The sequence below is a fragment of the Synchiropus splendidus genome, chromosome 16, assembly GCF_027744825.2.
Source record: "Synchiropus splendidus isolate RoL2022-P1 chromosome 16, RoL_Sspl_1.0, whole genome shotgun sequence".
Taxonomy (NCBI): domain Eukaryota; kingdom Metazoa; phylum Chordata; class Actinopteri; order Syngnathiformes; family Callionymidae; genus Synchiropus; species Synchiropus splendidus.
The window spans coordinates 12,330,521-12,434,860 of NC_071349.1; the positions used below are offsets into that span (position 1 = coordinate 12,330,521).

The 104,340-nt window shown below is 46.8% G+C and overlaps 3 protein-coding genes across 6 annotated transcripts; all 3 read left to right on the forward strand.

Moving 5' to 3' along the window:
- Positions 1-358: 358 nt before the first annotated feature.
- Positions 359-39,319, forward strand: dph6 (diphthamine biosynthesis 6). 2 transcript variants are annotated; one of them, XM_053845767.1, is made up of 15 exons: positions 359-502; positions 1,152-1,243; positions 1,600-1,784; positions 10,707-10,780; positions 10,943-11,061; positions 15,721-15,782; positions 15,841-15,935; positions 16,273-16,363; positions 17,955-18,114; positions 18,552-18,671; positions 19,842-19,971; positions 20,034-20,202; positions 31,440-31,688; positions 36,166-36,541; positions 37,844-39,319. In XM_053845767.1, exons 1-15 carry the CDS (start codon positions 480-482, stop codon positions 37,960-37,962), a joined length of 2,064 nt encoding a protein of 687 aa, XP_053701742.1. In that variant the 5' UTR covers positions 359-479; the 3' UTR covers positions 37,963-39,319. The 2 variants fall into 2 exon arrangements, 1 of the variants encoding a protein (XP_053701742.1); XR_008412692.1 differs by lacking the exons at positions 36,166-36,541; positions 37,844-39,319 and having other exon boundaries at positions 365-502; positions 20,047-20,202; positions 31,440-31,580.
- A 506-nt stretch (positions 39,320-39,825) lies between these two features.
- aqr (aquarius intron-binding spliceosomal factor) lies at positions 39,826-78,825 on the forward strand. Of its 3 annotated transcripts, none has more exons than XM_053845784.1 (35): positions 39,826-39,933; positions 40,226-40,328; positions 40,884-40,940; positions 41,030-41,070; positions 41,139-41,295; positions 41,367-41,507; positions 42,620-42,688; positions 42,762-42,862; positions 42,977-43,053; positions 43,802-43,866; positions 45,314-45,430; positions 45,500-45,613; positions 45,687-45,790; positions 48,189-48,291; positions 50,301-50,421; positions 50,949-51,090; positions 51,318-51,496; positions 52,000-52,167; positions 53,452-53,621; positions 54,419-54,660; positions 54,739-54,891; positions 55,048-55,117; positions 55,793-55,903; positions 56,531-56,640; positions 59,930-60,065; positions 60,453-60,662; positions 63,212-63,349; positions 63,408-63,479; positions 64,530-64,717; positions 64,815-64,986; positions 68,311-68,481; positions 74,247-74,332; positions 77,540-77,714; positions 78,367-78,477; positions 78,557-78,825. In XM_053845784.1, exons 2-35 carry the CDS (start codon positions 40,245-40,247, stop codon positions 78,752-78,754), a joined length of 4,353 nt encoding a protein of 1,450 aa, XP_053701759.1. In that variant the 5' UTR covers positions 39,826-39,933; positions 40,226-40,244; the 3' UTR covers positions 78,755-78,825. The 3 variants fall into 3 exon arrangements, with proteins under 3 accessions (XP_053701759.1, XP_053701761.1, XP_053701760.1); XM_053845786.1 differs by having other exon boundaries at positions 78,560-78,825; XM_053845785.1 differs by having other exon boundaries at positions 39,850-39,933; positions 40,237-40,328.
- A 5,645-nt stretch (positions 78,826-84,470) lies between these two features.
- Positions 84,471-90,750, forward strand: LOC128747814 (gap junction delta-2 protein). The gene is made up of 2 exons (XM_053846002.1): positions 84,471-84,868; positions 87,994-90,750. Exons 1-2 carry the CDS (start codon positions 84,798-84,800, stop codon positions 88,835-88,837), a joined length of 915 nt encoding a protein of 304 aa, XP_053701977.1. The 5' UTR covers positions 84,471-84,797; the 3' UTR covers positions 88,838-90,750.
- The last annotated feature ends 13,590 nt before the right edge of the window (positions 90,751-104,340 follow it).

The following is a 104,340-nucleotide window of genomic DNA, read 5'->3' on the forward strand; positions in this document are numbered from 1 at the left end:
ACTCTAAAAAACACTTGCTGATATATCGACTGTTGACCCAGATCACACAGTTGACAGTGAATGAAGCTCTTATTATTGACACATGTGATGAGTGACTGAACAAATACATAATAAAATGTTCGCTTTATTGAAGACAATGATCAAGATTCGCGTTACTACTTGTTTGCAGTCTCTTGATGTCATATTGATGTCCTAATGATCACTGAAATCATTTCATTTCGGCCTACCTTTCTATGATGTGCAGATATTTTTGTGAAGGATTTAGAAAAAGAGATCAGCACGGATGGCGTTTAGCGTTTTTGTGCAGGCACCACCGAAGACAGCTAATGGTGCTGAGTGGGTCCTTCCAACCCGGAAGTACCCATTCACGTGTTAATGTTTACAAGCTGCTGACAGCTCACCGGCGTCTGTAACGTTGCGTTCCGGTTGAAATTCACTGTGTAATTAAGTGTTGTGATTTATTTTGCCCTTGGAAGGAAATGAAAGTGGTAGCGTTAATAAGGTAAGTGCGTTTTGCATCCACTCCCCGCCTTTTCTGCGTCTAAACCCAAACCGCAGGGGTGCCAACATATATTTTAAACCTAAACCTATTTATTTTAAGGATTAACGGACCCTTTTTAAAAGTGCTGTACTTATCTGGTGCGCAGTTTGTGTGTATATCTTGCTTATCATTGACTCGCGTGACTGAAGAATAGTCGCACATATACTTGATAAACACATACTTGATACATATACTTGATTGCTATTATAGCTTGTTCTTATTCTTGTTATTGAAATATTAATTCAACTGTCAACCATGTGGAACAGCAGGTACGATATGGAGTCATTGATTTTTTTTTTCTGAGGTATATTATCATTTTTGCCTTTTTTTGTGCTTGTGTCTTGATTTCTTCTGATGGAGGTAACTTAAATTACTTTTATAACACTGAATAATAATCGTGCCTTTATACCTTTTTCTTTTTTAAGACGTATTTTAATGCATTCATTTGGTAGAATATACATTATGTATCAGTTAAGAATGCATGATTTGAATATTTAAAATGTCAGGGTCATCGCTATTTCTTCATTGTGGTGCATCTGCTGTGTTTGCCTGTGGCCCAAATTTTCTGACCTGCTCCTAACAACACCCACCTGCTCTTGTTCCTCTCCAGCGGGGGAAAAGACAGCTGCTACAACATGATGCAGTGTGTCGCTGCTGGTCATCATGTTGTTGCTCTGGCCAACCTGCGTCCAGCTCACACAGGTGGGGAAGATGATCTACGGAGGGGAGACTTGCTCTTGTAACTCGGTCAACACCTGCACTTGTGCTGACTGCTGACTGGATAGAAAGTGACAGTAGGAAGAATGTTGTGTGGATGGTGTTTGTGAAACTGCAATGAGGGAAGTGTTAGTGTTAAAACCTCTCACCAAAAGTGTTTCTGGTGAGACTCATTGTTTTTAAGTCACTGTCCCCATCAAGAGCGATCTGTGATCACAAACTTTACCTTCATTAAGTTCATTCTGTGCAGCGTGTCAAGACAAACCACAGCAGTCAGACTCAACACATTACTTGAGCGTTTGCCTTGGAGTGTGGTCACTGATGGTCAGGTGTGGTTGCAGATGAGCTGGACAGCTACATGTACCAGACTGTGGGTCATCAGGCCATCCAGCTCTATGCTGAGGCCATGGAGCTGCCGCTGTACCGCCGTACCATCCAGGGATCCAGTCTGGACACCACCAGGGATTACACTGAGACGGAGGGGGACGAGGTGGAGGACCTGTACCAGCTGCTGCTCCAAGTCAAGGTGCATAGTGTGCTCAAGCCTCATCTTGGGCCACACACACCCGTATAATGCAAAATAGCATATACTGTACCTGTCTGATAAAATGTTGAAGGTGTGTAACTTTCATTTGATATATTCTTAGGGACCACAAATGACCTACAAAATTACAAAATATATAAATATACATGCCATATATGTTCTATTTTTTAGTTTTGTCATGTAGGTTTCACTTTTTTTGTCTAACTGATCACAATGATCACAAATGTTTCAACCTCCGTTTTTAACTTTGAATTTAAAAACTGTAACATATCTTTATGGTTTTATTTTGTTTTTTCCAATTGTAACTTTCAACATCTTCTTTTGACTGTCTTTCTGACTGACAGAGTTGAACTTTATTTCTTGAAAATATTGAAAAGACGTACTTTTGTGTTGCTGATCAGAGTGGTGATGTCATCTCCCAACTCTTCGTCAAGATAACATTTCGCAAAGAAAGTTTGACTGTTGACTGTGTCTGAGCTGAGTCATCTATAGGTATGTGTGTGCATGACACACTCATACCTGCTGATCTGTTGCCGTCGGCAACTCACCTGGACACACACAGCTCAAGTGTTTCACTGATGTGGTGAAAGACTTTTTCCTGGTTGAAAGCTGGTCTTTGGTTTTGGCATCAGTTTTACGATCACCCGGGACGCTGAAGTTTGAACTTCTCTCTGTGTGTGTTCGTGTGTGCGCTGCTCAGGGCCTGGCTTGTCTGCACACAGTCTGGCAGCAGCCAGTCATCCAGCCTGGGGCCATTCCTGCCCTCGGTCTGGATCTCTGTCATCTCATGCAGCTACGCTAGAAAACCTGTGTTTGTATGTTCTCTCACGATTGCGACTCTGTTCTGGCTTCTGGGTTGCACGTCTTCAGAGTGTGTGGTCAGGACTCTAATTACCAAGGGCTGCTAATTTGGCAGTTCCAAGGCTTCTCTGGTCTGACCTCACCGGCTCCCAGACCTGCTGTCGTCTCCCCTTCACCTCACCAGCAGGCCGTTGCTCTGATCAACTACAAATGTTCCATTTTCAAATGTCAGTGCTATGATCATTAGGCCGTTTTTGTTTGCAAAATAGCTGGGTTTTAAGGAAAATCTCCGGAAATGTTGATAAAGGATGGTGTTCCAGATTCTGATCTCGATCCAGGAATCTTTTAATTGAGCTTTCACACGAAAAATATGATTTTATAAAACACAGTAACCAATTAAATAACCCAGAGTAGCAGCTGATAGTGAAGGGAGCAGCTCGCTGTTCAGAGGCAGCAGGTCAAACGTCTGCAGTGAAGAGAAGCTTTTGATGTTCGTTTTGTTTTCCACTTTGAAAGGTTGTTTTAGATTAATTAGAAGTTACAACATTTTATTTTGGCGAGTGACACTCGACTGGAGATGAGAGATTCTCCTCCCACAGAAGAGCTCACCAAGCGTGGGCCAACAGTGCCACCTACAGGTTACCAACAGAACGCCAGCTCGTCCCGCTCAGACTCAAAAGAGATCAGATTCTTCTGGACCTTTGTCTGGAAAACTACCCAAATGATGATGAAGGGGAAAAAAATGAGCGTCCGTGCTTGTGGTCATAATAGTGGGTGGATAATGATCCATCCCCTTTAGTGGACCCCTCAGCTCTCATCGCTCTCTTTGAACCTGAAACCTGATCGGCTCCTCAACCTGCTGAACCGACTCTTCATGGGCAGGAGTCAAGTCTGTGATGGTACTTTACATTTAATAAAGTTAGAACTGTATTCAGTTAACCTGTTTTTTCATTGCCAAAATGTTTCTCTTAAGTCTAACCAGTAATTGGATTTTCAGAAATGTTAAGTAGAAATTAATTTAAAGATTATTAATAATGAAAAATATTAACATTTTTCTTATTACATTTTTAGTTAGTCATTTTATTTTCCATCACATCTGGTTGTTTTTGTGTTCATTTTACACACAAACGACTTGTGTACCCTCGTAATTCTACTTTCAAAGGTCTAAATGAAATCAATTTTAAAAGATGTAAAATAAATAATGTTAACTATGTTAACTATGTCTGTTTTTAGGCTATAAAATAATGGCATCTCAAAACTAATATTCCATTACTTTTTCATAAAATCCACCAACACGTCATTGTTCATGATCATTTCAATCTGTTATGTCATTATAAAAATGACTGTGGATGACTGTAAAAAATCAGACTCTGTATTAATGTAAAATTATGAACACACCTCAGACTGTGTCAGAGGTGAGAGAGTACCCGTCGTAGCACCCACAGAAAGGTGTGAGTCCAGGTTTGAGTTTCCTATATTCCTATATAAATGGTACCACCTTGTTAAAATAAAAGAGAACTGTGTATGAGATTTAGCTCAAATACTCATGCGGAGACAGCTTTTTGTGGAATATGATGGGCAGCTTTTCATTTTCTGCTTCAGTTTAGCGTTCCCCTAAGTAAATCTATTCCGTGGACAACACGAGTGATGCAGCATTTGCTCTGTAAAAAGGTGTGCCACACGTGAGCATCAGAAGTCAGTCCAGATGAAGTAGAAGTGAGTCCAAGTGTGTCGTCCCCACTGATACCTTGTGCGCGTGCGTGTGCACGTGCACGTACCTCTCTGGGCTGTGATCCGCTCTGATGTGTGATACAGATCAGCAGTGTCAGTCACCTCTGGCTGTAACGCCAGATCCCCCTGCAGGCCTGAAAAGCCCCTCATATTAGTCATATCACATCCCTCAAGTCCTTTATCCTCCTCGCTGCTCTGTGACCTGACACAGTGGCTCTTTATGCCCCGTGACCCCAGCTCTCCTGGCTGTGTATGTTCTCAAGGTCAAAGCTCTGTTACATGATAACAGCTCCGGTTTTCTTGACCCACTTTTGTCCTGCGCTGTAAATACCCGCCGTGTTTGTCTGTGTTGTCGCTGTAACAGCTGTGGTGGAGTTGATGGAAATATGGAAGTGAGCAATGACGACGTCAGTGTTCTCTGCTCCTGTAAAGCCTCTCATGAACAACAGTTGCAGTTGTGGTTAACGTCACTGTAATTAGTATATATATTAGTGGTGGGACTGTAATGAGTTAATTACGATTAATTAATTACAACATTATTACGATTAATTAATTACAGAAAAATCATCAGTTTTCTCTCCAGACAACACAGAATCTTTGTAAGTGCAGGAGTTCCTGGTCCACTGATCACACTGATGCACAAGACACGTGGCAGCTAGGATGATAACAACAACAACAACAAACATGGAGGAATCCCTGAACAAAAGCAAACAAAAGCATCTGTTTGCTTTTGTTCAGGGATGGTTTTCACCACACAATGTCCAGGCTTTCCACTACTCTGAATGTATTTGAAATTCATATAAAATAGAAATTCTTAGACAAATATTTTCAAGACATTAAAAGAGCTTTAGTTTAAATAAGGTGATGTAAAAACTTGAATATAGCCACCATTGAGATTTATTGTGCTATTGTAAAACTGATGCAAAATAAACAATGGTATAAAATAAAAAATTCCATACCATTGCAAAATAAACACTGGTATGGTATGAGAATACCATGAAACTGCGATTTCATGCCATATATATATATATATATATATATATATATATATATATATATATATATATATATATATAAATACTAGCTAAAACAAAATTGGTCGAAGAACAACAACTTGGCTTACATCGCTAAAGTCCACTGTCAAGAGAGTAATTAAAACTAACAACAATAATAATGAGTGATAATAAACATACATAAAAGCCCCATTAAAGCATCAATTATCTGAAAACACGTGACCCTAGAATGGCAAAAGAAAGGCACCGAGTGGGGAAAAAGGAATTTATTCAACAGGAGTTGAACGTCATGTGACAGTGATCTGTTGAAGTTCTGCTCAGGTTAAAGAGTCCGCAGCCAAACTTCCCTCACAAACAAGGACCACATCGCAACATAGAGTAGTTGGGCGATGTGAAGGTGAACCCCGCTGCGAGGAAGACTCTCCAGTGGAAGCACAAGCTGCTTCGTATCGATTAAGGAGCTCTGTTGGAAGGGAGAAGGGGTGAAGTCTGGAAAAAGGCGGGAGGAATGAAACATCGCGGCTCTTCCGTGTTCAGCAGCGTGGTGCCTCCACAGCATGTGAGGAAAAAAAACAAGAGGGTCTTGATACATAAATCATGACCTCTGGGGTCACAGCGAGGGTTTAGGCGATCAGGTCGATAACAAAGCTGCTGCGTGTTTGTCTGTGGGGCGGGTGGAAGATGAGGAAATAGTTCACTCACTGCTTGAAATCTTTTCTGGAGAAGTTCTGCCTGAATCAAGCTGATATATCGCTGAATAGAGGTTGAGGTCATCAAGACATGGCCGGAGAGACACCACTGTCTGTGGCACTAGTCTCCCATCTTCGTGGCAGAGGTTGCTCGTGCTGCTGGTGTCCAGAAGTTGCTACATTGGGTCTCTCAGGAAAGTGGTGATATGAACCTGTCATCTTGACTCTCTGATGTTTGCTCTTAGTTTAGCAAAGCTACCTTAGATGCTATCACAAAGCTGGTCGGAAGGGGGTTGTCAGTCTGAACGAAGGCTCCTGCAGTGCCTGGAGAGCCACGCTGGAATCGACCGACGTGATGTCATACACCTTCATGTATCAACAGGAGTCAGATTCAGCCATGTCTGCTCCAGTGACCTCCACTGACTTCCTCACTTTTGGAACGTCCCACTTGGAACTTTCTTCAAACAGCCTTTGATTCTCGTCACTGTGGCCGCCTTTGTTATCTTTTCCTTTGGTCGGCCTGTGTTTATGTCGGATTCTTGTGTTGTGCATGAGGAAGGATAGCATTAGCGCCCAGATAATGGCGTAGCGCATTGTTCTGCCAGTCCTTGTGGAAGTGGCGGGACAGGATCTATTAGACGCAGGGCCCATTTCCCCCCAACTAACGGCCCCGCGAACATTAGATAAAGCGCCTCCAGCCTTTGTAATTTGTTTGTATTTTTCTGCTTAATGTACTTTGCTCAATCTTGTTTAGCCATGATGGAAGCTGATAGTCTTATCTCGCTGCGCCGAGGGCATGAGCCACCGCCACCGCATGGTTGAGCATTGTTCCACATGTGTGTGCGTTCGCGGCCTTTTTGTTTAGTAGCTGGATGAGTTGGCCATTTATCTGCTGGTCATTTGCATTTTCGCTGCAGGCTAATGTGTTCTGGGATGTGAATAAACGGCTACATGTGCCCAACATTTCGTCGTGCTTTTATTAAGAACTTCAGTAATGCCTCCATGATGACATGATCTGAGACAAATCAACTCTTGTTTCCTGTCATTTGAAGTGTCAGCGTTAATGTTGTTGTTTGCGACTCCATCGTCGTACACTTCTTCTTGGGCAGAATTATCACCGCTGTTACAATGCCAGGCGCCCCTCTGAAATGGACTTGTGTTATAGGGTCATGCTGGAGAAAACAAGTTGTTTTTGAGGCAAGTTCCTGGCTGGAAGTCGCAGCGTACTAATGTAATGTAACAACTCTTGCGCGGCTCCCATCAGTGCTCCGTCATGTGAGTTAGTCTTCCAGAATCTGAGAGGGTTTCTTTATGTTTGAGAAACTGCCCACAAAAAAATCTTGCGGTCGACCTCTTCACCTCCTGCGGCTCAAGTCATTAAAGAGTCAGAGAAACTGTTCGACTGCCGTCGTGTTCTCTTGGGAGGGGCCAAGGGGGGGATCTATGACAAGGAGCTGGGATGCCAAGAGCCTGGAACCTGACCTCACCAGGAAAACATTTTCACTGGGGAGCGTTGGGACGGGCGAGTGTTGGGATGGGCGAGTGTGTGCACGTACCCTTAGGACTCGGTGGTTTTTACGGAGCATGAAAGGCAGTTGACACAGTTCTGGGCCACCAAACGCTTGACGTTTGATTCCCAGCTTTCTGGAAGCTGCTTCTAGTCAGACACTGTGTGGGAATGTTTGAGCTGTAATCTCAAAACCCTGACTGCTACATGGCAGTCACGGGCTGGGTCGAGTCAAGAGTAAAATCTGCAAGTTTTCCGGCTGTACCTGCCAAAACACGGACTTAATAACTTCATATTCAAGAGTGTTTTGCACCACCACTTCAGTCTTGATGTCACCTTGTCGGACAAACAAGTGAGTTCTCCTGTCAAACGAAGGCTCCACCTCCTGTCACTTGAGCTGGCTGTCAAACCCGCCCTCTACCTGGTCCGCCGTTGAACACAATCACTTGACCCCCAACAAGTCTTCCGTCCTGTAAAGCATCTTCATGAGCTGTTCCGGCTCTGGTCCAACCCCCCTCTGAACGTTCGTGGGAGAACAATCCCATTACATCACCATCGCCGTTGATCTAATGGAGAGAACATTAAAACCACGTTCAGTCACTTACTTGATGGATCCAGGAATAGAGTTGGAGCAGGGGGTGGAGAGGACCGAGGTGAGCCGCTGTGTCCATGTAAGATTTGCCAAATGGAGAGAGCGACTGCGCCCTTGAGCAAGCTGTCATTCAAACCACTTTAATTAATTTCTCCCCCTTGTCTTCATCGCCTCCCCCCAGCCGCCGACACACCGGAACACGCAGGAGGCAATAATATAATGAAAAGTGCTCGACAACATTGAAAACAACTGCTGTCAAGACGGACGATTACAGTCAAGATCGGCCCTCTCTGGAAGTTGTCAAAACCGTCTGAAGTGGGTTTTCTGGAAACCCACCATTTGTGCAAAATGGGGGCTTTTGTATTGTTGGGGTGTGTAATTAAGACTTCATGGTGAAGGCTATTGAGAGAGTTGGGGGAAGCGGGGGGCACTAATGAGCACTCTGACGTATTCAAAGTGAAAATCGAGTTTTTAATTTTTTATGTCTTTCTAATTGCCTTTGTAGACGCGAATGGCTTTTACTTTGAACACGTGGCGGAGCGAAGTAGAGCTGAGGTGCTCAGCGGCGGCCTTGTGTGTATCGATGGGTCTTTGGGACGGACATGGATCTGGCCCGGCTAGATCTTGTTCACGCGCTACCCTTGATGTTCCATTTTCTGGTCGTAAGGCTTTGACTGTTGGCCTTAGTCTTCCCTTCGACAGCCAGACCCCTCCACCCATCCATGGGGTTCTGTTTAATGAATCTGACAATTAGCAACAGAAGTTAATGACTGCATGGGGCTAAGTATCCTGATGGCCATGGCTGCAGGGGCCGAGGTCTTCCATCGCTCTGGGCCCGGCCTCCTCATTAATGGCCTTTTCTGTTTGCCAGAGAGGACCCCAGTTGTTGGGCGATACCCTCCAGACCTGGATCAGGCAAAGCCCGCTTAATTGTTCGTTGTTACTGGGTCACTGCCCAACTTAGATTTGTCAATCTGTGATTTTGAAAGACTTTTTTGGGGGTGTCAAAAGAAGTCCACCCCACAATCAAAGGCCTGATCTTGTGGGTCGTTGACGGACAAAACAAGGTGGGCAGACTATTCCCGAGGAAAGTTCCTGCCCTACGTTCATATCTCTCTTCATCTCTCCTTTGGCAATCTGTGATTTTGAAACACTTTTCTGGGGGTGTCAAAAGAAGTCCACCCCACGATCAAGGTCTGATCTCGTGGGTCATTGACGGACAAAACCAGTTCCCGAAGAAAGTTTCTGCCCTACGTTCATATCGCTCCTCATCGCTTCCTCGCCTCGCAAATTGCCTCTGTAGAAAGTGACAGTTGCTTTTCGGGGAAAAAGGTTATGGTTGCGTCAGATCAGCGCCGGACCCCGAGGCTCACCCCGAGTCACAGCGCCTGCAGCCCCCTCCTCTCCGCGCTGGAGTGAAATGTTATCAGTCCGACTTAATTACTGTCAGAGAAATCCACCATCACGGATAATCCCTGAGATTTTATTCGGCTCTTCTGGTCGAAGAGTTAAATTCCCGCTCATTTGTCTTGATGTGTCAATTTCATCTTTCCTACATTTAAAATAACTCTCACAGATAGCACAGGGTTTATCTGATTAGCCGGCGCATCGGAGAGAGGAGGTTCGGCGCCTCGGCCTGAGGCAGGGCATGGATTTCATTTAGGGAAGTATCAAAGGTTTACACGCTGTTCGCTTTAATCAGTGTGTTTATCAGGCAGAGAGGAATTGTAGGAAGAGACCATGGGGAAGAAGGGGAGGGGGGCAGTGTGGCGGGGGAGGCGGGAGGGGTTATCTTAAGGACCAGTAACCAGGGAAATTGATAATAGCTGTAAGGTAATTTACTGAGGACTCCACTGCCTCCTCAGTGTGGACTAGAAACACAGGTCTTCTTGTTCCGTGTTGCACTGAGTAGTAGTTGATGCGATGGTCTGGTTACGAGGGCTGCAGTTGGCCGGTTGGACCAGTAAGTGGCAAGCTGAAGGAGCTACACAAAAATAGGGCAGCAACAATTGTCATTTAGCTGTCAGCTTCTTTGCAGTCCTCTGGCTACTCGGTCAGAGTGGTTGAAGGTTCATTTCTACTGTGAGACATCAGATCTGCCTCAGTTACTAAACCCCTCTCCAACAGTTCTAACACTATTTCCAGTTTTTTTGAGTCTTAAATCAGCCTGGTTTTCAACTAGTCTCAAACACCATTAAACGCATCATCTGAACTCTCAGTGGGGCGAAGATATTGTCTCCGCTCGTCTCTGATGAAGTCCAGGAACTTCTTTCTGCAGTGTTGATCACCATCCGTCGCGTTCTCCCAACACTGTAAACAAGGCGGCGAGGCCAGACCTCCAGGGGAACTGGGGCTGCACCACAAACAGCCTTGACAGAAGAGCCGCGTAAACATCCCTGCAGGACTGCGGCCCACATGAAAAGACAGTCAAGAATCTGTTTTCGTTGTCTGTGTGTGTTTACGTGTCGATGTGGTTCGGTCCAGAAGATTCCTGGAGAACCAGAGTCATCATGTCCTGCGCTGCTGCACTCTTCCACATATATGAAGACCTAGGTTTCTCTGTTTCCACAGGACAAAGAAGGAGTGGAGGGGGTTTCTGTCGGCGCCATTCTCTCTGACTACCAAAGGGTCCGTGTGGAGAATGTGTGAGTTCAACATTACATTTCGATGTCCGGAGTCGCCATCAAACTTCCGTCATTCCCAAAGTCAAACATTTCTCCTGGGGGCAATGAACATGAGTGTTTATAGTGATTGTAGGCATTAGCATAACATCCTTCTCAACAAACGTCGTCCATTGTTTTGGTCAGATGCCAGCGTCTTGGCCTGCAGCCCCTTGCCTACCTGTGGCGTCGTGACCAGGAGACTCTGCTCTCTGAGATGATATCATCAGGCCTCCACGCCATCCTTATCAAAGTGGCTGCGTTTGGTGAGTCCTGGCTCCTTTGTCTTGGTGATCGATTAAGTATGGTGTCTGTATTCGGCTGCCTAGAAAACCTCTTATAAGACCTCCCTAAAACCTCCTATAAGAATGTTACATAACAAACTAGCTAACCGCGTTCCTTATCTTCTGTAAGCTGAGCTTGCATTAATCTCCTTGCAGTCCACAGTTGCACAATAAATCAGCCTAATTATCAAAGAAAACACAAGTTTGGGACCAGAACTTTGACAAATGGAAGTCATACGAGCCGCGGTGAAATGCGAGCTAAATGTCCCGCACGTGCTCTCTGCCTCCCGTCCCTCAGCTCTCCGACTGATTACAGCCGAAGGTGACAACAAGCGTTTAAGAGAAGGTAAACAGCGTCTGGCTGATGATCGATGAGCCGCTGCAGTTCTGGCAGTTAAAAGACCTGATTGTATCTGTAATGATCATCTATCACGGGGGAGAGGGGGCGACTCTGTCAGGCGGGCAACGCTCGCTAACTCTCCCCTTCACATCACTCGGACGCCGCTTCATCTGATCCCGCTGTCCTGGGGGCAGGTGTGGAGCAAGTGACACCAGGCTAACCTCTCAGCTCCAAGAACAGAACCAGTGATCTTTTATTCCTCTGCTTCAAGGACGTGCTGCTGTCACTCCAGAGCAGAACAATGGCGTCGTACAGGCATCGTAGAGACTCTGCCACTGATGGTGCTATATCATTTATCAGTGCATTTCACTGGTGTCTAAGTTGATCACTGAGCGGAAATATTAGCGTGCTAAGTCAAGTAGTTATATTAGTCTCTGTGGCAAGCAGCGCCCCAGGTCATCCACTCTGCTTCCCCTTAACCCCCAGACTTCTCCTCCATGAATGCACTGCGTTCTCGCCCCAAAAACAAGTTCTCCGCATTTTTCCAAGGATGATGACGAGAAAGCTAAATCACCCCAGGAGTCTTTCTGTGTGTGTCAGTGCATATCTGTGTGTGTGTTTTGGCTACAGGTAAAAAGATCTTATCACCTGTGACTCCTCACCCGTCCCGAGGCGAAGGGTAATTAGAAAGCAGAGCAGTGATTCGGGGGGCCGAGCACCCGGGGGCCCGCTGCTTTAATTGCGGCTTTGCTGGGAGCAGGTCTGAGCAGCGAGGCGAGGTCTTGAGGGGGGATCAGGTGACAGAAGGGTTTACCTGTCGGCCCTGCGGTGTGTTTGTGTAGGAGATAGGGGAGCTTTGCCGGTTTGACTTTTACCTGAACAAAGCTGACAGGTGAAAGGTCAAACTGTGAAAGATGCCAGCTGTGATTGATATGACGTTTAAGATAAATAACCAGTAAATAAACAGCAGAGCTGGTGGAAAACTTGAGTCATTGCAGGACCTTTGAGTCCAATCTGAATTCATTTTCCAATTCAATTTCAGTTTTTATTTATTGAAGGAATCTTTCGCGGATCAAACCTCTCTAGAGGTGTCCATCAGGTCCTAAAACCTTATTATAACTATTATTAGTTAAGTGATCTGGTAGGGCGGGCGTCAGTTCAGCCCTTCATGACTCTGCTGATAATTGGCACGTGTGAACTGGAAGTTGAGCCTCAGGAGAAGCTTTTATCACAGCTGGAGTGTGACCTTTGAGCTCTGAGGAGGAGAGTTGGACTCACCAAAGTCAGGTTAAATGTGATGCTATACACACGAGCTGAAGAGAGGACTCTTTGACTCTTTCTCTTTAATGAACAGGTTTCAGTTGCAGCAGTTTCTCTCCTGGATTCCCTAACTGTATTTGTTTTTGAGAAATGCCGGTCACACTCTTATCAGGTGATTTTAAAACTCATACTGGGTGAAAGTTGTATTTTCTCCTGGAATCGTGGAGATGGAGAGCGTGTTCTTTTGGCCTCTCCACCCCTCACTTAAGAACAAGACCTCAAGATACTTAAATACTTGAACCTCAGCACCTAGAAATCTAACTCAGCCAGGTCATTTTTCAACTTTATGTGAGCTGATCCTCAAGCCAAGTGAGAGTTCTAACAGCTGCACATCATCTGCATGAAGTTCACATCTACCAAGGACCAGAGATTATTTCCGTGTATAAGTTCAGGAACGAAAGTGAGTTTCTAGTGGCCTGACTGACCAAATATTGGCTCATACTCGACGTGCATCAGCAGCGTCTGTCCTGTTCTTATCATCAGCTTCTGCTCATGTATTTTCTCCAGATCGAATCTGAGTGTGTTCGTGTCGTCTATTATTCTGTTCACAAATGCTGAATTTGAGATAAGAAGCCGACACATTTCACACACACAGGTATTATCTCGTCATCTTGTCCACCACGCCGCCTCCCCGCTCGTCACTCTTGTGAAGATGGGCCGATAGCTACCGGCCATTGTTTCGGGATCTCCGAGAATGCTATTTAAAGGCGCTTTTCTCGCCATTTATGAACGACAATGTTGCAATCCAATTTTCCATGCAAAGGCGGGGATTACAGGCGAGCTGTCAGCCGGATCTCCAGACAAGCGATACTGCAGCTCAGCCCCGACATTATCTACAATCTCCAGGCTTTTAATTTAGAATTAGACTCTGTAAGCAAATTCAGCCGCTCTTTCAATTAGATACATAACTCTGGGCCAGGAGGTTTACATCAGTCCATCGCGAGCGAAGCGGGCCAGAGCCGGCCTCTGACGGTAATTACTATTGACCAAGCCAGGAGGATTTCAGGTGCAGCTGAGAGTCTGTGCAAACTTCGTTCTGTCAGGAGAATAATCTGATCCCGCTACATTCGAGAACCATGTTGATGTTCTGTGCGATCCGGAATCGATCAAGAGTCACAACTCAAACCTTCCGCCAGTGATGAAGATGGATGTTTGAGTCATCAAGGATGAGGCTCATTGTTAACCCTTGTCGTTTTTGTCTTGCCTTCAACAAGCATCAGCCACAACGAGTCTGGATCGAGTCTAGATGTCCATTTTGTCCTGCTCTGTAAAATGCCACAGTAACCAGAAGGAACACCCATGGACTTAGTGTGTTGTATTCACTGCACCACAGGGTGAGATGGATCAGGCACCACTCTCACTGCTGCTTCAAGGACCTCTCTGTCACAGACCACTGCCAGCATCTCCCTCAGTGATCCTCCAACCAGTGAGGCTAATTCCTGGTGCCTTCCTCTGTGCTCTCCTCCTCATGGTTCAACCTACTGTCCAGAGTAGTCTGCTTCTGAAGGTCCATCTAATGTGATTACAGCTGTTTTATTTCCAGGTAAACGGTTTATCTCCTGGTAATTCTGGACCTCTTTAATGTCCCCAGTTCTTCAGGCCCTCTAAAGAAACACTCTTTCTCATTACCGGACTCTGTCGTTTAAAGTTCGCCGGGTTTAATTGGACTTTTATGGGATAATAGGACGGAAAAAGCCTCTTTTAAAGAAGACCGATTCCTCCCGAGGTCTCAGAGGGACGTGTCGCTCTCTCTTAAGTGCAGTTTCCCCCTCGCTAACGGCCGCTTCCACTGGGCTTATTTGGGTTTAATGTGGCATAATGAGGTCAGGTAATTGGGTTGAGGTCGAGTTGTAAAACAGGTTTGGGAGATGAGAGCGTCATGTAAAGGAGTGTCCCACCCAAATGTATCCCTCAAATGGTTAACCTTATACCACAACTCACATTTTTTGCTGCGATCAATGAAATGTTTGGTTTTTCGAATGTATTAATGGACTCAAGGAGAACCTGCGACCCTTAAAAGTGACGTGCAGACTTTGGGGGTTAGATCTGCTCCTCTCTGGACCTGAGGTCTACGGCAGTCCACGGGACTTCTGGTGTGCAGATCTAGTGAAGAACAAGGTCTGGGTGGAAACCGTGACTCTAGACCACAGGTGGACCTGGGACCAGGACGATGTCCTCGCCGGCCTTGGAGCAGGAACACGTACTCCCGGAGAAGACTCCTCCTCGGTTCCTCGCCCTCAGATCTTCCCACCTCCTCCGCGCCTGGTCTATAATTTAGCGGCGGCGACATTAATGAACACATTAAATAAAACGTGGCGTCCTCGCAGCAATTTGGAGCCAATTATTAAAATTTGTTAAAAGGCATGACTAATTAAAGTGCAAATTTAAAGGGGATTGAATTTTAATGCTTTCTCCTCGGCGTCCTCATTACCTTTTTGAGGCTAAGTTGAGAGGCTGTGGAGATTAGATATTCTCACTCTCATTAAGAGCACGCTCCCCGGGGAGGTGACGAAGGTTGTGATGGGGCTCCCTCACACCACCTCCCTCCCTCGCCCCTCAAGTGCCGGACCCCCGGCGCTCAGACGAGGCATGGCGCAGATGAACCCGGAGCTCCGGTCCACGTGGCACCCGCCTCCACGCCCCACACTGAGACCGATGACACATTCACCTTTGAGGTTGTCAGGCCTCCCGAGTTCCTCACATCCTCTGATGAAACACATGAGCTGGTTCTGGTCCGGCGTCGCTCCACGGGACTGAGGGTTGAGACTTATTAGAGGGCATCTCTTCTCGCTCCTGTCACACTTCCTCGTCCATCCGAGAGATAATCAACCAGTTGTGACCGTTAATGTCAGTCATCTGAGTCCAAGTCAGGTTTGGATCTACTCGGGTCTCTCTGGATTGGAATTAGGGAAGTCCTGCTGTGGCGAGTGCTGCAATAAAATAAATGTCTCTCTGTGGTTGTCTCTCTGCCCCGTCTCCAGGACTGGATCCAGAGAAGCACTTGGGAAAGTCTCTGTCCGAGATGCAGAGCCACCTGCTACAGGTCTGTTGTTGCCTTGAGCGTTGAGTTCACAAACAGAGCTTAACTCTAGGTGTCTCAGCTGTCTCAGAAGTTTGGTGTCCATATCTGTGGGGAGGGCGGAGAGTACGAGACTCTGACTCTGGACTGTCCGCTCTTCAAGAAGAAGCTGGTCATGTGAGTTCAAAGTTGCTTCAGCTACTAATACTTTGACTGCTACTGCACTGGTGCAACTACTGCTCATCTTAGTGATCTTCTGGTATTACTTATGCCACCAAATCTACTTCAACTTCCTACTGCAAAAATGACCACTTCTACCAGTACTAGCACACTTACTGCATGTTGGACTCACAAAATTTTAAAGCTGCTCATGCTACAACTAGTTCCTTGTACCATACTCCTTTCCCTTGTGGTTCTCCAGCTGTTGTTTTTTTGTTCTTCTCGTTGTACCATAACTTCCGCCTGGCTTCTAAGGAGTCGAACTGCATGATCTTGACTTTTGCTGATGTTGCAGTGACGCGGCAGAGACAGTGATCCACTCGGCAGATGCCTTCGCCCCGGTTGGGTACCTCCGCTTCACCCAGATGCACACGGAGAGCAGAGACGTGAGTCCGGACCGACTTTCACGATCGATTGAAGAGTTCAGGAAAACTTTGGGCTCCAAACAAAGAGCAGAGCAAAAAGCCTTTGGTGTGAGATAACTTTGTGGAGGAGAAAGAGAATACGAGAGCAGGGTTCAGAGCCGCCTCCACGGGGCCTCGCCGCCACTCTCCCCCGGCTCCACATGGCCTACTTTGACGGCTGCAATATTCGCCGCTGCCCGAAACGAGGCCCGGCTTAATAAACATGTCCGCTCACATTAAGGAGCTTTGCATTCAGGTAGCTGGCAAAGTGGACGCAGGCGGCGGGGAGGCGGGTGAGGCGAGTGAGGAGGAGTGAGGCTGCTCAGTGGGGGCTTCAATGGCTGCAGGGTGGTGGGCTGCAGCAGTTTCACTTCATAAACAAGCAGATTTGTTTTTACTGAGGGCAGCGAGAGGCTGCGTCCACATGCATACGATTTCCTCCAAAAGGGTTTTTTGTGTGTGTGATGTGAACCGAGGGAGTACAGGTTCATGCCACTGTGTTAGTGGTCACTTAATGATATAGAATGATCATGTCAATGTCTACAAGAGATTGTCTATTAGCTGTTAGATGATGATCATCAAAATATCGAAAGTTCAAAAGCAGTGAAAAACATTGGAAGAATATCAATATAAAAATACATAATTTCATGGGCAAAAAAAGACTCCCTTCAGAACAGTCATGACCATAAAAAAGTCAAAGTTTTTTTTTGCGATGTTCATGAGAGTTTGGATTTTAGCTTTGGGTTTTGCCAGATTGGTAGCCCATCTAGTAAGAGTGACCGGGGACCCACTGCTGCACCGCTCATCTTTGGTGAGTGCAATGTGAATATTTGGAGCTGAAAGAAGAACAAGTGGATTTAAAGTGTTTGTGGCCTGGGAGTCTCCGGGGGGCGACGAGGAGGGGCACGTTGTTATGGACAGAAAACATACCCCATCCCTCCCGACCTGCAGCCCCTGCCCTCGAGGTACATATTGTCCAATTGCCCCCCCTCCGTACCCCGCCTCCCCCCACTAGGTTGCTGAGCAGGGAAAATGGGGGGGCGACCAGGGGAGAACCTGCCCCGGCTCAGCCTTCTGAAGCTCTTCTCGTCAGGGTGACAGATCGGCGGTGACACCAGCACTAGAGGAAACCGCAGCAGGCTCAGCGGATGAGGGGCAGAGACGGGGGGTGGGGAGGACCACCATCATCTCCCCTGTTAGTGCTGCTCAAGCTACTTTCCTCAAGTAATTAATTGGATTATTCTATGGACTACTGCCATGGGGGGTCAGGACCGGTGGGGGGGTGGCTCATGTTTGGAGGTGGTGACGCATGAGAGCGATCCAGTACCACCACCAAGAGTCCAGATCTGGTCTCATCTGGGCCGGACTTTTGACTGACGCTGGCTCCTATCAGATCCAGCACAGCTGCCGCCTGCGCTGCGAATATGTTAGCATGTTGTTTCATATTCATTCTCCTTGAAGTCGCACACACACTCGCACGCTAATTATACAGCGTTTTGTCCGTCTTTGCAGAAGGTCCGCTGCACTCTGGCGGCGTTTGGCCCGCTGAATTCCCTCCGGTGCTTTATTGCAGGCGGCAGTGGCGAGTGCGACGCCCCGCGGTACTTGTCCTTGCCAAAGAGCCATCGACGATTTGACGGAGGAGGAGGAGGTGGAGGAATATGCTGATCGGGCCGAAGACGACTGGCAAGAATTTACATCAAATAGTGACCTCGCTTGTCAGAGAGGCCATGGTGAGACACACTCATTGTGTGTGTGTGTGTGTGTTTATTTATGTGTGTGTTCCTCAATCGGTGTCATGCAGCAGCGTCCCCACGCTGGTGTTTCTGAGTGATTGTTTGACAAGAGCTGTCATTTCTCAGAACTGTTGACCGCCCCGAATTAATTTACCCTGCCAACCATGTCAGTCGTCTCGTAGCGCCACACGCTGTTCACAAACTGAACTGCAGTGATGTCATCATATCATCTGGATGCCCCTCATTTGGGGAGGCTGTGACATGAAGGGTTCACTCTTTTGGGGTGAGACTTTGGGCCCAACATTTGTGAATGCAGTTGTAGGTTTCAGTAATTGATGAGCCAAGTTTGTGCTGTTGTGCACAACTTTGTCTTTGTTTGTTTGCATGCGGAGAATGCATCGCTCTGATTCCAAACTCCTGGTCTTTCCTCTCAGATGCTGCACCATCTTTCTCCTCCAGATCCTCAGCTGGGTTCCAGTGGATCTCTGGACTCAGCAACTTGCAGAGCGAAGACGTTGAGGGTCAGACAGCTGCAGCTTTTGTAAAGCTACAGAGTAAGAATGTGTTTTTAATTCATCACTTTTCATTTGTGTTGTCAGTTGTGTCTTTAAAGTGATGTTTTGATGCAAGTTCTTCCGTCCTTATCGACTTCCTCGCACTGAGTTTCTTCTTCTGCAATAGACTTATGTTTTTGAAACTTGAGTTTGTTCATTTCTATTCGTTTGCATTTCAATAAAAATTGACAATCTTTCATCTTATTTAATGGACTTTATACTTAGTTAATCAAGCTTTTTGGCACATTTTTACTTTTCAAAATCTCTCAATTCGTCTCATGACCTAACTTAAATTTATCTTGTGGCTGCAGTAGCAGTTTCTTATCATTATTTTGTATTTATTTATTTATTTATATTTGTAATCTGTGAAGTGTTTTGTGCTCTGTTTTTCGTAAATATTTCTTAATCGTCATCTCACTGTATTTTAAAATGTTTAAAATATCAATTCAATGTAGTGTTTCAAAATTCTCCTTTGTATCCGTTTCAACTGTTATAATCTAAAGCTTTGTCAAATATTTATCAGATATTGATGTCAGAGGCAGATATGACTTATAATCTCATGATTGTCGTGTTGAAAAAATGAATGATAAAATCTTTGTTGGGTTTTTGCTCCCAGACAGAGAATATTACGTGTCGGTTCTCTCTGTTTCATTGAGGTGTTTGAGGTTGAGCTGGAGCCGAGGCGTTAAAACGAACCTTCAACTGTAAAACAAACGGCTCGCTGGTCTTTTTTGTTTCACTGCCTGCAGAACTTTGAGTCAGTTTCTGGTGGAGAAGCGGCGCGAGAGATGAAAAGCATATTTAATGTTGCAGACTCTTCACACAGACGATATTAAAGCAGTTAATATTTAATGAAGCGGCTCTTTGTGTGCTGAGAGTCGGTGGAGGAAAAACAAACTTGGAGCTCTTCAAACTGGAGAGTCTTTGTTTTAGACCCTCGTCTGGTGTCGCTACGCAGCCGGGCGGACCAAAGTGCTTGCGCTGAAGTGTTTTTAAACTCTAGTTCAATTCCAATTCTGGCTCTCCAGGTTCAGGCTCAGGTGAGGGAGTGAGCACTGAGGCGAAGGCCTCAACTTCCCTCTGAGTTATCTGTGGGTCGTCTGTATTTGAAGTCCTGTAAGGACCACGTCTTAAGATCATGTGACAGCTGACTGACTGAGGTGTGTGCAGGTGTGCTGGATCTCCGAGGCTTGACAATGAAGGACATAGTCCTCGTCCATCTCTACGTCCGCCGAATGGACGACTTTGCTCGGCTGAACTCCGTCTACAAGAAACACTTTGGCTCGAATCCCCCTGCCAGGTGAGGCGTCACACCTTCTACATTTTTCTGCATGGATCCTCCTAACTGTCTCGGCCTGTCAGGGTCTGTGTCCAGGTCCCACTGCCACCCGGGCAGTTGCTGCGGATGGACTGCCTGATCCACAGATGGACGGAGGAGGATGACAGCTTCCATCGGAGAGAAGCGATGCACGTCCAGAGTCTCTCCCACTGGGCCCCCGCCAACATCGGGCCCTACAGCCAGGCGGTCCGGGTGAGTCCCAGCTGAGCATGACGCAGTGGTGCGAGTCAAGGTTTTACTTAAGGAATGATTGACAGTGCATGTAAGACAAAAAAATTGAACGCAGAAGAAGAAGGCTTTTCAAGGTCAGCATTGCATTTCTCAAATCTGCTCTGGTTTGGTCACTTGTGGTGAAGTGTGGAAATGGACAGGAAGTGTTGCTGCTACACGGTTGTCCAGTCACTCTTTTTCCTCCAGTGTATTACGCAGGATTACTCTTGTCAATTCTCCGTCAACAAGCGTCCACCTCGCCGGCTTTGTTCTGTCTGCACACAAGTGCCAGGTCACCATCTTTTCTGTACGAGCGTGTGATCTCTGAGGGCCTGATCGTCCACTTAGACTCCCTCTTCCTGCTGCGATAAATTAATTTGATCACGAATGTATTAGCAAGTCGTCAGAGCGAGACGTTTTTACAGAATGATGCAATTACCCCCGTGCTGTGAGACGTGAGGAGCGGTACGTCTGTGCTCAGTGGCCCTGGGAGACTTCACTTTAATGACACTTTTCTGCCACCATTGTTGCTGCGAGACACAACAATGACAGGGAACCATTTTTTCCCTACGCTCCTTGTCTCATGCAACAAACTGTATGGGAGCAGAGATGTGACACAGCTTGGGCGACAGGTTCACCACATCAGTGTGTTTTAGGTGACATTTGTTGCATCAAATGGTCAAGTTGAAAAATCTGAACTCCAGCGACAAGTTGCAGCGCATTACCCCTTTAGAGCTTTTTGCAGTGACGTACAATAGAAGGCAAATTGATCAAAAGGACAATGAAGCGAAATGTTAACACAAATGTTGCGACTTGAGCACCCGGGGCAAGTTGTTTTGGAGCCGGCTGCTCAGATGCAAGTCGTGCTACGAGTTGCTTATGTTAGAGTCTTTCTCATCATCTGACAGTGTCAGTCTGGTCACCAGTTCACTTCTCCGTTGATAACGTTTTCTCAGCTCCACCTTTTTTTCCAAGCGATCACAGATATCTTAAAGGGTGAGCAGCATTATCGTGAGCCCCGTCATTTGACAGTCCTCATTGGTGTCCATGGTGGAGGTGGAGACATGACTGTCAGGTGATGGACGCTGGACCTTCAGACACCATCCGTCTCTCTATTCATCCGCTTCACTTGTCATCTCTCTGGAGCGGCCCACTGACGGACTCGGCCCGGCGAGCTGACAGATTCAGATCTGACTTGATTTAGAGAATTAGTTAACCTTTCTGTTGTCAAAGCTGCGGGGCCTCCTGGTGGATCGTATGTAAATGTGCCTGACCTCAAGTTTAACTAACAGCCGGCGGCTATAGAGGCAAAAACTCTTAATTTATGCTTTGTTCTGATGGTTCTGCTGTCACTCTGCATCTGACTCAGAAAATTGTCGGGATGACTGATACAGTTTTAGGCCTTTTATTACTTCTTCACAACATATCATGGTGGGTGTCACTGAGTGGAAGCCGAAACATGGGCCTGTCATCCTTGTTTACCAACTTTTGGAAGGAGAATGGTGACTTGCAAATCCGTGATCTGACAGCAAGCTTAACACTTAGGTGTTGAAGGTACCAGGCAAATTTGGGACGTTTGAGAAGTGGGATGGCAACAATGGTGTACTTCAAAGCGATATCTTGTTTTCGTCTTACTTTTGGAGTCAAGACATTTTTTTTTGGTAGGTGAAAAGAATTTATGTTCAGCATGTCTCTCTAAATATATGAATCGAGGCGCGCAGTTTGTTTGAATCTCTCTGGTGTGCTGACACATCACTGCGCTGAGTGAGTCAGCGTAGCTCAGACGGAAGCATGGACCACGCATTTACTGAAATCAGGTTAACCCCGTGAGTCGGAGGTCTCTACACGTCTATTGAAAAGCGCTCGCCGTCTGCTCCGCCGCGTTCCCTCTGGAGTCGCGATTAAATCGACAGGCAACAATAGTTGCGCGGCTCTGAATGGCAGGACGACTGTTAGACATCTCCACTTTCCCGTTAAGGTAAGTGGCTCGCCCCTGGGAGCCGCTGGGAAATTAGACTCACTGATCACATTGTGCTGTGATGCTCGGGGAGACGCCCCCCGCTCTCTATTTTGAGTCAATATCGAGGAGTCCTCATTGGATTTTTGGAAATTGTCAGAGAGCACGGTAAAGGTCAGGCAATTGGCCTTCAAGGGAAAAAGGGGACGCTGCAGCTAATAGTTGTGTTTGCCTGTGAGTCAATTTCTCATAAGATTGAGCTAAAAAGTGGAAAGAGAAACTTTAGACAAGACTGGAAGTGATGTGTAACTTCCACTGTTGGAAACTAATTCATGGAACTATGGGTCAGTGACATCACTGGAGCGAACGTGCGCCGGCCGACACCACACTGAGCTGCCTCCACCTCCATTACTGGAGGAGAGTAATTAGCCAAAAAGCCGCGCCCGCCTGCGTTCAGGGAGGTCTTCACGCCGCACTAACAGATTAATTAGGATGTTTAACTTCATTTCTAACGCAACAAAATTAATCCCATAAAATATGAGGGATCTCAGAGGAGGAGTCTGTCAGCCCTGACGCGGCTCCCCTGTTTGCCATAATCTATTAAACCTGCTCTTATCTCACTCCCCCCCCCCCCCGACACGCTCACACACTATGGATTTTTCATAAACAGCCCGTACTTCATAAAACGTCTCAATTTTCTAGTCTATTAACACGACTTCAGTAGCGTCTGATAAAAGAGGAGGGCATGCGTGAAATAATGCACCAATAACACCAAACGCTGCAGGCCAGAGAACAGTGAGGGGCGCCGCGCACATGACGTTATCAAGTTTAATAAAAGAACAAATGATCACCTCACCCCCTGGAGGACGGGCGCAGGGGGGTTCGTTGGGGGGGGTCAGTTGTCGAGTAATTGACTCGGTGAAAAATGAGGCCCGGAAGCATCCCAGATTGACGGCTACTAAAAAAAACATGTAGCCGCGCATGTAGATTTATTGTCAACACTGGACGACACGAGTGAAACACAAACATCTGCGGCAGTGAGGAGAGATTTCTGACAATAATGACAATAATACAAACATATAGAAGCTCACACGGCGTCCTGGTTGTCAAGCCCTGTTAGCATGCCTTAAGTGCCCAATAGCATAGTGTAGCATAGCATGTCTCAGTTGCATACATGCCAGATTCACACACAAACGTAACTTACATGATAACGACAAGCTCTTAACTTAAGTACGCAATAGTTCCAAACATAATTGTTGCATTAATTAAGCAGGACAAACCATAAGTAGCTACACAGTAGCTACAGAGTCACACAGAGTGTATCACATAGATGTACTGTTCATAGCCATTTTAATACACAGTACTATTAATGACTGTGACATCTGAAGATGTAACATTCTGCAACACCAACGTAACTGCAATATTTTTCCATAAAACATAGTTTTTTGTGGAAAAGTAATGCTAGTATTTTTATTGTTGTAATGTAAATTCCTCCACTGTGGGACTAATAAAGGCCATCTAATATAAATAAACATGATGCTAACACAAAGCAGTTGCGTAATCTAATAACATAAACAACGCAGCAACGTTTATTATATTTATTATTATTTGCCTGGATATTTGGCCCTTGTCGCCTTGGCAACGGACCTGAGACTTCTGTAGGGTACAAACAATGACGGAAATACCACAAACTGACTGTCGACCTCGGTGATCTTTTGATCCACTTCCTGTTCCGCTTCTCACCTGCCGCTGGAGCTCAACCTGTCAGCCCGGGAAGTCGCCTGACTTAAGCCTGCCCACCACAGCCATCAGAAGGACTTAACAGGTGTTTGGCCTGAGGCCGGCTCTGGCCGTCGATAAGTGGTCTGGGACAGCGAGAAAAACTTGTTTGGTTAAGGAGATGAGCAGCGGAAGTAAGACAGGAATACATAAGGCGGGTCATGTGATCCAGCAACTGTGCAAACCGTTTATCTGTGACACATCGCAGTTAAACTGGTGCTATGAGGAGATGAAGTTCCACTCTGACATGTTGCTCAGCGGCTGTTAGTGTTTGTATATTCATATTTTTTTCCTGACTATGAGCTGATGAGCAAACGTTTGCCAAATCTGATCTCATCTCAAGGCTGTGAAGTGAATAGAAGGGTTGATTTTTGGAAACTATCCATAGAGGACAAGGTTGAAGACTCCATTTGCACCACACGGTCCCGCACTGGTATCTGCATCTACCAGATGAGGCTATCGGTGACTTCATTTGTCAATAGACACCTAACCAGGCTGAGATGGGCATCAAAGATGTTCGTATGAGCAAGAATTAGTGATGTGCAAAAGGGTAACAACATCAGAGGTGGTCCTCACAGAATAAAAAAAAATGATGTAGCTTGAGTGCTCTCACATAACGTAATGTAACTTTGACTCTCATTTCAGTATTGCACATGTTAGAATTTATTATTATAACACTGATTTTTTTTTTTTCTTTTTTGGTGAGGTGGATGGAGATTTCAAACAGTATTTAGGTCAAGTTACTGTGTTTAAGTAGTAGTTAGTCTGACATGCAGTAGACTTTCAAAATTCAAAATGTCTACTCACTGAAATAATATCAAGTGTATGAGTATCTATCAAGAATGTTTTTATTCTGTCACTTTTTGTTTCGTATCAGGAAAATACAGCCTGTCTTGAATTGTTATGCCAGTTATATTGGTGTCTGTTGATCTTATCCAACGTGGGAAATATTGTCTTCCATAATATCGATGATTGGTTGAAACATATTTTCTCAAAATCGGTTGCTCATCCCCCATTTTTGGGAATTCTACTAAGAGCGTCATTCTGTTGTTTTCGGATTTTGTATCCCTTCACCCAGACATTTCCGTGACTCAGATAATTCCTGTAAACCCGTCCGTCGTGGTGACAATCTTGCTCCAGCTGGTGTTGCTGGTCATGTGACCTCTCTTGAGTCGGCCCTATGGAGCGGCCCTGGAGCTCCTCCACCGCAGACCAGCACCGCAACCTCCGCTGTTGACAAACAGTCCAAACACATCAATTATTTGCGGTCTGCGTGCGTGTTCCGGCGCATTCCTCCGCCAGGCCGCGCTGCACTTCCTCTCTTTCATCGGCGGAGGATAGAGTGAGCAGGAGATGCATAGATAAAGAGCACGGCGGCGTGTCCTGTCCGCTTCCATCACCGTCTCGCACGCTGGAGACGGATGACCGGCCCATTACTATGGTAACTAGCCGCTATATTCAGAGCTGCCCGCCCGGGTCTCTTCCACCCACAGTGACGAGAGGCCAGAGCTGACAGCCACACACACACTCACACACACACACACACACAATAAATGTACATTTAATGCCTTCCACAAAACATACTTGAATATCTGAGATGCGTTTGTGTGTGAGATGTTGTGTGTGCATACTTTAAAACACTAGTTTGTATGTGTACATTTATTTATGTCTCTGTGCACCTGCGTTTTTGTGCATCAGTACTGGTGTGTAGTGTGTGTTCAGCTGGATGTGTAGTTGTGCAAAACAGATGACACAGGTGTTGCTCAGATGTTAGTCGGGTCCATCCTGTAGAGTTGGTGTTTGCCAAGTCGTTTCTTAAAGTGCAAACCCTAGGAACGAATGAGGTGGATCTCCAGCCTCTGTTCATTTTAATATACGTTTTGCTCCGAAACCGGATCCATTATTTACCGTGTCACTCAATTATTGAGCAGCTCCGAGTGGATCTGATGTTCTGACAGAAATATTATCAGTAATTCGCTGTCGTCTGCGGCACGCCTGGCTTTTTGTTGAATAAATATTAAACATATCTATACTGTATCTCTCATCCAGGACTCTCGGCCGCGCGTCGCCTGATTCATATGTATTGAATGTGAAGTCTGATATGAAAGAATTTCATTTTCCTTTTGTTTGTTTTGCTGCATTCCTCCGGTGGAGGCGCTGCAACACTGCCACCTGCTGGCGGCGGTGGAGACTGCAGCACTGTGTCACGTGGGGTGGGGGGCGCGTTTTAAACTAACGTCAATTAATGAGGGTGATCATTAATGTAGGTCACATGACTTAAAGGAATATGCCTTTTTGCTTAGCTGCGTGTATAGGATAAGTTTTATTTGTTTTTTATTTGAAACACGTGCTCAGGCGGGGAGGGGGTCTCAGCTGGGTGTGGGAGGAGGGGGGTGGGGGCGGGAGGGGGCGCTCAGCTTCAGCATCATTCAATCAGACAAACGTGCCCCGCGGCTGCACGCCAGTCTCCCCGACTCTGAATTAGGCAGATTAACGCAGGATGATGGAATTTGTCATCGTTTGCATCGTGGTGGAAAGATGCGGTTTGATCGAGCGACGGCGGCCTGCGTGTCCCTCGGGCAGGTCAGAGAGGGCAGCAGAGATTTCTGTGCATCAGTCATGAACCCTCACGAACGATCTGTCACCGGAGTCGGACAGTTGAGGAGGTTTCTGTCTTCTGACCGTTCTTTTGTGAGCACAGTCACACTGCCAAACTGACTCAAGTGGTCATCCACTTTTCACTAGTATTGAGGTATCAAATGTGCTTTTTATTGCAACAAAGGTGCGTTTATTATGTGTCAAGAAACATTTCTGGTTGTTAAAAAATAATCATAGTTTTTGGTCTGTTTTATATCAACAGTCAGTTTTGAAAAATCATGTTTTTTCTGTTTATATTTGATGTTTTTAATTTATGTATTTAATATTGTGACTTTACCCATCCCATTTTTTAATCCATGTATTATTTATGACAGTTTTTTTTGTTATTGTATGCATTTTGAATTTGCTACCATTTCTACCATTTAAAATTGCATTTTTGTTTTGTTTTATGAGTCATTTAATATTTTCTACGTTTGGTGGAGTATACATCTCAACCTTTAGTTATTTAGGTCAGTTATTTTCCAATAAAATTTGGAAACGATTTAAATAAAATTGCACAATTCATCCTGAAAACATAGAGGGGCATAAGAAATAACAGGGGTTGTTTTTTTATTGTTTTGGATATGCTAAATATATTTATCCTTTATTTAATGCAAACACAATATTTTTTTCAGAGACTGTCTTTTTAAATTGAAAAATAGTTGATACCCTTAAGTTTTATGCACCAAAGTACTTTTTTTAAACTTTTTAAAAATAAGAATATTACCAGGGTGGATGTTCCTTTTTTTGCCTCCAATGTTGTCATTTTTCCCTTCTCAAATGTGAGCTCATAGCAACTCTCACGTCCACTGAAACTCTGAATTTTTCACTCAAACAAAAAGATGTTTATTCGTGGCCTTCGGCGATCAGATGGCTCCCCCTCCTCCCTCCGGTCTCCCCCTGGTATCTCCCCCCGACCTTGGCTGCAGAAGTGATGCGGCGCTTTGACCGGAGAACAGTTGACCAGAGCTGACATGACAGGGTTCTCTTCTGTGCCGGTGCAGTGGACACGTCAAGGGCAGACGCACGGGCAAGGGAAGAATACTGATCTGTGCGGGGGGGGACAGTGGGGGAGGAAATCAGAGATGTGAAATCCGAGGCTGCAGGTTAATGCAACCTGATGTCATGTGACCTTTGACATGTGACTGAAACAGGTTTGAATGACAGTGCCCTCATAGGGGCGCTGCAACTCCACCTATTCTGAGGCTCCACCCACAGCAGCGGCACTCTTGAGTGACATGCTTGAGGCTTACAGACCCAGGTGAGGCCAACTTCTCTGATCCACTCTGGTAGGGGAACACTATGGTGGTTCTTGAACAGCGAAGGATCAGTCCACACTGGACGCCTCCGCCGGCCTTCGCCTCCGTGGAGAATGATGAGGTTGCGGATTGTGTGAAAGTGAGTCGGCGTCTCAGACATTAGTGGTCCAGATAATTATCGTGGCGGCACCAAACCCCACCCCCGACCCCCGGACTTCGTCCTCCATGAAGACAAAGTTACACATCCTCTCACCTATTTTACACATTTCCCCGCGTTAATTATGGATGAGGGTCTCTGCGGGGGAAACGTGACCATTAGCATATCTGATCGGACCGTGCTCCTCGCCACCTTCTGCGTCCTTGGAACCAGGATGACTGTTCGTCAATACCGGGTCACTTTATCCAGGCCGGTCCGGTTCAGCCGCACAGCTCCGCGGCGCTGCTGATGACACCGGCAGACTTCCTGGTGTGGGTGGGGAGGGGGGAGTCGAGGGGGTCCCGGGGGCTCCAGTCTGGATGGCACTGCTCGCAGAACCCCATCGACACTTCGGACAGAAAGATGACACCAGTAGAACCTGACAGCAGATCTAGCTGGACCAGGGCCTTGGTGGGGAGGTCGGAGTCACGTGACCGAGTGTTTGTAGAAAAAAACTCCAACTACTACCATACTTCCGGTGAGAGTCCTACTGAAACAATCCTTACTTCATTGCTACTTTTCAGTTCTCAGTGGTCAGTTTACCTCCACAACTTTTGTGCTACTACTACTGCCATGACACATCAGGTACTTCGAGTGCTATAGCTACAACCACTGGCGTCATTAGCATTACTATATCGACAACTATTGCCGCACCTATTCTACTACAGTAACTACTTCTTTTTATACTATTACTCCTATCTTTTATATCCTCTACTTCAGTTCTCTACTTCTCTAAATCCTTCCACCTCTACTGTTACTACTACTTCTACCGCTCATACGAGTCAATACTATATGTTCTACTGCTACATTTTCCACCTACTACTGAACCGCTACCATCAGGGTACCACAACATCAGTGCTTCTTCCAGTACTTGAACCTTAATGACCAACTTTCACCGCTGTACAACTGCACAGTCATAACCACATGATCCCAAACTTTAACTAAGAGCGGTCGGACGGTTGGGAGGCACGTGTCACTCCAGTCGTGCGGCACTTCCTGTCTTCCCTCCGAGGGCCGTTTAGTCGAGTTAGAGCAGCGATTGAAAAGGACTTACCTTGTTATGGAAAGTTTAATGTGTGCTGCGATTGTTTGACCCTCATGAATATTAACCGCCTCCGTCTCGGCGCCATTAAAAATGCATGCGGCGCCGCGGTTGTTGATCACGTTTAGGACGGCGATGCAAATTGGACTGTCGGCGCTGTCAAGGCCTCAGATGAATAATGTAGGTGTGTTGTATATTCAGGGACGCGCCATTGACAGTCAATTAACAAGTTTGATTGGTGCGAGTGAACCGCTTCTTTTGAACTGTTAATTTTATGTAAATAGTATTCGCCGATGTCTGCAGCCCCCTGAAATCCACCTCCCACCACGAGTACCCGGAGCAGGATCCTTAATAATTGATCATCACACACCTGCTAGCTGGCAGCGCTGGGAGTCTGCCGTTAACTGTTTGGCCCCTTTTGATATTGAAATCCACAAACTCGGTGGATCCTGGTTTGTTGGGGAGCCGAGCCACCCAACCTGACGGGGCCGGGCCGTGCCGCGGCGCGTGTGGTGGCATGTGTGTGTGCTGCCGATGACAATTTGTTGTGGAGCCGTCAGATTGTGGCTTTCATGTTCGTGAGGACCCTCCGGCAGCTTCCGCTCGCAGGTAGACGATCCGGCGATTGATCCAGAGAGTTGACAGCGGTGCAGGATTCCCGTTTTCGTTCTCTGTATTTTATGTTTTCTAATTTGGAGCAGCAGAAGATGTGCGCTGGATCAGAACCAGAAACACACTGAGAGGCCCCTGTTGGCTCCCGCTTACTGACAGTCTCTCACCACTCCAATTAAAGCCTCTACTTTTTTGTAACCAGATGATTTGTCATTTCCACTCATCTTTATTTACACTGCCTATGACATCTCGCCTCCAACAATGGTGGACAATTGCGTCCTTTAGTCAGAGTAAAGTATCAAGTATTTTCTAGTACTTCTCTGCACTGAGGTATCTTTGACTACATTTCCATCTTTTGTTCTCATATGACATTTGTCAGTTTTTCTGCCTTTAAGAACATAAGTCGTAGTTAAGCTAGCAGCAAATGTTATCGTCAGCCAATCACATCCATCCAAATTTATCCTGTGATTTCAGCCTTAACTTTACCTGTTTGTCATGTCATTTTAAGTCTCGTAGACAGTAGTAGTTAGCTATCATATCGGCATGATAACTTAATACAGGCCTTTCATTAACTTCACCAACTTCCTCTTCTTATATTTCAGACTTAATGTGCGAATACTAAAGTGTATTTGTTTATTTTTCCTACGTCCATGCTGTTGCCGATAGCAACCCAAATGAAGTGAAATAACATGTTGGTAACGTCCGCTCCCTGGTCCCGCCCTGCTTCACATCGTCTCTCCTCTGAGTCCTGCTTGTCGTTCCTCTGTAACTCTTTAAATAAGGGACTACAGCGACTGAGGTTTCGCGTCAGCTCCACCTCTCCTTCGCTCTGGAACGTGATCCGGCCACTTGTGTCGAAGCTAATTACCAAAAGACCTTGTGTGTCCATTGATCACCCCGTCCCTGATCCTCCCCAGAGACCCCCCTCCTGGGTTAGAGATTAGCAACATGTCAGCGTCACATATTTGCATCGACCAGGAGTGTGAACGGCGTCCGGCCCTCCGCGCGGCCTGACCTCTCCGGGCCCCCGGCTCTCTGGGAGGCTTCTCTGTGCATTAAACACATGGATTTCCTGTGTCCCTCTGCTTGCGCAGGTTTTTAACTCATTTACACGTTTATTCTAAATTAGTCTGACAGCTGCTGTTTGTGGAGCTGTAGGTGATAAGATGCGAAGAACGCTAATCTATGCAGCGTTAGCTAAACATACATCCCTCTAATTAGCGATATTTTGATGATCGCACCTCGCTGACAAGCCTTGCTTTGACTTTGTTGCTCAATTATCGTCCTTTTCCTGAATATTCACCTTCAAACGTTTGACTCCAGAGCAGGAAAATGTTCTTTTCTTCGCCGTCTTCAAAGTGTGTCAAACGTTGCTAGCGTTCTCTGCGGTCGACTCTGAGATGCTAAGTAAGAGATGCTAACCCTTTTCCACATGTGTCTGGGTCACTATCTTCTACTAGTTTGCAAGTCCTGATCGTGTTTGGAGGTCTGGATCGATGACTGCCACATCCTCTCCAGTCGTGCGTTTAGATAGATAGATAGATTCTTTATTGGAGCTGAAAGATTTTTCGAAAAAGCTGTTGAGTTGGAACTGGTGGAGAGATTTTGGAAGTTTTTATGGGTGCAACACTCATAGCTTACATACAACTGCATGCTCCCTCCAAGGTTGTTTTAACTGAGGATCAAACATCGGTGTTCGATTGAATTTGTGTTCCTTTTCGTCTCGCTCTCTTCCAGGTGGACGACTCGGTCTTCTGTGCGGGTCAGATCGCGTTGGTGCCGTGCTCCATGCAGCTGGTGAAGGCCGGGACCAGGACTCAGGCCCGACTGTGTTTCGGCTACGTCCAAAAAGTTCTGCAGGCCATGATGGGTGAGCTGACGTTGGCCCATGTGGTCCAGGCCCACTGCTACGCCACCAGGCTCCGGGACGTCCCAGTGATCCAGGCAGTGTGGGAGAGCATGATGAAGGCCACGGAGGACGATGAGGTGAGGCGGGTGATGGGCCTTGTCCTTATGATCAGATCTTTGAGTTCAGTCCAGGTCCAGTTGGCATCATCACATTGAGACTTTGCTTGGAGTGCGGATGTCCATCAAGGTCTACAACATGAGATGAAGGGTGATGCTTGACTCAAGCGAGGAGGCAAAACTGTCTTTTAAGTGGAGCTCTGAAGGATGAACACATGAAATGCGTAGGCGACTGAAGAAAGTCTGTGGTCGAGCGTCTGAACTGTCTTTCATATCTGTGAAAGGGAAAGTTCTTGGCCTCCTCCCCCCCGAGACCCGAGCTGCAGCGACTGATATTTACCAGCGAGCGCGCTCATGAAAAGTTGATGATGTGGGAACCGCTGGTGTCTTTGATAGCAAGCGGCACGGCGCAGAGGCAGATGTCTTCCTCAGAGCCCCCTAATCCTTCGCCCCCGTGCACCATTTTGGGGAACTCTCAGAGCAGCTTATCCCACCACCCGCCGCCCCTCTCCCCTTTCGACCTTCCGTCCCAACAGCCCAACTTACAACGCTCCATCCCGGCAGCTAATAGCTGCTCCCCTGCCGGTCCTTCTCCTCCCTCTGTAATCTGCCTCGTCGGGGGAGTCGACCCTGAGAGAGTGAGGGGGAGCCCACCTCTAACATGTGGCAGCGCTGTGTCAACTTTGTGTCAGAAATCCCTTAAAACTGTTATTCCACGAACAGACTTTTGAGGGTGGGGGGTACTTCAAAACTAGAGCTGATGATCCATTACTGACAGACACACAGCTCATCCCGTGAAGTTTCCTAGGAAGAACAAGTATAGCTACGTTTTATTGAAATATTTGTAACCCTAACCCTCGAATGGACAACATTCTCAAGTTTGTCTTTTTGAAAAGTGAGTCTATACGTTGGGGCATGAGCTTGAACTCGATTTTTGTTTGTTTATTGAAGAAGAACATGGATGGAGTTTGGTCTCCTTCATCACAGGTGTTTTTGAGCAGAGATCCTAGACTCTTGGGTATTTCCTTCAAAACAAGTCAAATGACCACGAGTGGGACCAGCTTGGATCCTTGTGGAGCTCCGCTTCAGTCCAGCCATTAAAAAGTTTACCCGTTAATGAACAACGCTTCAATCCCAGCGCTGCGACATTAGCGACAAGCTAATTAAAAAAAAAGAGCAGTGTTGATTTGTTCATTTATTTATGACTCCCTGAGCAACAGATTAAACAGCCGTGACAATAGCTTCTTAATTAAGAATGTAGATGAGCTTAATGAGGCCGACGAGAGAGTGTCGGGTCCGGGTCAGAGGTCAGCAGGGTGAAACAACACCTCCATCTGTCGTCGTCTCAGAGCGAATCAAAAATGTTCAGTCGACTGACCCCCGGCTCCCGCACGTTAATTGGCAGCCCGAGTATTTTGGCAGGAGGCAGAGTGCGAACTGGATGTGACCGGAGTGGAGTGGCTTTAGATGAATGGAAGTTTGTGGACATTACAGTTGTGATTATAACATGATGATCTCTCCGTGAGTTTGCAGAGCTGTGTTCCACTTCTCATGAATGTCTGGGGAAGTAAGAGACACTTTTAAACATCAATATTCCGCCCTGGTTCAGGCTGGTGTTTGTTCTCTTACACTCTCTGGACCTGCTGTCAGAAGTACTGTGAAACGACTGTAGAGTGATATTATATCGCGCTTGCACCGGCGACCCGCTGAGCAGGAAATGTAGAGGAAGTGCCCGAGCAGCTCCGGCCCATCAGCCCCCCGCTGCTCTCTGCTTTGCACCGCTTCCATATTAGCCTGTTTACTGTTCGGCTTTCACGCCTCTTGGCCTCTAACCCGCCGCACGCTCCAGGACTCACACACACACACACACACACACATGAGTGAGCAGGAGGAAAGTGGGGTTCAGAAGCAAACACCTACAGGGGGGTCACGGACCATCAACTGTCGGAGTGGCTGGGTTCACTTGGAGGTGAACTGACATGGTGAGATTCACTCGTGGAAAGAGAGTGAGTGCTCCGTGAGACTAGGTGTCCCTGGGTCTTGTTCACGAGTGAGTGTGCAATTTGGAGTATGTCAACTTAATCCTGCCTTCCTCAATTTCAGTTGCATCATAGCATTCACCGTGTTCACTAACAAGGCTGTCAGAAGGCCTCATCCTTTATGTAGATGAATAGAGTTATGCAGTTGTGGGGATTCTGAGATTGTCATCAGTCTAAGACTGACTGAGAGCTCCTGCTGATGCCACTACAGCATGTGTCGAGTCCTGGTCTGGGCTTGGACATTAGGAAATGGACTAGGATCTGTCAGCGTGTCAGGCGTGGTGACAGCCCACATATGTGCCGGAGCTTTGATAAATGTTAGATTAGCACTTCTGGCAGGTCGAGGGGGGGGCTTGAGTCCTGCCTGTGTCAATACACCGGGGGTCTCCTGCTCAGCCAGGCTTAAAGGCCACCCTGCAGGAGATCGGTGGATTCGGGCTTCGGGCAGGACTTTGTCAAGACCAGACAGTTGCTGACTTTTTCAGAGCTGTCGTTCGACGTCATGTCAGCGAGTCTGAGCAGTCACACAAGCGGATTCATCTGGTGTTTCTTATTCACACGACTTCTGATGGGGCGTTTATGACAGACCGATTTATTCGACATACTCTGTCCTCGTTCTCAAATGTTCTTTTTCTATTACATCTGCCTTTGTAGGACTCTCTGCTTACTGTGGTTACCGCCCATAAAGCCCTTCAGTTCAGTCAGGCTCTTGTATCCCATGGTGGTCTCATAGGCCTTAGAACATGAAGTCCCATGAATCTCCTAGTCCCTGTTCAAGTTTCAGGTCCTAGAGTGTAGGTCCCAACATCCTCATGGACCTTTCATGTCCTGTTACTCTGTCAGGGCTTTTCTATTCCCAAGGTCTCTGAGCCGCTGATAAGTCACTGGAGTATTTAACTCCGTAGTCCTTCAAAGGTCCTCTGGTTATCTTGGCGATCCCAATGTGTCAATGGTACCCTCATTGCCGAAAGTCCTGTTTTGTTCTCAGGTCGTTTAGCCCCTCGCTCAGATCCCACCAGTCCCTTAAGGCTCCTAGTTCCTGTAGACGTCTGAGATCCTGGAGTTCTCCAACCTGCCGAGTTTTCTCTGGTCCTGCCTCTACTACCAGTGTTACAGTGCTCTCAGATGCTCTGGTCCTTATGAAGCTAAAGGGCCTCAGCTCTAAGAACTTGTTGGTCTCTCAAGGCTGTTAAGTCCTGCAAGTCTCTCAGCTCTCAGGTCCTGTTGACCCATAAGTCCAGGTGATTCAAGTCCTCTTGAAAGCGACCTCTGGAGGTGGACCAGCAAGGTTATCTGTTGGAGGCCTGAAAGTTGCTTTGTCGCGTCTGAAAACAGACTCTGAAGTCAGACATGCCGGACGGGTCATGGCGCCTGCGGCGGGGACAAAGCGGCGGTGGCCTTCTCTCTGTCTCGACACACGTTTGAGTGTCACTGAAATGTAAGTAAGCTGTTATTATTCTGCACTTACCAAGGCGGCGGGAGTGCAGCTGAATTGATCCACAAATTGAAGAGCGGGTTAAGTGTGGGTGGCCTATCGACTGGCAGCGAGCCGGCGTTTCTATAAAACACTCATTTCTGTCCCATTAGCAGATGAAGGCCCTCGAGTGTCATCAGAGGAGCCCAGCGCGGCTGATGGCCCCACAAAAACACAAAGATTTGGGGCTCGGCAGCTGAAACAGAGGCGGCTCCGCGATGCGAGCGATCCTTCTTGAGAGGTCACGCTAAATAGGACCTGTCATTTTGTGAATGCGTCTCTGACAACGCACCACAAACATTATGGATCCTTCTGGATTGTTAGCGAGGTCAACAATTTGATGCTGTCACTCCTTCAAGCTAAAAGAGGGATGAGATTTTCATGAAGTGTGTTGGATGTCGATCGTCTCTGAAGCCAAACCCGGGCGACCCGCTTATACTCACACAATTAAATTGCTCAATTACAAACAAGGCCCAGTGTCAGGAGGTGAGCTTTGGTGAATCAAAAGATTTATTGATTTAAATTTAGTCTCAGATTTAAGTGTCAAATTTGAAGTCAAAGAGCATCTACATTGTCTTGTTTTGCAACATTTTCTTCTTTGTTTTGGTTCAAACTATCAATTATGATTACAGAATATTTAGAAAAATAACAAATTTAGTTGACTTACTGCAATAATCGCAATAAATATAGGAGGATGTAGTTTTTTGGAAATAATATTTGTATTAAAAAAAACATCAACAGAATAAAGAAATGAAATACATACTTTTATCTGCTGTTATTACTACTTGTGAAATGTTATCACTTTTAATGTTTCTGAATTATGTGATTTTTGTGATGCAAAATTATTATTTTGTGGAAACGTTTGGACTTACTGTGACAGAAAGTTGTCGTCATATTTGTATCTTTCTCACATGCCAGCTCCACCATTATTAACCAGCTAGCATGAGAGTGAGACAGGTTTTCTCACAGTCTGTCTGCCTTACAGGATTTGGAGTCAGATGTCCAAGTGCGCCCTCTCCTGGTGGTGGTGGTTCCTGCTTTACCCCGATCAGCTGCCGTCGAGCTGCATGTGACAGCGATCCAGGATGAACCCGCCAAGCGCTCTTCCCGTCACATGACCTCCAAACTGAAATGCGGCTACCTCGAGACAGACTCTGTGACCGCGGTTGGCAGCAGTGGTGCAACGATTTCGCTCCGTCTGGTGGCGCCATCTGCTGGCCTGGATGACGAGGAGGAAGTGAGAGAAGCCATTGTCGGCGCTTTTGAAACTGCCAGAGACAAGATGGAGGCTGGGCTGACCCCACTGTGCGCCAGAGTGTTCTACAAGTGCGGCGACTCGCTCGCTGAAGAGGTTGCTCACGGTAGCTATCTTCCACCGGCAGTAACTCATACACATTCACACAACTCAATGGACCATGGTTCATGCCAACCCTGCAACATCCGAACAGAATATCAAAACATATACCATCTTTGAACTCCAACACACAACCAGCAGTGAGTCTCAAGACACACTCAAACACTTGTCTGCACCCAAAACACATCCAAACTAACACGCACTTCTGAAGTTTGTCGCGCCAGGATTCTCCTCTCCATACAACATGTGGCATCACTGGGCTGCTTTGAGTGTAGTGTTAACAGGCATAGCAGCAGTGAGGATAGTGTGCGCCCCTCAACCGCCCTGACTCATCATAAACCGTCGAGCTCGGTCTGCACGCACCAGCGGGCGCCCCTGGCCCGCCCACTGGCCGCCTTCATGGGTCACGGCTCATCGGGTGATGAACCCAAAAAGTCAAAGTAGGAAAAGTAACACCTCTGGCGTTCCCAGTCACTGCGGCGTGACACACAACAGTTATGGCTGAATATCACCCCCCCTCCACCCCAGATTTCCCCCCCATAACCTCCATACTCTATGAAGATTGGCAGCTGACAGACGTGACATATGCTGCGGATGAAACCTTTAAACATCTTGTCGCACCTTGTTACTTCCGATCGAGGGCTTCCCTGGTGAAGACACGACCTGACAAACGTCCCTCATCGTCCAAACAAGGTCATGTTGTGGGGTTTGTTTTTTCAAGAGCCGTTTCTTCAAGTGTTTGGGACGGAGGTCTCAGGCACCTCTTGAGGAGAGGGGCAGCTGGTGGTCGCCCTTCTAGAGAGGTTCGGATTAGAGCTGTTGACTGAGAAGCTCTATCATGTGCTCTCTCTAGGACAGTAGGAAAGAGCTGATCCACCATCCTGAAGCCCTTCAGCTCTCTGTTCTCATCTTAGACATTAAGACCTTCAGGATTCGGGCTGAGGGTAGACACCTTACCATAATCTACCGAATTCTCCACCCAACCTTTCATTCTGGCTCTTCATTATGACACGATTCATAACGTCTCTTGTGGATGTCTCGGCTGTCAGTGTTCCCGTCAATTGAGAACAAAATCCAGACATGTAGAGTGGAGACTTTGGTACCATGTGAAGACATGTCATGCCCTTGTGTGCGCGACATGGCCGCATGAACACTCACTAATCGCCATCATCTCATTTGCCGGTTAATTTGATCGGGGTGGGAGTCTTTGTCGCTCCAAGGAGCAACAACCAAGGGGGCACTGGAGGTATTGACAGCCAATGTTCGTGTTCTTCTCGCTATGATGCAGCTTTCCTCTTTTTCTCTGCAGCACTTGGAGAAAGTCTCAGTGGCTCCCTCAGAGACTCCAGTCCGTCAGTGAGCCTGGTTCCAGTCCTGGACCTGTCTGACTCTCAGATCCTGCACCTGAGCTGCTGGTTCAGCTCATAGATCCGGGCCTTTCCGGACTCTCTTGGACACACACCTTTTTTATGTACACCTTTTTTTTTTACTTTGTCCTTGAATTGTTTCTAGTTTGTTTTTATGTTTTATGTTTCAAAATTAAAAATGAATCTGTTAACATATCTAAAACAGAGAATCAGCCCGGGATGCTGGGGAGTGTTGGAATTTCTGGATCCCTCCTTGACAACGCTCCTGGATCATGTGCCTATTTTAAATGTGTGTGAGCGACACACACACACACACACACACACACACATGCACTTCAGCTGTGAGTGTGTTATTGTTGTGTAATAGGCAATCAGTAGCAGCACCTGAAAAGATTAAGCCTCTTTATGTTTTCTATTGATTCCAAGTCGGCTGGTTAATAGGAGAGGGAGTTGAGCTGCAGGGGACGAGTGTGTGTGTGTGAGAGAGAGATAGAGAAGGGAAAATAACCCCATTACACGTCGCTCCTGGATCTTTTCCTCCCTCAAAGATCATGAGCACTTGATGAGTCGAATGCGCCAGGCGGTTCTGCTGGTGAAGTGTGGTATTGATCTGCTGTTGTTTTTGATTGCTGTTATCAAATATTGAACAATGGTGGTGAGTCGACGGAGCCTGAAGACTTTGTTGTGTTGTTGGAGAAACACAAACAAGCAATTATTTATGAAGCCCAAAGTGTTTGTGGAGTTTCAGTCCGACAAGAACTTTATCAAACTGCTGCCGTCTTTGCTCTCCTCCCAGAGTTTTGTGTTCTTGTTGTGAGGCGCTGACCAGGAGGCCCCACAAGGTTCCTCTTGCTGAGACACCAAAGGGGCGTTGACCTGTACCAGCTCCACCAACCTCTTCTGATCTTCTCACTCCTAATTCTCTGGGTTTCTCTGAACAAAAGTGATGCATCTCTCCTGAGTTCAGTCTCCAAACCTGCTACGACAGGCTGACATTTACCATCCTGACCTGCTGCTACTCTCAGGTCAGCTGCTGTGGCCTCGTCCTTTGTGCTGCGAGCCCACAGGCCTCGTCACTCTGGCCGAGCACAAGGACTGAATTGTTGCTCTAGGCGAACCAGGATGATGGTGAGCGCCCTCGCTGCGCAACAGTTCTTCACCAGCCGCACTTCTGTTTGCGTTTGTCTGACTAAACGGAGTTTGTCTCTATCTCGTGGTGAATTTGAGAACTGCAGATTCAATTGTTCTCAGAATCGCTGTATTTATCCGGGGGAAATTGCTTTTTGTTACAACCACAAATCCTGCTCAAAATAAAAGAATTAAAAAAAAACAGAGAGCGTACGTAACATGGAATGTTACTCAAACATGCAAGATAAAAAATAAATAAATAAAAATAAACATAAAGACATAATATATACAAGTAAGCGCGAATAAAAAGAACTGCATTCACAGGGTATTTACACAAGAAACAGTATTCACAGTCTATTCACTTAATTAAGTATTAATTGCAGGGACATGAGAAGTTTTATGGCCACAGGTAGGAAAGATTCTGCAGACAATTCCACACAAAATATGTTATGTAAAATCAAAGATATGCAATCACAAATTATTCCTGGTTTAATCAAATTTCTTATATTTAAATTCATCCAGATATTGAGGTTTACAACAAATGTTGCGTTCATCATGTTACGTTTATAAAAATGCTAAACCGTGAGTATAACGGGAAATCTTGGAATGGAACATGACGAGTTTAAATTTTGGGCTTATCGCATCGTAGTAGCAGAACTATGTTTTTAGTAATATTTATAACATAATATTCATACATATTTATGTCTTATTTTATGTTTTTGCAATTTATTTAGTGAGGAACATGTGGTGGTGGAGGGGACATCTTCGCGATGAACCAATACCGGAAGTCGGACATGTTTACTGTGTGACACAATCCGGAAGTAGATCGCTCCCGGCGCGTTTTGTTTTGTACATGCTGGATTCAACGACTAAAGTTTCCATGCTTAAATTATAAAGCGTTGAGGTCTGTTCGTTTTTATTATCTTATTTGGTGACGTCTGACCGAGAACACCATCTTAAGCAATGAAAGACGCATTACAGTGTCGTCATTTACCGGGTCGAACAGTTTAATTCTGTGGACGTGCTAACGTAGTTGATTTAAAATGTTTATCCCTTCACTTACGACTTGTTTTACCGTCCGATCGTTTCTGTGCCTGAAATACATTATTCGCAGCCGTTCTGTCTACTTACACTGCGGTTTGGTGTTTGGTTTTGTATGAAAGTAAACGCTGATTTAGTTGTTGCTCTACTGACAGAGGTCTTCTAGGAATAAAGATGACCACCGTGGAGAAAGACACTCCAGCCAAAAAGGCTGCGGCTCCTTCTGTGTCCCAGATTAACGCCGAATATGTCACGCAGGTAATTATGTTCAGCAGAATGATGTGTGTAATTCGATCTAATAACAGATTATATTGATATTTATTAGACGTGGTTTTGATGTGGCAGTGTAAATGTGCAGGTTATGAAATTTAACTGTGTTCACAAAGTGGTACTAAATAAGTACATTTATATTAAATTCTTTTTGTCATGTTGATAATAATTTTCAACGCAACAAGTCAAATAAAAGGTTATCAAATTATATTTCTGACTTTTCAGTAAATTAATCCCTTCATTGTACTAATAATAGTAATAATTAATACTGCTAGTACTGAAATATTTCACATGATGAAGCCCTATGGTTATTTTCTATGTTGTGTAATAGAAAATAACCATACACTGCATCAATGTAGTGTGGGGATGAATTGGATGACTGCGTTGCGAGCATATGGAGCATAACGTTTTCATCACTCAACTGTCAATAGAAATCAGTTGAGTGAAATCAGACTGTTGCTGAGGTTTACAATTATTGGACTGAATATATCACTTACTTAAGATACTGCTTTCAGCTCACATGAATCTGTTTGTGTCTTTCAGCTGGCGAATAAATACTGGGCTCCTCATGTCAAAGACAAGCTGCCATTTGACCCCAAGGTGAGTTCCTTACCTTAGCTTTAATATGCGTCGCCTTCCTTTTAGAAGGATTTGTCAGATACCTGAACCTCTCATGATTCTCTGTTAAGGTGATGGAGGACATCTACGATACAGAAATCCTTCAGGCCAAGTGAGTGCATCCTCAACTATAATGATAGATCTCGGTCCATCTCTTGGTCCTCAACCTGCCTTCTATAGATTTGCCATCAGGAAGATCATGTTGCTGGAGTTCAGTCAATACCTGGAGAACTACCTCTGGCCCAACTACACACCTGAGGCGTCCAGTAACGCCTTTGTCATGTCCATATGCTGCATCGTCAACGAGAAATTTCGGGAGAATGTCCCAGCATGGGAGGTTTGTGTGTGTGTTTTTTTGTGCCAGCAACTGAATTGTTCCACTAAACTCCTGTCACCCAATCCTGTCAGGTCTTCAAGAAGGAGCAGACCCACTTCCCCTTCTTCTTCAAGTGTGTAATGGAGGCTCTGCTGGAGGGAGAGAAAGGTGGACTCACGCTGAAGGAGCAGACCATCATGCTGGTCTTCCTGGACCACTGCTTCAATAGTCTGGTACACTTGTTTTCTGCTGGTTGTTCAATAACTGCACACATTGTTTTTCCCCCCCATTTTATTTTATTTTTCCACAGAGTGCCTCATTTGCTTTATTCTCTAGCCCTTTTTTCTACTGTGTTTTCGTATACTGTATTTCCGGATTATAAATCGCTCCGGAGTATAAGCCACAAAAGCCATAAAGTACATAATGAAGAAGGAAAAGACATATACAAGTTGCACTGGAGTAAAAGTTGCATTTTGGGGGCAAATTTAAAGGCAATTTAAAATGAAAATAGAAGAGAGAACAACAGGCTGAGTAAGTGTATGGTATGCTAAACATAACATAAACAACGAACTGAGAACATGCCTGGTATGTTAACGTAACTTATAAATAGTTATTCTGATAATTATCGCATAAAGACAACGCTAACAAGTTTACCAAACCATCAGTGTCACTCCAAATCACTAAATCCAATGAAACCTTCATCCTTGCGTCACTTTTAAACAACTCTGCCAACTCCAGAGGTAGCAGATGCGGCGCTTCATATTCCAGTTCCAATTATTCCAGCCTTTCTGAATCTGAATCCTAGCTTTGGCCACCTAGCTTTTAGCTCACAATGATCTTTTTTGTTTTCTTCATTTCAGTAAAAGTAACCTCCACCAGTCCTTTACAAGTTTCTCACTAACTCCAAACTTCCTTTCTGCTGCTCGATTACCGTTTCGGCTGCATACTTCACTACTTGCAGCTTGTAATCTGCAGAATAAGATTTTCTTTTCGGTGTTTTTGTTCAGCCCTTCTCAGATTTTATAAGTTACCGCCAATGTTGAAATTATCAACACAGACTGTGGATGTGAAATGATATAATAATGTGTTAATAATTTCACACACAAGTCGCACCCCCAACCAAACTATGAAATAAAACTGCGATTTATAATCCATAATTTAGATTTTATCCTGAGAAGGTTGTAGGATGTGTAAATATTGCCAATACAAATGCATTCTCCGTAACGGCCAGTAGGTGGTAGCAGAGGGTCGCTGTGAAACATAGTATCCGGTGAAGTGGCTGCATCTGAAGCTTGTCGTGTTAAGATTAGTCATGCGTATCAAACTAATGTCTGTGCTGGTGCAGGAGGTGGACCTGATCCGAGAGCAGGTCCAGCAGCTGATCTCCCTGCCCATGTGGATGTGTCTCCTGCCAGTAAGTCCTCAACTCTTCCTCCTCATCGACTTTCCGCATCACCCCCATTGACCTTCCTCTCCCTCCGCTCCAGTCTAGACTCCATCATGAGCTGAAGAAAGTCCCTAAGCTGCAGAAGTTCTGGAATCTAATCAAGAAGAAGTTTGATAAGATGGATGCCGCAGCCGCAGAACAGTAATGAAATATAGTTTCTGGTGTTGCGGGTCGATACAAATTGGATGGATGATCTCTCTATTGCTGCAAGATCTCTGACTCGTTCTGTTTCTGTTTGTTTGCTCCCGCCTGCAGGGCCAAGAAGGAGCGCACCTTCCTCTCTGCTCTCATTAAAAAGTTCCACAGCATCCTCGACTCCATTCCACCAGCAGGTAAACAAATCAGACGCGCGTGCGAGCGCACAGCTTTGTAGTGTAAACAGAAGCATGAATAAATAGAAGGATTGCAATGATGCAGCAGGAACTGACTGACTGACTGGTGGTTTAATACAATGAATGCATGAATTAAAATGTAATGGAGGATTAGATACATGCTTGAAGGATGAATGATTGATGTGTGAATATGCAGACAGTTGAATGTTTCCATTAATGTATCAGACAAAGTCTTTTTTCAAGTACCAGCGATGCAATAAAAGAGAGATTATTGATGTCCAAATTTTAATAGGCTGGAATGCTTAACTTTATATAAATGCTTAAAGAATGAAGGAATGAATGTGATGGGTGGAGATTCTCCGAAATGCAGAAACGGATCTCCTCCTTTTCTTTATCACTGGAGTCTCAGCCCCTGTTCGGTGGGTCGCACAGCTCCAGACAGATGCTGAGCTCAGCCACTGTTGGCCCACGGGCATGGCATACTCTCACTGTAATCCGGACCGACACGACACCCCACCCCCCGACCTGAGCTCTAAAAACAGACCTTGTGTGTTTCTGTGGGGTTCCAGGCTGACAAGGCGAATTTCAATCTGTAGCCCAGCAGGAGGCGCACCAGTCCAGCAGTACACAAACATAATGCTGGCCACACAGAATCTCACAGGAAGTCCTCATCAGCACGCCATGTGTTCTTGTGTTTGCTGATGAAGCCTCCATGTGCTCGTCCCTCAACATTCCTGTGAATCCGCAGGGCCCGTCTCCATGGAGCAGGTCCACTACTGCGAGAGATTCGTCGAGCTCATGATCGATCTGGAGGTGAGAGTCTCAACAGTGTGAATCTGGTCTCGCACTTTCAGTTCGCCATCTATCTACCTTCTGTTTCCTCCAGAGGTTCCGCACATCATGTAAAGTGGTGGAGAGCTATTGGGTGGGCTCCCACAGCAGTGTCCTTATCCGTGGGAGGGAGCCCCATTGGTTTAGCTTGACACACTACTTCTACACAAACCTGTGAATTTTAAAATATTTAATGAAAAGGCATTTTAGCATTGTTGTGGTTCACCACAGACTTTTCAGTTTTGCTTTTAGGAAGTCTCCAGATTAATTCAAACGACCAGCAGTGCGTCTAACTGTAAAGCTTTAGCGCTGCAGTATTTACAACATAGACTTGGCTGCCATCTTGTTTTCAGTACAGTTGTGTGGCAAAGCTCTTGCAGGTCACATAAAACGACTTTGTGGGCCAGATTTGACCCCTGGCCTGAGTTTGACACCGTTCATTTTCATCTAAGTGTTATCCAAGTTATTCCCTTGGTCACAAATCCTTGTGATTTTGAATAGCTAAAACGTAAGTTGAAGAGGCAGCGGTGTGTAACATCTTGATCACAGCGGATGCTGGATGGATTTCATCTGCTGACAGGTCACTGCTCTCCGTGTTTGTAGTAATGGTCAGAACCTGCGTCCCCGTCCTCCGTTAACGGAGACTTCCTCCGTCCTTCAGCGCGATCTTCTTACCTTCCTCCTGTTTCCTGAAATCCACACTTCCTCTCTGCGGCTGGGGGAAATGAATTCACAGGGAAATTAGACTCCGTTTGACTCAGAGCTGGTGATGAGTCATCGAGCCTGAGAATCAGATTCTGCATGAGCTTTCTAATGTTGACGTCGAGGGAACGCGTCAGACTAAAACAAAAATGTCTGTTCAGATTTACTGAATGCTCAAGAGGGGAAATATGCAGGCTGAATCCCCTGATGCAAGTCTTGAATTCCATTCACTCAAATGTGTTTGTTATTTATGTTGATGCACAGTTTGTCTTGTAGTAAGGTAAGGTTCATAGTTCATTTCAACAGTTAATACATTTCCTTTCAAATGGTTGAATTTAGATTGATGATTCTTGATGCTTGTTTTATTCCTTAATTTGTTTTTTATTTCATCAATGGTCTAGATGTATTTTTGCAATCTTGATAAATTCTTTAGTTCCAGTTATAATTTTTGCCTCACTTTTGTGTCTGCATTACACTTTCTTGAAACTTCAAATTAATTTCCATTCTAATTACAAAATATATTTTGTTTTTCTGGTTAAAAATGTTTATTTTTATAATATTTTATAATGGTAATATATCAATCCAAATTGTTTCCTCTTCATCTCACCAAATATATGAACCTCTATAGCAGTCTTCATTTTCCAAGAGCCTACACCTGGTTGTCACAGAACATTTATCCAGCTGGTGCTTCACAGTTCTGAGTTCATTAACATGCGGTATGTTCCAGGCCCTGCTGCCCACCAGACGATGGTTCAACACCGTCCTGGACGACTCTCACCTGGTGGTCAGCTGCCACTTGTCCAGTCTGACCAGACGAGAGAAGGAGGGTCACCTCTTCTGTCAGGTATCTGACACTCACCTGTGGACAACCATCTGAACAGCTCACATGACCATCTGTGTTCTCTTCCCCAAGCTCCTGGACATGCTGAAGTTCTACACTGGGTTTGAGATCAACGACCAGACTGGGAACGCTCTGACTGAGAAGGAGATGACCACGCTGCACTATGACAAGATCACCTCTCTGCAGGTAGCGACGGTGGACATCTTGTACTGTCATTTGTGGTCTCAGGTGATTATTTAAGACGTTTGAACATCCACAGAGAGCCACTTTCGCTCACTTCCCAGAGCTGCAGGACTTTGCTCTGGCTAACGTGGCAGCGGTCGACACCCGCGACTCTCTGAAGAAGCACTTCGGTCATCTCAGGTAAAACCCCACCGATCTTTGGAGCCTAGTGAGCCAGATCTTCTAGCTCCATTCCACCTTAGCGCTGCAGTCATCTTCGCTGTTAACTTGTTTGAACGGGCAGCTGGTGGAGTCAGAACGTCACGCCTCATTAACTTAATCGATTTGTAGCTGCGTGACGGCGAAGTGAAGAACAGCTGTGTTTGTCGGATCACATCAGCCAAGTGGCTGCGCTGAGTCGAGCCGCGCTGAAGTTCGAGGTTCCACTTTAGCTACTCATGCTACAGGAATGTATGTGAATGTGAATTGTAAAAGGAAACGATACATCTGGAGGAAAAAGGGTTTTATTGAGTTAAAAAAATGTTTTGATTATTGCTATTTTATATTTATATTTATTGCTATTTTACATCTATATTTATTATATATATGTATATAAGATATAAGTATATATGTATGTATATATGTATATAAGTATATATATGACAAGTTTGTTTTTCTATCATAAATTTAAGCATTTAAATGTAAAGAAGTTCTATGATTTGAATAACTCATTCACTAAGATTAAGAGTCTCTCATTCATTATTTTTATTTTTACAGATTAGTGAATGAATTGGCGATCTTTGAAAATTTGTCTCTCTTGAAGCAGAAGTTTGACTCACACCCGCTGCGCCTGAGTGGCGGGTTATTTGTTTGTAGCGTGTTCACGAATTTATTTGCGAGCATTAATCAGACTTCGCTCGCCTGTCATTATCCGTCTTCTCCGCTCGCCGGATTATAAGCGCTAAAGCGCCGACACTAAGTTTCTTAGAGTCAGACGGCGAGTTCTGAGCCGAGCCAAGCTGAATCAGGTAGAGACCCGGGCCCGGCTACCAGAAATCCATTGTCCCCCTCCACCACAGTCACCCTGAGCACACCGTCCTGTGGGTAACACCCAAAAATGCCGATCAGTTTTAACCTGTTTTTTCCCCCCACCCATCCAAACAAGTGGAGCTAATTCCGCTATATTCCAAAGACGCAGCCCGCCGGCTAAGCTGCCTTTCACCTGCCGCTCTAAGCCCATCCGCTAAGTCCCCGAAACACACAGACGGAGGAATTATTACATACACACACACTCGGTTACATAAGATGTCATTAAAACCCAAAACAACTTTAAATTGAGTTGAAGGGATGATCGCATGAGTCAGCACAAAACTACTCATTCAGTTTCAGCTGACAAACGGAAGGGTTTTTAAAGATTTGGACAGACAGCGACACGTTCCGGCTTCAGTCTGGAGGAAACTTTCCTCAGCACTCTCCTCCTTCATGAATATTTTCAGGAGAATGAGCCGAATATAATCAGCAGTAAATGAGCAGCCGCCTTCGCTGCACACCTACACACTTCCTCATCAAAACACCGTCGTCCCTGGAGCTTCACAAATGATGCATCGTTCCTCCTGAAAAGTAATAAGGAACGGAAATAAAACAAATATTCGGAGATGAAATAACAAGAGAGACATGTATAAATGTTGAATTTGTATTTAACACAAGAGGCATTTACAACTCTAGTGGTCACTGTTGGCTCCCTCTCGCTGTTGTTGTGTGCCGCATAAACAACTTAGTACTTTAAAGTGAATTTTTTTTCACTGTCAAAGGGGAGCCGAAGAGTTTACCACTAATTCTGAACATGACTCATGAATGAGCAGGAGGTTGTCATTTAATGTCAGATGCAAACATCCACTAGGAGACCAGTAAAAGTGCTTATCTCAATAAAATAAACTTGAAGCGGCTGCAGTTGTTTGGACGTTCTCCGTGTCAGCAGCTCGGCTTCCATCATGACCTGCCAGTGTCACGTCAAGTGTTTGTGACCTGTGCCAGGTCATCCTCTGCCCGGGCGAAAACTGCAAAGCCGGCAGAATTTCCGCCCCGTCACCCTAAATGTGGCATCAAGACGCATGCACGTACACGGCTCAGGTCTCTGGGCGCCTTGTGTGACTGTCACAAACCCGCACCGTCGCTGTCCTTCGCCGCGTACCAGCTCCTGCCCGTGTCACGGCCTGTCAGCCTGATTAGAACACGTCTGTATGCAGAGAGCCACGCCTCAGCTTCCAGGGATGGGGATGGGCTTTGCCTCATAATCCTGTCGCATCGATGCACCTCGGCCCCTCGACACACATGCTGACGGCGCAGGAGTGCAGTGTCAGAGCAAAGTGAGCAATCGCTTTGTGCCGCAGTGCTAACAAGCACGGAGAATCAGACCGTGTATCTTCACACCTATTGTGCTCGCACCTTTCCAGAACCCCCTCCTGCTGATACACATGGCCCCATATAAGCTGATTAAATTCTCCAAGCTGTGAACACCATTTCTCATATAAATGCTAAAAATAAAAACTTTGATTTTTCTTCCTTTTTTTTTTTACGTTTTGGTTTCTTCCCTGCACAGTCCCAACACTCTCCACCGGGTGGCCTCCTATCTCTGTCTCCTGCCGGAGCTGCCTGAAGGACAAGAGACCACTTATGAGAAGGAGGTTCTTCTAGAGCTGCTGGTGAGTGCCGTCCACCTGGATGTTTTTCGGGGGCGTTTGAGTTGAGCATTTTGCGGCAGACGTGTTACACAAATCAAGTTCAGCTTCATGTGCTGTCAACATATACCCTGCTCACTAAATCTCAGGCAGCAGCCCTGAACCCGGCTTTTGGAATATAAAGCACGGTGGAATGTAGAAGGTGTCGGCAAACAAGCCCGCAGCTGCTGTGAGACATGAGGAAGCTTTAAAATAACATCATGAGCTGAATCACACTCAGTTAATCAGACTGTTGGTGAAGAATATTTATTGATGTTTGAAAGTGTCCTGTGTCCTCAATTGAAACTAAGATCTTCTTGCGTTGTTTAAATGGACAATCTGATCCTTTTGTTACACGATTTTGTTGAAGTAGCGAGAAGATTTCGGTGTAAAACTTTTTTCCCCGTATGCTTTGATGATTGGATTCAGTTTGAACACTCATGACTCACACAGTAGCGCTCCCTAGCTGTCCTGGACGACCCTCCTGTGGTGACCTCACTACCCATGTGAGTTCAAAAGGCACAACATCTTACAGACGCTCTATTTTTCCTCCACTTTTTTCCACGGTGACTTTGCTGAATACAAAAAAAAAAAAAACATTCACTGACTCAAGCCTTCCGAACAGCCACTTCTACACCGCCATGTTCTTTTACCAGTCCAGTCTCACCTGACATCTTGCAAGTTGCAAGAGTCTCATTTCATTGGTCAAAATTCTGTGACGCATGAGTGCTATGAAAAATGTGTCTGTAATGAACTTAAATTTCAAAGTTCACTCACTCATTGCTGCTTATACTGTGCTCTATCTTTCTCACAATGAGATCCAGCCCTTGTCAAGTATCTTTTCCCAGACTCGAAACAAAAATTAATGTTCTAACTAAGGCAAAAACTTTGCTCAGTTTTAGTAAATGTATACCTCAATGCAGTAAATGGTGTAGAAATAGTAGAAAGGGGATTAGGGAGAAGGGGTGGGTAATAAGAACTAAACTGCATAAAGTTGCCTAGAAAGTCATGGAAATATCTATAACAAAGTTGTGTCTCTGTTGGGTGATTTAAATTTCAAATTCAACCGTGGGTTATAGAAAGGACGTTGGAGGTCAGTGAGTCAGGGTCAAATCGATGGCCTGTTTTTATCTTCAGGGGTCATGTGAAGGACATGACTCTTCTCTAGCTTTAACTGTCTTTCATCAATCATCTGAAGCCAAAGTTGCAGTAACAGATACACTGTTGGCTCTGTGCTGCTGCGCTTGTTCTCCTGTAGAGCGCCTGACCTTGAACTCACACACAATCCCCACGCTCCCTCTGCTCCTTGTCGTCCCTCTCCAATTCTCCTCTAATCCCATTACCACTTGGTTTCTGCGTCTGAGAGTCGTAGGTTAAATTACCGACAGTGTTGATGAGATAAAGATGTTTTCATGTTCTTAAGAACCTCTTCAAGACCTGAGGTGGTTTGATTGAGCTTCCGCATCTCCCCCACCCCAGCACCATCGGGCCCCCAGGTCCCTCGCAGACGCACTTACCCTCTTCATCAAATCGGTGTTTGCAGTCTGTCCCCCCAGTTATTGCTAATGACCCGTGCTGGCTCCCGCCCCCTCTGCAGAGTGCTGGAGAGGAGATGTTTCCGAATTATCTGATTAGATTGGTTCCATGTTAGACGGCTCATTTGTTTGTGCCCCAGGTTGCCCCCGACAACCAGCATGTCCAATCTTATGACATTAATAGAAGAGTGCAACACTGCAGTATTTATGAAGTGGAACTGATGTTGGAGCAGCACTAATGTCCCCTAACATCCTGAAGCTTCTGAAGCGCACTTCATGGGATCTTATCTAGTGCTAGCTTCAATATTATATGGCATGTTTTTCTTTTGAGGACAAGTCATTTGTGGCGTCTGCAACATTTGTGATTTTGTTTGAGATTTTTGGGGTCTTTTTGGAAACATCATAGGGCCCCTTTAATCTGTATACCACTGACTGAATTCCAGGTGTTTCTCTTCACAGGTTTCCCGTCATGAGCGCAGGATCTCCCAGATTGAGCAGCTGAATCAGATGCCCCTTTACCCCACAGAGAAGATAATCTGGGATGAAAACATTGTTCCGACTGAGTACTACTCCGGTGAAGGTGCGTGTCAGTGAGCCTGTGGAATGGTCTCTCTCTCCCTCTGTCCTTCCTCTGCTGACCTAACAGTTCAAGGACTCCTATTCTTAGCCTGGATGAATGAATGTAGGGCTCCGCTTCTCTGTAACAACTCTAAAACACGTAGCACCACGCGAAAACTCATCCAACTTCAAAGAGGCTTGTTGCAGTGTCATTTTGCATTTTGTTGTTTGTGACTCTTGTTGTTATGTTTGCAAATGACTCTCATTATGGAGTCAGTTGCGAATGCTAACTGCAGACAGTTTAACTTTAGATGCTAACAGCTGTTTAACTTTCTTATAAGACAAGAAGAAAACCTCCTCTGATGTGCCAGACTTTGAGAGCAAATACACTTGTTTAGGGTCGTACATCTGGGTTTGGTCTCTAAGTATCTGGACCAAACAGGAGACAAGGCAGTCTCGGTCTGCACTGCAACAATTTCCAAATAGCTCTGGCGCGCGTTTGTAAATAGATTTTAAAATAACACCACCTGAAAGCAACTCATTCTCCAGGCTGCTTGGCGTTACCGAAGCTGAATCTCCAATTCCTGACTCTACACGACTACCTGCTGAGGAACTTCAACCTCTTCCGTCTCGAATCCACGTACGAGATCCGACAGGACATCGAGGATGTGGTGTATCGCATGAAGCCCTGGTAAGTGTTTGTCACTTCTGGAAAGCCTCTGTTGCAGTTATTAATTCAAAGGCTCTAACATTTGGTGAACCAAATTTGGAGCTCCAACAGTGTTCCCATTATGTCAAGAGATTTGGCGAGTCGCTTGTTGTTTTCAAAGTAAATAAGTAAACAGGCGCGCCGAGCGCTGCCCTACATCTGGCCGGGTCCCCCGCTGCGAACGTCTAACTTGTCGTTCCCGCTCGCAGGCAGTCGGAGTATGGCGGGGTGGTCTTCGGTGGCTGGGCCAGGATGGCTCAGGCCATCACTTCCTTTTCCATCGTGGAGGTGGCCAAACCAAACATCGGAGAGAGCTGGCCTGCCCGAGTCCGAGCGGACGTCAGCGTCAACCTCAGCGTTCAGGACCACATCAAGAATGAGTGGGAAGGTAGAGAGCAGCAAGTCTAATCTGAGTCATCCATGCATCCAATTTCACACCAGAACTCAAGTCCGACTTTGATGCGGAAATCTGCTTTTGTTGTTGCAGTAGCTGGTGGTGACAGGAGGAATATGTCTCTATTAATGGTGTGCAGTAATTGACAGAATCCATATGAGCTTTTGAAGCCTGCTGTTCCTCAAATTAATGTATGAGTTCAACATTGCTGTGTTTTTGGCCCTCTCTGCTCCTTTTGAAAGGTTTCACTGTAAATTTCCTCGTTATTCAGTGGCACAGACGAGTAACGGCGTGCTCCGATCCCGGTCGTATAATTAAAGCTTCATGTTTTAAAGATCAGGCCTGTGCTGACGCCGCACTTTTATCCACCGTGCGACTAATCTGTTCCACCAGTCACCTCCCGTAACCTCTCTATTTTCGTCCTCGTCTGGAACCAATCTTTCCTTTCCGCCTTTAATTGTGTCCCTCTAACCCCGGCTCCCCTCTTGATCCCGCAGGGCTGAGGAAGCACGACGTCTGCTTCCTGATCACGGTGAGGCCCACGCTGGTGTACGGCACGCGCTTCGACCGCCGCCAGTCCTTCGTGGACCAGACGGGCTTGGTGTACGTGAGGGGCTGCGAGGTGCAAGGGATGCTGGATGAGAAGGGACGTGTCATTGAAGAAGGTACACTCACACACAGCAGTCACGTTTCATCTGTCCTCCCACAAGACTTCACTTCTGATCCTCTGCACGGGGTCACAGCATGGTTGTCATGGTGACGGCCTCAGTTGGACCTGACCTGCTCACATTAACATGTCATTAACCTGAGGTCCTCGAGAACAACACCTCCCCCCTTCGGTTACCTGACACTCCTGGTGCGCTAAATTTGGACAGAATAAGCAACACCTTCGTTCCCAAACACAGCTGGAGGTCTGGAGTAGAGTCTTGACTTTGACGCTGACGAGTGAGAGCAGAAGTCTGCGGGCATACGAAAGTTAAATACACCCATAGTTTTTTTTGGGCGTTTGGGAGCCAAAACTCTCCGTATGGACAGATACATGAACAAGTGAGTCTCTGTATGTGAAGTTTTACTTATAAGCGAGTCGACATTTAGAAACAAGATCATTGACCTTTGTGAATCGATTCGCTACCATCTCCTCTGCGTCCACGAAGACTGGGAGCCTTTTGTTTTCAGCCTGATGAAATAAAATCCTCTCACCTCTGCTCTCATGTGTCATCCCGCTCTGGAGTTCCTCCACGGGAACGGGGATTACTGCATGACTGACAGGCCCTGAGATTTTGGATTATTCCCAGGGAAACAGTGAGGAGCAGCCAGTGCAGCTTCCAGACAATGTTCCTAGGTCCTTTGATGGCTCAGTGGGGCGAGAGAGTGACACTCAATCCTGTTGACCTTACATGTCTGTCTGCTCACACACACAAACATGGGCTGCACATTGAGGGGACCGTCAAATCCCTCTGCTAAAACCAGCCTGAGTGGAAGTTTTCCCTTCGACGCGGCGGCTTTTGTGAGTCAGAACAGCTGAGTGAGCAGTTAGACTTGGCATTGAGCGTCAATAAAAGGGAGACGAGGTTCAGCTTGTACCAGATTTGAATATTTGTTGTAGCACTGAATATTTATGACTCCAATTTTCCCAATATATCAGGGAACTTTTATTCTCTAGTAAAACATGACTCAGCATACTGAAGAGTGCAGCACAAATCTTTCGGTGTCTCTTAATTCAGTTCTCACGTGGACCGAGAAATAAATTTTTCCAGGTGACACTGGAACTCACTTACTTCAGAGACCTCAGTTTGTTGAGAAAACTTTCCAAACTCTCAGATGCTATACAAATAACAGCGCTCCAAATCCAGTTAAAAAGTAATATTAATCAGTATGGTTCACTTTCACTTTTCACTGACTGCGTTCATCTTCACATGCCTCCACTCCCTCCCCATCCTGTTTTGCAGGCCCTGAACCCAGACCCAAGCTACAAGGCGACACTAGGACATTCCGTGTGTGGCTCGACCCGAACCAGTACCAGCAGGACATGACCAGTAGCATCCAGTCGGGCACAGAGGACCCATACGAGACGTTCAGCATCCTCATGAGACGCAAGCCCAAGGAGAACAACTTCAAGGTTGGGATTGTCGTCGATGAGATCAGTCCTTCCTGTAAAGCCAACGCTTTATCGCTGGACCTTGAGCACCTGCGTCGCCCACACCTCCCCCTGAGTGATCTATCGCGCGTATTGCTCTCTCGAGGGAGTTGTCGCTGCAGGGTTGGGGCCGGGGCAAGTCTGAGATCACCTTCTACTCAAGGCCCTTTAATTGATCCCCTGTGAGAAACGTTTCCTGCCTGATGTTAATGTGCTTCGTCTGAAGAGAGGAGGTCCAATCTTATCTCCGCTAAAAACCACAATGAGAAGTGAATGGGATCCTTATGATTCAACTTGCTCAATGTTGCCTCCACCTCCATTTTTAAACCAGTAAAGGTGAAGTGCATGCTGCTGGGAGGTGAAGATTTTCTAAATGCAAACAAGTTATTTCCTGCTGTAGATCAGAAGATCTTGCAGGCCTGCAAATGGAAACTTTTGTCGTCTTCCATTATTCAGCTGCTGTTCCTCTTCATTATCTCCCCTCACACCAGCCCAGCTCTTCAGCACATGACGTTCGCTGACAGATGTTTAGTTGAAGTGTTTTTTATGTTGCGGAGGCACAGAGGAACTAACGGGTGTTCAAGAAACATTCGCCGGCATCTTTGAAGTTTGACAGCAACACATTTCCTTCACGCTGTTTGATCCACTGTCAGATAGCGTGCAGCTCATTAAAATGTAACTGACAGAACATTTCACATCGCAGCACCTTTCTTAGCGCTGATGTCGGACTTGAGATTTGATGTTTTCTTCCGCTCTGATCGATAACTGTCCTGTTGCAGGCCGTTCTGGAGACCATCAGGCACCTGATGAACACGGAGTGCGTGGTGCCCGACTGGCTCCATGACATCATCCTGGGCTATGGGGATCCAGGCAGCGCCCACTACTCTAAGATGCCCAATCAGATTCCCACGCTGGACTTCAACGACACCTTTCTGTCTCTGGAACATCTGCGCTCCTGCTTTCCTGGCCACACAGTTAAAGTGGCTGAGGAGAAGACGGAACTGCAGGTCCCACCATTCAGGTGAAGATCTTTCACTCAATCCTTGAGATGTCTTTCTGTTTGAAACGTTTCTGAATGCAACCATCTGCTCTCTTCCAGGATCAAGTTTCCCGTTAAAAATAACACTGATAAGGGGAAGAAGAGAAAAGCAGATGAAGAAGTGGAGGATCAAAAGGAGGAGGACAAGACTTTAATCGTGGAGCCTTATGTCACCCCGAATCGTGGGCCCTACCCCTACAGCCAGCCCAAAAGGTGAGCCAAGTTTTAGAAGGTGTTCGGCCTTTTTCGTTGCTCTCCGGACTCTTGAACTGCACTTGTCCTTCCTTCCATAAAATGTTACTGAACAAATGGGCTCTGCATTGTAGCGTCTGTCTCTGACTCCAAATCATGTCCCATGTCTCCTCACAGGAACACCATTCAATTCACACCCACCCAGATTGAGGCCATCCGGGCCGGAATGCAGCCGGGCCTTACCATGGTGAGTTCAGCTCAAGTTAGTGGGACTAAGCAGAGACTCCTGGAAGACAGTGACACACAGAAAATAAATGAGGAAACTTGGGTCCTCTTTTTTTTCTCCTGTCCTCAGAAGTCTGTCCTCTTTAAAAGTGCATCCCAAAGACGCTCCCCAGCAGGATGTTCTTTCGCTTCCTGTCTTTGTAGTCACCCATTTTTTAGTAGTCTCCTCTTAAGTACCACAAGAGTTGGCAAGTAGTGATCCACATGTGGCTCATTTCACCCGTTGCTGTTTTTGTTTGTTGGTCGGTGTCGGTGGTATCAGCTCACCGAGAAACTTGTGACCCCCCCTTCTCATCCCTCCCCTGCAGCCCTTTTTATCACAGCGCCACATGAAACGACACCCTCCCATTCCTCCTGGTTCTTTCATGTCACACAACAAGTGGAATTCTGGTGACTATTTTCAGCCCAAACGAGTCACCTGAGATCGCCCAAACCGCCGCTTCATGAATAGTGATGCAGTGAATTACAGCGGCTCACTAACTAGACTGATTTTCATGGTAACAAGCATCGTGCATCACCGCGGGGTTCATCCCAGTCCAGTCCATGCAAGCTGTCAGAAGCGCTCAACTCCCTCTGAAGCAATTGTGTGTTTCCCCCCCGAAAACTCAAAACTCTTCTCCTCTCATCCCTCGTCCAGGTTGTTGGACCACCTGGAACTGGAAAGACAGATGTTGCTGTTCAAATCATTTCCAATCTCTACCACAACTTTCCCGAGCAGAGGACGCTGATCGTCACGCACTCCAATCAGGTCACACACACACAGAGTTCACCAAACTTTCCCTTAACTACCGATGAAGAGGTTCAGATCGGCATGTTAATCAGCTGATGGTTTTCAAAGCCGGGGGCAGAATTAAAATCTCTCCAGTGCCCACGTCTTTTCTCTCGCTATTAAGTCATCAAAATGTCTTTAATCCTCCTAAAACTTGAGAGTGAAAATGGACTTTTATGACTCTCATTATTCCTCAATCGATGTTTCTTTCCAGCTACTTCTACAACCAGAGCCAAATGTTTGAACTAGTTCTTGCAACTTAACATCAAGACCTCCTCGTGGTTCGAAATCTTCTTATCTTCCCTCAACATGTTCAGACTCAAAGTCCTGTAAAAGTGTTAGAGGACTTCTGCCGAAAAACTGCTCTGAACACAGGCCGAGTGGTCAGCGAAATAAAAAATCTGGTCCTAAATGTAATAAAATATAAAGCTTTTATTGGTATTTAATTTAGCATTTTTAATTTAGATTTTTTTTCAACAAGATTTTAAGTTGTTTTGTTCACTATATTTCATGTTCTAAACAAATCATGGTTCCCGTGTATTAAATAATTCTTGGAAACTCTTAAATATAAAATATTCTGACATAAAATTTTCATACTCACATCAGGCTCTGAACCAGCTGTTTGAAAAGATCATGGCTCTGGACATCGATGAGCGTCATTTGCTGCGTCTGGGACACGGTGAAGAAGAGTTGGAGACTGAGAAGGACTTCAGCAGGTGAGGATGCGCACAAACAACATTGAATGTTTGATGTCAGACATTTACACATTAACAGCAACACAAAGTGCAATATTTCTCAAGTCCTGTTGGGAATGGTCTTCAGAATGATGCTGTGCTGATGTTATCATCTTCAATAACTGGACTGTTGCCAGGTAGATTTGGTTTGGCGTTTGGATGCTTTGTGCGCCTTGTGACAGGTTATCTTGCACTAACTGTAGCTTGGATAAGTTCCATGTTCTGCATCCATTCAGCAGATTACCTTCCCCTTTTGTTCATCTGTCTAACCAAGTGGATTTTAAGTGGAATCTGTTTCTTTGCCCGCAACAATTATTAAGTTGGAAAAAGTCTTCGAACGACTGGAGAATAGTCCTCAGGGGTCACACGTCTTTTTCAATTTTCGCCATTCCCTGTTAGTAAAACAATATAGACAATAGACTCACACTCGGCTTTTGAACGCATCGCCAGATCACCAGCGGGACCGGGTGTGTTGCTCAGACCCTCACGTCAATGAGGTGTCGATGCAACACCAGCTGCAGATTCAGCGCTAATCTCAACCAGCTCCTCATTTTCGCGGCGGTGACGGGGTTAATCCATCACTTCGGACTGTGTAATCAGATATCTGTGTTTGTCTTCAGCACAAGCGCTCGCTGACTTCATAAACACAGATTCCACGTCCACTGTGGAAATCAATAAACGTTCCAACACTCGCCCCAGTATTTGTATTTAGTTTTCACAATTCGATTAAGTCTATTGATCCTCCGCGCCGCTCTGAGGCCGTTCACAGAATTTAAACGCCAGGATCATTTTGAACATGTACGCTGGGTTGTTTTGTGTAAACCGCACGCACACATACAAGTAAGTGCAATGTTAAATGTCAGTCAGCAGCAAATACAAAAATCTAATTCCTTGTCCAAAATAATGACCACAGATTCAGGGGTCAGAGGTTAGAGAGGTCACATGGGCTATGCAGTGCTATCAGTCCCTAAATCTGATTAATGCTGAGGAAGGGCCATTCTTCTGATGATGACGGTGCGGTCGTTGTGTCAGGGTGTGAGGAAGAGCATAGCAACATTATTGTTGTCATTTCCCGCCGCCGGGACTCAACCGTTCCATGTCATGAATAATGCATCAGCACCAGGGAGCCGGAATAATCCACAGGAATTAATAAACAATTACATGAATAAATGACGGTGGATTTCTCTTTCTGGGGCAGAAAGCTCTCTGATATCGGTGACCACGCTTAGCCAGCGAGTTTTTGCAAGCATGGCTATGGAACATTATAGCAGTAGTTTGGACGTTGCCCGACTGCCTTGGTTACCAACTCTGGTGAATTATTCATCTGAAGAATTAAACGCTCATGTTTGATTCGGGCCGACATTGATTCTCCATGTCTGGTGGGCGGATTCCTTTGAGACTCCTCCTCTGGTCAAATGCCTGAAACGAATACGTCGCTCGCTCTTTTAAAACATTTACATGAAACATTCATATATTTCTTTAATAATAGACATTTTTATATAAAATCCCAAATGACCAGCAAGTTCTCTCCAGGTTTCCCCCCTCCCTCCTTTGTGTTTTGAGCACAAATGGCAGGCTTATGTGTAGCACTGTAACCAAAAAGATGGCTTCTCCTGTCTTACCACTGAATTGGGATCTCATTTGCACTTACACTTGGACACATTTACATTTTCTTTGATGCAAAACTTAACATTAGCGTTCAGAGAAGCCACCTTGAATTGCATACTTAAGAGTGTTGAGGAAATCCTGAAGTCGAGTGTCGTCACCAGGCTGGGTGTAACCGGGATTTTCCAAGCACAACTGGGAAGCCAATGCAGCTTCAGCGTCGTGCTGTATTAGCACAACGAAACAGGGAAACGGAGACATTGGTGCAGGCCGATGGCAAGAGTGCTGAAACAGCAGAGACCTGCCTACGCTGATTTACTGTGAAGTTAAAGGTCAAAATGTAATGTAAATTTAAGGCGGGTAAAGGAGGACACCCAAAATGAAGAGTAGTTTTTAATTGTGTTTTTGTAATATTGCTTTGAGTACAATGCATAAAATGTAAAACAATTTTGTTTCAAAATGGCTGCCAGTAATTTGCTCTGTATCTATAGTGCTTTAAATATCTCATGTACAGTGATACAGGGCTGAGTTTCCTTGCCTTTCCTCCATACTAACCATTCCAAATTTCCACGATGTTTTGCTGACTCATCTGATTTTGAAGTGAACCATATTTAGTGCCTGCTTAGAATCACCGGAGGGAGCACCGTGATCCCCAAATCCTTCACCCCCCCCCCCCCATCTTTTCTTTCACTCCGCGAGCCAACGCCGAGTTCCTGAATTCAAAAAGGCTTCATCACTGAATTTTAATGACTTGTGCTCCCGCTGCTCCGATTTAAAGTATCTGTACAGCCGACATTGTTAATTACCACCTTATCCATCTGTGGCAGCGAGCAAATTGCACCCTATAGCTTTCGCCACACTTCCACAAGAGGGGCGGGGTGGGGGAGGAGGGGCTGCGCAGCGTCTCCGAGTGTGAAGAGTCGTGGAAGCTGTTTGTTATAACATTGAATTATGCAGCAAGTCAGACGTGAGAGAGCGAGCTTGGGATTTAATGTTTCCTCCTCACGCGCGTGAGCGTCGGTGCACGGCCGCGTGTTCCCCAACACCACCGGGCCTCACGCGACTCCCTCCAGTTTTAATCAACATCCCCAACCAGATCCCAAATAGAAGGTGAAGGCTGCATTAATGGAGCCTGTGATGTCGCTTTCTTCACATTTCTGCACATCACAACAAATCCCGCCTCTTCTCTCCCCGCTCCGTTCACACACACACACACGCCGCTCGACTCTCCTGCTCCAGAGGTCGCACGCCTTCTTTGTCTAATTGTCTCTCTGCTAATTAGGCCCAGATCGTCTTTGAGTCGTCTGCTGAGTGGAGATCTTTCAGGCTAAAAATAGACCCTGCAATTACACTCCCCACTTCCTGCCCTGTTGACGAGGAGCTTGTTGAGCTCCTCGAACCTCGTCGGCTCCGCTCAGGTTTTTAGGAAGTTGGTTGCTGTGACACTGGGATTCTTATTCCACATCAGCTATACTTGCTTGAACGCCTTGTCACAAAGTTTGGAAACAGCCAGTAAAAGGCATGTCCGGTTTAAGTGACAAATAAATGGGGTTTTTTTCCTCCTCTGGTGACATTTAAGCTTATTTATTTGGTTTATTTTTACACTAAAGCGTCCTCCACACACGTCCAGATCGAACTGACTCAGGGCTGTCGCTTGTGTCTCCAGATATGGACGTGTCAATTATGTTCTTGCCCGTCGACTGGAGCTGCTGCAGGAGGTGGGCCGGTTGCAGGAGAGCCTGGATGTCCCCGGAGATGTCTCCTACACATGCGAGACGGCCGGACACTTCAACCTGTACCAGGTGAGTCGCTGAAGATACAGCAGCAGCTTTCAGGCACACATGTTCCATTTAAGGGGATCATGAGGGATGGTTAATGTTCCGTTCAGACGGATGGGTCGCGCAGAATTAGTCTCCATCCTCCAGCAAGCGCTTCTGCTTCTATAAACGGATGTTTAAGGACCTGAGAGGCGGCAGCGCAGTTCTGGTCTGAGCCGCTTTATTAAGTCCACAGCAGGAGTTTGTCTGCTGCCACGCTAGCGCTCTGTGTTTGTGCTCGAGGTGGAACACATCACAGACATTTTTTGGAAGAGCTTGTGAACAAGTTCAGAGCGATCAGAGTTTCTGTTACCGAAACAGGAGACAAAGTTGTGCAGCACTGAGCTCCTCTTCTCTCTCTCCCTTCTCCAGGTGATCTCGCGCTGGGAAGAATTCCAGAGCAAGGTCAAACCCAAGCAGGGCCAAACCGCGGAGGCGGGCACAGTGGCATCACACTTCCCCTTCCACAAGTACTTTTCCAACGCCCCCCAGCCCGTGTTCAAGGGCCGGTCTTACGAGGAGGACATGGACATCGCCGAGGGCTGCTACCGCCACATCAGGAAGATCTTCACCCAGCTGGAGGTGAGCGGGTGCTGTCTTTAATGAAACCAAACTCAAATGCGACTTGCCGCTCGGCAGCATTCTGCCCTCGTGCCTCTGAGCTACACTCTTCAAGACCGCACCAGCTGACTGAGCCCCAAATCACAACTTAATGAGTCATTATTAATTCATCACAGCGACTCTCATCGAAAATGTAGCTGAGCTGGCTGCTGGGCTTTTTTCTGCTCTCGTTGGCTTGGTTCCGCTTTCGTCGCTCATGACGGAAACTATCTGTTTTGCGTCTTTGAAAACACAACAGGAAGTCGAACATATTTTTCCTTTACGTGAGGCAGGTCTAGTTCTTTGGACTTTGCGGTGACACTTGAATTAAAGAAGCCTGGTTCAGATATGCGTGGTGGATAGTTGAAAACTGCTGGAGAGGAGGGAGATGAGGAGCACCTGGGGACAGAGGAGGAGGCTGGTCCCAAGCAGGATACTGGAATCAGAAAAGTCAACCAATTAAAAAAGGGCTGAGCCAAAAGACAAAGCTCTCTGTTAGTGGATTTCTATGCTCATCTGTGGCAGTCTTTCTTGTAGATAGAAGCTTAGTCATCCAGTAGTGACTCATAGTAGAACCAGCGGTTCTTCCTGAGAAGCCAGTTGAGGTGACTCAGGTGTCTAGAGATCTCACAGTTGCTTGTTTGCACTGCAATAAATGCACTGTCTCAAACAAGTTTGCTAGAAGAGTCTACTTAAAAAAAAATGAAATTAAGTCATTATACCAGAGAAAAAACAGACACCTCGCAGTCAAGTAGAAAATTGATCACTGCAGAAGGAAGGTCGACTGTCGACACGAAGGAGAAACCGACCATGTGTCCATGAAAGAAAAGCTGCAGCCGTTTGTCGCCGCTTGTGACGGAACGGCCCCAGACTCACGAGGCGATACTCACTCCGCCTCATCTCATGATTCTCTCCTTCTTATCTCCTTTCCTGTCCGAAGATGAAGCCTCCCCAAACTGTGCGCTGATCTTTGTTACTTCATATTTGTTTCCTCTCATAAACAGATGCCGCCGCTGCCTCGCAGAGCGGCGACGTCTCTATAGAGATAAGATTTATGGGAACCTCAGGAAGGTCTCTGAGAAAGCAATAAAGGAGTTATTGGCTGGAGGTAATATCCCAACATGTGTGGTGACCTTGATTTATCCGGCCGGCCCGTGATTCTCCGCAGCTCCTCCCTCCTCCCTCGGCCTCACCCATGCTGCAGTGAGAGCTCCACGCCCATTAAGAGGCTTCACTGTCTCTGCTGCAGCCCAGAAAACATCCGTCTGCTGATTCTGCTGTTCCGTGTTTTCAAATGTTGGAGCTGTCGTCTCAGTATTTTGGCAGAAGCGTCCAGCAGGGACGGCGACTCCTGGGGCTGTCTCTCCGGGTCCGTCTCTTTTTCTGCTGTCTCTCCATGTCGTTCCCCTGAAGAGGCTCAGTTTCGCCCTTCCATCCAGCCGGCAGCTGGAAATGGAGCTCGTCAATATTTTACAATCTGATCGGTTTTGATATTTGCGCTAAAAATAAACAGCCCATCAAATATTTACCGCCCCAGAGGCGACCACATTGATTTCTCCCACTGCTTCCAGTCACATCTGGAGCCACCATCACAGGCATAGTGTTGTCTAAATGTCTGGATTGTGTAGTTCATTGTCGTCTATTGAGTGAAACAGATTCACTCTGTCGGCTCTCTAAAGTGACCTGCTTCTCCAGTCTTCTACTGAAGACATCAAACGCTGTATTTGGTGAGGGTGAAGTCCACTAGAGGGCGATCATCTGGCGAAGCGTCCTTGTGGATTCAGAGCAATTCTTTGAAAGTTCCATTCAGGTGTTTGTCATTCTAAAGAGTGAACTTTCTGCTTTAGTTAATGAAGATCTCTGCATGACAGACGCCTCCTGTACAGCCCAGATGCAAATGTGTTTTTAATGAGCAAGAAAAGCCTGAGATTATTTTGACAATATATTTGCCGTGTCTCCTAATGACTTGTTTTTCGTTTTATTGACATTTGCCATCTCCACAGGAGTGTTGAAACAACTTCTTATTTCATTGTCTTCCTCTATAAAAGCTATTATTCTAGAAAATTTCTGTTTTATATTGAATTTTATTTATATATTTTATTTGTTCTCCATTTTCTTTTCAGATTTCATTCAAATGTCCTGTCTAAACTATGTAATCAAGTGAAATCCAATGCAATTGATAATTATAATAACTTTTAAATATATAATTTGTATATTTACTTTATAATATTGTTTGGGTTGATAGTAAAAATAACATTTTGTATGTCATGGTTTTCTTTCTTTGTGTTTCTTCTCTGTTATTTCTCACATAGCCCAAACGTAGGTTGCACTGTAGGAACTCACTGAGAATAACTACATTATCCATCACCTCACTCCACACCCATCCATCACGCTGACAGTCTGACCTCCAGAAAACAACTCTATAATACACTTCTCGCATGTTGTGCCACTCCAACTCTGGGATCCGAAGTTGACGTGGATAGATTTTTCAAGTCAAACCATCGTCTTCATCTCCTCTCTCTTTGTCCCAGGAGTTCCGGGCGTTTGAGCTGCTGCGCAGCGGACTGGACCGCTCTAAATACCTGCTGGTGAAGGAAGCCAAGATAATCGCCATGACCTGCACACATGCCGCTCTCAAGCGCCATGACCTGGTGGAGCTGGCCTTCAAGGTTTGTATCTGCAGAAGGCGGGAGGAGGTCTGTTGCTCAACTTCTTTTTCCTCCTTAGTATGACAATATCTTGATGGAGGAGGCGGCGCAGATCCTGGAGATTGAGACCTTCATCCCACTGCTGCTGCAGGTACAGGCACAGAATTTATTGAACTTGTCATCCCCAAGCATGTCAGTATGGATCTGAGTCAGACATGGACGAATGTGAGTCTACAGAACTAGTGCCCCACTCGACTATTTCAGGCTCTAAATGAAGTCTAAAATGAGACCTGAGACACTAACATGCTAAGGCTTGTGTTAACACCAACAACTACACGTCACTGTTAACACCAACCCATGACACAGCAGAATCCAGAACACACAACATCCTGCTGGTGTTTTCAAGGAACTCCATTTCAAAAGCTAGTAGCTCTCCGACAGCAACAGTGCTTCCAGTGTTCTCCTGCTGCTGTGCGGATGTGTGAGGGGCCAGCCTCTCTCTCTCTCTCTCTCTCTCTCTCTCTCTCTCTCCGCTGCTGCAGCTTCATTGCAAAAGACAAACCTGCTGACTTTTACTGAGAACCCTCTGGCACTAATTGCTGTACTTCCCAGAAGCGAGCACGCACCTGTCCCTCAGTGCTAACCGAGGCCTGACTGATGCGCTCCTGACGGACTATCGTTGCTTTATCACCAGCTGTTGTGCCCAACAGACCGAGAAACATCTATTTACCGATGAGATCATTTAGGCCATCAGCTGCTCTCATCGCAGCGTGTTTTCCACAAGTGTCACATCAGCAACTAGCCTCTGATTTACAGCGCGGCCGTGACTATTTTTCCCCGGGTCAAACCCACCACTTGTAATTACTGAAGTCTGTCAGCAGGACGACGACGTCGGTAAAGTAGCAGATCGACCCGTCGCGCATGGCTGAGCCCAGACTTCAGCGGAACTGTCCGCCGACTATTATAATCGACACGTTGTTATCCAAACAAAATGGGTCATTACGGTTTCAATCAGACAAAATGATGGCAAAAAAAAAACATCTTCGTCTATCTCACTGTCACTGACCAAGTTCTGGATGTGCGTGAGGGACCTAGTTGGGCCTAATCACATGACTTATACTCGAAGATGGTGCGGCAGAGTTGTGGTTGGTGTCGTGTATGCGGATGGAATTCTGTAGTTGACGGTTTAAATCTGCCTCAGAACCCTGAAGACGGCTACAGCCGGCTGAAGCGCTGGATCATGATCGGGGATCACCACCAGCTCCCACCTGTCATCAAGAACATGGCCTTCCAGAAGTACTCCAACATGGAGCAGTCACTTTTCACACGATTCGTGCGGCTGGGCGTTCCAACCATCGACCTGGACGCTCAGGGCCGAGCACGAGCCAGGTGGGTTTCCATGGAGACACTCCCATATTCGTGAAATGATCTCATTTTTAAGGAACATGTTCTTATCCTGATGGTGGTCGTGCTCTCTGCCCATCAGCCTGTGTGACTTGTACAACTGGCGCTACAAACACCTGGGAAACCTGCCGCACGTCCAGCAGCTGCCCGAGTTTCAGGTCCCCAACCCTGGCTTGACCTTTGACTTCCAGCTCATCAACGTGGAGGACTTTAATGGTGTGGGCGAGTCGGAGCCCAACCCCTACTTCTACCAGGTCAGTGCTTCATACACGCATTCCCACATCTCTCATGTGATGAATGAATCCTACAGGTCGACTCCAGTGCAGACGAATCCTATTCTCAGGTTTAGCTCGAGTCTGTCTTAACTGGAAGAGTGTAACTCAGTTGCTGAGTGAATCCCTGTGACTCGAGTTTCCTGAGTCCCCCACATGTGAGTGAGTCAACCTCAGCGAGTCAAAGAATGCTCAAGGAAACAGAAAGACTTGTAAGGAGGGACAGAAAAACCTTCAACTGGAATTAGAGGAGATATTGGGTTCCAGGGAACATTAATGTCTTGATCCCGGTTCCTGAGATGAAACAGTGAAGATGAGCATGTGTCAGGATTACTTTGAATGGATCCATCGAGTCAGAAGTGAATCATGTTTCTGCCGCAGAGCTGATCTTTCACTCTGACACTGTACATCAGCATCTGTTTGGTTATTAACAACAGCTTTGTGTTTAACCATGTGTGGGCTAATGATTTAGGATTCTGTGTAGCACCAGAGCAGCACTTTCCTCCCGATCGTCTCCGCGCTGCTCGTCCATTCATCTTTCACTTTCAACCAGCCATTTTCCAGCTTCTGTGATGAATTCATAACTCCGGCGTGGAGAAGGAGTCCGCCCACACAGGCCGGCGTGTTTGTCCTTAGATTGTGTTTCATCCTGACATTTCCAGCGTACTGCAGGGTGTGCGAGTGTGTGTGTGGGAGGTTTGTTGATTGGAGGGGGAGGGGTTTCTGGCCCCGCATCAACACCGGAGCCTCCAATCCTCTCCTTAAATTTCACACCATCTCTTTCTGCACTCGCTCTGTAATGAATCTTTTCAAGTGCCGTTTGTTTCCAGCGCCAACTCTCATCCCTGCGGTGGACTGCTGCACACAAATGCACCGCAGAAGCTACACACATAATGAGAATATCATATACATAATTGTGGCGCTGCACTCACATCTTACACGTACTGACAAGCTCGCTGCAAACTCATGCCAGCACACAGAATTATCAAACTAGTTTCAGACTGTCCAGAGTTCTGCACAGCAGAAACCCAAGTCTGAAACCATGGTCCTCCGCCAATAGAACGTCCTGACCCGGTTGTCAGGAAATCCTATGTCATGCTGGGGATGAAAGAGGCCAAACTCTCCTTTTGCTGGTGGATTTTTGCTCTCACCTGTGCTCGCTAGCTTTGTTCTGACCGAAAGAGTTTCTGCTGCTGGGTGTTTGGACTCAGAGATGGTCACTCAGTCATGCAGGAGAGGCTCGAAGTAGAACCACTTGAAGCCAGCTGAGGTGACTCGGACATCTTGGACACTGAACATTGATGAATAGAATTGGTAGTTATGACCTTGTAAACATTGTAGCTATATTAGTGCTGGCGATATAGTTTATAGTCAGAGGCTTGGAAGCAGCCGGAGATGATGCTAAACTGAGTTCTAGTTTCAAGGTCAGAGAATGTGCTCAGGAACAATAGCTATAGAGCTAAACCTCTCACGGTCCACGGCGGCGCTTCCAGCTGCGTCACAAAGTCTCGTGAATCATTCAGCAGCGTCTCCTGCTCGTGACCCTGAAGCCTCTGATTGTTCCTAAATCTGGACCATGTGCTCGTCCTCAGGCCGTTTGTCACATGATCTCCGACTCCATTTGGCCGCTGCCATTTTCAGGCCCCTCCAGGGAATTAACCTGATCACTTACTTACTCTCGACACACACACGGCTTCGCGAGGTAAAGAAGAATTGTACAGTCAACACAGCTGAGCAACTGAACACACACACACACACACACACACACACACACACACTGACTGTCACTCTGAACTCTTATTCTTCGCCTCATTTGCTAAAGAGCTTCGGGCGTTGAGTGGCAACACTAGCTCCTGACTTGCTGGTAAATGAGCAGAACTATCTGTTTTGTCATTTAATGGAATGATGCAAGTTAGCGTTTAACCAGCTGCTGCTGAAGATGCGAGGGCACGGCAAGTCAGATGTGGAGCAGCCTCCCCGATGATGATGAAACACTTGATGAATCTCAAGATTCTTCTTTCCGTATAAAAGATTCATTCAAAGCAAAGTCGAGCCAGGCAACCAGCTTCTCTTTTAAGGTTTGCTTGAGATTTCTTAGCCAGAAACCATCTTTTTGTTGACTGTTGTTGTGTAAGCAGGACTGAGTTCCTCTTCAGACCATCACCTCAGGGTCGACAGTAGACGGATCTGATGTGCTGCTGCCAAGTCGGTTTTCACCGTGATGGTTTTCCTTCTGGTCCCCTGTGGTGGCGCTGGACTGCTCCCTCATGGGTGACCAGCAGTGGAACAAAGATGGTCCTGGTGTTTGAAGCAGTGACTAGCTGGATCAGAAACCTGATGCAGCTGCATAAATAATGATCAGAGATGTGAAGCTGCGGACCGGCCTTAATTGAAACTGATGAATTATGCATTCCTGTGGCACGCACACACACACAGATTTAATTAAAATATTTATTCACAATGAGCACATGTGAAGGGCAGTGTGTCGCCTTGAAACAGGGAAATATCTGCTGAGGAATCTGTTTCCTTCCCTTCGGTGTGATCATTGTTTTCTGATGAATATCCTCATTTGCTCTGAAAAAGATCACGTTAAAAAAAACACATTTTATTTATTTTTGCATTGCGATACAAAAATACAGCTCTTGGGTCACAACTTTATATTTAATGATAAATAAATCCTCAAATATAGCATCATATTAACATCAAAACAATGAAATGGCCTTGGTGCTTTGTCGTACTCCGCAGCTCAACTACATCTATAAGTTGTTTTGAAACTTGTTTTTGTGTGAGCTCTCAAGCGCAGCGTCTCAGTCGGTGGGAAAGAGTCACTTAATCTCCAAGTGTTTGATGTCCTTGTAACCGTCGTGTTAAATGATGAGGGTTGGTATTTGACATAAAGAGCTTCGCCTCTCCTCTGTTAATGCCGGAGCCACAAAGCCGTCATGAAAATATGGCGTTAATTCTCGGAGAGAACCGACGTCCTGATCCGGGCCGACAATGCCACCGAGCTGTATCAGTGGCAGGTAATTTCAGCCCAATTTAGGACTCACTTACGCCTGAATGACCGAGCGCTTATCTGGCTGAGAGGTGAAGTGCCTTTACAAGCGCGAACACGATAGAGTCGGCGCTGATAAGAGAGCGCTGACAGCTGCGACGACGACAGACGGATGAGATGGAGTAAATTAGCAGAGCGCCTTCTCTCATCGCTGACAGTTGCGCTTGATTCGCTTTGATCGCGGCGCTCTTGTAGAGCTGGGGTTTGTTCTCCTCTCACAACATTTCTCTTTCTTCTCCGTCTCACTACAGAACCTGGCGGAGGCCGAGTACGCCGTGGCGCTCTTCATGTACATGCGCCTGCTGGGGTACCCCGCCGACCGCATCAGCATCCTGACCACGTACAACGGCCAGAAGCACCTGATCAGGGACGTCATCAACCAGCGTTGTGCCAACAACCACTTCTTCTCACAGCCCAACAAGGTAGGGACGGCAACAAGTCAAGTTTGACCTGTGCTGAGTTGTCGAATCCAAAGACAATTGTGGGGCAGATCAGAGTCTCTCAAAATGTCGACCAGGTTTAACCAAAGTATCCGTCAACCATAATATCCCTGTGTTACTCATGCACTCTATTAGTGTAGAGCTGCTGAGAAAGTTTGAGGCGATTTGTCTCAAAAGCTCTCCCTTCACTTTGATTCCCCAATTGTCCTACATGAGCTGCTGCAACACCGAACAAACACACCTAAATCTTGTCATGTGAAAAGTGTGTAGGTTTGTTTTTTGGCTCCAGATTTAGCAAAACATTTCACAGGAAACCGCATCATGTTCAATTTCTGTCATTTCCCGGCGATAAACAACAGTGTCTTTTCTTCTTGTCGCGAAAACAAAGTGGTATTACCGTCAACCTGCACGTCTTTGTTCATCAAACAAATGCTCGCTTGGCCGAACGGAACCCTCCGCGGTGGGTGTACGAGAGCGGGCATGTTTGAGGAGATTTCTGATGAGTGTGGGGGCGCACACAAACAAGACTCTTTACTGTCTCCGTCCCTGAAGAATCCTGCTGGATTGTCTTCCTCCGGCCCACGTTATCACCTCCAACTCATCCTACTCCTCTTGATCCTTCTCTGTCTGGGACTCAATGGCAGAAAATAATCTGGTGTAGCCACAGGTCTGAGCCACGCAACCAGTGTCTGTGAAATCAAAGTTGACCGCTTATTTCATATTAAAGTTCGATATGAAGGTGCCATGCGAGCATGGACATTTTTTTACCTTGATGTCCGAATTCATTGAAACAGCCAGTTTTGGGTTTATTTGTTTTCCCTTTCTGCTGATAGTAAAAGGTTTGGTGTGGTCAAACTCATGTCCAACATGGCAGTGGGCTTCCCTGACGTGCAAATCTCCGTTGTTAAGAAAAATTTTAAAAACTTTTTTAAAGGCCCATAGATGCTCTTTTAACGTACAAAATTCGATGTGTCCGTCACTGATCACATGCTTGCGTGTGTTCTTTACATTTGTATTGCTGTTCGCCAATATATCCAACTGGGGAGCAAAACTTTATGACAACAACAAACTCCAAAGTCAACATGGCAACTGTAGAAGACGTATTGATAATCTCCTTCTTGCACGAAACAGCAAAACAGAGGCAGAGTTGGAGGAGGTGGTGGTCGGTGAGGCTGTTAAATATATCGCCACTGGAGGACGGAGAATTTCCACTGTTATGTTTTCTGCGTGTCTCATTAGAGCTATATATCGGGTAGTGACAGCAGCACTGCCCCCAATGGAACTGATCCATTTGGTCCGTATCCGTAAGCTTTCTGGAAACATGCAGAAATATCCTGATCCCTACCAAACATTGATCATAGATGGGCCTTTAAAGTTGCAATTTTGCTCTTGGTGGACTCTGAAGTATGAAGATGCTTGTGATTTTATCTTGACCTCTTCCGGGTTTGTGTTGAAAGGAAAACCAAGTCATTGCTGCAGACTGTCCTGTGACCTAGGATGCTCATTGCTAAGAGCTATTCAAACCACAAAGCAGTTGACAAAGGTTTCTCTGCCATACACGTGTGTTGAATATTTGGTATCGATTGTTGTCGGATGAATTACAGTGATTCTGTCTTTAGAAGCTCAGGATACTGGCGTCTCCTCAGTGATAGAGTTGGGATTGAGAACCTTCTGAGTTCCCTCACATGTGGAGGGAACACAGTGTGACAGAAGAAGCTTCTAGAGGTTTACCGACCAGCTTTGACTGTGGTGCTGTAAGTGTCATGCGGCCGAGAGGAAACACAATCTTCAGCGTTGCAGTGGCAGCGAGGTCAGTGAGGATGTTGCTGATGTCCGGAGGGTCACCTGGACTCGTGTTATTCTGCACCACGTCTCCCTCCCAGCTCTGCTCCCTCCTGACAGCCAGTCACAAATTCTGCTTGGGCGTGTTAAATTTTCTGCAGCGTTGAGACACGTACCGTCCGTCATGTGCTCCGTCCGCGTTGGCGCCTTGCGACCAAGTGACAGTGCGCGACGGGCTGATTTGCCGAGAAGAAAGACGGGCCCGCGAGAGAGATGGATGAAAGCATGATTGGAGAGAAAAATGCTGAGCATTTAAAAGGTCACGCCGCTGAGCGCCGAGTTCACAGCGGCTGACAACGAGTGACAGCAGTGAAAGCCAGCAAATGTCAGCTCCACACTTTAATGAGAAGACCAGTTAGCACCAGTCGTGAGGAGGAGGAGTCACACTCCGGATGACCGACTGCATTTAAACGTTCATGCTTAGCTACATCAACTAATGAACATGTGACGGAGAATTATGGTGCCACATCTGACGCAGAACGGAATGTTTTGTTTCTGAGAGTCATCTTGTGACAGCCTGCCTGATCAAGATGAACGACTTCACTTCAACAAACATCTCCCACCAACTTGCGTGACTACTTGTTTGCTAAGTAGTCGACTAAATGTTTCGCACACCATATGACTTGTCTCTTGATACGACGAGGAAGCAAATGTGTGAAAATGACTGGTCACAAGTGTCTCGACTCCTCTGTCCAACCGAATTGATGGCAGACCCATTGAAAAGTCAGTCGAGGGGGAAGCAGTAAAGAGATGTGGACTGACAGGTACTTCTGCTCTCAAATGTTGGGAGCACCGAAGCTTCTCCAGACCGTATATCTCACTTGGTTCCAGGGGACACCCCTCAGATCCTCCAACCACGTCATAGCGTTTATTCTGGCGCTATAGCTAAACCTCTTTAGGCGCTCTAGACCCGCTTTTTTCAACTAGTGTGCTGTGGGAATATGATCCAATTTCATCTCATTTGTCCGGAGATAGAGCTGGGCGATGTGATGACATTAAATCATGACAATTAGAACGTGTCAATTTTTTCTATACTGCCGAGCTACAGTGTGTTGATGCTCTGATCTGTCCGTCAGTCAAAGCAGCGCTGCTGTGGTGCGCAGCGCTCCTCTTCCCACACACTCACAACCAAGACGCCCCTCACATGCGCAACTCCCTGCTGTTTTTAAACCTGATGCACCTCTAACTTGAGCACACACTTTCATACACAGAACCATGGAGGGAAGGATCCTTGTTGGACCCGCGACGCCAAAGACTGTCTGCACCGCAGAGCTAACAGAGCAAACAGCTAACGTAACGTCTCACTTCAAAACTTTATTGATACTCACGGACTGTCAAAGTTGGCTTTGTGGTTTAAAAGTTGGCGAAAAACTAAATGCACAACAAAATAAGTGTGCTCCAAAATGTGAAGAGAGGAAGAATAATTGTTTTTAGGAAGCGAGTTCAGGCAAAGAATGCTAAGGATTTGTCTGGAAACTCAAAACTCCAATAAAATCATGCAAAAGAGATGTGATAAAAGGGAAACAGTTATTGAAAGTAAATAAATAAGTCACAACATATTTTTGCCATATTGCCCTCCCCTTTCTGGACACATTTGAAACAAGTATATTTTCTGCTATTTGTTTCTGCAAATATGGCAAAATAGCATCCGAGTGTCAGTAGCCACAGTTTTTCACAATAGGGATTTTCTGTAGGACTTTAAGCACAAGCGCGCTTTGGCCGAAAAACTGCTCTAGACTTTATCAGGACACAACTGTCATTATTGTGGTCAATATTCATTCAGCACAATAGTCGAATGAATGAGATGAAAAGTGCCCTTTCAGTTCCATCACTCCCGCACGAGGATGAACACACGTGTATTCCCCCCACCCCCCGCGTCGACTTCAAGATCCGTCAGATAGCTTGATAATAACAGCAACTCCTGCTGAGCGGCGGCTCAGGGATGACAAGCTGCTGCAGGCCTCCGCAGACCGACACGAAATCCTGCGACACATGTTGATGCCACAAGAAAAGAAACGCTGCTTTGTTGGCCGCCTGTCCATCCCGCAGTTGGCACATTCCGATGGGTAATTGCCGCAAATGAGTGAATATGCAAGACTGGGGGGGGGGAGAAAAGCTGCGCTGGACCGTCAGCTGACTGACATGTTGGAAGAAGAAGCTGAGAAGGAGAAAACAAATCCCCATTAAATATCGCACCGGCGCGCCCGTTTGGCGTGTCGGAGCGCCCAGTGAGGATGATGAAGCCGCAATGACACGACCTCTGTAATACAGTCCTGGAAGATTTCTCATTAATAAGTAAACAGGCTGGAAGACTTCCCCTCGGGGAGCCAGGCTGCGCGGCTTTGTGAGCGAGCTCTCAGCAGCTCACCGGCTCTGTAAATAAGCCGGCCGCTCCGTATCACTGCTTAAACGAATATCAGCCTCCCTGTTATTAGATCGGATATTTAAACAATTGTGTCTTGTTCTTCCTGCTCCGAGGCAGAAATATTCATCCTCCACTTTGGCCTAGTAATGGGTTCCTCCTCTCTGTATCAGGACCCTCTCTGAGCAGTAGCATGGGAGATTCAAAATAGAAGCACTGCTCCTCCAATAGATGCTATTTGAGGTGGTAATGCATGTGTCCTGAACTAGTTTGGTCAGGAGGAGGCCCCAGGACACTACGTCAGACTCTTTGCTTTGCTCAGCCACTGACCACTGCAGAGCAAGTCGCCGCTTCAGTAGCAGAAGAGTTGGTCGTCCTCCACCTGGTTCTAATGTCGGAGCGACATATTGTTGCCTCAGGTGCTGCACCTGTTCTTTGTAGCAACAGGGAGCATAAATAAATATGTCTTCCTCTCCACCTAACCATCTCTCTCGCTGCCTCATTCTTTCTACTGGAGATGCTTGAAACTGACTGTTGGACTGGCTTCTCGTGTTGCCCTCCGCAGTCCCGGGTCTGTGTGGAGTCTCGGTAGTCGCTGCTGTCCTATTGATCCAGTTTAGAGAGCAGATCCATACGAGAAAGGACGAGTTATTTCTGTGTGCTGTGGTTTTGTGTTTCACCTCGTGAGCGGTTTTCCCTCACATGAAAGCATTTTAGAACCGCAGCAGGTCAAGATGCATCCGAGATTCCCAGATCATCGATCCTCAGTGCCAGGTACTGGACCGGAAGATGTCCCAGGATTCATACCGATCATTATTGTTAGTTGCACAGTTCGATCAGTATCAACGGTGGAACCTGGTGCAGTCACTGGTGTTGAATCTCACAGACTGTCAGTGGAAACCTGCAGATTTTTTTCCCCTGTGACTCAGGACATGTCACTCCTCCTAAAGTCAGCACCTGCAGGTGCGAGTGTTGCCCTGCAGCGTTACCACCACAAAGCCTGTCAAGTGTTTGACACTTTCATTTCTGCGACCGGCTTCAGGTACACTCCACTCGTCACCTGACAGACGCAATCGCAAAAAACATCTCGTCCGAGTGTCTTCGCCGTGTCGGTTTTTTCAGGCGTGGAGTTCAAAAAGCGACTGCAGCGTTACGTAAGGTGTTCCCGCACGCACAAACACCCAGGAAGGTGTTCGCCTCTCAGCAGCGCAAGATTAACGGCCTGTAGAAGCAAAGTAGCTGACATGAGTTCAGCTTCCACAGAAGGAGAGAATACTCCAGTGACTCAGTTCCTCGGCTACATAAAAGCCGGACCCTCAGTGGGGCCTCGTCGGTGACTCTCCAGGGTCCAGGTGAGTGTCTGTAATCCGCTTTAGCCTCGCCGCCTGTGGACGCCACCGATAACGGCAGCACAAACATCTTCACCTTTGGGAGATTAGCAGGGAGAAAGGAAGCTCATTCATGTCGCGACTTGAGCGTGTTCCGCGGCTTATTCATCTGCCGTGACGCTAACCCCTGGGTTGTCATGGCTTTGTTTCCACAGGTGACCACCGTGGACAGATTCCAGGGTCAGCAGAACGATTACATCATCCTCTCGCTGGTCAGGACGAAGGCCGTCGGACATCTCAGGTAATTCTCTCTGAAGAGTTCATCACAAAGCTAGGCTTCAGATGCTAGCTGTCTCGCTCATGCTTCAACAATACATAGATTATTTCTCTCCAGCCTTTTAGCTAGAGGGCGTAAAATGCAAAACATGAAAAAGCAGGACACCCTAAGTGCCGAAATAACACCCAACTCGTAGTGTCATCTCACTGGTTTACATTAAACTGTGTTTCCACCCAGTAATTTCAGGGAATATGATCCAAATTCGCAGATTCTCGAACCGTTCGAAACCGCCATCGCGGTCGCCATATTTGTTTACCTACCGCTGTAACCTCGCGGTGAGTGGCAACTCTCGCAGCATGGAAGCGCACTGCTGTTGGTGTGACGTGTGACGCTGATGACAGAAGGAAGCCGTGGATAAGTTCCAAACTTTAAACAGTCGTTCACAAAAACTAACTCATTGCTTTCAGTCGGAGGAATATTTGGTGCCCCCCCGCATCTATCATCTTGCATTGATGTATGAAAAAAGACAAGAGACACAAGGCTGTACACACCATGGCTTGTAGTAATGGAAAGAATCATTATAAACATATTTTTATTATTATTATTACTATTATTATGTCATTGATCAGGGTCAGCCAAGACCCCTGCATCTCAAAGTGTAACTGTGGCAACAGTTCATGTCTGTTAATGTTTGTTGTTTGACTCAGATGCTTGTTGATTTGTTGTTTATTTGGCTACAAATAGATGTTTACTGCTGTTTTTTACAAAGCAAGTTGTTAGTTGTCAGTCGTTGACATGTGTGTCGGGAGGATGTGGGGTTATGGGTTGGGGCAGAGTTTTGGTCGCCCTGTTTCAAAATATAGCTAAAAGCCTGTTTCTCTCTGGTGTTTGATCCACCATTCCCTAGAGTCCTACAGCTGCATGACCATAATCTTTTTTTATGAAGTTGTACAAATGTGGTGCTGTCATTGTCCACAAGGGGGCAGACGATCTATAAGCTTCTATCCTCGGATGGTTCCCTTTACTCAGAGGTTCATTCTCATGGGTGAATCTACTAAAGGAGTCCCACACCCCTGAATGAGTCCTCCTGCGATCATATGACCCGAGCGCCATGATTCTTTTGAGGCGGGTACCGTGTTCCCCCAGACACCTCTGAAGCATGTCAAATTCTGTTGGGTCTGACAGCGCCTCAGGTTCTGAGGAAGTCCAGCAGGAAGGACGAGCGCCGCATGACTGAGAGGAGCGTGTGTCCCTGGAGAGGTCACCTGAGGACGCTGTGGTGTAGAGGTCCCATTGTAAAGAGATGATTGGACTGAGAGTTCCGCACAATGAGCCTCCGGCTCCACGTTCATGTCCCTGCTCTTATCTCCTCCTCTAATGATGTCTAGTGAAAATGGCCTGGCCCCGTGGCGCCCCTCCTCAGACCCAGAAGAGCTCCCGCCGACAAAACTGAAATCGACTCGCTGCGTTATCGGAATCAGGTCCGCAGAACAGTTACTCACTTCACTGCTGGCAGAGGAGCTCTGAGATAAAGACTTCATCTGGCAGCTCCACCGACCGCCGTGTCAACAAGCCGGGCGCTCGGTGGAAGCCACCGGAACGCCACGTCACCAGATAAATAAAACATGGCTGACCTTTATTGAGACGTATTTGCTGACGGAGGGAAATGTCATGAGGAAAACATGTTTGGGGTGAGAGTTAAAAATACATGGAGGAGAATCCCGGGGAGGACTCGACGGCTTCCCCCCCTTCAGCTGCCTCACCTCATTCTCCCTTTGGTTTTGGCTCTCTGGAGTTCTGAACCTGAAGTGAAAGCTACAGCAAACAAGAATCTGCTGCGGGAGAACTGAGATGAGTTGGACTCTGAGGAGTCCCACATGTCCGAGTGAAGTGTGGCCCAGAGTCTCTCAGACTGTTGACCAGGTTTAACGTCGCATCCCCAGCAGAACTGTAGAAGGGTCATGTGACCAGTCGGAACCTGGACTGATGATGCAACAAGATGAGACTCTGAAGTCTGTCACTTTGTTGTCACGGCTGTTCCCTCAGTATTGTGTTGGTGTGAGCCTGATCGGTGACCTAAATGAAAACGGCAGCGACTCACTGTGAGACCTGGATTTTAGTGACCGCCGTGGTGACTGGATTGTTTGTCTGCAGCGACTGGTCAGTGACTCACTGGAAACTCTCCTGCTGTCTGCTGTGCGTGCCCACTCCTGGGATCACCCCCCCCACACACACACACACACACACACCTCCCTCCCGACCGTCTGACCCTCACTCCCCCAGCCCCCCGCTGACACGCAACGACACGCTCCGACAGCGACGCGGAGATCCAGACGCGCTGTGACATTTGCAAACACACACGCCGTCCTCTCGTGCCGCTCAGCGCCCAGGTGGTGCAGCCTCAGTGGCATCATGTCCAGAGGCCACTCTGGACCACGATTGGCTGAACTCTGCGATCTCTGCTGCGATTGGTGGTCGGCTGTTGCTCCCTGGAAATTCCTCCACAGGTCTGGGAGCCTGGTGACACCTGAAACATTCTCAGCCGAGTGACGTCCCCCCCCTTCCTCCCCTCGGCGCTGGCAGAACTCCTGCTCGTCGCCGACATTAATCCTCTTAATCCCACCAAGTGTTCAGGTGGAAATCAGAGTCTCATCTCTGCCAAATTTATTCTCACCAAAACAGTTTTCTGCTCTGCTGTGAACTCGCGTGACCCCGCCTCACTCGTCCTCTGGAGCTTCACCATCGTGGTGACATGGAAACTGTAGGGATGTGAGGGACCCTGGGGGACTCGGTGAGGCGGCAGAGCATGACTAGGGTCGCCCCGGTCTGTCCTTCATCTCCCTAACCTGATGTTCCAAGACCACCATGTGCTCCTCGGTGTCTGCCACACCACTTGTTTTGGCAGAAAAGACGGCCATTTTCCAGATGCTGCTCTTCATGGAAAGAATCCCTGAGATACCTCAGGTGGAGCTCTCCGATTCACGTCACTGAAAACCCCTGGAAGTTCCCTGGTACAATGTAGAGCTGGGGCCACTCCCGCTGCTCAGAACTGTGACCTTGGACTGACCTCTAGAGACCTTCATGAAGTTTCAGTTTGTTGCTGATGACTTGGACAGGAATGAGTCAGGTGCTGGTCTCCTCAGGACAACAGTCTCAAACGTCCTGACCTCCGTTCCTGTGTTTTCTGCCGTGTCCCGCCTCTGACCACCGCCTCTCCTCTTTGCTCCACAGAGATGTCCGCCGTCTGGTGGTGGCCATGTCCAGAGCCCGGCTGGGCTTGTACATCTTCGCCCGCGTCTCTCTGTTCCAGAACTGTTTCGAGCTGACTCCAGCCTTCAACCAGCTCACGGCCCGACCGCTGCAGCTGCACATCCGGCCGCACGAGTACTACAACCAGGAGCAGCCGGTAAGCTCACAATAAGACACTGACACTGAGATCTTCATCTCTGCTTGTCGCTTGGATCGGCTGCAGTCGGCTATAATTAACCCCACAAGGTCACATGGTGTCCCCGTCTCCCAAATTCTCCCTGTCATCTGGTCACCGAGCGGCCAACTGCGGGTCAACTCACCCCCGAAGCCCCTGACACTCGCTCGTCCTGCGAGCTTAGCGGGCGCTAACCATCCACACGTTTGTGTGGTGTCCTGTCACTCAGGTTTTTGTGAGGTAGTGACTCATCTTGTTTCGCGGCCCATCTCTGCTCTGAAGTGTTAATATTCCTGCCACCACAACATGATTCCCTCACACATCTGGAGCACCGCCCACATCACGCTCTGATGGAGTCATGCCCCGCCCACATCTGTCTCCGACCAAGACATGTACTCCATAAAGCTGCTGCCCCCCGTGACGCCTCACGCGGTTGGGTTTTGCAGCACGTACTCTCCCGTCATGACTCCTGACAGACGGCCCAGCGGGCCTGTTCAGAGCCGGGCCGGCTAACAGGGCCCTGTGGAGGACCACGTCTGAGTGCCAGTTAGTGAAACCACAAACCTCTTTTGAAGAAGCAGCATGTCAAACCGGGTCAAACGGGGGTTCTGATCTGTCAGGTTCTCCTCCGCAGAGAGACGCCGCCAAGCAGCCGGACCACGTGGTGAAGAACATGCCTGAGATGGCCAACCTGGTCTACAACATGTACATGCACATGATCCAGACCCAGCAGAAGCACCGACAGGTCAGTGGGTCACGTGAGCTGAGGAGCCCGGCTTGCTCAATGTTGAGAAGATAGTGACGTTCGTGGTCCTCTGCCGCAGCAGAACTTGGCTCCGCCCCCTAAACAAACCCAGACGGATGAAAAGAAGGAGAGTTCTGAGGAGACCAGCATGGAGCAGGACAACCAGGAGACCACGACTGGGACCAGCAGCAGCGGCACGGAGGAGATGAAGACCGAGGAGCAGGGCGAGAAGGTGCCGGAACACCCGGGCAAAGACGGCGACAGCGAGGAGGACTGAAGGTTCCTGCCTGCCTCATTCTCGCTTTTAACCCATTCATTTTTTACCTGTGATTTCTAATAAAGACTCAAACCCGCCTCCCGGTTCTGGTCTCTGGGTCGTCACCTTGCTGACTCGCTAATCTGGTTAATAACTCCTCATCCATTCATCTCAGCTGCGCTCTGATTGGCCGGCTCCGCTACGCGGCTAAGCTGCCGTTTGTAGGTCAGCCACTTCACCGCCGCCGGGATTTCAACTCGCCCTCTGGAGCTGGACTCAGCCGGCGAGACTCAAATCCTCATTCAGAACCTCCAGAGGAGCGCCGGGCCCGGCGGAGCGTCTCGGGTCGCTGGTTCAGTTCCAGCTGCTCTGATCACTGCCAGCACTGCCGTGCAGCCAAAGTCCTTAAAAAAAAGGGACAGAAGAATCTTTCTCTTATTAAATCTCATCTTCCTCTTTTGCTTTCCTCTCTCTCTCCTCACTCAGATCCCTCTCTCCTCACCCTCTACCCCTCGATAAACTTCATAGACAGAATTTTGTCTTCTTCACGCCTCAAGAATTCCAGTTATTTCCTCCAACAACAATCAAAAGTTCCTCTTTTGTTGACTTCCCTGCTGTTAGTCTGACAGAAAACAAGAAGAACTGCTGACTGCAGTCATGTGAGAGAGTGTGTGTCCATCCCTGACCTCATGTTCGTGAGTCAGATGCTGCTTGTTCAACAGTTGTGTGAGTTCGTGGAGCATCCAGTTGTGAGCGGAGCCGCCAACGTTGCAGAAGAAGGAGACAGCTCGAGCTGAAGGTGATCATGTCTTTTGTTCTCCCACGACAGGTACCCGCCGCTGTCTCTCTCTCTCTCTTTGTCACGCCGGCTCGCACTAACAGCATGACCTTTGACCCTCCGAAACTGTAACCTGCTTTTCCTCTTACCATTTTCTAACAAGGTGTGGTGGTGTTTTCTGGATAACCGATGGAGATGAGCAGGCGTTTGGGAGGAAACCAGAGATCTCAGAGAACCTGAACAAACGTGGGAGAGTCTCCCGCAGATGAAGAGCTAAGCAGGGATTTTAGGGTTTTATTTCTATAGAAGAAAATATGTAATTTTATCAACTTAAACAAGCGCCTAACACTCCTCCACTTCTATCATTCACCAGTAAAGTTTTTTCTGCTTAACATTGAAAACTGAAATGTATAGAGACTAATATCTAAAAAAAAATTGCAATATATATATTTTTTAAACATAGAATTTGGGGGTAATATTCTCGCATTTTTTTTAAATAATGTATTTTATTAATTAATATATTTATTATTTTGAAAAATACATTGATTAAAGTGTAATTTATTTATTTGCTTTTATAATTTATTAAATTAAAAAGGTCATGAAAAATGAAGCAAAGGATTTGCTGCCTGAGTGAAACTGGTCTGAACTTGGGCACCTACAACAAAAACATTGAGAAAAGTTTGAGAAACTAAAGTGAAAAATAAGAGGAGACTTTTTTTTTACTTCAGTAACAGTTGAAAACCAACAACCTCTTTTTCTTGACTTGTCACATGGAGCTCAGAATGTCTTGTGTTTGCGTCCCAGTCCAGGATGGGCAGCTGCTCCTCGTGTTTCTGGTTCCTGGTCTGGTTGCTGGTGCTGGTGAGCTTCGCGTGGCCCCTCAGCATCATCCTCGGGGGCCTCTACGGCCTGATGACCCCCCTCAGCACCTGCCTGGGTCTGGACCGCCTGTCGGAGCTGCTCCTAGAGGGCGCCAGTCTGGGTCGCATCTGCACCCTCAACATGAAGCACGGCAAGCCGCTGTGCTGAGACCAGAACCTGGTTCCTCCGCTGTGACTGGAGTCTTCTGCTGAGTCGTCTGTAATGAACTGAGCGTGTGCGAGAGTGAGTGTGTGTGTGTGTGTGTGTCACCGTGACGCTGCAGCGGCCAGATAAGAGTGTGAGAATGAACCAATAATACGATTAAAGCAGCTTTGAAGTCTGTCGACGCCGTGATTGTGTTGGCAGGAAAATCCGAGCTGTAAAGTTGAAGAGGAAGAAACAGAACCAGAGGAAGGTCGGGTCTCACGGGCTTCACGGGCCCGACGGTTCGGAGCGGAAGAGTCCTGTCCACGTTAAGACAAAATGTTCTGCAGCACTTTAGCTGTCGAGCTGTGGCTCCACAATAAGCCCAGAGCTTCAGTCCCAAACTTGTCTGGTCGCTGGGGCAGCAGCTGCAGTGCAGAGGTCCAGACTCCTCCCTCTCACCAGACAGGACGTCGTGCCTCCGGTGTTCCTCAGTATTTTTGACTCCACACTGAGCGTTTGATTGGCAGCCGCCGGCACAGAAATAGCTCCGGTTTCCTCTCGGAGCGGGATTCCTGCAAGGACTTATCAGAAGCTCCGGAGCGTCCCACCTGCAGATCTGGAGTCGTCTATTTCAGAGCTTATTCAAATTCCCCTCATGAATATTCCATCGCTCCTCACCTCCGACTCCTCTCTCTCTCTTGTTCAGCGACCAACACACTCCTAGTTAACAAGACCATTTACAATCTCTGTTGATCTACAACCTCCTCATCCCTTCTTCCTCTCCTGCTTCTCTTCCATCCCTCCTTCGTCTCTTTTCCTTTCTATAGCTTCTCACTTTCTTCTTTCGCTTCTCTTCTTCCATTTCTCTTATCTTTGTCTTCTTATTTCACCCCTTCTTCCTCTACTTCTCTCCCCTCTTTTCTTCTCTCCATCCATCTGCTCTTTCTTTTCATCCTCCCATTTGTTTTCTTCACCTCCCACTTGCCTTTTTTCATCCCTTCATCCTTAAATTTAGTTCTTACTTCTTGGTCACTTTCTTCTTCCTCGCCTTCTCTTTTGACTTCCTCCTTTTCTCATCGATCTTTTCTATTCTTCCCTGATTATCGCAACCATTTCTTCTCACCTCCATCCCGCTTTCTCTTTCCTTCTCCATCTTTCTCTCCAACCTTTCCATGGAAACCTCTCTTTCTTCTTTCCCTTGACTTTTCTCTTCTTCTTCGACTCCTCCTTTCATTCTCTGTCTTTCTCTTCTCTTCTCTTCTGTTATCTCATCTCTCCCTCCATGAAGGCTTCGGCTTCTCCTCCACCCGGTTTGTTCTTTCCCTCATCTCCTTCCTCACACAAATGTGCTCACAAAAGTGCTAAAACATCTCTTCGCTGAAGCTCAAGTGAGTCTCAAAGGTTCTGTTGGACTCATCTCTGTGACTCCTCAGGCTCAGACTCAAACCCACCACCTCCCCTCCGACCTCCGCATGACCTGACCGTGACACGAGCGCGTCGGAGCGTCAGCAGCCATTTTTATTGACCCGGTTCTGATGGAGGACTTCGCTCGGTCTGCAGCTGTCGGATCGATCCCGCTTCAGGAGACCCGCTCGCCCCGGGGTTCTTTAAAACGCTCCGTTTACGAGGCGAAAATCAGTAAAGCAATCGATAAACTTGTTCTAGAGGTGGTTCTGCTCCTCTTGTCTCCTAATGAGGCCCAGGAGAGGTTCTGATGGGTCCTGTGGGGTCCAGCATGACGACACAAACCCTTCCTCGGCTCCACACCTTTGGCTCTGGTGGTCTCATCCTCCTGACTTCACACTATGAGGATGTGCATGTACACGTTTCACCCAAAATGGAGGTCGACCTTTCGACCTCAGGGTCCAGGATTAGCATTTCTAGAGGAATTTCTGGAGTGGACGTGGAGACCCAGGTCGCCGCAGCACAAGGACGAACCTGCCAGGGTACCGGGCTCATTAACGCGAGGTACTGGGTCAGGCGGACGCTCACAGCGGAGCCACCAACTGTTACGTAAGAGCCGGTCACTGAGAGCAGGGGTGGGGGTGGGGGGTGCCCCGGGTCAGGTGACAGCAGCATATGATTCACAACTCTCTCTGCCCTTTTGTGTCGTCGCGCTGGCGCTGCCGGGATCGTGCGCCGCCTGTGGCCCTGGAACTGGTTTGTTCGGAGCAGAACGGCAAAGTCACGCCGCCGTCGCCGCCGCTGCCGCCGCGACCTCGTGAGAGGAGACCACTGTCATGGCCGCCATGTTTCACTGCGGTGCAGTGAAGTACAACTGTTGAAAAATTGTGTTGAGCTTCAACGAAGGGTGAGGAACCAGTACGTCTTTGTGATCATAGGTCACATGGTCCGAAGCCTATCGATAACATCCAGTCAGATGAAAGATAGTTCCTTTGATCTCTAGTAAATGTAATCTGATTCATACGTTCTTCAGCTCCTACAGTGATGTGAAGCAGGGAGACAGAGAGAGTCAGACAGTTATATGGTGCGGCAGCTTCTCCAGATCAGAACCGGACATTTCGCGGGCCAGAACGTAAGAAGGTGTATCAGTCTTTGCTTTTGAGGACAACATTAACAAACTGAACCGATGTCCGTTGTTGGTGAAGTCAGAACCAGAACAGTTCATCTCTGATCCGCTGTTGGCCACTTCAGTCCGTCACTCAACATCATCTCCATCTCAGGAGCTTCACCTCCACCACTGGCCTCTTCTGACCAAGCCTTGCATCCCACCAGCGGCGCCATTTGTAGACGGCACATGGGCCCCTCACTTGGCAGGTGACCCGGCACACTTGTGGTTACTGTCAAGTCGTTTCCAAGTCCTTCATGAGCTCCATCTTTTGTTTCCTCCTCTCTCTGCACCTCAATATTCCACTGATCTAGCTGTAGTTGTTTTCTATTATTATTTTAGTTTTTTAAACAAGAATTTGAAAATGTTTGTCATAACATAACTGACCTTCTTGTCATCTTAATGAAAATATTTCATTAAGAAATTTCAAATCTTTATTTCCCAAGGCTCCCTTTTTCCATTTATTCTAACATCACTATAAAGTAGATTATTATTAATAAATTTATTTATTTTAGCACTTGTGGAAATCCAGGCCCTCCTTGATGTGCTGGTGCCACCTCCAGACCGCCGGGGTCATAGGTCAGCAACCTTGTGTAGATGTGGCTCAGCAAGAACAAGTGCAGCGCAGCTGGAACCTCCATCGTCCAGAGGACCTGCACCTAAGCTCCGCCCCCTCTGTGCCTGATTGGCTAATGAAAGCAGAATCCTTTCTTGTTTATGCTTGTGATTCTGCTTCACTTTATGAGTCCAGTGAGGTTTTACTGTAGTATTTTTGACAACATTTACTCCAACCTCTTCTGCTGGTGATACTTCTACTGTGAGTTATACTTCACCCACTGGCAGATCTGCTACTCCACTCTCTGTTTTTTGTCCCACTTGAACCTCCTCGACTTCTTCTTGTCTTCTACTTCTGCTTCTTCTACTACTACTACTACTCCAGCTAATTTCTATCACTTGAGCACTGCGTCTCCTAATGCAATTACCCCGAGTACTTTCACTTGTGTGTCTCTCTCTCTCTCACACACACACACACACACACAGGTAGCTAAAGAGATTAGTAACTGAGCTGTGCCGGCGTGGCAGGTGCCTGCAGGTGGACCCGAGCAGAGCCGGTCCACAAGTGACCCAGCACCCGCGACCACTGCAGAGACTGGCGACTTTGATGAAGGGTGTGCGTGAGAGGGAGCCCTCAGATGGAGCTGATGAAGGTTGAGGGTTCGATTCTCAGCAGAATTGGGGGGACCCTGGCCCTCCAGTGCGCCGACGTGAGGCGGGGCGGGGTGAGGGGGTGAGGAGGTGAGGAGGGGGGGCTACTTAAAGGCGGATTAACGCTGGCAAGACATTAAATCCAGCCTCCTGTCCGGCTCAGCAGCCGCACATCAACCTGCTCTGGAGATCGACCCAGCAGGGGGTGGGGGGCGGGCTCGGTGGGCTCCTCCAGAACCTTCATGACGAGGACCAGTGTGGAGCGCTCGACACACTCAGCAGGACGCGCACTGGCACTGCGCGCGCGACGCACGGAGAGGACGGCGGGGACGGCGGCGGCGGCGGCGGCAGAATCATCCCCGGGACACACGCGCTCCTCCTTCTCCATCTGAAGCCCACAAGCAGCGGACTCCCGGACTGCGACCTCAGCCTGCCCGCGGGACTCTAACCTTTTTTGGAAGGATTCGCCCAGTTGTGCCCGCGTCTGCTCCGGATGCTCAGAAATGGGGGAATGGACCATACTAGAGAGGCTCCTGGAGGCTGCTGTCCAGCAGCACTCGACCATGATCGGCAGGTAAGAGCAGCGACAGTACCGAGACCCGGACGGACCGCAGCAGCCTCCAGGATCGTCTTTAGCATGGTGCCCAGCCCCCCGTTTCTCTCCTCGTGCCTGGAGCATGGTTCTCCCCTTCAGCCCTCCGTGTCTGTCTTGTGGACCCCCTCACCGGCCCGGGTCCCGGGTCTGGAACCCACTTGGTGTCTCTGTCTGTTGGTGGTCTGTGGTCGCTGTCAGAGGTTCGATCTCTGTTATTAATCTGAGACAAGGTAAGACTGGACCCCCCCCACACATCCACCCACCCGAGTCCGACACCTCAGGTCCAGTTAGGCACCACTCGGTTCTGGCACCAGCGCCTAACGACTAAAGTGAAACAGTAGAATAAAACCCGGAGACCTCTGGCTGGACCCACCGGAACCGAGCCTGTCACTGAACCAATGGTCAGTGACCAGATGTTCTGTTCAAAGAGCTCCAATATTTGACCACTCCATCCGTGATGCAGGTGTGAATCAGGTGGGAAATCAGAGGCTTAATATTCAGGTTTAGTTTCCAACAAGTCGAATTTCACACACTTTCACTGACCTTTATTGAACCATTTTGCGCTGCGACTCACGTGACCTGGAACAACAAGTCACAATTCCAGATTTCAAAAATCATTTCCTTTATGCTCAAACTGGGATTTTATTTTCATAACTGTGTTTTCAGACGACTTTACTTTATTTTTAAGCTACGTTAATCTTAGTTTACTTTGGTCACACATTACAGTGTTGTTTACTTCAATGACGTCGGTGTCTGTTGCGGTTCAATGTAAACGTTAAAGCCTCGTTTAGAGTTGACGTTTCTTCAGAATCATGATTTAATTCAAGTGTAAATGCGAATGTGGATCACAGTCGGATTATAGTCGATTTAAAGAGTAACTCGTGGACCACTTTAGAAGCCTGAGAAACACCGTCATCGCCTTCTTCTGACGACACGTCACGGCAGGTTTGACGCAGAGGCTCACTATTTGGCAAGTCTCCTTCAGGCCCGTGAGATCAACTGGACCTGGAACGGTCAGAACATCTGAACTGCTACTCACTATTCGACAGAAAATTTTGGTTCCATGACGAAAAACTAAAAATATTTTCGCATTAAATTTGACATAAAGGAAAACAGTGAGTTCAATATTTTAGATTGTTCAGATCACTGTTGAGTGACTGAACAGTGTTTTATAACGTAAAATACAATTTCCATTGAAGATAAATGAGCTGTGTGAACGGCTTTCTTAATGAAGGTCTGATCCGTGGCTCATTTGTGGACCTTCAAAGCCTTTTGTGACTTTCTGTTTAACAAGTTATGTGCTTAAATCGGCTTTTATTTCAACAGACATGTCAACAGAAAACAATATAGTGATTCAAGTTCATGATTTCACTGAAGAAAGTCATGGTCCACTTTGACTCTGGGAGTCAATTTTGTGATGCGACATTAAACTAAAAATGAGGGGTCTGTTGCTTTACAATAAAAAAAAAACAGTAGCAAAATCGAATTTGTGAATGTTATTGAATGTTTATATCGAGTTACTGAACTGCAGAGATGGTTCTGAAAACTGTGTGTAACCACCAGAAAGCGATGAGTTATGCAGATCAATCACAGCAAACGTATTGATTACATTTTTGTGCGGAGTCAGTCAGCAACAACAGTAGGAGGCGCTCTGGTCATCACGATGGTCGCAGAATGCGCAAATGTGCAGCAAATGAAGCACGCAGTTGTTCACATGTTGAGGGGCTCAAGAAATACATGTATTTCATTATTTTTTTTTTTTACAAAGCAATAAACTTTGACTGTCATGAGTGACGTCAGTTTGTAATTTCAGCTTTCCTGATTTTTTTTTTTTATTTCAACTTACAAAATAAACCGCAAAATAACCCAAGGGAAAAATACATAGCTATATGTTTCAGTCTGTTTCAGCAAAACAAAAATCGAGTGACAGTGAAGGAGAAAAATGATTGATGGGAAAAGGAAAAATCAAAAGAGAAAACAATTGACTTGAAAATACATTTTGTCGAATGAAAACAATAAAACAAAACTGTGCGTAAAAAGACAAAACGAAGAGAGTTGTTGATACAAAATAAATCTCATGTTTACAAAATCTGTTTTCATCATCATACAAAAAAAGTCTCGCATTATTGAATAAATAGACATTATATCGAACATTTTGTCCTTCAACAACATATATTAAAATAGACATATATTGTATTGAAATATTTGTGACTGAAATTGATGTGACATGAACACAACACCAACACACACCATCAATTCTCGCCGCTAATTTTGTAACAACCAGTGGACAGTGGATGGACCAGAGCGGTTCAGCACCGGACAGCTCCGCCTCATAATGCCCTCTTTCGAAAGCGCTCACGTTCAGCACCGGACAGCTCCCTCATCGTCACCGCTAGAATCAACGAGCTGAGAGTCACGCTGACAAATGCGCCTCAATCAGAACCGGACCGTCCCAGCAGAACCTGATCACATCCTCAGACATCACACCTGACCAGGACCAGTCCAGGATCTGGTTTAAAAACAAACGTCATCGCCTTCTTTTCAACCTGAATTGTGACGCAGGAGAGTGTGGTTCAGCACCGGACAGCTCCTCGCGTCATTTGCACGTTAAAACGACATAAAAAAATGACTCAGTACTGGAATCTTTGAGCTGAAATCTAGAGATGAGAACACAAACCATCAAATCGTTTCACTCCACTGACGCAGTTTTAAGTTGTTACAAAATAAACACAACAAAAAGTGATGGATTTCCTCAAGTTAGTGAGCTCAGGAGACAAAATTGAGTTCAGAACCCGAGAGATATTCAGAGACTTCAAACATGTTAGAAGCGTTTTTTCGTTGTACGAGACGTGAGAAAAAAAATGTTTATGGAGGTGAAATTGTTCTTCTGAAATTGTCCTCTTGTTTTAAGCTCAGGAAGTTGGGTCAGAACCGCACCGCTCCCTCATTTCATATCCAAAAACCGACATCTCTCGACATCTCATCGACATCTCATCGACAGGGAGAAAGTTGGGTCAGAACCGGGCAGCGTCCTCAGAGCCCCACCGCAGACCACCAACATTAACATTTATTTCACGTGCTGCTGCATGTGCTTGTTGTTTTAGGATCCTGCTCACGGTGGTGGTGATCTTCAGGATTCTGATCGTGGCCATCGTGGGGGAGACGGTCTACGATGACGAGCAGACCATGTTCGTGTGCAACACCCTCCAGCCGGGCTGCAACCAGGCCTGCTACGACAAGGCCTTCCCCATCTCCCACATCCGCTACTGGGTCTTCCAGATCATCATGGTCTGCACCCCGAGTCTCTGCTTCATCACCTACTCCGTCCATCAGTCCGCCAAGCAGAAGGAGCGGCGCTATTCCACCGTCTACTTGACCCTGGACAAGGACCAGGACTCGCTGAAGAGGGACGAGAGCAAGAAGATCAAGAACACCATCGTCAACGGGGTTCTGCAGAACACCGAGAACTCCACCAAAGAAGCCGAGCCCGACTGCCTGGAGGTCAAGGAGATCCCCAACTCCGCCATGAGAACTACAAAGTCCAAAATGCGGCGCCAGGAGGGAATCTCACGCTTTTACATCATCCAGGTGGTTTTCCGAAACGCCTTGGAGATCGGCTTCCTGGTGGGTCAGTACTTCCTGTACGGGTTCAACGTCCCGTCGGTGTACGAGTGCGACCGCTACCCCTGCATCAAAGACGTCGAGTGCTATGTATCCAGACCCACGGAGAAGACCGTGTTCCTGGTCTTCATGTTCGCCGTCAGCGGGTTCTGCGTGGTCTTGAACCTGGCGGAACTCAACCACCTGGGCTGGAGGAAAATCAAAACGGCGGTCCGGGGCGTGCAGGCCCGCAGGAAGTCCATTTACGAGATCAGAAACAAGGACTTGCCGAGGATGAGCGTGCCGAACTTTGGCCGCACTCAGTCCAGTGACTCCGCCTACGTGTAATCAGAAAGTGGTCCGACCCGCACGCCCACTTTTTTTATTTCATAATTTATTCCAAGGGACTTGAACGTGGGCCCCGCCCCCCCGCCCTCCACGTCATTACTGATGCAACTTTTTACGAACATTTCTACTCTGACGTGTTCACGTATTTACTCTTCAGCTCCGCTTGAAGAAGCGACGGCGGTTCCGGTCGGCTACAGTGCGCCATGCCGGGTCACTTCCGGGTGAACATCCAAAATTACCAACAATCTTCACTAAGGAAATGACAAAAGTGATCGAGATTCCCCAAAAAAGCTCTCGCTTTCGCCTTAAATCCTCATCTTTTTTTACGTTTATTTTCAGTTTTCGATGCTAACGTTCGTCACAATGCTAATGCGACTTTGAAGGCGTTTTCCTGCCTGTGATCAAAGGAAACCATTTTTATTTTCATGTGACCTTTTATTTTCAACGCCCCCCCCCCCATAAAGTTGCCTTTTATCTCCAACCTTCCGATCGAAGATGTGACCCCGCCCACTTCCTGTCCGACCGGGACGCTGTCGCGGAGAGAGTAAATAAACAAGAATTGCACTACGGAGGTGAACACCAGAGAGCCTGAGTTGATCCAAAAACATGCTGACTGTTTCTTGGAGACCTTTTTGAACTGAACATCTGACCCGGTGGCTCCGAGCTTCATCAGCGTCCGGTTCTGTTCTCGTCGTGGCCTCGGTTGCACCACTGACCTTAAACATCGTTCCATCGCTTCGGTCTGCTGCTGACGTCCTCCGCTGCTTTCTGCTCTTCTGTTTCTGTGTAATCAAGTGCCATACCTGTACATAGACATGATATATATCTGTAAACATACGAATATATATATGCTATATAGACGCAACCATCAGGAGCCGACGCCGGAGTCACTTATTGTTTTCTATCGGCTTCAATGTTTGTTGTGATTTTAACGCAGAATTATGACGCTTCTCTGGTTTGTTTGGTCGGAATGTGACGGAGAGGAAACTGCTTGATATGAATATAACTATAACACACACACACGTAAATCAGAGCTGCATGATACACAGAAGCTGTGACCAACTACATGGTTGACACGTATTTATTTATAGCAAACTGTCATGGCGGCACAGCCAGGGGGCGCTGTTTGAACACATGAACACATTAGCGGGTAAATATGCAACGCTAACCAAATATTTAAGGTCATCCAAATATTTTCTACATCAGCAGATAGGGCGCCACCTCTGGACGAATTTTTGTCTGTATTTGTTTTTGTGTTTTCGTGCCTGATGCTGTTCTAGTCCCTTTTGCTAGTTTCCGTATTTGCCGTCACAGATGGTGCTGCTGTATTTAAAAATGACAAATAATTCACCCGCAAGCCTCCAGGGGGAGCACAGAAGCCATCTTTATGTCGCTTTTTCTTTCTGACAATATTTTTAATGTTGTTTTTCTTGAATATTTGAACAAACGTTCATTTTCTATTTTGGATTTTATAAGGTGGGTCGTGAAAAAAAGAGCTGAGTCGGCGCAGACACCATAAAGACGGACCAATCAGGACGCTGCTCCACAAAGAAACATGAATTAAAATATACTTTTTGTTCCTCTGCACCTTTTGGGACCAAATCAGAGGGCAAATAAATGCTAACAAAGCTCAGATTTCTGTCTTTGACAATTTTTGCATCTGTTCCAGGCCTCACAGTCGGTTGTGTATCGTGCAGCTCTTGTTTACGAAAGCACACACACACACACACACACACACACACCATGACATGAGACAGCACAAGACATTTTTAATGACGGGGCGACACAGAAACCTGCTCTGGTGCTACAGTTTTATAGAACGGTTTTAAAATTGTACCAGAACCTGAACTCAAAGATCAATAAACCACACGACGTCTGAAATAAACTTCCACGTGCACCAGAAACGTGTCTGTTCGTGCCTGTGTGTGTGTCTGCGTGTGTTAAAAAAAATAAAAATTAAATAAATAAATAAATAAATAAAAAATATTGAAGAAAATAACAGACAGACTTTGTGGCATATATGGCATAAAAAGTTCATCACTATGTCAGTTGATTTTTTTAAAAAAGATTTAACAGTGTTGCAGAAAATGCAGATTCATAAAAAACTAATTATTAAAAGAGAATTCAGGAGGTATTAGTAACAAGTAAATTAGGAACTAAAACGTATATAAGCAAAGAAAATGCAGGAAAAATAAGTCGAGAATTATATTTCTATGTTATTCTAAAATAATTTTATTTTTCCTTGTTCTGTCCAATATTTTTTTGGACAAAAATAGATAATAAATGAGGGGAGAACATGAGTTGTTAAATGCTATTAAGAAAAAATGTTTTCCTTCTCAATGATTTTCACAAAACATTCTTATGTTGGGTGAAAAAGTGTTCCAGACTTGTGTGGAGGTGCAGATCCTCCTGCAGAACTGGGCCACGCCCGCTCAGTGAGCTGCTCCCGCATCGATCCTTCTGCTCCACGAAACTACCTCAGGGACGTCTTCGGAGGTTTGTCTTCGGCAGCATCGACCTCTCCAGAACTTAGGAAGGTCGGATGATGAGTTTGGAACCGGTGCAGAGGGAGGAGCTGGGATGACTCTGCAAAGCTGGAAGAGAAATCGAAGATACAGTGCGTCCAACTCCGCAGCGGCGCAAGAGAGAACTCAGCTGCAGCAGATGGTGGATATTCAAGAGAAGCAGAAGCTAAAATGAAGGTGAAAGTCAACATCATCATGTTGAACAAGATCTTGGGCCAGAGAGTCAGAAGGTAAGTGTGAGCAGCAGAACTGAGCCTGGCCTCGGGCTGCTCCACCTGCCAGTAAATCCCATAATACTCTCCTTTTTTTTCTGAAAAGTGCCGTGTCGTCCTGATTCCTGGTTCTCCTTCGCCGCAGCCAGAACTTGGCCTCGGAGCGGTGCCGCCGACCGTCGCTCGCTCTTTTGTGCAGGTTTCTCTGGTTCCGTTTGATCCGCTGGGCCAGAGGCGGCGGAATTAGCCGCTAGCAGCAGCGCAGACGCGTGACGCCGCGTGTTGCGAGCAGATACGAGTGACTTGAGTGGGAGGTAGAGGAGAACCGGAACTTTCTCGCTTCACTGAACTCCCAACAAGCACACAAGGAACCGAGAATTCGGGAAGCAACTTGAAGTCACAGCGCCCCCTGGGGTAAAGTAAGGCAGTGCAGGCGGATCATTCTAACAGTCATGTTGCTGCCGTCGCCTCAGGTCGGCTGGTTTGGGTCCGTTTGGGTCGGGTTGTGGTGTCAAGTGACCCAACAATTTTGGTACTTGACAGACAGCAGATTAACCTCCCGTCCATTTTAACCTCCGGATTAGCGGATTATGCGCAGATTTGTCAGACAGACGGCACCTGAGCCGGGACACTCCGAACCCAAAACTCATCACCTGCAGGTCACTGTGGAGGTCATGTGACGATATCCATGATGTCATGTGAGAGATTATGGTGAATGGGTGAGCAGCGTTTGGTGCTGAGTCAGCATAAAAAAAAGTGAGTCACCACTTCATCTGTCTGTCCACTGACTGACTCTTCCATCTATTCAGCCATTCATACATCCATACACACACACACACACCTCCATCCCGCCTGTTTCATCATCCATCCTTCTTTCTGTTCTGTTTCTTCTCAGTGTTGCTCTTCTCTTCTCTCTCCTGTGCTCTTGACCCGACTCTGCAGCCCTCTGCTGGGTCAGCACTTCCATCCCGGCCTCCCTCTCTCCGTCTTGCCTTCCGTCTCCTGGCCGCTCGCTCGGACTTTCCGCAGCCACTTAACTGTTCCTGCATCGACTAATCTCTTGTAGAACACTCGGGCGCTTCCTGATAAACGTTTGGGTTCGGCTCCATTACACGGCCAATAAAAATCGATGGCTGACAAGTCTTAATCAGACACGGACGCTTTCGCCCGCCAAGTGGTCTTGTAGCGACACGGAGGAGGACGAGCGCCGTAACTCACCCTCTCATGAGAGGAGAGCGGCAGCAAGGCATGCTGGGAGATCACTGCCGGATGGAGATTTGTGAGCCGGATCTTAACAAGGCTGCCTTACAAACCACTGCAGGTGAACACATGAACACACATCCATTCATCTATTCATTCATCATCATCCCAAGTGTTCATTCATCCATTCATTGACCCATTCATTCATTCATCCCTCTGTTTATCCATCCACAAAGGCATATATTTAACAACTTCACCCTCCATTCATCCATTCAATCCTCTGATGCATTTATTCAAGTTCACTCATTCACTAATCCATTCTCACATCTGTGCAAGCATCACTCACACACTTTCATACATTCATTTATGAGTGCATATTCATCCATTCACCTACCCTCAACTTTTCATTGACCTGCTGATCAGTCGATTCATGCATGCATAAGTGAATAGACCGTCCACCCTCTGTTCACCCACCCACCTTCTTCTTCACACTTCCTCCCTCAGCCAGCAGCACACCTTCTCCAGATTCATCCATCCATCATGTAAGGTAGGAGATTAGCAGATGCGTGAAGACGCGCCTACGGCAAACAAGCGAGGACACACGGAGCGTCTTTGATAGGAGTCTGGAGGAAACCTCAGAGGACGACGGCAACATGTTGTTTTACCTGCCTGTGGTTTACCTCTGCACTCCTGCTGAACCTGCGCCCGCCTTCTTCTCCCCTCCCTCTAATCTCCTCCTCTACTCTATTCTTCTTCGAACCCCTCCCCCACTCTCCATGAATCATAGTCGTACCACCTATGAAGCTGCGCATGAGTTTCGCTGTTGTTGCACTGTCTGGTGGAAGGATGAAGAGGATGAGGAGCCTGTACAGATGAAGAGGATGAATGGATGAATAGCATGGATGGGTGAAGAGGAAGAATGGATGAAGAAGATGAATGGATGAATAGCATGGATGCATTAAGAGGATGTATGGATGAAGAGGGTGGATGATGAAGAGGGTGAAGGTTGAAGAGGATGAATGGATGAAGAGCATGGATGCATGACGAAGGTGTATGATGAAGAGGATGGATGGATGAAGAAGACTGATGGATGAAGAGGATGGACAATGAAGAGGATGGATGGATGAAGAAGATTGATGGATGAAGAGGATGGACAAAGAAGAGGATGGATGGATGAATAGGATGGATGGATGAAGAAGATTGATGGATGAAGAGGATGGACAATGAAGAACATTGATGGATGAAGAGAATGGATGGATGAAGAGGATGGATGGATGGAGAGGATGGATGGATGGAGAGGATGGATGGATGAAGAGGATGGATGGATGAAGAAGATTGATGGATGAAGAGGATGGACAATGAAGAACATTGATGGATGAAGAGAATGGATGGATGAAGAGGATGGATGGATGGAGAGGATGGATGGATGGAGAGGATGGATGGATGAAGAGGATGGATGGATGAAGAGGATGGATGGATGAAAAGGATGGATGATGAAGAAGATTGATGGATGAAGAGGATGGACAAAGAAGAAAAAACAAGAATCACACTGAGGTCTGTAACTCATCAGAAATGTCATACTGACTGATTCATCCATTCATAATTCACCTGGCATTTGTTGGTCAATCTGTCCTCAACATGTGATTCATCCATCCATTCATTATTTCACCCCCTCATCAATTCTCACCTCCAACAAGAACCTGACATGCAACCAACTCATGTGTCCAGCAAGTCATGTGTTCATATCAAGCATCTTTAAATCAAGCACTTGCTAACGCACGCCCTTCATCCCTTCATCCACTCTTTCACAATCTTCCCTTGTTTCAAATGTGTCTTCATCCATTTAAGTGGTATCTGTCACTGCAACACATTTTCATTCATTCATCCACAATGAATCTCAAGGATTCATCTTTTTCTTTTCATGTCATCCGTTCATGCAGCGCACAGTTAAATTCACCTGGCCCACGCTCCACCTAGCATTCATCCCTTCACCCATTCAGATTTGACTGTATTGGACTAGGGTTCCTCCAGAACCAGAACCGAACCGAACGCCGCTAGCTTGGCCTCTTCGTGTGCTGTACATCCGACACGTTCTAGGAAGTGATCTGGCGCTCGCTGATGCAGCCACAGTCGAGAGTTTCGGGGTCTCGGGGGGTCTGCTGAGACACATCTGTTTCCATGGTAACCACAGTAACGCTCCACGGCCAGAATCTAAATGAGTCCGGAGAAGCCCGGGCAGGTGGAGCAGGTCCGCCGGTCCATCGATCCTGAATACCATTAAGTGGTTTCTCCAAGATCCCCCCCCCATCCCTCCTCCCCGGGACTTCACCTCTGACCTCCTTCCACTTCTCCAGGTCCTCCCTCCTGACTGAGGGTCCAGCCGAGGGTGTGTGTGTGTGTGAGCCTCCATGATGCTGCTCCTGGTACCAGCTGATACACTTACTTCCACATGACCCCGCCCGCCGCAGCACATCCCCCCAGGCCAGTCTGGATTCTCTCCCGGACCCTCGGGTGCCACGGCTGGAGACAAGCTGGTCTCCTTCCAAACACAGATTTGGGTCCAGTTGAAAGAGCAGCTGTCCCCCTGCGGCGCCCCCTCCCTGCGGGTTCAGGGAACTAAACACAGTCTCCAGCAGCAGAGCCAGAGTGTGAGACGACGACACACACTCATGGGAACGTGAAGTGCGGGGTCGGATCTAGAAGTGAGGGAACACAACTGAGACTATGTGTGGAACCCCACGACTCTTGGAAGGTTTACTCCAAGTCTCTCCTTTCATCCTTTCATGTTAGAAACACGCTTTGCTCTCATGCTAATGGAAACAGCGTTTTATTGTAGGTCTTTCCTCAAACAAGATCAAACTCCAGCTGCCGATCTGGACCTCCAGAACAGGGCATCAGCATTTCAGAGCTGGAGCCGTCCATCGTGTGTGTGTGTGTGTGTTGCCCCTCCCCCGGCTCCTCTGGTGCCTGCAGACTGTAATCAGGTTTGCTGATGAGGCTGCAGGTTCATGTGTGTGCTCAGGGTTGTGTGTCTCCATGTGCTGTGTACAGACCTGCACACACAGTATTGTGTGTTACTCACTTGCCTATGCATTTGTCTGTGTGTGTGGCACCACATAACGTATGTGTCATGATGCTCTGCTTTCATTTCTCCTATTGGATGCCAGATACATGCAGTACAAGCGTGTGTGTGTGTGTCGGTGTATTTGTCGTCACGTGAGCCTTTGAGTTGTGATGTAAAATATTCATGCTTCCATCAACGCTGGTGTGTGGGCTTGTGGTTTGATTGGTTTGGTCTGAGACGTTGTGATCTGAGCTGAGCCCCGGACCTGAGACCCAGACCTCTCTGAATCTTTGTGTGTGTGTGTGTGTGCAATCCTCACTTGTGGGAACCAATTCTTGACAAGACACAATCCCTTTGAGGACCTCATGCCAATGTGGTGAGCTGAACCCCACAAATCCAAGCCTCAGTTGGAGGATGAAGACATGAAGACAACTGGGTCATGATAGCTGGGTTTCAGTTTCAGTCCTGGTTAGCCAGGTGTTTCAGATGAGAGGCTGGGGAAAGCATTATGTCAGTCAGAGGTCCTCTTAAGGATAGAAATACAAACAAGCGTGAGTGTAAGGTTCTGATCATCATTGTTCTTCGAAGATCTGGGGATCCTTTGGATCTTGTTGTTGTGAGCTGTTGTCACCTCCTCCTCTCCTCCTCCACAGCTGATCCACCTCACTCTGATTCCTCTGAACCCTCTGACTGCAGGACATGAAACCCTCCTCCCTGCTCAGCGAGGAAACCTCTCGCAGACGTTACTTCACCAGCCTCCTCGGCAGCCACTGACCTCATTCCTGATGCCGCCGGCGAGCTTTTCTCTGGCGGGCAGCGGAACCTGCATCTGTCTGGCGCGTTGATAAATCATGCAGCGTTTACTACGACTCTGTCGAGATGAGAAGCCCAGTCCCCCAAAAGTGTTTGGGATGATCCCAGAGTGCATTATTCATCAGAGCAGCAGACGTTCTCTCACAGTTTTGTCGCTGCCTCGCCCAAGCAGATTCAGCCTCGATCTGAGGCGTCATGAATCTCAGAAAACAAGTGGAATTCAAGTCCAGACCTGGAACCCTGGACCCCTCTCGCAGTGGCGACACTAAGAGCGAGCCACAAAAGTTGTTGCCGACACACTTTCATGACCTTGTTTGTTGGCTGTCGCTGCGTGACCCACCTCTGGGTGCCAGCCGAGCAAACACTCACTGTCACTCATCTTTCCTGTCAGAAGCCTGCGAGTGCTCCCCGAGGACAGACGCCGACCGTCAGCCGGTGCTCTCCAGCAGTCCCTGGCCACCAGTGACATCAGGGCGCGGGGAGCGTTGAGATCTGAAGTGATGATGTCCGGTTCCACAGGGTCACTCCGGGTCAGCCGGAGAAGAGAACAACAAACTCATGAGTCATGAGCGCGTCACATTGACCCTGACCTGCTTGAAGTCTACCTTCAGCCGCCACAGTGTGAATCAAAGTGGAACAACCTGGAAGTTCTAGAAGTTCTGAGGTGACATCATCGGGATCTGGTGGAATTTTCCAGCTCAGTTGTGCTTCAGTGGATGTCTGGTATTGAGAGAAAGTGGGTACAATCTGACACCAATGACCTCCAGTAACCTCCCACCTGCCTTGCAGCACAAATCTATGACCAACCTTTTATTCATTATAAAATAGCAGGAGCTTATTTCCTTCTGTCTTTCACGTACGTTGTTTTTCACCTTGAGTTGTTCTCCTTTGTATCGATTGATATTTTCAAGGTGCTGTTGTTCACGTCTCCTTTTATAATGTGCTTTTGTTTTTCTTTATTTTGTGGGGAAATGTGCTGCACAGTCCACCAAAAATATACATTAAAAAATATAATAAAATTATATATATATATATATACTTTGATATATATTTAATTCAATTCAAAGCTTTAACTATGAGGTTGTTTTTTCTGTCATGGATTTTTTTTCATTAATTTCTACATTTTTTGCTGAAGCTTAAATCTGTTTTAGTTTTATTTCATATTAACTCACAGTTACTTTTTTTGGTTTTTATTTACATATTTTTTCTATTCATTTTACTCTCTTTTTTGTTTTCATTCTCTCCTTTATAAGACATTTATTCAATGTTGATACTTTAAAAAACCACTTTGAATAATTTTAAGCTTCATTTTATTTCCACAAAGTTGTTTTTCAGACCCCCAACTGTAGCTACGCCCAGAAAGTTACCTGCTCAAATCCTTACTCAGTTTTCTTGTCGTACTCAGATCATCTTTCTTGGGAGGGATTTTGAGTCACTCACCGCTCTGGTCCTCCAGTCAGTCACTCAGTTGAAGTTCATGGAGTATTTTAAATCTGATGCTAATGACTCTTCCGATACATGCGCTCAAAAGATCAGACAAAAGTTTCGTCGATCAAAGCTCCCAGGAACGAGGTCGAAGTGGTCACCGATTTAGTCACATTATCTGACACCGCAGGTTGCCATGGCGCCCACTGTGTTCACCCTCTGAGCGTGTGTTCACCTGCCAAAGATTAAAGCCCCGTCCACAGTCCACAGATCCTTTGATGGCAGCGGGGCCTTGTTTTCATCCTGGAGCTGAAAAAAAACCCGCCCCCACCAAACATCCGAGCAACAGGTCCCACAATTCTGCGCCCTCCTTCATCAAACCCCCCAACCTCATTGCTGCCTGTATTTTGACCCATGACCCCACAGTCTCAGTCAGATTAAAACTGCTGAGTCATCAGCTTCACAGAAAGTGACATCAGAACTGTAGCGTTGCTTCACACTTTATCACACCTTTGCCTCAGTACTGAAAAGTGGTGACTCAGTAGCGAACAGATGTATGACTCATGGGTTAATCTAGGTTGCAATAGACTGTCTATAATGAGCACTTAAAATGAACTTCCTGTTTGTCATTGCGCGACCTGATTTAGCCTCGTCGGCAGCGCTGCCGCCGCAGCCTCACCGGCCAGATTAGCATTAGCATAATGCCGCAGCGCGGCTTCTCCTCAGGTGAACTCTTGAACCTGCCAACTAAAACAATCGTACAGTAGCTGCTGTTTATTCTCAATCACCGGGAATGTGATGGTGAGCGAGTCGTCACCGCCGACACTTTATGGCTTCTATTACGGTCATTACGGGCCGCCGTGATGTATGAACGCCGCGCCGCTGTTGTTTGGATTTATACGCGGCATAAATCCTGATCGCCGCGGCATCATTTGTATGCTAATGTCGGCAGTGCAGCCGAATGACATTTGGGTTTTATCCCGAGTGTAACAGTCGCGACTGGAATACCAACGAGACGCAGCGGGTCGGGATGGAGATCCCGTACCAGCTGTTGAGATGCTAGCTCATGCTAGCTTATCGGAGCTGACTCCGGTCAGGGAAGGTCTCACCCCTACGTGACAGTGGAGTGTTCCAGAGTTATATACTTTAACACTTCAAGCTGGTCTCAGATCAGTTGTCAGATTTATTCCCAAGAAGTCTGGTGAGTTTTCCTTCTCCTCTTCAGCTGCCTGCCAGGATTATGTTTGTCCAAAAAAAAGGGCTCCATCGTTTCCAAAAAAAGCCAAGGCCACAATGGAGGAAGTGCCGGAGACTTTACTGCAGCTGGAAAAATTTGGGGATTGAAGACAAAAGCGTTTGATCCACAGAATCGGAGCGGCTCCTCATTTGGAGCCGAGCTTAGCGGCGGCGAATGAAAAGCAACACTATCTCATTGTCTCTAAAGCAGATTATCTGTGACTTCCAAACCCCCACTTCAGGCTGCAACACATCGCTGCCACGATTTCACACCAGCAGAGATAGTGAGGCAAGAGAGACGTTAATCTCTGTCACCAAAACCACCCGAGGAAGAAAAACCCTGACTGCCTTCCTTCTTTTTTTTTTTTTTTTTTGCTCTATTAAACTCGGCTGCTGTCGCTCAAGGATTTCAGTCCTGAAGCCGCTCCAGCTCACGTGACTGCCAAGTCCCCAGTCAGTGTGGAGACTGTCAGGTTCTAGTCTCGTCCAAGTAGAAGTGGTGGTCGCATTTCTTTTTGTCTTCTGCCAGCTTTTCTTAATCTAATCTCAAACACGAATCGGTTCTTTTTGTGGGTCCGACTTGGACCACATCTGTCTCTACTGGTACCTATTGAGCAGAAATGCTACGATACTCGATCAAAAATGACATTGGAGCTAATGAGAGCAGGTTAAATTTGATATTGATCGTAAGTGTAGTGAATTTCTGGAGAATCTGAAGAATCTTGAGTGTAGCCTTTAGCGCACGTCTACACGACTGAGCAGGGAAACAAAGATGGCCGCAGCCTCATGGAAGGTAAACAAGCGGCCATCTTGCTCTTACTGCTGAAGTCACTGAAGTTAATGAATGAATTTCAAGGGTTAGCATCCGGCGGTCGTGCTATTGATGGCTCGACTCACGTGCACCAGTCTGGTCAAGTCTTTAATGGAATTGATATATAGTGAAATTTTGTTTTGAAAAATTCAGAAAATATTCACGGTATGTTTTAAATGGCGTCAACGGTAGTTGAAAGAAAAATAAAAAATACAGATATTGCTTTAGAAATGCTACATTAAAAAGTTCTGTATAAAGTTAATAAATCAATTGTGTCGCAAAAAAATAAATACAAAAACTGCAAAATCTGAACCTTTTTACATGGCGTCAACTGTGGTTTAAAGAAAAACAAATACATTTACAAAATAAAATCATCGCTTTTAAAGATTGTAAATTAAAAAGCGCCACGTAATTGTATTACACAAAATAAACACAAAAACTGCTAAATTTGAACGAACAACAAAAAATGTTTCAACAAAAATGGTAAGCATGTATGGAATGTGCTGCTCACTTGAAAGTGAGCAAAACTTATATATTTATATATCCGTTTTTCCAGGGAATGAGCTTCCATAAAGTGCATTGCCACGAGCTGAAGACAAATACTGAGAGAAGGGCTTCAGTAGGGCTGTTATTACGAGGGCCATTGCGAGGTGGTTCGTTCCTCGTCTCCTCGCTGAAGCCTGCAGAGCTCTGAATTATTCAGCCTCCCTCGGATTGGCTGCTTGTCCTGATCAAATTCCGCAGAAAGCTGCAGAGTCACGCTCGGATCTGTATTCCGGCCGCGCACGGCCCGGCCTCCTCGGGGTCCGCCGGGCTCCTCGGGGCGGGTCCAAGTGATGGAATCGTCTCCCGCTTGTTTGGGCTGCTGCTCCGAAGTCACGGCCCATTTGTCCCAGCTCCATTATTACTGAGGCGTGTAGGAACACACACGCACACACCGGCCGTAAACGAACCGGGAACGATCCTAATTTACGAGCGACAACAGTTTGTTAATGAACGAGCGCGAGTGAAGCCATAAAGCAGCGACCATGAGCAGCTGACTAATTGAGCACTGAAGGTTTTATCGTTCGGATTCGGATCATAAGAAACAACAGAGATCAACTGGAGAGGATTTACGAGGGAACAGGATGGTGGAGACTTGCAACGGAGCAGCTGCAGAGAAACTGAGGAGGATGGGCCCGGAGGAGGAGGAGAGTCGCTGGGAGAGGACAGTCGGCAGAGGACTTCCTTGACCTTAGTGCTGACTCAGTCATATCTTCATTTATTTATTCATTTTTAATAAGATATTTTAAAAGTAATAATGAATGTAAAATAAATGCAAAATATGTTTTAAGTTTAACGAAAAAATAAAAAGGTCCACTAAAATGTCGTAAAATAAATTTTAAAATTACAGTGGTACCTTGGTTTTTGAACGTCCCGGAGTTCGAACAAAAATTTCAAGATTTTTTTGCTTTGGATTTCAAACGACAATCCAGAACTCGAACATAACATGCGTGGACCGACCAGCTGACCCACGAGGCGCTTTGTTATTGTGTATAACGCAGCCTCTGTATGCAGACATGTCCCGTTAGCTACATTTACTGACTGTTTTTTCTTCATATTGAGGTGTAAAACCTTTCCTGTCTCCACACTGGACCGTGGTAGAGTGTCACAGGGGAGGTGCTCGCTCTCACTCCAGGGTTTGATGTCCTGTTGTGGGCTGGAGCTCGGACAGGGATGAGGCGAGTCTGGGACAGAGCGTGACTTGGTTTATGACTTTGTCACAGCCAAACTGCACAGAAGCGCACATTCAGAGCTGGACACGCACCGGGCACCTCTTCACTTCTGGAGAGACGTCACTCACTCGGCAACCCCTCCGACATGCAGCGGCCACACACATAGAGGAACAGCCACCTGCAGCAGACACTCTACATTCACTCCTACAAAAGCCTGTTTTAAGGCTTGGAACGCATTAGTTCTTTTTCCATTCATTGTTATGGGAAAAATCCATTCAGATTTCGAACAAATCGCTTCCATCTGGAACGGATTGTGGTCGAGAATCGAGGTACCACTGTATAACAAAAAAAGAGTTAAAAGGAAAAAGTGATCAAAAATGGGAAATGAACAAATACTGTGGCATAAAAATGAAAGCAGACCATGAAGTAAAAAGGTTTTAACCGTCAAATCTGTTCTGTGAAGAAAACAAACAATAATAATAATCATCATAATAAAGAATCATGTCCACTTCCTGTTTGCATTTTTTGCATGAATCCACTTCCTGTTTCAATTTACTTTCCTGAGCTGCAGTTGAGATCTTCATCCCGCTTAAGGTGTCCTCACCTGAGGACCAGCTCCTGGTTATTATATTTACACTTCAAACCTGTGACCGTGACAGACTTGGGTTTTACATTGTTTCTGAACTATATTGTCATCTTATTACTCTTTCATTGTCGACGTTTGGAGGAATTGTGTTGGCGCTGTCGACTCAGTGGGATCTTGGTGTTTGTGGTCTCCACCACTCTGGACTAGAACGTGGCCTCTCCATCAGGTCTGTCACCAGGTCCAGGATCTGACCTGAGATCCCGTCGACCACGCTCTGACCCAACAGAACCAGAAGCTGTTTCTGACTCCTCTCGCCTAGTGTGATCCTGGTCAAGGGCGGAGGCGGAGTTAGGAGGGTGAGACAGGGGTGAGAGGCGTAATGAACATATGGCTGTTATATCTGCGGAGATGACAGTCGGCAGAGAGACGGGAGCGAGCGCGAGAGAGAGACGCCGCCTGCATGTCAATGAGCTGCTGCTCTCTTGTCTCACACACACCGGCTGCCATCTGCACCCTGAATGGGCCCAACATGTGTGTGTGTGAAGGTGGGAGGGTGAAGGGGTGAGAGCGCTTCAGGGAGCGAGCTGCAGTTAACCCCACATATAGGCCTGTCTTACAGCCTTTGAGAGGCAGACAGATCATTGAGAAAAGACCTATTTTTAGAAGTAAGAATCCGTATGTGTGTTCATGGATGAGCATTATCCAGAGTGATGGGCTTTTGCAAAACAATGTCTCAGTCGGTGAAGGCTCATGTGATCGTCCACACACACACAAATCTGGATACTGTCCGCCTCCAGCGAGTCCTAACTAACAGTGGTGTTGGACTCACAGCAAACACACATGGGAGCGTGAACATATACACATGCAAATGAGGGCAAACACACACGCACTCGGTTCAAACCAACAGATCCATAAACACATATGTGCTATAAGACAAACACAAACAACAGCTTATGTCTCCTTGCTACACTACACACACACAATCTGGATACCGTCCTACTCCGCCCCCGGCTAGTTGTGACAGTAGTGGGCACCAAACACACAGATGTAAATGAGCTCACACAGTAGGACTTGAGAAACACAAACAACAACACACTCAAACACATGCATAAGCTGACAACAAAGACTCACAAACTTTGCGTGTCCATAGCACAATATCTATACCCACATGCACATCACAAAAGACAAGCGCACGCAGCATATGACACTCATACACCAAAGTTGAAAGACAGATTAACACAAAGACTTAAACACACACACACACACACACACTCTTGCCTAGCAACAGGACACGTGCTATTGTCAAGCGCTTCATGTTGCGTCTCCGTCTCTAATCTGGTCTCATCCCGACAGGTGCCAGCGGCGAGCGGTCGAGCTGACGGGTGATGAGACGGCGAGCGGACGCACGCGGGGGGTCGAAGGTCAGCATCCGTCCAACTGCAGGGAATGGACTCACTTAGCTCGCTGCTACTTCCACGTACGCCGAGAGACATAAACCAGAGGTGCGACTGCGTCAAGATGTTCCACTCTACCGAACTTTGTTTCTCATCCGGTCACGCCTCTTAATATCTGCAAAGTTGAAGCCTCTACTTCCTGGACCCTTCAGCAATCTGTTTTTGAATGTAGTCATTAGAGCTAAGATGCTAAGCAGCGCTACATGATGAACTGACACTGTTCTGGGAAAGTGTGTTGTTGCTTTTGTGTACAGAATTTTGTGTCAGCGATTTGTCACTGTTACCTCCCCCGCCTGACCTCCGTAACCACGGCGACCGCTGCACCGTTTCTCTGGCCCCTCGAAGATCAGTAAGTCTTACCCTTCCTCCTCCTCATCCTCAGTGAGCGCTGACCCTGCAGAACGCAAACCTTCCATTGATGTTAATTATTCATGTGTGATGAGACCACGCTGCAAGTGTGTG

What these genes read in the sequence shown, in the direction of transcription:
- dph6 (XM_053845767.1), top strand. Translation starts at nt 480, where the DNA reads ATGAAAGTGGTAGCGTTAATAAG. An exon ending in AAAGTGGTAGCGTTAATAAG is followed by an intron (nt 503 to 1,151) that starts GTAAGTGCGTTT and finishes GTTCCTCTCCAG; the next exon opens with CGGGGGAAAAGACAGCTGCT. An exon ending in AGGGTCCGTGTGGAGAATGT is followed by an intron (nt 10,781 to 10,942) that starts GTGAGTTCAACA and finishes TGTTTTGGTCAG; the next exon opens with ATGCCAGCGTCTTGGCCTGC.
- LOC128747814 (XM_053846002.1), top strand. Translation starts at nt 84,798, where the DNA reads ATGGGGGAATGGACCATACTAGAGAGGCTCCTGGAGGCTGCTGTCCAG. An exon ending in CACTCGACCATGATCGGCAG is followed by an intron (nt 84,869 to 87,993) that starts GTAAGAGCAGCG and finishes TTGTTGTTTTAG; the next exon opens with GATCCTGCTCACGGTGGTGG.
- aqr (XM_053845784.1), top strand. Translation starts at nt 40,245, where the DNA reads ATGACCACCGTGGAGAAAGACACTCCAGCCAAAAAGGCTGCGGCTCCT. An exon ending in ACAGAAATCCTTCAGGCCAA is followed by an intron (nt 41,071 to 41,138) that starts GTGAGTGCATCC and finishes TGCCTTCTATAG; the next exon opens with ATTTGCCATCAGGAAGATCA. An exon ending in TGAGTACTACTCCGGTGAAG is followed by an intron (nt 50,422 to 50,948) that starts GTGCGTGTCAGT and finishes CTCATTCTCCAG; the next exon opens with GCTGCTTGGCGTTACCGAAG.